Consider the following 144,179-nt stretch of genomic DNA (forward strand, 5'->3'; position numbering starts at 1 on the left):
TGGGAGGCTCTCAACAGAAGTTTGTGAAACAATTACAAGTAGGTCCATGGACGCCTGGAGGAACACGTAAAAAAATAAAAAAGGGGCACCTGGCTGGCTCAGTCAGCGGAGCCTAAGACTCTTGATCTTGGGGTCATGAGTTTGAGCTCCACCTTAGGTGTAGATTACTTACAAATAAAATCTTAAAAAAAAATTAAAAAAAAATAAAAGGAGGCAGTTAGATGCTTTAAAAACTCTGCCAAACTCTCAGGAAAGTGAGATCTGGAGGTGGTAATTTCCCTCACCGGCCTAGTATTTGTACCCTGGATCTTCCTTGGATTTTTAATAAAGATGCTTGTGTACCAGAATCAACTGTGACTTTCCTGCTTTGGTCACAGAGGGAGAGTTGTACTAGATGAGAGTTCAGTGACAAGGTGGGTCCACCCAGGGGCTGGTCCTGGGAGAAAAAATGCCTTTCACAACTTACTGAGACTGACAGTAACACAAAGTTGTCCATGGGGACAAATTGATGTCAAGCCAATGAACATTCTAAGTAAAATTTGCTATGACAGATATTAAGTCTTTTTTCACCCTGGCTTTATTTTTAATGGATGAAAACTAAAGAAACAAGTTATAAGGATGAGTGTGTTTTGCCTTGAAGATGTTTCACATTTTCCTTTTGACATTCAGGTTAAGATATCTGAGTAAAAGATGCTGGAAAGTATCAACTGGGGATGAGCTGACGGGACTGTTTATTCCCTCATCGTTGGCATGAAAAGAGAAATAAATCAGGAGAAAAAGAACATACCACTAGTTCAGGTGGAAACGTGTTCCTGGGTTGAGTCCTAGGTCTGAAATCCTTCTTTTTCATACAATTTGACATAGGCCTTCCTTAAGAAAAAACAGTTAATGTTTTAGTCTTTTGGTAAAAACAAAGTCAAAGGTTGATAAGCATCGTGGGCATTAGCAGGCAGGTGTTGAATTCGTCCTGTTTGAAAGGCGGGGGGCTGGGGGCAAGGGCACCAGGTGGTGCAAGACGAGACCAGCTCCTGGTTTCACTCCGGCGGGAGGAGAAGGTGGGGGTGGGAGGCGGGGGGGGGGGGGGGGGGAGGAACCTGAAGGCTGCTCCTGCCCAGCTCTGCGCCCAGCTGGAGAAAGATGAACTGCAATTAGGGGTAGCAGAAGCTGAGTGGCAAAAGAGTGAGTCAGAATAGGAAATGGCTTTCCACAACAGAGCTGTTCCTGGGGGACTGCCAAGTGCAGCTCTGTGTGCTGGCTGGGGGAGCTCCAGGGAAGCTCACCACTGAGAAGTGGATGTTCTAACAGGAATGAAACATGATTAGTTGACACACGGCAGGAAGGCGATGTAGGGGAAATTACAGCTGAAGAATGAGTAATGGTTAGATTAAGCACTTTATTAGATTTTCTATAACGTTATTTTTTTAGTCATATAAACTGACATCCTGGAGTTCATTCTTATTTATATTTCTATTGATGTCAGAAGCATCAAATGTGGCTCCCAGGAATCTATTCCCAGCTTCATCCTTGGGCCTCAGGTCACTGGAACTCTGCTCTGGGTTCCCACACTGTCCCTCTTTTGCCACACCCCTCCCCCAGGGGCAAGGAGTCCTCGGGATCAAGGGGACATTCCACGCTCAGCCAGCACTCTGTCTTCTAGCCGCAAGCTGTGGGGACACGCTACCTCAGAATTCCCTGCCCCAAAAGCCCCAAACCCACTTCCAGGGCCCATGTTGACTCTGCTCCAGTCCTTCCTCCCAGAGAGGGCAGAAGTACAACTAGGAACTCACCCCTAAGCCTGTGTGGTGGCCAAGAGATGCCCGTCTGGGGGATGGATGGAGCTTGGACATGTGAGCATCTGTGCAGGGCAGAGCTGGGCAGGAAGAGAAGAGAAGCGGATGTCTTCGGTTTGAACTCTTGCTTCAGCTCTTGCAAATGCGAGGGGCAGGTCTGCCCTTTCCTGCCAGCCCAGGTAATGATATTTGGTGGTCACCAATAAGCAGCCATGCCAATTTTTAAATTTTTCCTCTCTCCTTCCCAATCTACGCTGGAAACCCAGTGAAATTGGTTTTCAGAGGGAATGTGTTTCTTTTTTTAAAGATTTATTTATTTTTTTGAGAGACAGAGAGGGAGAGAGTATGAGAGTGAGTGGGGGTAGGGACAGAGGGAGAAGGAGAGGAGAGAATCTCAAGCAGACTCTGCACTCAGGGCAGAACCCAACGGGGCAGGGGGCAGGGGGCTCGATCTCACGACCCTGGGATCATGACCTGAGTCGAAACCAAGAGTCAGACGTTTAACTGACTGAGCCACCCAGGTGCCCCCAGACGGAATGCATTTGAAACTACTGTATCATCCATAGGAATTTTATTTTGTTTAAACTTTTTCTGTTATAAAATTTACAATGCATGTTCACGTAAAAAAAGTCAAGTAGAGTTGCTATAAAATCTAGAAGATAATTTCATAATGCAACCATACAAAGAGAACTGCTATTAATGTATTTCCTTCCATTTCTATTCTTGCTGTGTATATGTACACATACTGTATATATAGACAAGTTTTTCCTTACAAATTTGGTGTCAGAGTGCTCCATTAAAATTTTTTTTTACTTAAATCATTTTTATTTTCAAATTGAATTATTACACAAAAAAGGATTTTCAAGGGTTGAAGTTCCAATCATATGGGTACGCCATGATTTATTTAAATGATCCCCTATTGTTGAACATTTATTTCTAATTTTTGTTATTATAAATAACATTGTGACAAGCATATATAGTAAATCTTTGACCTACTTCTAATTATTTCTCTGGGGTACATTCTTGGAAGTGGAAATACTGGTTCAAAAAGGGTATACATAGAAATTTTTAGTTTTTAATTTTATCAAATTATTTAATTTATAATTAATTATATAATGCATTAAATCATACCATTTAATAAATAATTAAATTATTTAATTTCTAATTTCTAGAAAGCCATCTCTTGCCAAGACTGGTTCTAAGAACAATTCCAAACATCAGTCATTAGGAAAAACTGGCATTGACTATGTAACAGCAATGTGCTTGTCCCAGTGTTTGGGACTTTATGTACATCACTCATGTGCGTCATCTAGTCTTCCCATCTAATACTTCACTTGAAGGATTATCCCAAGTATACTGAGGAGGAAGTTAAACCCAAGCTGGAAAGTTTCAAGGCTGGGACTTGAGCAGGGTCCTGTCTTCCCAAAGTCGGTGTCACCATGCTGGAACCATCTTTGTCGAGTTGCCATTTCCTACAGGCCCAGCACAGGGATCCCTTCCTCCCAGGAAGACTTGGGTTTGTGGTGGTTGAGGGCCAATGGAAGGGAAGGGGTAGAAGCACTGGGAGAAGGGCAAGTGCTTTCAGAACGGTCACGAGGTCCCCACCAGCACCCCAAGCCCTGTTGGTCAGGTTCATCCTTACAGACCAAATATGGAAAGTTGCAGATAAAAGAGGAGAAAGAAAGACACACTAGCTTTGTTCTCAGGCTTCTTTTCTTCTTGACCCAAGCAACACTTCCCTTCCCCATTCGTTTGACAGCAAGATGAACTCTATTAAAGAAAAACAAGGATGGCAAAGCAGGATTCTTACCGTTGTGATACCAAAAGGGGTATTAACGATGGTGATGATGGTGGTGGTGGTGGTAGTTGTAGGGGTATTATTTGTAGTAGACATTTTATTTAGCACTCGGTATGTGCTCAGCCTGATTTGTACTTTACAGACATCATATAATTTAATCCTCATGATCATAATCTTCTTTTACAGATAAGGAAACAGAGGCTTAGGAACGTTAAATAATTTATCAGGTTATATAGCTAAAGAAGAGCAGAATTTGAAGCTATGCATTTTGATAACGAAGTTCATGCTTGTAAAACATAACTATATTGCCTGTAATTGTTAATAACAACTATAATTTCCTGGTTGTCTACCACAGTCCAGCACTTCTCATTCATTAAGGCCTCTAATGCTCAAAACAACTGAGAGACAGGTGTGGGGAGCAGACTGCCCAAGAGAAGACTGATCCCCGGCTGCCACGAGACTCAGGGGCTGGCTTCCCTGAAGGAGTCTTCCTTCTGCCAAATCTATAACCCTTCTATCTATTTCAGCCTGGGAACCTGGCACAGGTCTTTCCTCTGTGTTTATCTGATGACAGTGTCCTGGCTAATTAAATTGACTCAAGTAATCTTTAAATTCATGAGGAAACAAAATGAAATATAGGTGACAATGGAAGGTACCTAGATTCTAGAACACATAATTTCAAATAAATAATGAATAAATAAATGACTTGAAAAATAAATGAGCAAATATATAAATACATCTTACTGCAATTTGTCTTGCTTCCCCAGCTCAGGTAAATAGTAATACTAATATTTACAGCTGCAATGCACCATAACAGAAGTTTTACATGGATTATTCATGTCTATTTTGTTTACATAGTTCTCTAATCTCCATTCCTCAGTCTTTTCTGTGGACATATTTCCTTGCATGTCCCCTTTGGCATCATCTTAACTCATTTCTCACTTTTCCACATCCTTTTATTTTTTCCTTTTTAACAATTTAGGAATCCAAACATCTCTGGCTATACAATATCTGCAGTTTATAAGGTATATTTTTGCAGGAGAAAACTGTATTTTTAAAATTAATAATTCTGTATTGTCTCTCTTAGTTACTTATCATAGGTTTTTGGGGGGCTGTGTGTGGAGGGAGTGGGCAGAGGAGGGTCTGACGCTAATGCTCTACTCTATGAATGTTACATATGCTCAGTGGCTATTGATTCTGCACAACATGAAAGACGGAAATGGTTTCTCCTCTCTTCCTCATAGACCATTAGTACTAATCAGAGATGGAATCGGATTCAGAGAGGACAGGCATTTATTTCGCAAAAATGTTTTACTTTGGCTGTGATTCCATAAAATGTGCAGCTGAAATGGCAGTGTGAGGGACAGACTCTTCTCTGCTTCTCCTTGTCACAAAGCTAGACATTAGGAAGATGGCCTAATCCGTTTTCAGTCAGAATATGGTATTTTTATAACTTTTCCTTTTGAATAAGCCACTAAGGTGCTACCTGCCTGCATTTCTGAGAAAGATATCAGTGGTTACCCTCACTGAGATGGGCAAAATGGTAAACCTGAGTCTCTAATGCACAATACTGTGCTTTCCTGGAAAGCCAATTCCACGTAATGGGTGTGATGCTTTGCTACTGAATGCAGAAGAGCGGGCTCAGCAGCTACCAGGACTAAACATTGAGAGACGCTTCACAACTCTTCCCAATGGGTCTCTGCCCAGGACCGCAGCAGACGTTACCCAGGGAGAAGGAAATGCGTGATATTTCAACCCAAAGGCCACGTCTCTGCCCTTGGCATGTCTCCCTTGTTCTAACTGGGACTCTCCTCCCCTACCTCCAAAATCATATATAAAATCCTGGTAGTTTTTCTAGATTGAACTAGTGTCCTCAGAAGACATTTAGGACACAGTTCTGGAGTGCACTCCATGGAACTGTGCAGAGCAGGAAGTCAGTGACGAGGAAGGAAAAGGACTGAGGAAACCCCTCGCGGGATACAAGTCACACGCCAGAGATGAACAGGCTGCATGAGCAGAGGCGCTGACTGCTTCTGTTCCAGACTATCTTTCCAAGGAGTTGTTATAGCAAGCAGCCGTGTCTCTCTGTGAGGGAATTAGCAGGAACGCTTACGGTCCAGTACCCTAAAGAGGACATCACCTTGTGGGTGGCTTACCACCCATTGTAAAAATTTGAGCTCCCTAATCTCAGGGTTCCTCTGCTGAAATGCAACCCACGGCACATCTGGTGTCACCTGGCCCATGTTGCCCTGTGGGAATTGGGGCTTGGGGAGCTAATAGGAAATGCTAAGACCCTAGCTATACCCTTGCTGTGAAGAATAAAGTCTTTGTCTCTGACTCAGGAGTCACAGGAGTCCTGTGTGTTCTGCTAGCGTCCATCGAACTGTATCAGCCCATCTTGTTAGCTTGTAAGTAAAATCTCAGACCCTTTAAAGTTCCTGACAGTCACTAGATGGTATTAAAAAATCATAGAACATTGGAAGGACTGACCCGATCAAAGAGGAAGTACTCTCACATGGTTGGGAAAGCATGTTTAGGAGCATGGTGCCTCAAGCTAATCAGGATGTCACTGTCCTTTATAGTTATTTCTGTGTTCCTTTAGACCAGTGATTCTCACCTTTCTGGGAGGCAGTCACAGACTCTTGAGAATCTGATGACAGTTCTATTCTGTGAATATACCCAGGTACGAAAGTCACATGTGAATCCACACACACTTTGCACAAAATTCTGCATATTCATGGGTCCCTTGATGACATGAATTGTCCCTGACTCAGAAATGCTGATTGGGACTGATTCTCCCTAAGGGTATGAACTATGGTCACACTACTTATAGCACAGAAGGCACTCAACTAATGCTTACAGAAGGGTTCGTGAATAAGTGTGAGAAAGAAATAAGTACCTTAGAAGACTAAAACCTTACCTGGATGATACTCCAAAATATGAAACCAAAGAGGACACTAGTTATATTGTGTGTGGGGGGGGCGGGGAAGTAATAATTATAGTAAAGGGGTGCTGGTAATTCTCCAGGAAAAATAGCAAAGAAAACGGTATCAGGAAAATAAGCAGATTCAGATGAGGGGGTTAAAGAACACAGATTCTAGGGGAGCCTGGGTGGCTTAGTCATTAAGCGTCTGCCTTTGCCTCGGGTCATGATCCCATGGTCCTGAGATCGAGTCCTGCATTGGGGTCCTGGGATCAAGCCCCGCGTCGGGCTCCTTGCTCAGCGGGAAGCCTGCTTCTCCCTCTCCTACTCCCCCTGCTTGTGTTCCCTCTCTTGCTGTGTCTCTCTGTCAAATAAATACATAAAAGCTTTAAAAAAAAAAAAAGAACACAGATTCTACAACCAGATTGCCTGGGTTCAAGTCCTGACCCTTTCACTTGCTAGTGATGGGATCTTGGGCAATAGCTTGAGCACTCTGGACTTCAGTTTTGTCTTCTGCACAATTGGCACAGAGCCAGGACTACGGGAAGCACTTGGTACAAGGTAGCTACTTGGGGGTGTCCAGATACGAAAGCACAGACTGGGGTATTAAGAGAGAGGACTTGAAATTTTGGTGCAGTGAAGCGACTGTTGTCTACTAGACATCACCCGAACCCAGAGGGATGAGACCCACTAAGGGTATCTGGCCATATTAAAAAAAAAAAAACTAACAAAGAAGGCAGAGGTCATATGATCATAAAATATAAAAACATGAAAGGAAATCCAGGAACCTGAAAGGAAAGAAGAGGGTAGAGACTTTGAGGGCGAGAGCTTGAAGAGAAACAAACAGAAATGTGCCTACAACTCTCTGCAGTGCTTGCTGAAGGTAACTCTCTAGATTCACTACTTCTTTCCTTCCTGTTTTTTAACTGGACCCTCTGATCTTTGGTCTTCCTTGCTTTTTATATCAATCGCTAGGCCCCCAGTTTTTGGCTAAATGTTGAGACTCCTACTTCTGGCTTATTGAACCCAGCTTCCTTGGTCTGAGGTATCCTCAGCAGCCGCAAAATGGGATCTCTTCATACCTCCAATCCCATCCTATCTGTTGAACCAACATCTAGCTCTCAGCAGGGTGGACAACACAGGTCACTTGATCCAACCAAAGGTTTGGATGGGGCTTCCCTAAAGCAAATTAGAAAACTGAAACAGAGGAAGGATACAGCTGGGAAGGGACCCTTCAATTACCCAGGTTTAAAAAATTCTACCATTTCTAAGGAAGAGGGGATTAAAAAGTTCTTGCCTGGCTCAAAAATGAGAGGAATAAATGAGGGGAATGGCTGTCAAGCTAACCACAGAACCTGTGACAGAATGTTTGGGGGAGAACATGTTTGGATTTACAACAAGAGAAGGAGAAGAATGCCAGTGTTGTTACTCAGGGCCACAGGCTTATAAAAAGCCAAATTCAGAAAATACAGAACAATGATGGACTTTCTCCCATTTACCAGAAACTGTAACAAGAAAATACAGCATAAAATGCACAGGAAGCGCTCAGAAATGTAATTTGGAGGATATAATTATAAATGAGGAAGAACTAAGGACTTGGGAAGGCACTGTAACCAGACTGCTCTCTGACCAGCAAAAACAAAGAAACGATGTGAGCAAATGATGGAAGTACTGGGGCAAACTGACAACAAAGGCAAAAGTGTGGCACAGAGCAATGTCCAGTTGTCTAAGGGATGTATTTTGCAGAAAATGCTATCAGCCTAAAATGTATCAGAGACTCAATATACTGCTCAATGAAGATAGAATATTAACAGAAGTCAGAGAGAAGGCAGAACTTATTCCTATTTTTGCTTCCATATTTCTCACCAAAGGAATGCTTTGTAAATTAAAAGCATCAAACAAGCATAGTTACAGAAAGACTTGAAGCCCAGGACATGTGGAGATTATAAGAAAGGGCTTAGCCTTTAAATTTATTCAAATGGTCAGATCAGTCAAGGCGAATTATGTCCCATGACCTTAAAATAATTTGTGAATGAGATTGTGAAGCCATGGTCAGTAATCTTTTAGAAACATCACAGAAAACCAGAGCAGGGCCAGAGCACTGGAGACAGGTGACCATGGATCCTGGCTTCCAAAAAGATGGATTTAGGTGAGGTTGACTTTGCTCTTGGGTAGCTTTCTGGATCTCTTTTGGAATGGAGTATTGATGAGAGGGCCTAGGGCAGCGGGCCCAAAGAGGAGACTGGGTACTCAGGAAAACTAGCCTCAGTGCCTTTTGAGAAGAGATTTCTAGACTGAGAAACTGGCAGACACAGTGTGTGGGGATCTCACAAGCCACCTGATGGTGTCTGTGCCCCCTCTGTGGAGGGGACAGAGAAATCGAAATGCATGATACCACAGGAGGGTCTGCACTTGACTGAACAACAGCTCTGTGTTAACAGTGTTGCTTAATTTTCTCAGAGTTCTTTGCTTGGCTTACTGTGTCTGATACTTTAATCAACAACTTATGTGCAGATCGAAGGCAACGTTCATCAGATTTTCAAATAATAGAATAAAAGTTAAAAAGTATCTTAATAGAACAGAGTGAATATATGAAACTTAATAAGAATTTAAAAGTTTCCAAAGGCAGAGAAGGGGGAAATACCACTTTAAAAGTCCTAAGGCATTTCAACCGAATGTAAGTTTACGAGTCATAAGTGATTTTTTCCGAATCCCTAAAAGTCTATGATTTCCTAAGCATTAATAATACTTAAATAACAAGTATAGCAGCAACAGCTACAACAAAATGAAAACAACCCAGAGGTCCTTGCTTCTTTTAGTTAGCTCTAAGTACATAATTAAAAATATTTCCAGGCACCCTTCCATGAACACTGCAATTTCATCAAAGTCACCCATGCACATGGATTCGATAAGCATATGCTATCCAAACATATATTACACTAAAATGATCAGGAACAATTGATTTGGTGCCAAGAATGTACTAGTCATATGGAAAATTCACTTTACTTTCTGGCTGGCTGCCTCAGTTTCCCCTTCTGCTAAACAGGGATGGATAATCCTTGCTAACACCGCTTGAGAGGCATGGATCATAAAGATCAACAAATAAATGTCAAGTCCTTTGGCCCACTTCCCTGGAGGAAAATGTTCAAGCGTCTCTGGTCCTCTTGTTAAAGATAATATTCATTCTACAGTGTAGGGGTTTGTGACTCACCCCCAAGCTTCCCATGGACCGCTCTGTGGAGGGCTCCAGATGGTTCCTTCAGAGTGCAGACACTCCTTACTATGCCTGGGGTGCAAAATCCACACTGGGTGCCATGGCCATTAGCAAACTTCCTAAAAACAAAGAACACAGAGGATCCAGGCTAAAAGTGATGGGCAGAAAGCTCTCAGAAATGAGACAGAGGATTCTGATTGGTAAAGGCAGAGGTAGGCACAGGTCTGTCAGGAATCCACTAGAAATGCTGTAATTGTTCACATTTAAGATGCTGACAGAAGCTTTCTGGGTAGAGACTCCATGGAGGCAGGTGGGAGAGGAAGCCCTCAAAGTCAATTCAGGGCATGGCTTCTAGAGCTCAGTTCGGATTCAACCAAGACCACAGACATTGAGATCATCTGCGTCTACTTTGTTGCCTCTCTCATTCTGCTACTGCTTGGGGGGAAAAAAAAAGAATTGGACTTGGAGGAATTTATTGTAAAGTCTTCTGTTCATAAAGAGAGCTCCAGCTTTTTGACTTTTCACTACCTGTTCTGATGTTGGAGGGTCATCTGGTGTTCCATTCACTTTGGGACACTTTTACTAATGCATCTTCAGTACATGAGTTAAAAAATCCTATACAAAATCAGCCTTGAGATTAATACACCTGTACCTCTGATGACCTGAGGAGTTTCTCGAAGGCAAAAGGACAAAAAGCCCTGTGATATTTCTTCCTTCTGGTCTCTGGCTCAGTGGTCTGCCAGCAACTTTTAGGGCAACCAATTCCTTATGGTCTGGGAAGGTATTTTTAGAACAGACATAATCCTCACTCCCAAGGGCTTTAGAACTCAGTTTAGGGAATATTCAACAAATGTAGTCTTGATTAAAGACTATTACATAACATGCGAAATTTAAATATCCAAATCACAGAAGTTTTTTTTTTTTTTCTGGTAGAATTTGTAGCATGACTATTTACATGGACCAAACATAGATTATGCCTCCTTGTTTTTCTCATTTTATTACAGGAACCAAGATAAAGGTGAATTGTCCCCTTTCTGTGTGCATAGGACCCACAGCCTTCCTGAAGGGAGGATTCCCCCCTGAGGCAATGAGATAGTCCAAGGTCACACAGATGGGGTGTCACTCCCTCTGGACCACCTCCCCTCACATTTTTACGGAAGCATAACAAACTTCAAATGGTAATATAGAAATCCAGAGGATAAAAGAACTTGAGAAAAGGGAAACTTTTCTTCCTATAAAAGGGACGAAAACCTTCACCTGTGATCTTGGTCCTCTAAAACCCTAACCCATGGCTCAGGCCACTAAAGAAGCCCCCTAAATCCACAGTTATTCTGAACTTGTTAACATATACTCTTACTTGAACTAGGCGAATCCTGGATTTGCTGCTTCCTGCACCTTCTGCGGTGGTGACGGTAGCTCCAAAGAGAGAGCAGAAGATGGGCCCCAGGCAGGCGGGGACAGAGATGTGGTTTCAGAGTTTGGACAATGAAGCTGAGCATTGCTCTCACTACAGCAGTGGTTTCCCGAAAAAAGAAAAATGCATTTAGGTGATTATAATAGCAATGACTTTGACATGAGTCTAACTAGTTGAGTACATATTAAAGCCGAGCCGTCACATAAATGATTTTGAATTTGAGTGTGGTTACCTAAAAATAAAATCTTTTATTACTTGGAATGAAGAAAGCCATTTCCTCCTCCAAACAATCTTGTTAAAAATGTATTTCAGGAGTTGAAATGACCTCTATTTATTCCTATGTCCTTTTCAGTTTACCAGCTATTATGGTTGGTCAAATCATTAACTCGTTACCTTCCAGTCGCGAGGTTACGTGTGATTTTATAAAGATCCAGAGGATATAAGGAAAAGTCAAAGCAGACCACCTCGAAGGCAAGTCATTCAATAACTTCACCGGAGTGTAAGCTCCATGAAGGCAGGTAACTGGTTCCCAGTGCCTAGGACAGGGGAAGCTTAAAAATACTGGTGGGAGGAAGAATGAGGATAATTAAGCTTTCCCCCAAATGGTCAGGCTGCTGAATGCACGTGAAATTCACTGTACCTCTCAAGGGGAGAATCAGAGAACTTGAATGTGCCCCTGAATGTGGTCATCTGCCTTCAGGAGGGCTCTGAGGAGGGTGGAGGGCAGACATTTAGACTTCTCCTGGGTCTGCTTCTGCACTGACGAGTCTGCTGTTTTTCCTCTAATCAAATCCTGTCTGCTATGCTCCCAATCCTCTCATTTCCATATCTTCCTCTGCTACCCCCATTTTCTTCCTGCCTTAAGCCAAGTTGAACTTCGATCTCAATGTAGTTCTTAAACCATGCATAATTTTTCCGCCCTGGAATAAAATTTCTTCTTATAATCAGCAACAAAACCTTCTTGGGTCAGTGAAATGGAACTAAATCATGCAGACACAATGCATTCAGGTGCATTTTTAGGTGTTAATGTATTTGTTTTTAAATTCTAAAACAAATGCTTATTTTTTTAAAAACAATCAAAAATACAAAAGTGTATAAAGCATAAAATGAAAAAACTCCTTCCCAATATTCACTTTTCAGAGTTAATGATTACCAGACTCCTCCATATACATACAGAATGTCCCCCCCCACGCGTTTACATACATGAATTCTTTTTTGTTGGTTTCTAAAAAGTGAAATCAACTATTCATACTCTTTCAAATTTTGCTTTTTTTCAGGTTACTTAGGCTCTCTGTGCCTCAGTTGCCTCGCCTGTGAAATGGACAAAGAGGCTGTACCTCTCTCGGGGTTGTTGTGAGGATGCAATCAGCTCGTACATGTAGAGTACTTGGAACAGTGCCTGGCACCTAGTAAGTTCTTAATAAATGTTACCTTTTTTTCTCTTCTTTTTTTTTTTTTTAAAGATTTTATTTATTTGAGAGAGAGAATGAGATAGAGAAGAGAGAGCATGAGAGGGGGGAGGGTCCAAGGGAGAAGCAGACACCCTGCTGAGCAGGGAGCCCGATGCGGGACTCGATCCCGGGACTCCAGGATCATGACCTGAGCCGAAGGCAGTCGCTTAACCAACTGAGCCACCCAGGCGCCCCACCTTTTTTTCTCTTCTTAAAAACATTTTTAATTTAGATTCAAGTCAGTTAACATATAGTATATTATCAGTTCCAAGGGTAGAATTTAGTGATTCGTCAGTTGCCTATAACACCCAGTGCCCATCACATGATGTGCCCTCCTTAATGCCCATCACCCAGTCCCCCACCCCCACCTCCCCTCCAGCAGCCCTCAGCTTGTTCCCTGGAGTTAAGAGTCTTTCATGGCTTGCCTCCCTGTCTTTACCTTGTTTTTCCTTCCCTTCCCCTATGTTCATCTGTTTTGTTTCTTAAATTCCACATATGAGTGAAATCGTATGGTATTTGTCTTTGTCTGACTTATTTTGCTTAGCATAATACCCTCTAGTTCCATCCATGTTGCTACAAATGGCAAAATTTTCATTTTTGATGGCTGAGTAATATTCCATTGTATGTATACACCACATCTTCTTTAGCCATCCATCTGTGGATGGACATCTGGGTTCTTTCCATAGTTTGGCTCTTGTGGACATTGTTGCTCTCAACACAGGTGCCCCTTTGAATCACTATTTTTGTATTCTTTGGATAAATACCTAGTAGTGTGATCACTGGATCATAGGGTAGTTCTATTTTTAACTTTTTGAGGAACCTCCATACTGTTTTCCAGAGTGGCTGCACCAGCTTGCATTCCCACCAACAGTGTAAGAGGGTCACCCTTTCTCCGCATCTTCGCCAACATCTGTCATTTCCTGACTTGTTAATTTTAGCCATTCTGACTGATGTGGGGTGGTATCTCACTGAGGTTTTGATTTGTATTTCCCTGATGCTGAGTGATGTGGAGCACTTTTTCATGTGTCTGTTAGCCTTTTCATTATTGCCGTAAACTGTCCTCTATTAGTTCACATTAATTTGTTTTCCATTTTTCACTATCACAAACAATGCTGCAATGAAAACTCTTAGGCTTTAACGTGGCACATCTGAGCAAGTATTTCTGCTGCATAAATTCTGAGAACTGGAATTTCTGGGTTGAAGGGTAAGCATGCTGCTAGGTCCAACTCACTCATCTTCCAAAATGTGTGTGCTAATATGGTGAATCACGTATGAGAGGTTGTCTTTTCCCTCACAGCCTTCACCAACACTGCGTATTATCCATGCTACCATTTTTCAAATATGTGGGGGAAAAGGGACAGTCCAAAATTGGCATTTCTTATTTTTAGTTTTTTTTCCATCTTGGTATACATTTGGTGAATATTTGTATTTATTCTTCTGTCGTTTGTTTTCTATTAGGTTTTTGACTTATCAATTTAAAGAATTTAATTATATACAGTGGATATTAACCATATTCTGCTATAAGTGTCCAGATATTTTCTGCCAGCTTGTTAACTGTCCATTGGATTTCAAGTATCCTGCATCCTGGAGGATGGAGCTCCATCCTCCCAAGCCTCCTAGCCATTCCATTTCTCTAGGCCATTCCATTGCTCTATCGGAGCAATATCCATTGCACTTCTGAGTGGTACAGATGTGAAAAGACCAGTGGATCACAGGTCACACTCTCACCCCGTTGCTGTAGAATAGCTGCCCTTACTTGGCTGTAAACTGGTCTGAGGCAGTGTTACATGGGGATCTTACGAGGGTGCACGTAACATTGCACAGGCCCTTAGGTGGTAATGGCTAAGGCCGTACAGGCAGGCAAGGCAAACCTTTACCCAGAATGCGTATCTATTTCTGTTAAAATAAATCACTGCTCCTTCCAGCGTGGAGTTGTCAAGTGTGCCCCCCAGGGGCTAACTGGTCTCCTGGGACAATGGTGCTAACTTGGGGGCTAGTCCTGGCTTGTGTTGGGGCAGGTTGCACATTCAGCTGTGGCAGCAGCTACGTGGAAGCATAGCACCCAACCCTGCTGTCATGACTCTTCCCACGCCCACCGTGTCAAGCAGTGGGGTGACCAATGGCAGAGATGGCTAATGTCAAATGCCATTTTGTGTACATACTTTGTTGTTTAGTGCCTCTTTCATGGTGGGAGATTTCAACTGGAACTGGGATTTCTGGGTGGGACTGCTGAGAGGCCCAACTAACTCACTTTCCAAAATGTGTGTACAAGTCCAACGAAGCCTGCAAAAGGAAGTCTGTTCCCCACAGCCTTCACCAACATGGTCTCAGGCAGACATAGCAGCAAGTGTTTTTGATGCAACTTCATAATATCCAGCCAATTATTTTGGCACAATATCTCATTCTGAAGAGTCAGATGAACTTATTTTGTGAATGGAAGAAAGGTAAGTTTTCCACATTGTTTTTTTCTAAATTTATGTAGTGAACAGTTTATATTTCTAATGTGCAATATGAACATTTTGACACGTTGTGCCCATTCCCATATACCCATTCATGAGCCTCTTGCCCCCCGTCTTCCAGTCTTTCCCCTTCCAGGTCCTGCCCAGCTGGCCAAACCATTTGCTACTACACATATATACCCTAACCTCGGGCCACTCTGTTTTCTACACAGAGTGGATAACCAGGTGCACTACCCAAAACTCTGCCCATTGGGAGAATTTCCCCTCACCGCCTCTGAGTGGGTCTGTAGTGCAGTCACTGCCCATATCTGGCTTGTATGCACATACTGATTTGTGAACCAAGCTTGGACTTTTTTCCAACCAACCCATCTGTGAACCAAGCTCAGACTTTCTCCTTCTCCTTCAGCTTGTCATGAGGGGCCTCTCGCTCCACCACGTAGCCATTTTTATGACCTGCAGCAGGAATGCCAATGTAACAGCAGAGGGTAACTGGGTTCCTTCTGGTCCTACTTGTGCTTGATTCTAGATGGACCACTTCCATCACACCTTCTTGCTTCTGGGATCGCTTGATTGTATTTTAACAACACCTTCAAGTTATTTGTGTGCATTTTAAAATTTAAGAAGCACTACATAGTGGCAGACAAAAGGAGGGATGGAAGTGACAGCATCTCTCAGGCAGAGGACCAAGGCCCCAGAGTGAGAAACAGAATGGGGAATTCTGATGACAAAAATGGGGGTTGTGAGACAACACTGGAGAGATAGTCTGGGGCCAGATCACAGAGGGAACATATGCCACCTTAGAGACTTGGGATACTATTCCAGTGCAATGAATAGGAAGCCATTGAAGGGTTTTAAGCAAGGGTGTAACATAATCATATCTGTGTGTGTGTGTGTGTGTCCATAAACTTATATACATAACTTTCACTTTAATCTGAAGAATGGTTTGGAAGGGAAGCAGAATGAATGCAGGACAATAATAAGGAGACTACCACATAGGTTAGAAACCACAGTGGCTTGGGGACGCCCAGGTGGCTCAGTCGGTTAAGTGGCTGCCTTCGGCCCGGGTCATGATCCCAGGGTCCTGGGATCGAGTCCCACATCAGGCTTCTTGCTCAGCAGGGAGCCTGCTTCTCCCTCTCTCTCCCTCTGCTTGTGCTCTCTCTGTCAAATAAATAAATAAAATCTTTAAAAAAAAAAAAAGATAATGGTGGCTTGGAACTAACATATCAGCCATGGGAATAAAGAGAGGGAGGCACAGATGCAGGAAATTTCTCCGAGGTAGGACTGACAGGACTTCATGCCTGAACAAGGGCATGCACCAAGAGAAGGGGGCATCTGGGATCACTCCCTCACTTCTGGCTTAGCATCTCGGGGATGGCTGTACTGACAAGGAGGTCTGTTTGGGACCCATTAAGTCTGAGGTGTCTTTGAGACACATCCATGTGGCAATGAAAGGCAAACACGAAGAACTGTTGCCATCTTAACTTGGCCTTGGGACAAGAGTTCTTGAGTTGAGAGTGTGACAGGGAGAAGGTGCCATCCATTAGGCTCTAGTATTTTATACTTCAGTGTAGATATTTTTTTCCTGCCTTTAATGCAAATGGAACCTTCCAGTGATTTTTGTCCTGCTGCTTAGCCCCCATTGAGGTCTTGTCACTGAAGGCCATTGGGATAAATTTCTTATGATTGTCACAACTTCTCAATCTTTCCCACGTTTTGTTTCTCTCCACATGCTTTTATTTTTAAATTGAGATGTAATACACATACATAAAATTCTCTCTTTTAGAGCATGCTATTCAGTGGTTTTTAGTATATTCACAGGTTGTTCAACCACTACTATCTAATTTCAGAACATTTTCATCACCCCAGAAAGAAACCCTGTACCCGTTAGCAATCACCTCCCCACTTCCCTCTCCCCCTCACCCCTCAACCCCTGGCAACCACTAATTGACTCTCTGTTACCATGAATTTGCTTATTCTCAATGTTTCATATAGATGGAATAATACAATATGTAGCTTTTTGTGTCTGGCTATTTACATTTAAACAATGTTTTCAAGGTTCATCCATGTGGTAGAATATATCAGTATTATCATTTTTTTGTATAGCTGAATAATATTCCCTGGTATGGATATACCACATATTGTGTAACGTATTTTGTTATCTGTTGATACAGCTGGGTTGTTTCTACTTTCGGTTATTATGAATAACGCTATGAACGTTTGTGTACAAGTCTGTGTGTGTACATATGTTTTCAATTCTCTTGGGTTTATATACTTAGGAGTGGTCATTTGGTAAGTCCATGTTTAACTTTTTGAGGAACTGCCAGTTTTTTTCCAGTGTCTGCACCATTTTCATTCTTCCCAGCAATGGATAAGGGTTCCAACTGCTCCACATCCTTACCAACACTTACTATTATCCATCATTTTGATGATAGCCATCCTAGTGGGAATGAAATGGTTTCCATTGTGGTTTTCGTTTGCATTTCTTTACTGACTATTGCCTTCAAGCATTTTATGTGCTTATTGGCCATTTATGTATCTTCTTTGTGGAAATGTCTGTTCAATTCCTTTGCCCATTTTTAAATTGCATTATTTATCTTTTTATTGCTGAGTTGTAAGACTTTTTAAAATACATCCTGCATAATACATCTTTATTAGATACATGATTTGCAAATATTTTCTACTATTCTGCGGTTTGTCTTTCAATTTCTTGTAGTATCTTTTGAAGCCCAAAAGTTTTCAGTTTTGATGAAGTCTAATTTATCCAGTTTTTTTTTCTTTAGTCCCACAGTTGCTTGGATACAGTGCCTGGATCCATTTTGACAATAAAAGGAGGCTAATAGCAAATGGGGACATATGAGAAAATGACAACTTTTCAGTTCACACTACTAATAAAATTATTTAGAAAATTGTCTTTCACTAGACAGTGTAATTTCTGTTGGTGGATACAAGCCAAATATGAATCACATACAAATCATCATCTTCTATTCCATTCATCTGGGTGGATTTAAGAAACAGAGTAATGGAGAATGTCATTCTAGAGGAAACCAGTTAGTATTTGTGCTATTTAAAATATGATTTCTAAATTGCTTAAGCCTATCTGTCAAAATCCAAACGGAACATTTAAAATCAGCATCATATAAAAGCAATACTCTGTGAAATGGTTTCTAAACTCTGAGTGTTTATCTTTCAGACCTAGCGTCTTAAAGCACAAAGACTGGAGAGACTGCTATGGCGGAAGAGTCGTCCCGCTTCCCCAGAAGTTTGTATTTGATTCATATGGGTACATTCCAAGGGACATAGGATCCAGGTTTGTCTTTTGGGATCTGGAATAAAAGAACAAATGTGGACGTTTGCAATTTGGAAAACATTTGTGACAGGTGAAAAATAGCATAAAACAAAACGAAACGAAACGAAACGAAACAGGATAAAAACCACGCAGAGGACAACCAGGACAAAGTGAGGCCTCAGAATGACAGCATGAGGAGGGTGCGAGGGCCGGACGGGACTGTGGGGCCGAACAGCTACAACAGTCATCATTTCACACTTGAAGGGGACAAATGAAAAGTGGAACTAGTCTCTGTGTTCCTCCATAGTGAAGAGATGATCCACGGGGCTGAGGACAAGCTGTAAGGGGTAGCACACAGAGCCAGCACTGACAGAAACAGTAGGAGGGGCTCTCCCCTCAATATAGGGAATACCTTGTATACAGTCGGAGGGGTCACTGTCAACAGCATGACTTTCTCCCACAGTTCAAGTCTCATCACTGAATGTGACCAAGGAGAGCTGAGAGGTTTGCTCCGCAGCGGTGTTGATGCATGAGGGATTCTGCTCTTGGGCTTGGGCCAGAAAGGGCCCCTCCCACTCTCCAGTTCAAATCAGGAATTACACACACTTTCTCAAGTATCTGACTGGACAGAGTGGGACAGACTGTTGGCGTGGCCCATATTCTTGGCCTGGGGGTCTTAGGTTCAGGAAACAGTTCCTGAACTCCCATTCCTGACCAATATATCCTGGGAAGCGAACAAAACCAAGGAGGAACACGTAACTGATGAAAGAGCAATGAACCTTCATTTTCAAGTGGTGTAGAACTGAGCCCCGCTGTAGGGCAGGCAGGACCAGGCTGATGAAAACCTGCACTCTAAGGGTCAGTCTGCTCTTCCCATGTTCAAATGCCCTCAGGATCCCTGTCACCTTTTTTTCCAAGGGAAAACACCGTGGTGAGTTAATAAAACCCGACTGCAAGGACAGGGAACAAAAATTCAGAATTTTATGAGCAGATCATACCATTTTTGTGAACTTATCTTCACAGGCCATTCTAATCTTCTCGGGTGTCAGGGGACTATTGAGCTTTAATGGTCCAAAGAGGCCTCTCTCCTGTCGGGCTGCATTCACCGCATCATGAATGGCAAAAAACACTGAACATCCCAGGAATATCCCAGACTCTCCTAGACCCTTGAAGAGAAACAAGTCAACCAGATTATGACTCTCTCTTTGTACCTCTATGTATATATATGTATATGTGCATCTATAGGTAAACATGTGTATAGATGCCTATATAAAATGTTCTTATTTTTAAAGATTTATTTATTTCACAGAGAGAGAGAGTGTGCACATGTGTGGGGGGGAGGGGGAGAGGGAGAGAATCCTCAAGCAGACTCTCCACTGAGAGTGGAGAATGGGGGGCTCAATCCCACACCCCATGAGATCACAAACCAAGTCAGAACCAAGAGTCAGATGCCCAACCAACTGAGCCACCCAGGTGCCCCTATAAAATATTATTATACATGTAACTTTTTTCTTTTAAAAAAGTAATTTGATATTTTAACCTAGTATTCTCATTCTTAGGATTCCTGCCTAAGGAAATGATGCCAAATGGAGAAAGCAGACATAGGTATGAGATGATTATTGCAAAACAAAAAATCAGATACAACCTGATGGTAACAGTAGTTCATGTTAGGCTCCAAAATTTGAAGTATTTAAAAAAAGTTGTAACAATGTTAAATTAATTTAAAATTAAAATATTTAATAGGGCCTTTTCTTCTATAAGGCTGGTAAAAACCTCAAACAACCAAGAAATGAAGGCACCTCCCCCAGCCCCCTGCACAGATATCACAAATCACATAAACATGCATTTATTTATCAAGCACAGCTCACCTTCGATGAATACAGGGTATTTGAGCTTTGAGACGGAGGCAATAAAGAAATGTGCAACTCTGTGGGGATGTCACAGATGGCAGGGATTTTATATTGGTTTGGACCACGAGTATACAGGACACCCTGAGGAGAATAATGCAGCTCCTCGATTGTATAAAGTCCCATGCCTTGAATAAATGCACCTTCAATCTGGGGGAGGGGGGAAGAAGAGAATTTCCATATATGAGAAAATACAACCAACAGGAGCATTTCAACTTCATGCTGTTTATTTGAATTTTTAAAATACAGCGCAAGAGGGTTTGCAGCATGTCCTGGAAGATGCCTCTGAAAGTTTACTTAGAAGTTTACCTCATTTCTGAACATCTTATTTGGTGCGCAGTTCAAAGGCAAAGGACTTGACTTTGAATCTCAATTTGGCAGTGAAAGTGTAGCCCTAGAAGAGGCCTCAAATAGCCTGTGGCCCAAAGGCCCTCCTTTTTCGGGCCATGAGCCAGAAGGAACCCTCTGACCCATCTGTCCATAGCCCCCAGCACACTGACAGGGCTTGGAGAGTCCCCTCCCCTCACCACAATCCTGGCTCGCAAGTGGGCGTGGCCTCTCATTCCTGGCCCCTGTTTCCTCGCTTGTTAGTTATATGAACTGTGTGCTCTCCGAGCTTCCTACACAGCTTTGAAACGCTCCAATTCTTAGATGTCAGCATGTGGACAAAATTGGCTTTCCACACATCTTCCTGACTTCTGGGTCTCCTCTGTGTGCCATTTTCTCCACCCCACCCTCCGGCCTACCTTGCGTCTATTTGCGGGGAGATTCTTCTCTAACACAATGTTAGATGAATCTTCCTTTTAAAAAGCCTAGATGACGCGCCAGGCCACCATCACCTCCACCTACTAAGGCAGGCGCCTGTCTCTGGAGCGCCTCCACCAACCCAGCCCCCTACTGGTCTCTGCCTGCAGCCACACCTTCCATTCCATTGACGGGCACGCAGGCACTCACCACTGTCGTCATGCCCCTCTCTCGCCCCCCATTACCTCTGATTTCCTGTCTTTCTTTAGGTCCTCCACTCTCCTCCCACCCAGAATGCCTTTTCTTGTTCATTCCCTAAACCTGGGGCCTCCCTGAAGCCTGTTTTGACTTCTTCAACCCACCCACTCTTCCCATTCTCCATGAACACGTGTCATGATTGGAGAGTACCTCCAATTATGTTCTAAACTGCCGGTAGTAAGCTGAATTGCCCATAGGTAGGAGACAGGAAAGGAAAGTGAGTGAAGCTTCCAGGTGAGTCCTGACTCATAGAATCACAGAGTACATGCTTCTCTTAAAAAAGGGAGCCAACCGACTTTTCCTTGTGGAAATGCAGCGCCAGTGTTGGCAAATTTTCTGTTTCCAAGAAACACTAGCCATTTGAATACTTAGGTAACACAGCCGGTGATTTTTTAATCTTGTCAATTATTTCAAATTTATTTATTTTTATTTTATTTTATTATGTTATGTTTCAAATTTAAACAAAAGAGAACTGTGGGCAAAACAGGCTACCTATTATTAATGGCTACTGCTGTAACTGTTTGATGTTATCCCAACCCGACTTTAAACTCCTCGAAGCTAGAGCCCATTGTATGCCCAAGACTTCACACTTAGCCTTCAGTCTACTTCTAATCCCAGAGGTGTGGGGCACATTCTGACACCTCGAGGCTTGCTTCTTCTGCCTCCCTCAAGCTCCTCAGTCACAGACTGCATGTCTCTTCAGAAACTACTTAAAACATCTTTGTTTCCTTCCCTTTTTTTAAACAGTAAGAGATTTGAGTTCTGTGGCTGGCCTGAATAGATGGATTCTGACTTACAGGGGCAGAAAACTACCATGACGAATAAGCCGGACAGAATGTTTTCCCTACAGACCCCCCCAGCGGTTCTGGCTTTTACAAATGGGGTTGAGGCAAAGCAGGTACACGTACCTGGCCTATGTCAAGGGCTGGATTTATGCTGCAGCCTACATCCATGACAATGTCTGTTCTGATGTTCTGGTAATAAAAAAGAGCAAAAATGTTTATTTTAATGAGTACAACTTAGGAGAGAAGGCTGAGAAACAGTTCCTGCCAGAGTGCCATTGGTATAGAACATTTTTGGGGCCACAATACATTTCAGGAGAAAGAATCAACAAAGATTTTATTGGGTCACCAGTCTATCTTGTATAACTTTCAAAATTATACACATACTCAACCAGCTTAAGCACTGATTTTTTTTTTTTTCTTCAGCAACAAGAGAGAAAAATATTTGACTTTGTTCCGGCCGAGTCATGTAACTTACTGAGTTCAACCCAGCGCAGCAGACATAATCTATGACACAGAAAATGTTTACAGCCCTCATGATCCTTGTTGAAAAACTCTGTGGCTACCATACAACCCAACATCCAGAGTCCAGCTGGCTGGGTGACGTTGACTGAAGCACAGAACTCAGGGTGCATCAGCCAAAAAGTCTCCAACTGTTAACTGCTGTTGTAGATTCTTCATTTTGAGAGCAGAGGAAAGATAAATCTAAAGCACAACTTGGTGACCAAAAGTTCCTGATAAGCTACAAATGAGGACTATGGCAGGCCCAGCCAGGTTACTGGTAATACCTTTGCTCTCCAGCAAGTCTGTACCTTCTTTTACTTGACATAATGACTTCTGCCATGACAAACAGATTCTACTTACAACTATTAATGGAACAAAGGAAACCCAAGAGTTTTCTTATTTGATTTGGGACTTTCATCTAACATTTTTCTTAAGAAAATTAGAGAGTGATCCAGAATGTTTTATTACAATAAAATAATAAAACACCTTTCTTCTTTAAGGACATTATGAAATGTAAAGTTCTCTGTGACACCATTTAGCAAGGCTGGCCTTCTGGCAGACCAATGGCCTCCATTACTGGTGAGGGGAGGTGCTCTCAAGTCTGCAGTGTTAGTAAAAGTTTTCGTTTGTCACTGTGTTTTGTTAGGGCTGAAGAGAGCATTTCTAGGTTGTGGTAGCCAGCCTCCAAGTGGCCTATGACGATCCCTGCATGCCGGGTTCACATCCTGATGGAGTCCCCTCCCACACTCTACCAGGGTTAGTTTGTGCGACAGACAGGATATATGGAAGTGCTAGCACATCACCTCGGTGTTAGGGTATGAAGGACTGTGGCTACTGTCTGGGTGCTCTCTCACTTGCTCACACTCTCTTGTTCCTTTGCATCAGTCCCTCTGGGTTTGGGGGCAGCTTACGTGTCCTGAGGACACCGAGACATCCCATAGAGAGGTCCTTGTGCTAAAGAATGGAAACTTCTGACCAAAAGCCAGTGAGAAACTGAGGCCTCCTGCCAACAAGCAGGTGATGGAGCTTGGATCAGATTTTCCAGCCACTGTGGAGCTTTGGGAGGACTGCGGCCCTCCTTGACAGCTTGATAGCAACCTTGTGAAATGCTGTCGGTTAATAAATATTTGTTATTTTCAGCTGCCAAACTTGAGAGTAATTTGTTACCCAGCAATAGATAAGTAATAAATAGATGTAGGTTCAAAGTGAGGGAAATTTTGTAGGAATAAGAACAATTCTAGGGGCGCCTGGGTGGCTCAGTTGGTTAGGCGACTGCCTTCGGCTCAGGTCATGATCCCGGAGTCCTGGGACAGAGTCCCACGTTGGGCTCCTGGCTCAGCAGGGAGTCTGCTTCTCCTTCTGACCCTCTCCCCTCTCATGCTGTTTCTCTCTCTCTCTCTCCCTCAAATAAAATCTTAAAAAAAAAAAGGACAATTCTAATAACATAAGGAGAATGACTGAGAAAGAGGCCTCAAGAGGCCTCCAGGGAGGGCCCCTGGTGGCATGTTACATTATAGCCCTTTACTTAGGGGTATACCTAACCTGAGCTACAGATCTAGCTTTTTTGAATGTATCTGATAAAAAGACTATTTAGCACATCTCTTAAGATTGTTCAACTAAGTTATAAGAACACACCTTAGAATTTCATACCAATTATTCATACTAATTATTACCTTGTTCTAAGATCTTAACAAGGCCAAGGCATATACAGATAAAGAAAACCCAAGTGATTAGGTTTTCACCAAATTTTTCTTTGAGGGAGAAGGTGATGTAGAAATTAGTCAGCCTGAGAGAACTTTCTACTGAACTAAAAGAGGACAGCTACTCTAGCATGAAAACCACGCTTAGAATGATCACTGTTTTGTCCCAGTCCAAGATTCCTCAAAAGTGGTCTGGTCTGGCTTAGAATCTGAACAAACCAGATACTTTACCAGGCAGGTCCAATAAAGGCATATACGGTTTCAAAGATTAGGCTGACTATAGTTTTAAAAAACATACATGCCAGAGACCTATTAAATGAAAACTTACATCTTATCATAATCCAAGATATAGTCACAAAGTATGTTGGGAAATACAAAGACCTTGAGCTTGCTTCTGGGTAGGTTTTGGGACAGATTCTCACATGACAGTTGTGAGGGTATCACAGTCCCATTGAATGTATTAATGATCATTTATTATTATAAACAGTGGCCAGTAAGTAGCTTCACTGTAGCTGGGTCCCCACAAGGACCCAGATAAAAGAGGAGAAACTCTCCTTGAAACAGAAGTGCATGTGTCTGTGTGTGTGTGTGTGTGTGTGTGTGTGAGAGAGAGAGAGAGAGAGAGAGAGAAAGAGAAACTGTGCGTATCTCCTCATTGCATCCCTTAAAAGCATAGGGATGCCCTTAAACTATCTAAAAAGCAGGATCTAGCTAGATAAAAGATATCAAAAGCTGGCCACTAACTTCCCTGGATTGGTCCTTGGTGCTTGTTAGCAGGTTATGGATGCTTACAAAATCCTTCAAAAATGTCATATGATGGCATTTTATGTAAGAGTTCAGGACTGCTGGTTAGACCAACAGTCTACATGAAAGCTCTCTTTAAGCTGTGTTTCTTCCTTGAAGTGGTTTCTTTCCCGATTCCATTTAAAAAGGCCAGGAAAATAAAGACAAGAGGCCGCCGGACATTTTCCATGGAAGCAACCACAATACCAAGGCAATTGCTGAGCTTCTAATTTTTTTCTGGTAACACAGAGAAACTATCCTTAGCCAAATACATGGTGCTCCTACGGTGCTCAGACAGATGTCATGTGTGGAATTTAGGTGTATCTGAGGTACAACTTGAAGACCTTCCCAACTGGTACTGACCTTATGAGCGCCTGTCAGGCAGTCTATTTCAACCTCGGAACAGGCAGCTCCATAAACAAAATATTCAAAAGGATGGCCTTCGCCTGTCTCCCAGTTCATGTTTGACTCATAGCCCCTGGAAGAAACAGAATTCTTGAGGAGCGTTGTTAAGTGACTCAGTCCCCTAACTGCAGACGCTGATGATTAAACAGATCCATGAGAGGCTGTGTTCAGTTTGCATGTACTTGTACAATGATGTGCCAGTATGTAGTGTGTGCGATAAATCTGTTGAATGAATATATACTTCTTTCTTATTAAATTTGCTTTGTCTGATAAAAACATTCAATTGCTCCTCACCAATGAATGACTCCTTATGCCTGGAAGTTAGCTGCTCACTCTGTGATTACCTGATCTATTACTTTTCGTTAATATTGAATCATGTCATCCTACTGTCATCAGGTTTGGGGAATTTCACCTGCATTTTAGACCAAACACTATTTCAAGGGTGCACATTCGCCTGTTCGTCTTCCTTCCGGCTCCAGGATTCAGCCTTCTGTTTGCAAGATCAGGCCCCTGGCTCTCATTCTTTGCTACTTCTCTGGTCTCCACGCCTGCTCTGTTCCTCACTCTTCCTCAAGGACACCAAATGGATGTCAGGGTGTAAGACACGCGCAGGCCAGCAGCTTGCCCGCACTTTCTCCCCTTCTCTCCTCTGCTTCCCCCGGCCTGGAGGTGGCCGTTCAAAACGCTTCTCACACTTACTCCTGATAGCTGACCAGTGCCCTGAGACTCCCTGGAGAACTAGCAGCATGACAAATCAGTTGAGATTTTCTGATTCACCCTGTTCTCTGATGGCTTTCATTTTCCATTAAAATAATCTGATAATCATTTTCCAAAGTAGGTGAGTGACAACTGTTCAGCGTCTTGACAACGTGCTTATTGTCATGTTTCTTCTTTTTTGCCAATCTAGAAGGTGTGAAATGGTGTTTATCTTATTATGGGTTTAATTTGCATCCTCTTACCTTCATCTCTTAACTTAAGGATACACTAAGTTTTCAACAAAACATCAGCCACTGCTGTGGGTTCTAAGCACTAAGCTCAGAGAACCCTCCAGTACCGCTCAGTAGGATTCAAATCATCAGCTCAAGCCGTATTTTATTTTATGTGCCTATTTTTCCCAACAGAAGCCTCTCTGGGCATTTGGATTAACTAGAAGCTAAATGTTGTATGTAACAGTGTGTTAATAGAAGGTCACCCAAATCAGTTTCTTTCCAAAATTGCAAATGGAAGTGAAACTCTTCCTCAAGCAACAGCTGCTATTTTTCATAACATGTGATTGAAAGGACTCTTTACCTGAAGTATCCAGTAGCTGAAAGACTAACGCTTTCATCAAAAGCAGCTTGTGCCTGGGAAATAAGAGGAAAGATGACACGATGATGATGTTTCAAGAAAGAATCGTTTGTGGCTTCAATCTTCGTTTCGCTCTAGGTGACATTCATCTAAGTACTAATAACCAGGAAGAGCCAAGATTAAGGTATTCCTTTCTGCATTCTCTGCCCTCGCGAGCACTTGCCATCACTGCCGTGAGTAACAGCACATGTTCGGGGCCTGTGACGTCCCGTGACTGCCCAGGTACGTACTGCCTTGCGTAGTCAGGACTAGAGCAGCCCACAGGTGTTCTGCTGATGAAGAACCTCACTCAGTCTTCTGGAAAGACAGCCTATCCACCGGGAATGTTTCAGGAGACAATGAGGTGGTTGGGTGTTTAGTTTTAGTACCAGGTATTCATTGGTCTTGGGAAAGTGGCATAATTTTGGTACATTGTACCACTGACATGGTAAGTTCTCCTGACTCTGCAGTGCACGTAGTTGACTAATAGACAGAAAAATGGGGGTTAGGTCCACGTCCCCAAGTCCGAGAAAGGAAAAGGTGAGGAGTGCAGCAGAAGAAAGCACGCTGAATGGTAGCATCTCTGCGGGCAGACGCCTGGCTGTCTTGCACGGTATCTCTCTTCAGTCAAGCTCTCTCTGCCTTTTGTTGGCTCGGAGAGCACAGGGCAGAGAGCAGAAATAAAGATGCCCCAAAAGGACTGAGAGCTCCCACGAATATGAATTACAGAATGAGTCCTAACTCTGTGGAAGAGCAGGACCCATTTCTAAGGAGGATTCCCCAAATGCTATTTCCCCTGACCGATGCTTTTAATGTGACATCCTCAGTCAGCCTGACACACACTCTCAGCTTTTACTGACATCCATTCCACACCATCTGGTACTTTATAACCTATTACTTTAAAAGTGTGCTAGTTGACTGCAGAATGTGCGTTTTCTCTGCCAACGGGGTTGTAAGTACATCGAAGGAAGCAGTTGAAATTTCCACTGCATTTAGTGCCTACTACTGGTTGAATACATATCCAGTGGCTTGGTTTCCTATTTCTAAATGAGTGCTTATGTGATTTTTTTACTTTTATAGAAGGACTGTAGTGTTGGCTTTCCATTTAGGAACGGTGGGACCCAAAGGAGAACAAAGAGACTTACAGCTATTATCTAGAAAATACCTGGGATCCATCGGAAGAAACATTAATTCGTTCTGGCTTAAAAACAAGGGCTTTGGGTAGAAAAACAATCTTTCTCTCTAATGGAGAATTTTCCCAGATGCAAGAGTTCCTCTACCATATTATGAAAACGTTTCCACGTGCAGAGAGCCAAAAGGCCTCTACTTATCGTTATGTACCTGTAGTACCTTTTAAAGTGCCATTTCAACTGATATTTAATTCACACATTTTTCCTCCCTCCTTTTTTCCCCAACATAAAACACAAAACTAACAGTGATTCTCACCCAATCCTTCCAGGTGCCTTGAGGATTCTTGCTGATGATGGGTTCAAGGCGTTTTAGAAGAGTCTGACAAGCATCCTAGGGATTATTTTTTAATTAAAATTATTATCATAATTTCAGGCAAACACTAATTTCAAAACCATAAGATATGTGTCATTACAGAGTTTGTTTAGGAGGCCCACAGGACACAGAGAAGGTAGAGACCGACCCTTTAAGAGGCGATGTGAAAGGTTTTCCAGGGGTGGGGTTGAAGTGTGAGCTGGTCTTGACGATGAACCGTCTAAGTTGGGGGGCCTATAATCCATGCTAAGAGGTCAGGACTTAACAGAAAAACTGATGGCAAACCCCCGACCGCTGTTTTTAAACACAGCGTGGTCAGTTTTATTTTGTGGGAAAGCTCACTCTGTCAACATGAAGCCAGAGTGAAAGGCAATAAAACTCCAGTGGAGAGACGGAGCCTTGTAATGGTCCTGGCAAGAGGTGGGAGTCTGAATCCAAGCAGCGATGCTCCCAGAAAGTGGATGTCGAAAGACACAGAGCTATTTCTGAGTGGAATGGAAGGATCCATGAGATGTCAGGAGTGAGGGAGGAAAGGAGACGGATTTCCAGCTCAGGAGAGCAGCTGGTTATTGTACCATGTACTGAGCCTGACGCTGGCGGAAAGCACGGTTTTCACCAGGAGGGTGTGAGAAGGAGGTAAGAACTGGATTAAATCTCAACATCTTCTGAGCTCCACCCATGTTCCTGGCCTGGTGGGGCTAATGATTTGGATGCCATGGCAATGATTTTTACCTTTACTGCCAGCCCGTTGAGATCGGCCACCACGGAACCTCCAGAGATGTTTGTGTTAGGGACAGTTTCTGTGCTTGTCCCACGCAGGTGGATATTAGACATTGGCATCCTTAATTCACGACTAACCACCTGAATTTTAGAGGAGAGATTCTTTTCACATTACTTTGTTTAGTCACAGACCTGTGCATATACCCACACAGTAGCCCATGTGTGAGCCCCCATACATGCAACAGGGACAGGCGGGTAGAACCATGAATTCCTCCAGCCACAAAAAGTTCTTTTCTAAAGACCCTGTATAGCTAGTTTGGACCCTAAACCTTGAGCACACATTCTTGTTTCTTTGACTTTCTTATGTGCAATAGCATCAGGAAAAGGAGGCAAGGCCCCAAGTCAACACAGGAGGAGATGCTTCACATCTTCATGAAATCAACACCTTGAGGCCTTTCCTACCACCTCACTCTGCAAAATTCTAGCAAAGGCTCTATAATCAGAAAAATGCAAATCAAGGCAATAATGAGATATTATCCTTCACAGCTATTAAATTATCTAAGGTTTTTAAAAAAGCCATAACGGATAAAGTTGGTTAGTGGTGTAATGAAATGCATACTTTCTGGAAAACAATTTGGTAGTAAGTGTCCGTGATTTAAGATACACTCTATGACCCAGGAATCCCATTTCGGGAAATCTATTTTAAGAAAATAGTCATTAATTTGATGACAGGTTTACATACAAACATATTAACTGAAGTATTCAACAACTGGGGATGGTTAAATAAATTATACATACATCCACAAGCAGCCATTAAAAAGCATGATTGCAAAGAATTCTTAAGCACAGGAGGAAGTGCTCACTCTATATCAGATAGATAGGTGGGAAAAAAAAAAAAAAAAACCAGAAACAAGCACAGGGGAAAAAAAGAGAGAGAGAGACAAACCAAGAAACACACTTTTAACTATAGAGAACTGATGGTTATCAGAGGGGAGGAGGCGGATGGGTTAAATAGATGACAGAGATTAAGGATGCACTTGTCCTGATGAGCACTGGGTGTTATATGGAAGTGCTGAATCACTATATTGTATACTTGAAACTAATATTACCCTGTATGTTAAACTGATATAACTGTATGTTAACTAACTGAAATTTAAATAAAACACACACAAAAAAACAGGATACAAAAAATTATATAAACAGCATGTTAGCAATTTATGAAAAAATAAAGACCTCAAAACAGTGCTTATTGCTAACTGGTGAAACTGTTCAGAGTCTTTTTAACAATTTTTTTTGCCCCTTCCAAATGTTTTAAAATCTTTAATATTACTATTCTTCACAAAACAGAAACAGTACCTAAAAATTAATCTAAAGGGAATGAGTCAAAAAACAGGTAGACTTTGATTAGAAATATCCAATGTGATTTATATTATCAATTGCTCCGAGTCCTAAAAAGGGCGAGAAATGATGCAATACATCAGCATCTACACATCTTACTAGCCAGCAAAGGTTTAAAAAAGACAACTCACTTGTTAATACTGGTGTCCCCCTCTTGGTGAAAGTTTGAGAGTCTCTTGGTTTTTACAAAACACCTACATTGGTACTTGTTTTTGCTCACTGAAATAAATCTGAAGAGGATTTTCACTTTTAATAAAAAAGGTGAAGAGCCAAGATAGCGTTCAGTGTTTGCTTGGCAGCGGAGGGCTGCAGAAGCAGTGCTCACCCCCAGCAGGGAGAGCAGAACCCCAAGCTCCTGCCCGGGGCCACACTCAGCATCTCAGCATCAAACTGCCAGAGCTGTGAACTGCATCTGTCACCATCTGTGCTTTATCTCCATTTATGTTGTGCGTCCATCAGCAAATCAGAAAATATTGAGAGGTAATTTTGGGGGCTCTGGGAAGACTCAAAAATATTTTCATATAAATTTTTTTTTTTCGATAGAGAGCACAGATAGGCAGAGCAGCAGGCAGAAGGAGAGGGAGAAGCAGGCTCCCCACCGAGCAAGGTGCCTGATTCGGGGCTCCATCCCAGGACCCTGGGATCATGACCTGAGCTGAAGGCAGACGCTTGACTGAGCCACCCAGGCACCCCTATTTTCATATAAATTAATGGTAATTACATCTTTGCTTTATGCCATTTTGGTTTACAAAAGGTTTCAAAGCAATGCTCTGTTTGCAGATGGTGGGAGAGACTTGCTTACCCAAAGGAAAGCAACAAATAAAGACACAATCTTCTATAGCAATAAGACAACCTGAGACTCTTCTGCCACGTTCTTTTAGGACATTCAGTTACAAAACCGGCTGGTTTACCCAGTTTCTGTTAACAGCTTAACAGTTTAAGCTGTCAAAGCTAAAATCTCATATCTTTTTCATTTTGGAACAGAAAATACACATGCTTGGTTTCTCTCTCATACACACAGCTACAAGCACACATCCAACTTAATCCAACTAGTTGCATACTTACCTGAATCATTTTAGTGTGGACGCCCTGGCCCATTTCGATCCCACCGTGAGTCACCAGCACAGACCCATCCAGGTAAATGTGAACCAAGGCAGCAGCCTATCCAGAAAAGATGACAAGGGTTTCCATGATCATTTGGACTGATATTATCATATGTCTCATCAATTAAAACATTTTCTCTGGAGAGTAATGTATAGAATTGTCAAATCACTAACATAACAATAAAAAAAATTAAATAAGTAGGTGAAGAAATAAGCAAAGAAGTAAAAAAGTGAGTGAGTGGGGGTGCCTGGGTGGATCAGTCAGTTGAGTGTCTGCCTTCGGCTCAGGTTATGATCCCAGGATCCTTGGATTCAGCCCTAGTCTAGCTCCCTGCTTAGCGGCGAGGCTGCTTCTCCCTCTCCCCGTGTTCTCCCCTCCCTTCCTGCTCGTGTTCTCTCTCGCTCTCTCTCAAATAAATAAATAAAATCTTTAAAAAACAAACAAACAAAAAAAGAATTGTCAAATCACTATATGGTACACCTGAAGCTAATATAACACTGTATGTTAATTATACTGGAATTAAAATGAAAAACATGTAATAAACTGTTCTAAGCTCAAAGACATACAGAACAGGCCATGGACAGAACCTGACCCACTCTGTCATCTGCCAACCCTTATTTAGTAGTTTAATGTTAACCAGATGTCAGCATAAAAACTGTCCTCAAAAACCAAATATGTGCTGCACTGTCAGTCTATTCTAGAAGGTATTAAAAAGTACCAGATGAAAAATAAATAAATAAATAAATAAATAAATAAATAAATAAATAAAACAAAATATTTTCCCTGGGAACGACCCCTTCCTTTCCATCTCCTGCTGAAATACGCACACTTTTCCCAGTGCCCTGAGAACACTGAGCAGAGCCAGGTCAGTGCTGGGGCTTTGAGGCTGGGGCAGGATGACCCTCCTTAAATGCTATTTCCTCATAAGGACATTTGAGGATCTCCTAATCCAGAGTGGAACAACAATCTAGGTTTGGGGTTTGGTTTTTTGTGGGGGGGGGTCAGTTGTAAAATGCCAAGTTAAGTGCAGATAGGTTGGGGCAGGGGAGAATTGTTTACATGAACACATAATCCCATAGTTGTAGGTATGACAGAGAGAAGCAAAAACAAAAACCCAAGTAATATGGGACAGACAGACATTGTTTGCTGCAAAATGAGCCAAGCCTACCCCAAATTATCCTGGCACAGAATTATAGGGCTTTAGTTGGAAGGGAACCTGGAAGTAATCTTATCTAACTGTATAGCTCCCCACAGGGACCCAGAAAGAACTAAACTGCTAACACAGAATTAAAGGCTGCTGTAATCAGAAACATCCAGACTCTAGCTAAAAATGTTTTATAATCAACACCAATGTGCCTTCTTGCAATTTTGTCCATGCTAGACTAAGGGGGATGAAGATATCCCAGGAGGCTGCAGAAAACAAGGATGGCCTTTTCACTTTGCGTCTCCAGTGTAAGAGTAGTATTAACAGCATGTGGTCCTAGCGAAAATGTCCCAGTGATTCCACTGTGGTTTAGGAAGCCCTGCAAGGCACACTTCTGTAGTTGTTCAACTGGGAAATGCCAACCTCACAGGTGTGGTCTGGGCCAGCAAGGGGTGACTTAAAGCTCTGTCAGCTAGTTTCTTAATATCTAAGCTTGTAGGCAGCATGGCACAAAAATCGAGGATTTGTAAAGGCAGGGTCTTCAGAAAATTCTAGTAACAAGCTAATAGGTATACAACGAAGCGAAAATTTTAGTAAACCTTCATTACTCAGATTACCAATAAACAACCCTGGTCATAAGTGAAAGTCAATGAAATCACATGACAATTACCAGATACACCCAAGGAATGAACTACATTCCTTGATCGATTCTCTGATGACCAGAAGGACCTTTATTGCCACTTGTGGGCCATGAGCCACACTTGGAGGACTGCCTCTTTACTGGTACCCAAAGGTTTACATGACTCCAGTGAAACAGAAGCTTCTAAGACACTGACAGTGAAAATGGGCTCAAGTTACCCCCAGCAGGTGTACCCTAGGGATGTATTGGTCAAATAGGGACATAGGGATAACCTTTCTCAGCCTGAAGGAGAATCTTAGAACCTTGAGGAAGGCATTGTTGCCATGATAATCATACCCAAGATCCTTGGGAGGATGCAGCAGAGTGTTTTACTGTTTGTTCACTCATCACTCCTGGAGATATCATCTTGTGATCCCGACCATTTGTTCTCAAAACAGTAAAGCTAGGGAGTGGCATCCCCTACAGAGAGCCTAGTGCTGGCTGCCCCAGCTGCTCATCAGATGCCCAGGGATGGCTGCAAGGGCTGCTCCGGGCTCCATTCTCCACCACTTTACTGCTCTCTGCTAGAATGGAAGCCCCCTGAAAGGAAGGGCCATGTCCTAAGGCATCCTTGGAATGCAACATAGTATCTCACACATAGTAAGTGCCCAATAAAAGTCTGATAAACGAGTTTACAACAGCATAAAGATTTGATCTGTTTCTGAACTTTTAAAGTCTGTATTGGCCTCCTTGGCTCTGCAAGCAATTCAGAAGTTGCTTGTGGGAATTTGTAGCTGCCACATGCACCAGAGCCACAATCACAGTGGCTTGTGCAGTTCCTCCATGGCGTGACCCTGCTGGCCACGGGGCTCGGCCCGCGTGGGACTGCTGAGGAATTTGTTCCCTGTGCTGCTGCCATCCCCTCGGGGCACTGAAAATATCAAATTTGGTTCAGTTAAGTGGCACCACCGGAGGGTCCATTGTTACTGCCACAAAGCAAAATTCTGCAAAGCTTCATCTGTGAAATCAGCACGACTGGAGCATGAGAACAGATGGTTCTCCGACACAAATCGGGAACCTAGTCTGTGAAATCTAAATCATCCAGCAGGGGCTGCCGGGGTTGGTGAGCAGTTTGCTTGTGTTCCACAGATTCCCAAAATGTCTCAGGCACTGGAGCATTTGAGTTTCCACCCTGTGTCGGGCGCCATGCTAAGGTACTGGGGATGCAGAGTTTAATTAGGTCTTGTCTGCTCTTCCATGTCCCGACGCTAGTCCTTAAATACATCGGAGGGGAGGTATGCGTGAGCCCCACAGCTGTCGAAGGCACAAGGGCTGCCCCTGCTCAGGGAGATGGCACGGGATGATGAAGACATGTGACCAGACCATCTCAAAGTCCACTCCTCATGTTCTGTGGCTTAAGAGCTGGATGTCCTTGGGCCAGAGAATGAATACCTATGGGCTTCAGGTTCTCCTTCTATAAAACAGAATCATACCTACCCAACGAAGGTGAAGTGGGGCATTACGAATCCCCCAGCCTTGGGCCTTCTAATATCCTTCCTAGTTCTTTCCCTCCTCTGTTTGGTTTGCTTCGGGATCACCTTTTGGCACACGGCTTCCAGGGAGCAGCTTGACCGATCGGACTCCTCGATCCGGCCCCACACCAGTGTTTCCAGCATGGCCACTGGTCTCTGGGGAAGATGGGTAGGCTGGTGGTCTGAGAATGAAGTCGTACTGCTGGCTGTGGTCTGGTTTCCTCCCAGCTGAGCTGAATCCCACCTCAGTTCCCTCCAAATGGTGCCACGGAGAGGCAGCTTGATGGAGCTGAGAAAACACTGCTCCTGGATCCTCTCAGACACAAATCTCCAGATAGCCGCCCCCCCACCCCCACGCTCTAGATGTGGGGCTTTAGGCAAGTTATTTTAGCTCTTGAAGCCTCGGTTTCCTCACCACTAAATGACGCTACAAATCTTATAGGTTGTCCTAGGGGTTGAATGAGACAAAATCTAAAAGGGGTGCTCAGTAATTATCATTATTTCTTAGACAAAAAATTTTTGAGAAATTTCTGATACGGGAAATGGGCCAGGTCTGGTCTACTGTGGAGACCAGATGTTGGGTAAGGGCAACAGTTAAATAGAGACACCCTACCGCATCTACCACAGTTACGCCCTGGGGTTGCCAGTAGGTCTGTAAACGACAGGGACTCTTTTACCCAGGGGTCCTGGCTGGTCTGCTCAGGGACAGATTGAGCAGACTCATGTCTTCGTCAGCTGCTCGCTAATCAGTCTAACCCCCAAACCAAGATTCACTGCTAACACTCTCCTAATGGTGGTTTTGTCCTCTCCCCTCCTTCTGAACAATCTTTATTCCTCGCGCACAGCCTCCTGACCGTCTCCCTCGTAGGGGTAAATCGTGTGCAGAGGACTAAACATCTCTGTGTCGTTTCTGCTGTCACAAACAGGCGAGGAATGGGAGGGCTGCACAAGAGACCACGACTGGTATTGTTACGATGTTCCTCGGAGCCGCCACTGGTCTAACCGAGCGTGGAATATTCTCAGGATCATGCCAAAGCCGAGCCAGGATGGTCAGGTGGACGGGCCAGCACAGGGATGGAGGAAGACGCTTCCTGCCCATTTGTTTTGGCCTCCCCCTCCCCTCCCTCTGCACACAGCGCACTTACTAGCACTCCCCACAGCTCCGCCCCCATTTACCCCTCATCTGTCATCACTCAAAGCACCTGCCATTCCTTCTTCACAGCTCAGGGAAAGGTGTGAATTCTGCAGAGGGGAGTGGCCACAGTTTTGAGGGCTCCGCCGCCTTCTGTACATACATGTGCGCATACGCAGACGTACGTGTAGGAACGCAGATTACAAGGGTCCCACAGACCACCAGCTGTTCGGGTACGTCTCAGTCAAGAACGAGGGGGCAGATGCATGCAGCAAGTGGGATGTGGCAAACAAAAACAAGCAGGGAATAATCAACTGAAGAAACTACAAGAACAAATTTCTTCACATTTTTAACAGCTAAGAAGTGAGCAAATTTCTAAAATTCTGTTTTAAAAAATTATTTAAGTTACTCTTCTGGGTTTAGTTTATCCCACCCTCCAGAAGCCAAATGCCGTGCAGCTTCCCATTTCTATTTCGTGGTCCAGTGACACTGCAGCACAGAGGGGCTGCAAGAGGAGCGCTGGCAGTCATCCATCCCACCATCTTACTTCAAACTTGAGTGATCTGGGCCCACAGCAAGTTGACTCAGTTGCTTAATGCCAGGACCAAAAGCAGATACCACGTCTCCCGATTTCCCAGCAAGAATGCTTGTCACTAACCCTGGGGATTCCTGCAAAGGAGCTCTTATCTCCTCTGGAGAAAGCTAGCTTGATGGAGGACAGCTCTGGGGAAGGCTTACAAACAGGCATTGCAAGCCTATGGCTAATTCACCTTCACAGAAAGTCTCCCCAACACCTTCTGATTGGTCTGTTTGGAGAACTGACCTGACCCATAGCAACTGAGCCAAGGCCAACAGGAAACTTCAGGGGTACCATGGCCAACCCTTTTTTCTTCCAATAATTCTCTGAGTTGAATTTTTCCACAACCTCTTTCCTCAGGGAGTAGGAAGACATGGCCATACATTCTTTCCAACACTGAATCAGGTTCTTGGCATTAATCTCTTGTTTGTAGGGTGTCTGATCAATTTCCTTGTACATGTTTATCATTCGGACCTATAAAAGAAAAGGAGATCAAAACGGGAGGCAAGGCAACAGATGTAGTGTCGTCCATCCACTGTCCTCCTAGTCAAGTTCTGCTCATCCCATCAGGCCCAAACTGAGTTCCACTTACTCCTTGTTGAAGCCCTTCCTGAAACCTTCTCTACCTGAAGCCTCTATCTAATATGTTAGCACTTAACAGGCTTTCTATGCTGCTCTGGTATAAGTTCAAAGGGAGGCATCCTTTCATTATATTTCTTATATAACTCAGTATAGTCCTGGTACACTGTAGACTCCTCTAATTCTAGTTGCATTTGTGAACATCTGTTGAAAGGTAATCCTGAATTTAACTTCCAGGCTACATGATCTACACAATTTGGATTGTTCAGCTGTGGCAAGACAAGACTGCTCATCCTAGTTATCGGTTATGTTTAAACAGATAACTAGGATGAAGAACAAATGAAGATTCTTTTTTTAAGATTTATGAGAGAGAGAAAGAGACAGTGAGCGAGCAAGCGAGCACAAGCAGGATGGGCAGAGGGAGGGAGAGAGAGCATCTCAAGCACTCTGTGCTGAGTACGAAGCCTGACTTGGGGCTCGATCGCTCAACCCTGAGATCATGACCTGAACTGAAACCAAGAGTCAGATGCTTAACCCGCTGAGCCATCAGGTGCCCCAGGGAAGGCAGTGTTTTTTTAAGGGTGGCTGTTTTCTGCTCCAACTTCCCCAGGGGTGGAAGGAGGTCATTATCTAGTTCTCCCTATGCTACCAAAGGCACCAGCATATCTGGGAAGGAGGCTGTGCTGAGACGACCAGAAGGGAAGAGCAGGGACCCCCAGGAGTTCAAGAAACATAAAGGAAATGGCTCCCGCCTAGGGCCACCGATTCTAACATCGAATGGAAAGAAGAAGGCAGATGAAGTGGGGACTGGGGCTTTCCAAGGTTCACTGCAGCATGGGGCAGAGGCATGAGGAAACCTGCCAGAGGTGCCAGCTCAGGGCGGCTGGCAATGCAACCCACCCTCACAGAGGCTGTCCATTTGTGAGAGAGCTAGCACAAATGGAGCCCACAGGAACATACTTGAAAAGTGGCCACATCTCAGCAAGGAGGGGCCGAGAGCTTGCTGGGCAGAGGCTGTTTCCTCTGGTCCTCCTCTCCCTCTCTGCCCCAACAGCAAAGCAGAAGGCACAGAGCCGGGAGAGGGGGGTGGGGGACGCACGCCGTGTCTCCCCACCCTAACTCAGCTCCAGGATTCTGAGTGCAAGAGGCATGGGGGTGGGGTGGGGGGCACAGAGCTTGTTAATGAATGAAACTGGGACCGAGACTTAAGGAACAGAAAGGAAACTATTTTAGTAACTGAAATGACTGAAACATTCTGACAGCTGCCTGAGACGTTCAGGAAGCAGAAAAAAGAAGGGCTTGACAGACTCGGTGGCAGCAATTATATCCCTGGCCGATGGAGACTTCTCACTGAATGAGCTGGAATCCAAAGCTCCCTCTTCAATATCCTCTGTCTCCAGGATTTTTGGGAAAGAGCCTGAGTAGGGTCACTGAACTTTGGAGTCCAAGCTCTGTCTTAACTAGTTAGCTGGGTTACCTCGGGCACATCATTTAGCCCCTCTGGATCCAAACTCCTCAACCTGAATGACCCCCAATGGTCCTCCCTGCTCTGGAGCCTGATGTTTTGTGTGTGAGAGACTAGTTTAGCCGTACCTTCTCAGGGGCCAAACCACACTGGGCTGCCACTTCGGTGATACAAGACTCAGTGATGAGCCCCGCCTGAGGAAAGCCAAAGCCACGCAAAGCTGTGTTGGATGGAAGGTTGGTTCTGCACATCCACGCTCGGCAGCGTAGGTTGGGAAACTTGTAAGCATTTTCCATTTTCAGAAGTCCCATTTCCAACACCTGGGAAATCCAGAGTTGGTGTGATCAGATTCTCATCCTTCCATACCTCTTTTGCCCTCCTGAGACTTAGGACCAAAACCAGGCAGGAAATGACCAACCCTCTCTACATCACATCAAACATGCTAGAATAGACCCATGTCTTAAATTAAAAGAATTTTTGTTATAAAAAAATTTTTAAGGATTTGAATAATTTTTCTTTTGAAATCATCATTTTTTATTTTCATATTTTAGGGCTAATGTATTTTTTTCCCAGGTTTCAGACATCTGCCAAAGACTGTGAGGCATTCATAGGCTCTAAACACTGGGTCTACAGAATGTAATGAATAAAATATCCTACAGAGCATGAAAAAAAATGTTTTGGTATTTGGTCTAACGCACTGGTTCTCAACCAGGGGTGATTTTGTCCTCTGTCTTCCCTGGTAATGTCCAGAGACACTTTTGGTTGTCGGAGACCAGAAGGTACTGTGCCACTGACATCTAGTCATACAGCCCAAGAATGCTGCCTGACATCCTACCATGCACAGGACAGCCCCACAACAAAGAATGATCCAGGTCAGAATATCAATAGAGCCATGGTTGAGGTCTAATGCTTGCATTTGGGAAAAAAGCTCTAAGTACGGGAAACATGGAGATAACATACAGACACAGACTTAGCCAGTATCTCTGGGCTCACTCTGGGGGCACCAGTAAGTAACACATGGCTATCCCTGCAATGTGGGTCTTTATTTATTTATTAAAATATTATTTAACTATTGAACAGCTTCTGAATTATATCATTTTATGTAATACTTTCCAGAATGTGAACTTGCTTCTTAAAGCACTTACAAGTAATGACTCATCCAGGGAGGCGCCTCCATTGCCATAATGCTCCATATCCAGGGCCAAGATTCTGCCATCGTTCATGAACCCAGCCTAGGAAAAGAGAACTGATCTTTAATGCTGGTGCTGGGGATGATGTCTCTCTACGTTTTACTTTGTCACTTTGGAAATCCTCCTCACATGGATAAAAAGCTTCATGACATTGGATTTGGCGATGATTTCTTGGATATGACACCAAAAGCAAAGGCAACAACAACATAAATAGATAAATTGGACTACAGCAAAATTTAAAACTTCCATATATCAAAGGACATAATCAACAGAGTGAAAAGGCAAACCAGAGAACGGGAGAAAATTTTTCAAATCATATATCTAATAAGGGGTTAATATCCAGTATGTATATGAACTCCTACAACTTGACAACAACAAAAAACCCAACCTGACTAAAAACGTGGATGAAGGATTTGAATAGACATTTCTCCAAAGACAGTGTTCAAATGTCCAATCAGCACATGAAAAGATGCTCAACATCACCAGTCATTAGGGAAATGCCAATCAAAATCACAAGATACCACCTCACATCCATTAGAATGGCTACTATAAAAAAGCAACCAGACAGTAACAGAAAATAGTAAGTGTAGGTGAGCACGTGGAAAAATTGGACTGCCTGCGCACTGTTGGTAGAAATGTGAAATGGTGGAGCTACTGTGGAAAACAGTAAGGTCGTTCCTCAAAAAATTAAAAATAGCAATATAATATAATCCAGCAATCCCACTTTTGAGTATTTATCTGAAAGCACTAAAAGCAGGGTCCCGAAGAGCTACTGGTACAGCTATGTTCCCAGCAGCATTATTCCCAATAGCCAAGGGGTAGAAGCAACCCATATGTCCATCAATGGATGAAGGATCGAAAAAATGTGTTACCTACAATGGAATAGTATTCAGCCTTAAAAAGGAAGGAAATTCTGACACCTGCTATAACATGGATGAACTCTGAGGACCTTATGTTAAGTGGAATAAGCCAGTCACAAAAGGATAAATACTGTTTGATTCCATTTATATCAGGCACCTAGTGTAGTCTGATTCCTAGCAAGAAGAATGGTGGCTTCTGAGGGGCTGCTGGGGTGGAAGAAATGGGGACATATTGCTTACTGGGTGCCAAGTTTCAGTTTTACAAGATGAGAAGAATCCCAGAGATGGATGGTGATGATGGTTGCACAACAATGTGAACGTGCTTAACGCCACCAAACTACACTTAAATGCGGCTAAGACAGTAAATGTTATGTTGTATGTATTCTGCCACAACTGAAAATAATAAAAAAAAAAAAAAGGAGAAAGTAAGTGTAGAGAAAGATATAAAAGCAAAACAAACAAAAATCCCTCCTGGAAAATTCATCACTACTGTTCTACCAGCCCTTTTCTTTCCTCCGAAAGCAAATCAACCGCATAGTTCGTAACCTCCCTTTCTTGTCACAAGTCCTTGAATTCTGGCTCCACGTTTCTACCTGAACTTTCTCCCCCGAGGCCACCTCATCTTCTAATCTCCGAATCTGGTGGCCTGCTTCGAACGGACTCAGCACATTTTTCTCAGAGGGCCCAATTTGCTGAAAACTCTCAGCAGCATTTGGCGCTGCTCGAGGTCTTTTACATAAATATCTTCTCTGTGATTCATATGTATCCAATATCCGTGCTTTCCATCTGCACTCTGCTTCAGTATCTCTGAACTTATTAGAGTTCACTTTGTGATTTTTGTTGAATGGAACCAAATTCAAACCAAAGTCGTAGTCAAGGACACGGCCTATGAATTCCAGAAGTTTGAGTTCTGGCTCTGCCACTTAACTAGTTCTGTGATCTTAGGCAAGCTCTATAACCTATCTGCGAAATGGCAATAAATAAAATAATGCATAGAAAATTACAGGTGAGTGACTGAAACACAGCAAGTGTTCTAAATATAAATTATTAATATTACTATTATAAGTGTTATTAATATCATCTCCTGTCTTTACGCTACATCAGAAAACATCATTTTCTCATAATTATAATCACCACTATGCTTAAGGCTTCTGTAATTGTAACAAGTCCTTTTAATAAGTTTCCATATTGGTGAAGTACAAGGAACCATACTGGTGAAGGAACAAGATCCATCATTGTTCTTCCAGACCGGTTCCTCCTTCCAACTTGGTGCTTTCTCCTAGAAACCTCCAAGTCATGTTTCTGGTTTTATTCTCCCCTGTTCTTTGCCAAGTTTGACACCAACTCCTATTTTATTTTATACTACCATGGCTCTTGGACTCATTTCTTCTACATCTTACTGTCACAGCTCAGACCCAAAATACTTCACGTCTGAATGCTTCAGCTGCTGCCTGATGGTCCGCCTGCCTCCGCCCTCTCTCCTCCCTGGGCCATCCTGCCCAATGCCATCATATTACCTTCCCCAATGCACCTGTGTTTGGTTATGACTTGACTGATCAAGGATCTATCCATCCTGAAACTCTAGGCATCTCTCAGTCTGGCATCACTTAACCTAACCAACCTTATTTTCCACCACCCCTCAGTAATTACTGTGTATTCTAATTCACCCTCTCTCCTTATGCCCCCACCCCCATCAAACATACCATGTTGATCCCTCCTCTGTGTTTTTGCTCTTCCTATTCCCACCACCCATATGTCTTCTTTCTGCGCATCTGTTCTTGAAGGCCATGTTTCACCTTCTCTAGGATGTCTCATGAACATACTGCAACTCATATTCCTCTCTCCTCATAGGTTTACCACATGCATCTCATCTTTTAACCTGACATTATGTTTTCATGATGACTTCATATGTGTAAGTTTTATTTCCCCTCATTCCCTAAAATGTAATCTCTGTCAGAACAAAGTTCACTCTGATAAATCTTTGTTAAACTAAACCAAATTCAAAACATAGCTCAGAGTGAACGTGAGTTGAAATAAATACATCCATTATCTCCTAAAAATATGTATGCAGGTACACCAGTTGTGGGGAAGATGATGCTGTGTTCAACACATGTTGTTATCTTTCATCCTGGGCACACAGAAGACTACGTTGCCCAGCCACCCTCGTAGTTAGGTGACAAAGTCCTGGCTCAACACATGTGAACAGAAGCAAGGCCCACATTTAACACACCTGGTGCCTAAAACATCCCACACACAACACTCCATGTTCTCGCTCTTCCCTTGTGTTCTGTCCTCTGCAGAAGACTCAGTAAAGGACTCAAGAGTCCCTAAGGTGTGCTCTGCAATAGAACTTTCCGAGATGATAGCAATGTTCTATATCTACATGTCCAATATGGCAGCCACTGGCCACATGTAGTTACTGAGCACTTGAAATACAGCTAACACAACTGTGGAACTGAATTTTGTTTTATTCAATTTAGTTAATTTAAATTTACACGTGAATAGCCATATGAGCCTTGTGACTTCCATACCACATGATGCAGTCTAAGGGGATGATGATGGCACTACTGGATGGAAAAAGTTTAAGTCTCTGAATAATTTTTTGGAGCACAGTCCTCTCCTCTCCCCTTCTCCACAACCCCTGCTGATTATACTGAGCTGTTACTTGAGCAAGAAATAACACAATACAGGTTTAAGCCCCTGAGAGTTTTTAGTTGTTTATTTTGGCAATTAATCCATTCTGACAAGTTAATTTATTTCTTATAAAGCAAAAGAATAATTATTTTCTGCTGTGGAAATTTTTCTAGGAATTTCTGGGACAGAGTTTTATAGAAATAACATTTATTGAAAAATGAGGAAACCGTTGGCAAATAATTGCAATTTCACAGAACACTATTGGGAATTATTCTATTTTTAGAAAATGTGGAAGTAGTCTGGTTATCAGATCTACTTTCATAGATGTATATATACTCACATGTTTTCCAGTCATTCACTCTGTACCAGCCAAATCCAGTTTAGGACTTTTTCACAAACTGACATCTTTGAGTAAAGCAGATGTGAACCAGCCGATAATCAGTGAACACAAGGAATAGAAAGTTAAACAGAAGCAGGGTTTGGTGATTTGCTCATTGTTAGTCCCCAGGAGAGGCAGCCCAACGCTGCCCTCTGCAACCATGCAATGTTATCTTGATAACATAAATCCTTTCCATCCCCACTCTTCTTCTACTCACTTTGTACTTTCCAAGGTAAGGGTGGCGGCCTCCAGTGATTAACATGTCTTCTCCTCGCTCCAGAACGCAGCGGACTGCACGACCATGTCTAAAGCAGAAAAAAAGAGTGGTAAACTGTATACCAAAGATAGTAGATCTGGGGATTCCCAGATAGTAGCTCTTTGGTATACAGTATCCAATCCACATACATTACAGGACAACAGAACTACTGCCCTGGGGCTGTCCTGATCTCAGGCAAGCACGGTGGCCTCCCCTCCCCTTGGGTCAGGGTACAATGCCTGGCATTCGCTACTTATGCAAGGGAGAGTCTTGGGTGTCAGGGGCTCTAGGGTATTGCTTTGGGAGTATTTCCCATTGTGATAACAACCTCTGCTATAGGGAAGTGGTCCCAAGGCCACATTATGGACTGGTTACAAATGGAGGAACTCAGGTGGTTTCTGATTACCAAGTGCTCCCTGAAAGGACAGATCTTGAATGAAGGTCATTTTGCTTCATGGAATACCGGAACTGACTTATATTATTCAGCAAAGAAATTAAAGCCTACAATGTGTCTGCTCCAAAGACAATTTCCTATGGTAATGTTTTGAGATCCTTAAAGGGAAATGGCAATGTAAATAAAGGTAAGCATCACAAAAGCAAAAATCTCCATTTAAATCAAGAAAATATATGTATGAACACATTTATAAATATAGATATATTTAATATCTATATTATATAGCATATGTTATTATATATAAATATATATTATATATAAATACACATAAAGGATTTTATGTATGAACACATTTAAAATATAGATATATTTACTATCTATATTATATAGCATATATGTTATTATATATAAATATATATATTATATATAAATACACATAAAGGATTTTATATATGTGTGTGTTATATATATTTATAAAAGACTGAACTTTTTTCAAACCATTGAACTGACTTATATACACATACAGGTGCTAAGGACAAGTAACCACTATCTATTTGGGACTTGTTCCTGTCCACTCTTTAGGTATTTTTACTGTGGCTTTCATTCTTTTCAGTAATTGAGTCTCACTTTGGTTCTTAGTATCTGGTATGACAATATAAGATTAAAAAGTTGTAATAAAATGGCAGCTTTGTGTATTTGTATACGATAGGTGATTTTAAATAATCTTAACCCAAATTCTTTCTCCTGAACCCCAATACTGAGAATGCACAGCATGACTTCATTTTATTTTTAGTCTACTTAGCAGATTTTCTCCACTTACTTGTTGGCGGCAAATGCGGTGATGGCTGCCAGGATGCCGGTTTTGAAAGCCTTCCCCCCGAAAGCCCCACCAATTCGCTTTACATGACACATGACCTTGTTAGCGGGGAGCTTCAGGGTCGAAGCAACTATGTCCTGCGAATGATAATAGTTCCCATTAATCTGATCCATCTGCAGCAAGGGAGTGGGGAAGCCTTTACACATTTGGATTCCAAAATGTTGTATACAATACAGAAACTGTGTAGTTATACTAAATAACAGGACAGTTGCCAATAACCTAAGCATACATCCACAACTGATCTCAGTGGCATTTAGCTATTATGACATTGTAAGAACTATCATTAAGTAGTCCTTTCAGTATCAATGGGATATTTTTGTGCTAATAATTTTTTTTTGAGAGAGCACATGAGAGGGGTGTGGGGGTGGGAGGAGCAGAGGGAGAGAGAGAATCTTAAGCAGGCTCCACAGCCAGCACGGAACCCAATGTAAGACTCAATTCCACAACCCTGAGATCATGACCTGATCCAAAATCAAGAGTTGGATGCATTAACCGACTGAGCCACCCAGGCGTCCCTGTGCTAATAAATTTTTGAAAAATTCCCCTATGAACCATAACCAAAGTATCCTTTACATACTAATCCCTTGGGATACGTTTCCTGAAGCAGTGAGATTTTGAGGCCTTGCACACGTGTCTCAGACTGGATCTTTTTCCCACATTCTGCTGTCTCCACTGGAGACATTTCTCACCTCCCATCTGGATTATTGCTGAGTTGGCCTATGGGTCCTCCCTGGATGCAGGTCTTGCTCTTCCTTGCCATCCTAATGTTTGGAGGTCATTAAATCTTAACAAGTCATGTTTCTGGATGTGGAGCCCCAGGGGGATGAAGCAATGGGCCCCAAATCACATAGGGAGTGAGGAGCAGACAGGACTGGAATGGGACTCACCTGACCCTTCTTAATGTTCCAGCTTCTAAAAGGCCTCAGTCCACACATTCCCACATTTCTACCTTCTCTGGTAATAACATCGGCTTGTATGACCTACTGAATCAACCCCTTTGTTTTGTTCCCCTTGCTTTCACCCTGTTTCAACTAGCCATTCCTAAATGCATCCCTGATGCCAGCTTGGGCAGTGCTCGTCCTCCTTTCTCACATGCATGCTGCCTGGCATACAGCACAGAGGCCTATATGTTTACAGAAGGAATGAGTGAATGAATGAATGATGAATGAGTGGCATTTGATCTTGGTGTGGAATTGCCTAGAAATGGCCTCTCTTCTCACCATCTAGACAAACCTCATTCTCCCTACAAATCCAAACTGAAGACTTCATCTTCATGGACTTTCTGGGTGATTCTAGCCCTCAGCAAACCCTCCTTTCTCTTAATTCTTCCATCTGTGTAAATTCTGACTTAGCTGATTAAGCATTGAGTTCCATTCTGTCCAATACCATTTCCTAACTGCTTCATGAGAGTTAGGTACTTATAATCTTTGGAGGGCACGCTTTCCTCTTTTTCATTTCATATTCTTAACAATGCCAAGAGTACAGCAAAAGAGATCTGCGGACTCCATAACTGGTTCTGAAGTTATATATCCACAAACAAAAGGTGCCTACTTTCATAACATTCTCTTAAAAGCTTTGAAATTGTATAGCTATTAATACCCAAATGGATAGGGCTGTTAGTACTCCAAATTCCTTCAGTTCCTGCAGTGACATTTTTGTCTCTAATTGCTCTTGGTATATTTTGCCAGCAGAAACCATTTAGCCACCTCTCCTCTGCAAAGGCCCCATGTTACCTGTACATATTTGGGAAACTGTGTAGAAACATAGACATCGATTTCTTGATCCTCTCCTTTGGGAACAACAAGCATGCTTTGGGTTTCCATATAAAAATGTTCTTGACCTCCCATATGTATTTCACCTGTTATAGGAAAGTACACAGAGTCAAGGAGGCTTTCAGATAGAACAGGTAGAATTCACCAGCTCTTATCCCATTATGGAGAAATTCCACCAACAGTGCTATTGCTAGGTCAGCAAGCTACACAGTTAAGGGCCACAAACACTTAGCTTTCATTATATCTGCAGATTTGAAGCAGAGTTCTGTATGGGTATCTGTCAGGTCTCCCAATATGGTAGGTCACAAAGTTCTAGGAAAAGGTGTGTGACATTCTACAGTCAGTCAAAACACTATGCCAAGGAGATTTCTGGTCCAAGATGAGATGGAGTAATGCACTTCTCTTGTTTCCTTCTACTAAATACAGCACACAACTTTATTTATTTATATGCAAAAGAAATATAAGACGACTCTGAAAGGTAGAGAGAAGGCAGACCAGCTAGGAAGTTTGGGATCCAAGGAAACACACATGGTAAGTTTAGTGAGTTATGTTCTTTGTTGTTGCTGTTTGCTTCATATATCCCAGACTTGGTACCAGAGAAGCCAGCAATCCCAAAATATCAATAGGAAAAGACAGAAAGAAAGGCCCCAAGAAAAGCCTACTTTCTCCAGCCAAAGGACCAAGAGATGGGAAGCTTAGCAAGAAAACTTTTATAAAATAACCACTCTACTCCAGTGAAAAAACTGTGGCCCCATCCCTATCTGCAAAAGTTGGATGGAAAAATCTAGACTTCCACCCTTGTCAGGCTATAATGAGATGCCCTAAACCTTGCGTTGTGGTGGTATCACTGGAAACCACACGAGGAACTTGGACTTCCACCCTTCACCTAGCAATAAGAAGGAAGAAACCCCTTTTCCCCACCAACATGGGGTCAGACGAGTTCTGGTAAAATAGAAGATTTAAATAAGATCCAGAGTCTTAAAACAGAATAGTCAAATGACCAGGATACAATTGAAAATCACTCATTATACCACTCAACTTGAATGAGAAAAGACAATCAACAGATGTCAACACCAAGATGACACAGATGCTGGAATTCTCTAGCAAGGGTTTTTAAAGCGGCCATCATAAAAATACTTCAGTGAGCATTTACATAAACACTTAAAACAAATGGAAGAATAGAAAATTTCAGCAAAGAAACAGAAGATACAAAAAGAGCCAAATGGAAATTTTAGAACTAAGAAATACAACAACCAAAATTTAAGAGGCTCAATGGAAAAAGCTCAACAACAGAATAGAGACAACAGAGGAAATAAATAGTAATCTAGAACACAGAACAACAGAAATTGCCTAACCTGAACATCAGAAAAAAAGAGACTGAAAAGACAATGAGAACTTTAGGACCTGTGTGACTATAAAAAGACTGAACATCTGAGTCACTGACATCAAATACTTGAAGGAATAACGGCCGAAAATTTCTTAAACTTGGCAAAAGACATAAACCGACAGATTCGAGAACCTGAGTGAATATTTGAAAATATGATAAATCCATAGAAATCCATGCCAAGCCACATCAGAGTCAAACTTTTTTTTTAAAGATTTTATTTATTTATTTGAGAGAAAGAAAGAATGAGAGAGAGAGAGAGAGCACATGAGAGGGGGGAGGGCCAGAGAGAGAAGCAGACTCCCTGCCGAGCAGGGAGCCCGATGCCGGACTCGATCCTGGGACTCCAGGATCATGACCTGAGCCGAAGGCAGTTGCTTAACCAACTGAGCCACCCAGGTGCCCCAGAGTCAAACTTCTGAAAAGTAAAAATAAGAAAATATCTTGGAAGCAGACAGAGGAAAACACTACCTCACCTACAGGGGGGGAAGATTCTTCACAAGGCAGAGTTCTCATCAGAAACCATGGAGACTAGAGGAAAGGTACAACATCTTTCTTCAACTGTTAAATGACCTATAAACTCAGAAATCTATATCCAGCAAAAATATTCTTCAAGAATGAAAAAGAAATCAAGACACTTTTAGATGAAAGAAACTAAGAATTTGTCTTAAACAGACCTATCCTAAAATAATGGCTAAAGACAGTTTTTGAAACAGACAAGAAATGATTTTTTTTAAAGGAATCTTGGAACCTCAGGAAGGAGAGAGAACAATGGAAAGACTACAAATACAGGTAAACACCACAGACTTTCCTTCTCCTCTTGAATTTTACAAATTGCATTGAAAGCAAAATTACAACATTGTTTCATGTAGTACTCAAGAGTATAAAGAGGAAATTTTTTAAGACTATTACAAATGAGAGAGTAAAAGGATGTGAAGAAAGGCAAGATTTCTATGTGCAAACTGATAAAATGTTGCTACCAGATATATTGTAATACATACATTATATATTATATATATGTAAAATACACCTAGAACTACCAGCAGAAAAACTAGACAAAGAGATAGACTTGAAAATACTACAGATAGATCAAAATGGAGTGCTGAAAAATGTTCAACTAAGTCATTAGAAGATAGGGGGAAAAAATTAAACAGAGAAAAAAAACAGAATACAATTATGACCAGCCATTATGTTAGGTGAAAGGCAGAACTTTAACAAATTAAGAATGTATCCAATAACAGTGATTTTCAGATGGTTTAAGGGAGATTCCCAAAGAAATCTTTTGTATTGGAGTCTGGATTTCCTATCTTATCCAAAATCTGAATAAAGAAAAAAATATAGAAAAATGAGATTATGTTTCATTTATAAAATATAAAAATTAAAACGTCAAAACTCAAATCTCAATTTTATGTTTTTAAAGATTTTATTTATTTGAGAGAGTGAGAGAGAGAGAGAGCACGAGTGGGCTAAGGGGCAGAGAGAGAGAGAGAGACAGAGAGAGAGAAGCAGACTCCCTGCAGAGCAGGGAGCCTGATGTGGGGCTCAATCCCTGGACTCTGGGATCATGACCGGAGCTGAAGGCAGATGCTTAACTGACTGAGCCACCCCAGGGCCCCTCAAATCTCAATTTTAATGTAGGGTTTTATCAAAGACTGCACATTGGAAAATCCACTTGTCAGTGGGCTCAAATTCATGGTTTACCATATCAGTGTTCCCACCGATCCACTCAGAATTTATTTTGTTAAATACCTACTTCACTTAAAACATGAAAAGCTACAACCTATTAGAGCTCTCTCTGCTCACACCTGGAAAGCAGGCCAAGTTTTAGAACCCTGTTACGTTGCCCCGTCCGTCCTGCAGCCCTCCCCCCAACAGGGCCCTCCCTCTCTTCCTCTCAGGGTATTGCTCTCAACTAATTTGATCAGCTAATCCCCGAGATAAAATGTTATTCCACTATGGGTTTAGGAGCGATTCCTCCGGGCACATTTCCATTTTAATAAGAAGCCCTTCAAGACTGAAAAACCATTAGGGTATGCAGGAGTCTATCTGTATTAAGCCCAGTGGGACAGGATGTGGGAAGATAATCTTGGTTTCAGGGCTCCTAGATCTCTTGCAAATCCTGCTGCACAGATTGCCTTCTGTGCTCTCCAGTGTGAAGCCCGTTCTGGCTAACGGAATTTTTAAGGAGAGAAATGAGAAGTGGCATCACGTAGAGAGAGACGTTCACCTCAGTGTTGGAAAATTAGATCAGTCTGATTCCTGCTCAATCACACGCCTCCCAGCCTCGGCTGGCTTATTTGTGAATGGGGGCTTTTAATGCCCTCCCAGTGCTTTGACATCAGGGCTAGGAAGGGACCAAATATATTTTCACAGAGAATAAAAACAAACAATAATCTCACTCCCTTCAAGAACACAGTCTTAGACTTGATGTCGTTAGTGCTCCACATAGTTTATCTTTTAAATATTTGTTTTTCTTAAAGCAGCTATATTCCTGAGGGGCAAAGTGCTGTTATAACTATCACCTCCAGTTACCTCCCGCTGAAATAAGTGGCCAAAAATTCTTAACTCAAATGACAACTGCATTGTAAGAAAAAAAAAAATACCTCACACTAGTGAGTCAAGAAGATGAAAACTTAAAAGTGGTATAAATGTCCCTTTTAAAGCATCCTGTATCACTTTCGTATTTATCAGTAGGGTAAGGGGCAGGATACAAATTAAAATTCAAGTAAGAGAGAGACTGAATAAATTCCTTAACTGAATTAAATGATTAAAGAAGATGTCAAGGGAAAGAAAAACAATTGAACTCACACAAAAACACACATGGCAAGAACATACTATGGTCCAAGTGGAGGAACCCCCTTAAAAATGGATATTTCCAAGATGCTCACACCATCATCTCTTATACTAAAAATGCTCCCTCCTTGTCTCCCGGAAAACAGCCCCATCCTTCGAGTGTTTGCCCCATTTCACTAGTCCTAAGAACCACCTGGAGCCCTGTGAAAACTCATCAAAAGCACATTCCTGTGCTACCCTGGGTCCCCCAATTCCAGAATTCCAGAAAGGAGGCAGCTCCAGGAATCCCCAGGCAGGTCTTATAAATGGCTCCCACTGGGAGGCGCCGGGAAACACTGGGTGTGCTAAACAAGCACCTGCCAGGGGTTAGCTCAGTAGTAGACTGTAAAATCCTGCCTAGAGAACAACAGAAACATCTCAGCCTAGGAGTAATTACTGCTCACAGTTATAGGTCTCCCTACTACGGGCCAAGCTCTATGCCAAGCACACTTATGTTATCTCTTAGAATCTTCACAATGGATCTCTGAGATCAGGATTATTTTATTCATAATAATTTTAAAGCAGGGGGACGGGCCCTGCCAAGTCACACGCTGATAAGACGGCATGCCAAGAGAATACTGGAAGGGCGATGGCGCAAGGTGTCTTTTCTACAGCTTCCAGGTGACGTCATCCAGGCAGCCTGTGACCATGTTCTGGTTTAACACAGCTGTGGAGTTAAGAAACATGATGGGCTTTGACCTCAAGTGGCTGGGCTGTTATACCTGACAGACCTCTGGCTGTACGCTCGGGGATGGTATGCCTTAGGACTCTTCTGAGCTTGGGATCAGGGTTGGAGAGAAAACTTAGGGTGATGGTAGCTTCAAACGCGCACTAGACGCCAACACCCTGGAAATTCACTTAAAGACAGACAATGCCAAACGAGATAGTCTCTGCCCTGAGATGTGGGACAGAAAGCCCATGCCCACCCAGCAACACTTGGGTGGCTTGGGTAAAGTAGACCTTGCATGGCGGGCGTTAAGGATGGCTCTCTAGCATGGACGAGAGCAGAGCAGAGTGGGGAAAGTATGTGTTAAGACCCATGGTACATTTTTTTTCTGCTCTAAAGGACATGACTGAGACGAGTGGCAAAACCTGAATAAGGTCTGTTGATTAAGTAATTGTATTGTGTCGATGTGAACGTTCTGATTTTGATAACTCTTTAAGTAAGATAATGTTCTTGCTCTAAGGAAATACATACCAGTATTCAGGGGTAAACCAACATGTAACTTACTCCCAAATGGCTCAGAAGAAATGTGTGTGTGTGTGTACAGAAAGAGAGAATGATTAAGCAAGTGTAGTAAAGTGTTAATAATCGGGGAATCTGAATTAAGAGTAACTGGGAGTTTCTTTAATGTTTCTGCAAATTTTCTGTAAATTTAAATTATCTCAAAATAAAAAGTTACAAAAATTTTATTGGAAAATTCAAATCAACTATTTTCTAAGAGAGAAATTTCATTTTAATTACACATATACATGATGGAAGGAAGTCTGGAAGGAAGGGAGGGAGAAGTCAGAGAAAGGATGGAAGAGAAAGAAACATGGGCTTTGGAAATGCTAAGAAAAGCTATCAATTCGATGACCAGCTTTATCACTTAGTAGCTGTTGTATGACTGTTCAAGCTCTGCAAGCACTCTGAGCCTCAGTTTCCCAATCTGCAGGGTGGTTATGGGCAGGAAAAGAGATAACGTCGTATAAAAACTGCGGCCATGATGGGGCAGGTGGTCAGTGCACAGTATAGGGGGCTGGGCCTCCCACTTCACCTCTCTGCTGTGCTCTACACACACACACACACACACACACACACACACACACACACCCCAGACACACACACACACACACACACACACACACACACACACACACACACCCACCCACCCACCCAGACACAGAGGGAAATGCATGTGTGAATGAAGTGCCTGTTCTCAGCTGATTTCTAGGTGATTTCTGAAAGGCAAAGGTAGCATTAAACTAGACAAGCTCATAAGCCTTCCGGGCTGCTTCCCCCTCCTCACTTTTTTCAGATAGCTTTACCTTCTAGAATGTGATCAACCACTTTAAATGCTTCATCCACATTTCCATATTCCAGTTTCCTCTCTGGTTCAAAGAAGGAGCTGTGCTGTATGGCTTCCTGGACAGAACAGAAAAGTGAGGCTCTGTAGGCTAGAGATGCAGCCCTCTGGCCATAGCCACCCTCAGTGGGGCATCATCTGAGTCGGGCCAACATTGCTCCTGCTCTGGAATCCCATGCTCTTCCATTCAGCACAATCCCAGGGAAGAGCTAAGAACCAGCCTTCAGAGAGACTCCTCACAGAGCCAATACAAATGTGCCTGTCGAGTCAAAAGAGAGTATGCCCAGGAAAAACCCCAGCATGTAAGGTAGTCCTGGAATGGAACTAGTATTTTTCCAGGAAGACTGTACTGTTCATTCCACAACCCACTGTATGAAGCTAAGGCCACACAGCACAGGGGTTTAGAGCTTGGACTCTGGACCCAGTCAGAATTATGTTCATTCTCTCCATTTACTACCTGTTTGACTGGGGGCCTATTATTTCTTCTCGCTGAGCCTCATCCGTAAACGGAGATACAGCTGTGCACACAGCTCCAAGAGCATTGTGGTGTGGATAAAATGAAATGAGACATGTAAAAAGCTTACATGGCATATAATAAATGCTCAGTGAGTGCTAGCCGAAGACATTCCAATGATAAGGATCATGGTGGACCTGCCAGCCAGCCCACGCCCCTCATTTGGGAGGACACGCACAGCGTTTGAGCAGGGCAGTAGGGCAGCTGGGACTCCACCCCGGAGGTGAGATTCCATTACACGCCCAGTCTGGGTATGTCAAATCCACTTACACACTGGTCCTATTGGCTTCCTCTGGGTGCCTAGTGAAGGGAGACCGTGTGGGTACACGTCATCAGGGAGGTAGCTACAATCATATAGGCTGGTTTCCTTGGCTATTCAAGGAATTTATCTTGCTGTAATCCCTGTGTCCCCTGGCAAGTGTGCCACCCCAGCTCCTGCCACCATTACCTACTGTGGATTACTGGCCATCCATGAAAGTCCAGCCTACTGGCAGTTAGGAATTATCCTAACTCTGGTTCCCTCTGGCCACAAGGAGATGTTCAGACCTACCAGCATACCTTACAGGACTGTTGTATTGTGATCCTGCCATTTCCCCCACTCCAAGAGTGGGTTCATTTGTTTTTACCACCAGCGGACCCAGGTTCCCTGATGGAGGGTTTGTTGTTTGCTTCTATTTCTGACTAGCTGTGTGACTGTCTGACCCGTCTTCTTCTTTCCTCATCAGAATAAAGACAGTAACAATTTTTCCTCACAGGACTGTTGTGAGTGTTTAGTGAGTTAATGTCTAAAACCTGCTTTTACCGGTAGTGAACTCTGTGTAAGTGTTAGCTATGGTCATGCTGTTGATCATGATGACTGATGGGAGATTATGGTCAGGAGCATATTTGTCTCACCATGGTCATCAGCCTGATCCCTTGAGCCAAGAGTTTTGATGGAGTTTCCCCATTCAAACTGTTAAACATTCTAGAAAGCATTAGCTTGGTTAAACCTCAGTGCTAGTGACAGAGATACATTTATTTTTATCCTATTTAGGTTGATAACACAGTTCCTTCTAGAATGAACTTATATGCCTTTCTTATTAATCTAAGATTCAGATATTCCAGGTTGAAAACAGAAGTTAAGATTTATAAATCCTATTTTTTAAAGTTTAATCGTTTTCCACTTCACTTGCTGCTTACTTTTTGAGTAACTTTGAGACAATTTCCCAAATATTTCTTGGTCAAAAAAGTGATTAAAAAAAACTGTAATGTGTACAGAGCTGGGCACATTTCCCTGCTAAAGATTTTGATTAAATCTACTCTGATCCAGTTGACTGACCTTGGAGAGCTTGAACTCTGATGAAAAATGTGAGGTAGCTCTCCTCCACATGTCAAAGTTTGGTGTTTGAGGCTGGCATTTTCTGGCAAACAACTGAGGATCTGCCAGGTGGAGTGAGGGCAGGCGAGGAGAACGGTGGCACCTGTTTACTTGTTTGGAAATTCATTTGGCTGGCAGGTGGGGGCAGGGAAGAGAAGACCCTTAGCCACCAGTACTGGGCAAAGGACTGTAAACAAAATTTTGATGAAGTATCATGTAAATACTTTCTTATGAAAAGTAATTAAGGAATTATTTCTTAGTTAGAAGTACCTCTAAAACAGAATGCTGGGGACTGAGTGTATAAAGCAGGCAAATGCAGCAGGCAACATCTGACTAAAAAGGGAAGAGAACATTGGAATCTGAAACCGGCCAGGAAAATTGGGGAAGCTTTATCACTCCTTGACTCCAGCTTAACTTCTGTATGTTTGTCTTCTTGACATGATTTTATTTTACTTTTAAAACACTGAGAACACTATCCAAAAACAAATGCTATGTTTCTAGGAATAAAGCAGCATGATAGGAAACACACCAAAGCCAAGTTCTTCTGGAGACACTAGTCTGAGCCAAGCCAGTTTCTCATTCTCTGCCAGAGGGCACGCTAGTCACCTAGAGAACAGCTGATTCATTTTGTTGTGAAGGTAATGTATTCCCAGAGTCCATGGAGTCTGTCTGTGCTGAATCTAATCTATTCATGCTGCTTTCCCAACGTGCATGCTTTCATTATTTAGTAAATTATAAGAACCAATGAAATGGATGCAGAAGAACACCCTATCATTTCATGGAGATGAGTCTTATAATCTCTATAAATCTCTAACTTCTTTCTAAAAAAACAGGATAGAAAATGCAATTCTCCAATTGGTGTAAGTGGTCAAAATACCGACAGGCATCACAGGATTCTATTCCTCATACTCACTTAAGATATGCACTGAAGAATCTAAAGAGTGTCTCTAGTATTTGCTGCACAGAGCATCTTGCTGATTCCTGCACACCCCCAACAAAGTCCGGGTGCCGGTGAACTCAGGGCCCCGGACACTGCTGCCTGCCCATGCAGCACTCCTCTCACCAGTCCCCTTCGGGGGTCAGATTTCTTTTTACGGCCCCATCCCCTCCTACCCCACTGTGGCCCATACACTTCAAAAGAAATCTAACACCCCCCACCCCCCGCCCCGGGCAATAACCAACAGGTCCGCCATTCCTCTGGCTAATCATTCATTCAGAGATGGGTGTGTGACCTCAGTGGCCTGATAAGGCTGGATCTCAGGACTGGAGCCTGGAATGCTGGGACAATGCTGCTCTCTCCTGCCTGGACATGGACAAGAAGCTCCTGGCTGCCATCTTGTGACTGCAGGGGCTAAGGCGTGGACTGTGGGCAGCAGAGAGGAAAGGCACAAAACCAGGTTCTTTGCCAACACTGATACAGTCCAGGGCCAACAAAGCCCCTAAGTATTGCACATCACTTGGAGTCAGATTTTCTTTCCTGTCACTGTAGGCGAAAAGCATTTTAACGGCTCCACTGGGGAAATGTGCTCTTCTGACCCCACCCTTGCACTCATTACCTCGATTGTCAGGATCAGTGGCTGCAAATCTTGGTAGACAACCTTCACTCGCTGAGCCGCTCGCTTTGCCTGGAGCTCGGACTCTGCGATCACGGCGCAGATGAGCTGGCCCACACAGGACACCTACAACACAGACAGACTTCTGTGCTCAGGGAGCACAGATGCCAGGCCCCCGCCTTTCATTCCTTTTCCTCCTCCCCGCTAGCACAGAGCCAGACATACAGTACAGAACCCCTTCACATGTGCAGTGCAGCTGTTACAAAGGCCCTGGTGAGAAAGCACATTTGTCAGAGCTGCCCTGCTGACCCTAGTGCTGGAGGAGGCCACTGACAAGACGTGATCCCTGGCTGACCCTTGAGCTTGATGCAGGCAAATGGAGGCTCCTCACTCCTTCCCTGTCCTTAAGACTGTACGGTTTCCACACTAGGAACTGTTTCAAGGATGGAGCCTTAGAGTAAGGTGTGGTACAGACCATCTGGATGGCCCAGTTAAGGCCCCCACACATACAAACTGGCAGATGGGTGCAGAGATCTACTAGTCTTGTGGCTGCCTAAGATAAGCCTCAGAAGCTCCCTTTCTTATCCAAACCACTCCCTACCAATCTGGAGGGGTCCGCCTCTTTGAGCGGTTTCTTTTCGCCCTGTGTGGGTGGGCACCAACACCCAGGCTCCAGGGAAGCTCAGGTCTTTGTGCTGCCTTCCCTGGCAGAAGTGGCTGACGAGGGGCAGGAGTGACTGTTACACAGCAGACTCAGGCTCCAGGCCAACGCACTGGGGCCCGAGGGTGGGGGCAGGGCCCGAGGAGAGCCAGTCACTTGGCTTGACCTGTGGCTGCCACCAGGATCAGGGCCATCCTGGGAGGAAGCTTCTGGAAAGGGAGGACCTGAAGGTCATAGCCCATCTCATCAGACACGACAGAGGGAGAAAAGGAAAACACAACACTGTTAGTGAGCAAATCTCTGTCCCAAACCTTGGTGGCGCACAGGCTCGTCCTGAAGACACTGAGCCTGTAACTAGCCAAGACATAAGCAAGCAGAGAGCATCCGCTTCATCGTTTCACCTGCAGGGGGCGCAGGGGCCTAAGGAGTTCACACAGGCAGAAAATTGATGGGAACAAAAAATAAGGCTCCAGAAAGGGAAAATAGGACTGGAAGAATTCACCATGACTGCTCCGTTCTCTCTCACCTTAAACCATGATCACAATTCAAATTTAATCACTCATTTTAAAACTGACTTTAAACTATTAAATCTTTTCTACGATGAGCACATAGTTTTGTCATCAGAAAAAACTGTGGTAGTAAAAAAGTTAAATCTAGCATACGTGCGGGCACGCACACCCACACCCACACACAAAAGTATGTTTGCTGGGTGTGGATGGGTGGGGACAGTGGGGAGATAAGTGAAGAGGAAAGCTGAAATGTTGACAATTGTTGAAGCTGGGGGATGGGTCTATGGGGATTCATCGTACTATTCTCTATTTTTATATATGTTTAAAAGTTCTACAGTGAAAGATTTTTTAAAAAGATTTATTTATTTGACAGAGGGACAGCGAGAGAGGGAACACAAGCAGGGGGAGTGGGAGAGGGAGAAGCAGGCTTCCCGCTGAGCAAGGAGCCCGATGCGGGGCTCGATCCCAGGACCCCGGGATCATGACCTGAGCCGAAGGCAGATGCTTAATGACTGAGCCACCCTATAGTGAAAAGATTTTTTTAAAGGCCTAACTTCAAAAAGGAATTAAACTAACAAAGGCATTCACGATGGTTCCACGCTCCACTCTGCACGATGTCTGGGTTTGCCCCAGTGACCTGGCACACAGATGTGCCCCTGAGATGCTCATCATCAACATCGGCACACCTCCCAGCGGAAGTACTATCGTGCAGCTCAGAAAGGTTTTGCTTGTTTAATTAACATTTGGCAAATTCTCACTGTCTTCCGCAAGCCCCACACAGCCCTGCCTCAGTCATCAAGATTTCATTTTTATCAACTAAATCAGCCAGCAAGAGCCAGAAGTAGGGACTCTGTTACAGGAGGAAGCTCTTTGGTGTCAACACTGAACTGAGAAGCCTGAGTTAGGCAGAAAACCTGCTGAACACTGCCCTTGTTGCATTTTCTGAAAACTTAAGTCACAATAGCCAAATCATTTTGAATCATCTGCAACTTTTAAATGGCCACAGTGCTATCACTGTTCCTCTACCCTGCTACATGGGAAGCAGTGTGAGGACTATGCAAATGAATCAAACATAGGGTCTCACTCAAGGACTTTTATTAGGTAGGGGAGATACATAAGACAAAGGAATAAATAAGTAAGCTTAATACAAAGTTGAAGTGCATTAAAGGTCCGCTTCACCTCCTCTGGACTTTAAGCTCTGTAAGGGTAAGGACCACCTGGGTCTTATTCAGCTATGGTGGCCAGCCACATTAGATGCTCACTTAAAAACGCCTCTTGAATACACGGCAGTATACACGAATGAGTCAGACCAAGTTCAGAAAGGGAGACAGAATTCTCATATTAAAGGATAAGAAAAGGGGCGCCTGGGGGGCTCAGTCAGTTAAGCTTCCAACTCTTGGTTTCGGCTCAGGTCCTGATCTCAGGGTCATGAGATTGAGCCCCACATTGAGCTCCGTGCTGGGTGTGGAGTCTGCTTAAGATTCCTCTCTTTTCTCTCTCCCTCTGCCCCTTCCTCTCTAGTAGTAAGATTACTACTAGAAAATAGGAAAACACCAAGCATCTTTTATAGAGCTCGTCAACTTCTTTTCTTATGTGGAAAATGAATATATTTGAGTTCATTCACCATTAGAATATGGTGTTTCAAAGAATTATTGGAATCCTTTATGATGTGCCAAACTTGAAGCCATCTTTAAGAAAACAGGCAATGCCATTAACTGAGGAAATTATTTTTGAAACAGAAAGCAAAAATGCCGTACCTCCTCTGTCCTCAGAAGTTCCTCCTGTTTGGTTAAAATGCAGAAGGAGTTTACGCCACGAAGATGTTCCTCAGTCACAATGTCCACCACGCCAGGTAGGCTGAGAGCTTCTGACAAATCAATAGACCTAGATGAGAACACACAGAGCAGGTCCTCAGAGAAGCCCCCAGCCTGAAGACCATGGAGAACATGCTTAATTGGAGAATAAGATATTCGAGTGGTAAGATACACCCAGCTCTAATAGTTCTTGCCAGACCATGGTAACAAATTCCTGGGACAATGAAGCTATTACTTGAACTTGAATGAAGCTGACTTTGAGCAATGCAGGGGTTAGGGATACTGATCCCCTACACAGTTGAAAATCTGCGTACAATCTTTATTCCTCCAAAACTTAACTACTAATAGCCTACTATTGACCAGAAGCCTTATTAATAACATCAACAGTGAATGAACACATATTTTACATGTTATATGTCTTATATACTGTATTTTTTTTACAATAATCTGGAAAAAAGAAAATGTTTTCATAGTACTAGCATTAAAAAAAAAAAAAACCCACACACAAGCAGACCTGCACAGTTCAAACCCGTGTTGTTCAAGGGCCAACTGTATCTGGAGGGACAAATTGTAGTAAATCCTACATTTTGATCTAATTTCCCTTCCAATCTGCAATGGATATTGCCAACAAATAGCCTATCCTCTTTGTACCATTACTTATCACTTATGTGAGTTGGACGAAAAGGCAATAATTAATATCTAATTAGGAACTTCATCACTTACACAATCTTAGCATGAGCTCTTGAACTTGTTACAAAAGACAAGAAAAGTTCCCGGTCCACTGTAGGCATGTCGTCACAGTAGATGGCTTCACCCGTGGCATGTTTAATACCAGACAGATGCATGATAGGATGGCCAATTGGATCTTGAGGAAGCTGCTTTGAGTCTGGACTCTGTTTAATCAGTAACCAACATATCATTTTTATAATCATTTTTATAATATTATGCACATCTCCCATAAGAGGGTAGCTATGCAATTTACATCCAAGCCAGAACACTTTTGAAACTGAAAATAGTCACTGTTAATAATAACACCAGGACAATAAGCCTATTTCAGTAATAGAGTAGGCAGACTGGGATGTATAGTCATGATATTGTTCTTACTTTTTTCCTCCTTTTTCTAAATATAGAACACAAATATCTCTAATGCAAATTCCATTTATGTAAGTAAATGAATATAAATATTTCTTCCTAAAAATGTAGAATTATATCCTCTTGTTAATGCTCCCATATTTCTTTCAATTTTATTATCAAAATTATTTTACCATTGTATCTAAGCAATGGCATATATAACGTTTTTCAGAAGAGCATGATGATATCATGACTGTGTTTTATAAAATATTGAGGGCATGCTGTCATGCTCTATTCCAAGTGAGGAAGTTAAGAAATAATTGGTAAAACTCGTAACTTAGACAATCTGATAAAGAATGAAGACAGACGGACCTGCATTTTGAGGAATGATTTACTAATGTTACTCTTTCTTAGAGACCCATGGAATAAAATGTCTTGCTACTGGTTCTTTAAATACCTTAAATATGTTTCATTAACCAAAGCGGACATTAAGAAACATGATGTCTTCCCCAGTATTTCAAATATGAGAGAGTTGTTAGCTTTCCTAGTTGGCTGGTTATTGGGAGAAGACCTGGACATATGAAGAAAGAGGGGTTAAGGGATAGGACAGAGACCAAGCCTGGAGCCCAGCATGAAGGCTATGGCTGCCAAGGGGGCTGGTGATGAGAGTTTGGTGGCGGAAATTCCAGGATGAAGATAACTGAAATACTTCCCCGATGCCCTCCGCTGCTCATGGGACTCAAGAAGCGTGGTCCTGGTTCACTGCCGACCTACTTGAAGGACTCAAAAAATAAATCTTTGGCTTGAGAGACCAGAGGCTGTCCAGGCAGCGGGCAGGCCTAGAGCATCATGAGGGCAAAGGAGAGTGGCACATGTAATTTGGAAACATGTTCAGCATTTTTACTGGTTATTGGGAAAAAATAAAAACCTACTGTCTTCATAATATAAATGACAGTAAAATATCAGCCAGGAGACGGGAGCAAGATGGCGATTCCGGGCAGGCAGTATGCGCTTATCTTGCCAAAGAAAGCACAGCAGCTGCACCCTGTTTTGCAAAAACCATCAGTGTTTGGGAATGATTCTGATGATGATGCTGAGACCTCCGTGAGTGAAAGCCTTCAGAGGGAAGCTGCTAAGAAGCAAGCAATGAAACAGACCAAACTAGAAATCCAGAAGGCCCTGGCAGAAGATTCCACCGTATATGAATATGACAGTATTTATGATGAAATGCAGAAAAAAAGGAGGAAAATAATCCCAAATTGCTTTTGGGAAAAGACCAAAAGCCCAAGTATATTCAAAACCTACTAAAAGCAGTTGAGATCAGAAAAAAGGAACAGGAAAAGAGAATGGAAAAAAAAATACAGAGAGAAAGAGAAATGGAGAAGGGAGAATTTGATGATAAGGAGGCATCTGTGACATCTGCCTATAAGAAAAAACCGCAAGAGAGAGCTGAAGGGGAAGAAAGAGAGAAAAGGGCTGCTGCACTCGAAGCACGTTTGGACATAACCAAGCAGAAAGATCTCGGTGGATTTTATAGACACCTATTAAATCAAGCAGTTGCTGAAGAGGAAGTACCTACATGCAGCTTTCGTGAAGCCAGGTCTGGGATAAAGGAAGAGAAATCAAGGGGTTATTCTGATGAAGTAAGTTTGGAGAACAGAATACCACGTGAGAAATGCAGTCTCCAAACTGTTGTGCAAGCAGAGGAAAACCCAGATGCAGACAGTGACTTTTATGCTCATAGTGAGGATGATGAAATGGAAGAAAATAATAAAGTGAACTGCAGAATGAAAAAGGTCACAGAGACCTCCGAGAGTGACTCCAAGCATCAGAGAAATCAAGCGCACTCACGGTCTTCTAGTGAAGAAAGAGAGCATGGTACCAAATGCCACACAAAAAGGTCCAAGTCAGGAGTTCAGGAGAAAAGGGAAGATCAGCACCAAGGGAGACAATCCAGGGATCATGAGAACTATTACACTGACCGTGGTTTCCGAAAAGAAAAGAAGGATTCTCAGAGGCACAGAGAGGTCAGTCACAGAGCTTCTCACTGGAAGAGGCATGAACACGAAGATAAACCGAGGGGAAGAGACCAAAGAGAAAGAAATGACAGAGATTGGAAAAGGGAGAAAGACAGGGAGAAATACTCCCCAAGAGAACAAGAAAGAGATAGACCACGGAATGATCATGACCGACACAGTGAGAAAGGAGGAGAGAAGGAAGAGAAAAGCAAAGAAAAGGAAGAGCGTATGAAAGCAAGGAAAGAAAGAAATGAAAACAGTGGTAAGTACAGAGATCGAGAACGAGAAATAAGTGTTCAGTCTTCGGAAAGAAGCCGAGACAAAAAAGAAAGCAGCCCAAATTCTAGGGCAAAGGATAGGTTTCTTGACCAGGAAAGATCCAATAAAATGAGAAATATGGAAAAGGACAAAGAAAGAAACCCAGAAAAACCCACCAGTTCTGAAACATCCCTGGGAGCAAAACACATACTCACAGAGGGAGGCCAAGAGATGGGCAGAGAACAAGAGAGACCACGTGAGGTGGGGAACAAGTTCGCAAAGCGAAGCAATGAAGAGACTGTAATGTCGGCTAGAGACAGGTACCTGGCCAGGCAAATGGCACGGGTTAATGCAAAGACATATATTGAGAAAGAAGACGACTGGTAACTGCCCAGATAGAAAGACCTGTGGAAGCACAAAAATTGTAACTCCTTGACCATGCTGTGTGAAGGCACAAAGGAGTGTGTTAACAGTGGTTGGGAGGGTGTTTTTTAATATATTTTCAGAATTCATTTTTGGTTTAAGTAAAAAATAAGTCCTTTTTTCTTGAATGTTGAGTGAATTGATATATATATTACCAATACCACATTCTTGGTTGTATTCAGGCAACTTAAAGAATGTTACGTCCCTATAGTTACTTAATGAGGAAAATGGGCTCCACTGTAGCCATTAAAAAATAATTCAAACAACTCCCCTAATAATGTTGGTTTTGTTGCAGGGAGGTGTTAGGTTTATAAATACTGTATTCTAGATAAAAATATGGATTTGAGGGGCTCCTGGGTGGCTCAGTCTTTAAGCGTCTGCCTTCAGCTCGGGTCATGATCCCAGGGTTCTGGGATCGAGCCCCGCATCAGGCTCCCTGCTCCGCGGGAAGCCTGCTTCTCCCTCTCCCACTCCCCCTACTTGTGTTCCCTCTCTCACTGTCTCTCTCTGTCAAATAAATAAATGAAATCTTTTAATTAAAAAAAATAAATAAAATAAAAATAAAATATCAGCCAAATGTTGACTGACAACTATATGCAGAAAGTAGAGTGATTTCTAAAATTAACTTGGTACACGACACATGTGTGGATGCTATGAACTTACTCCTTTCTCACACAAAATTTACTGTTTTACAGTAAAATATACACTTACCCATAGGCATACTTTTAGTGTCCATATTTGTTTCATTTAAATGTAAACTTCAATTTTGTAATTACTAGAACATAATGCACAACTAGAAAGCAGAAGATTATGAAGAAAAATAATTTAGGACTTGACCCAGGCACCGTTAAATAAAGATAGACATTAGGCCATGAATGTAGGCAAAGAGGGAAACTGAGAGGAAATTTTACATATGGGCGTTCAGGCATGGAAGGGGATCTGAAGCAGCTCCCACATACACCAGCCCCAGTGACACAGCTCATTGCTCTGTCCTCAGGACCAAATGCTCTCAGCAGGCCTTTGGTCTCTCTCCTTTGAGAAGCTGAGATGGCGATCAAGGGAAAAAAAAATGTTATGAGTGCTCCATCAAGTATGGTTTTTTGTGTTCCAGATGGTGAGGATCAACTCCCTCTGTAAATACCCACAACGTGTCATGCTAGGATTCCGTGGCGGGCTTGCAACTTGAACATTTGAGTAAAAAATCACCCACATTTTTTTTTTTAATCCTAAGGGATTTTTTTTCCATCCTGAAGAGCAAAATTCCAGGTAATTCATAAGCTTAAACATTAAGGAAACACATCCTTAAGTACCTGTGAAGGCTCTGGGAGTTTTCTACAACATAATACTTTTTATTGTCAATAATGAAACACATCATAGCATTGAAAAAAAAAGCCTTTTGAAATCCTGCTAGGTGAGGCCTGAGAAAAGATTGAAGAAAAATCCCAAAATATATCTTTTTACTAGTCTATAATAAAAAATGCAGCTGATTATTTTAGCTGAAGATATACTTTTTTTTTTTTTTTGGTAGTTAGTTTGGGTGAATCTACCAGTGAAAGAGGCTGTACCCGACTCCTTATTTCTGCTTGTTATGTGGCTGAAGGGACCACAGAGGAATGAATTTGTCTCTTCAAAATGGTGATCTCCTGAAACGGTGTCAAAATACTTTCAAAGGAAATGAACTGATTTGGGGAGAAATGTTTGTCATGAGAGCTGAAGATGCTCTAGCAATGCAGATATTTGTGTGTGTGTAAAAAAACCACAGGAAAACAAAAAGAAAACTCATCTCTGTGGGAGATAAACTGCTTCCAAAATTCAGTCTTGCACTCTATAATAACAAGCTCCCTTTTTTGACTATCTACTGTGTGAAGATTGTCACTTTTCTATGGATGATTTGAATGCCCATTAATTTGTTGTTGTTGTTCCTTTCAGAGGTTTATTCCATCGTGAAGGTAAGGTTAGGGTATTCATAAGCTGAAGGTTGCAGCTTCCATATTTTGCAGAATACCAGGAAAGATTGCAGCTTTTTAAAACTTTCAATATCATCACTTTCAATGGAGTTTGGTGTCCTTAAATTTTTGAACATCCTGAACCTAAAACCTCAAGAGATATATACCAACTGCAACGTTCATTATGACATACCGTCCCCAGCTTTTACAACTAAATCCAGCAATAGATTCAATGAACTGATGCTTTCAAAAGCCTCCTCATGTTCTTGACTGAATAAAACTCTCAAGGTAAAGCTTCTTGATAATAATTTCAAGGAAAAACACATCAAATCTTATCCAGTTTACCAACAGGATGACTTCAGGAGGCATTTTTATGATGTTGTGGTGGAAAACTCCATTTGAAAGTCATGAGGAATTCTGTTCTAATAGCTTTCATTAGGAGCGCTTGAATAGCTCTTAGACCTTAGTTTGATTCAAACTCTAAATGTAACTCACAGAAAAGATACCTGGAGAATAGAGACTGGGGAAGCAAACTTGTTTTTTAATTTAAATTCAATTAACCAACATACAGTACATCATTAGTCTCAGATGTAGTGTTCAACAATGTATCCACTGCATATAGAATTGTTTATTCAAAAAAAAAAAAGTAAATCAGTAGCTCTTTTAAAAAACCATTACTGCATTTTCACCAACCTCCAAGGGCTGTGTTTCCTGCTCCTCTATAAATGAAATCAAAGCAGCCCCCAGCCTTGACACAGAATGTGACTTTGGTTGTGCTCTGGCTTCCACAACGCCAAGGGCAGAAAGTGTATGGCAGGCTAGCCAGCTCATGCCTGTCAGTGGTACAAGGCCACAGAGTCAAACAGACGAACTTCAAGATCAAAGAAGACATTTTTTTAAAAACTGCCATTGCTAGTTTTATTTTTCATCATAATTTTTCATTAAGTTTGAAATTGTAATTAACACTATGGAAGGCTGAGTTCACCAGAAGGGGAGCTAGAGCTTAGAAAGCTTGAGAATCACTGTGAGGTTAGTGGAGTGTCCAGGTGAAGGAGTTATAGGCCAGGCCCTTTGAATTAAAAAAAAAATGCCACTCACCTGGTACTTGAATGTACTGCAATGATGTCTGGAATGAAGATCTTCTAAAGCACTCTCATACTTGTCTGCAAGGCTAGGATGGTGAACAGGGTCCTGAAAGGTAGAACCGTTATAGATATTTAAAATAGGCCCGAATGGTCTTGGTAGGGAGGCTACCATGGTTCTTAACAAGGAACTCTACTTGGAAGTCTAACATTTAGCAGGTACTTGCTCTGCGCAGAACCCTGGGGGTAGCAACAGCTCCCTGACCATCAGGACACATGCTCTGGAAGGCCCATACCTAATACCACACATTATGAAGCACCAACTGAATACAGATCACTGACTTGCAACATCTTTATGTTTCTTATGATCCTCTCATATGCTTTCCTAAATGATTTGAGGACTTACAAACTAATAAAACAGGAAGATAGGAGCTAAGTAAATAAAATGGAAAGGAAGAGAATATTCAAGCCGGAAAAAAGTGAGAGCCAAAACACATCACTGCGAAGGAATGTGAAACTGTGTTGCACCACCTGGTCAACAGGGGAGGAAGGAAAATGCAGAGGGCTATATGCCTGCCACAACTCCACAGAAGGAAGCTGCCCAGGGTCCTAGGAGGAACACTTTTGGGAACTGAGAGAAATGGATCACTGGGTCTTTATACAAGACTTTCAACAGTATACGTAATGATTAGTTTTTACAATTAAAAAATTTTAGTATAAAATTAAAGCCAACAAAGGCTACTATTTTTAATAGAGCAATATTGACTAGAGGAGGTTGAATGGAAGGCAAAAGACTACAAGGTAGAAGCTTTAAGTGGTATCACTTGATTTACCCAAGAAATTGTATTAGTTTGCTATTAATTTGAAGAGTCTACAGTTGACTTTATTTTTCCTCCTTTGATTGCCTGGTGAGAGTATGTCACTTAGACACTGTCAATCTTCCATTCTCAGAAACTGGATACAACCCTTTTGGTTCTTAGTTGACTCCATCTATAATAAAAAAATACCCTCAGAAGCAATATTAAGAGAAAACTTTGTGACTTTTATTAAAGGGGTCATACCGCTTTAATTTCTATACCACATGAAGACTGTTCTTGGCTTCTAGTCTAGTTTGGTCAGCTGGTTGTAGCATGGGATTAATGAGGCCAGTATGCTTCAAGTTCCCTTTGGGTCCAGAAAATTTATTCAGAGAAACCCTTTTAGCTGTGTCCTCCCTAGCCAACAATCTTGTAACTGTTTGGCATGAGGGAGACCAGTAAAAGAATGCCTGGGTGATCACTACTACCACCAAGACGACTACAAGGCAGTCTTCCCATGTACCTCTGAAGCGCTAGGGACCTACTGAGCCCTTTTCCTGTGATGATCCATTTCACAATAACCTGTGGAGTGGCTGCCATCATCATCTTATAGGTGAGAGAAATGAAGCTGAATCCAGAGAAGAGAGTCAAATGCGTGAAGGTGACCCAACAAGTGGGAGAGATGTTCTACTGAAAGTATGTTCAAATCATGAACGTGGTCGTTCCATTTACCATCCTCTTCAGAATCTGTGACACTTCCAGGTAGAACTTGAAGAGGAAGCTGATGATGAGAGTCCTCTTGAATTCCACCCTCCCGCCCGGAGCTGAGCCTGGAAGGGTAACTTCGTCCAGAACCAGCCTGCAAGCTGCATCCAGCATCTCTTCATTCCAGGGCCTATGGGAATCAAAGAGAAGACTCATCACCTCACAGGCTCAGCTCGTGTGTGAGACAAATAACGACAGTGGAATGCAGGGAATAAGAATAAAAGCTCCACAGCTGGGCAACCCACGTTCAAATCACAGTCCTTGACTCTCAAGGTGTCTGGCCCAGGCCCACCACTTCCTCATCAGTAAAAGTAGAATGAGAGTAGAACTTACCTCCTGGAATGTCATGAGAAAGAAATGACAACTTGTGTTAAGTCGTTACCCCAGCAGTAACTGACCCCTATATCACTAGAATATTTACTGCATGCCTGGTCCTGTTGTAAGCACCTTGTATATATTCACTCATTTAATCCTATGAGGTGGGGATGATTATCGCCCTTTGACAGAGAAGGAAAGGCTCTGTAAGGTTAAGTAAGCTGACTGCGATCACACAGTTAATCGGGGTTGACTGAGTTCATACTTTTAACCATTCCTCTTTGTTTACCTTTGAAATGGTAACTGATAACCCAGTAAATGCTCCAGAAATATCAGCTATTAGTATTATCTATAGAAACAAAAGTCATGTAAGCAATGACTTTAGCCATTTATTATAAAACAAACTCCCACAGTCTATTTTTTATCGTGGTAAATTATTCTCTCATGGTAGAAAATGCGTATTTTCTTATTTTGCTTACTGTGTCTACTGTACAATTGGGAGATGGGGTCTCTCCCTCTTTCCTTCTCCGTCCCTCTGCCCTCTCTGTTACACACACGCACACGCGCACGCGCACACGCACGGGCGCGCACGCGCACGCACGCACACAGACTACATGATGCCCACTTCAGAATTCACTCTCATCAAGACACATGGAAATCATCATGAGATTGTACTGGAATCCCATGCCATTCAATAGGAAGGTAGTGAGGCTTTTTCTTCTTGTAACTGTGTGCTACCACACACAGAGCTGCTGCAGTACTTGGAGTCTGAGGACAGGATGCCATACCTTCCGGCGAGTTCCTGACAGGAATTCTTGGCACAGACAGTGGTCGGACCGACGCCTCCATAGGAGATGGATAACTCTCTGATGATGCCACCCCCTTCTCCAAAAAAGACTCTCATTCCCGAATTGACGATGGCGAGAGCATTCTGTTGCCGCTGGGCTTGTCGGAAGCCTGACACAAATTCCCACTAAAGGCGAAAGTTAGGTGGCACGTGCAGAAATACAGTGAGTGACCACGATGCACGAAACAGTTTATGTACGCTGCCTCTCAGGCCCTCGTCACACTCTGTTATGGGCTGCACCATGTCCCCTAAAATTGCTGTGTTAAAGTCCTAACCCCCAGTACTCCAGAACGGGACTGTAATTGGAGACTCTGTCTTTAAAGAGGTATTTACATTAAAATGAGGTAATTATGGTGGGCTCTCATCTAACAGGATGGTGTCCTCACAAGCATTAATTTGGACATAAGCAGGGAAAACCATGGGAAGACACGGGAGAACATGCTCATCTACGAGCCAAGGAGAGAAGCCTCTGAAGAAACTGATCTTGCTGACATGTTGATATCAGGCTTCTAGCCTTCCGAATTGTGAGAAAATAAAGTTCTGTTGTTTAAGCCACTCAGCCTATGGTTCCTTAACGATGGCAGCCCTAGCAAACTACTACACCCTTCAAGGCAGGCTTGATTATTCCCATTTTATAGATGAGGAATTTAAGCCTCAGAGTGCTTTGGTAGTAAGTTCAGGTCACAGATCCTGAAACCAGGATTCAGTCTTGAGTCTGAATTCACTTTGAGTCCAAAGTCCTTCCTTCCCCTAAGTTCTATTGGAAGTGCTTTTTTTTTTTTTTAGCCTCTTTCAAACCCCAAGATATAGGTAGAGAATATTTTCAAGTCTTCTTTAGGGAAAAGCCTTATGGGTCAAAGAATTTATAAACATCTATAGGGAAGTAACTTCAGAGTTTGGGTTAGGTAGAGACAGAAACAGAGAGAGACAGAGAGGCAGACAGAGAATGGTTGAGACAAAGGTCTCTTGATTCTAGGAATGATCAGGGAACGCATAACACAAGTAAAAAGTACTCACAAATACTGTAATCTCCCCTATAAATAGTCAACACCTTTTCTTAACTCACCATGTGTTGGAATTAACAAGCTTCAGACTCACAGTAAAAGCACGAGACTGAAAGGACATTCTCACCTTCCTCGAGTGGGGTATGTTCACTGAGATTAAGACCTCTTCAGGCTTCAGATCTGTGCTGGGGCACCTTCTGAGAAACTCCTCGTTTAAAGGAACCTGTCGTTTTCCTTCTGTGGAAAGAAATGACACTTTCCTGGAATCTGTTCTGTTAAACAATAAAACTTTGGGAACAATTCTACCAAATATCTGATGAAACTGGTTGTCTGGGAAAAAAAGTGTTCTTTCTATACTTAGCAAATATTTCCCCCTACAATGGCATCTTGTGGCTAGGTCCCAACTGTGTTGTTGTTATTGTTTGCTTCTTTGCTTGCTTATAAGTAAAAGTATCTAGCAGAGTAGTCCAGAGATCACATAGAACAGGACATGAACAGTCCTCTTCCCAAACAGCAAAATTCATTCTGAGCTTTGTAAGCAGGCAGTAGATATTAATATCCCTCTTGATATTCTGATCAAGTCACTCAACAAACATGTATTGTTTATAACCAGGAACCCTACTACATTCAGTAATGAATAAATAAATTGCCTTTAATAAATGTATACTAGTGAAGTGCTGACTTATTTTTTTTATATCTTTCTCCAGCACCTAAAGAATTTCTGTTCTCCAGTCAATACACTGGGGGAGGAACCACTTAAAGCTATAATGTAGTATGACTTTAGGATGAAAGCTAATAAGCTTTTGATGTTTACATTCACATCACAAGATATGTTTCTCATCATATGATTGTTTTAAAGGGATGTTACTTGAACATACAACTCTAAATACTAACCTTCCTCCTTAAGATAATTTTGTGGTTTAGGTGATATGAAGAGTAGGTATTTAACAATGCAGGTAATAGAAGGCTAGTCCATATTTTTAAATGAAAATAAAAACAGATTTATAAGGGACCAATTAGCAGTAACTATTAACCAAGTTGGAATAACAGAAATATATTAAAAGCCCTGGACTTTGTTCAAAAACAAAACTCACATAAACACAGAATGGAGCCCAACCATTTTCAACAAAAAAAGGTCTGTAGGCTTCCATCAGTGAACAATTAAGTATGAGCGCACAACATGACAGGGGTGCCACAACCCTCCTGTACCACCTGGAGAAAGTCTTCAACAAAGGGGCTCTGTAGTTCTCGACAGACTTTAGTTCTCTCTACTACTCAGGTCACAGCAGGACACTAACCAACAAAGCATGGTCAATGTTGGGTGACCAGTACAGGAAAATACCTAGCACACGGCCTCAAAAGAAAGCGACGAAGACATTGGAAGTGTATGGAATTAGGAACAGACTAGGCAAATTTCCAGCATCCAGAAAGGTGGAGAAAATTATTAATATTACAAAGAATAGTCATTTTCAAAACTGGACCTCCTGCCTCCCCAGAGGGAAAAACGGGTAAGAGGAGCAGGTTTAATAATCTCCAAGAAGGAGTTGTCACTTACTTTTTGATAGCAAGTTGAGGGTACAGTTGCCCACGGCCAGGAGGGGATTCAGATCTGAATCTAGGTGCCTGCTCACGATATGGCCCCCTAAAGACTTTTTAAAATAATGAGTTATTTTCAATACCTTTTATATAATTATAAAAACACAATTGATAAAGTAAGGATTAAGCAAGGTTTTGGAGAATTATTATTTTTTGTCTGTTCTAAAAGAACAAAGAATGTCATGATTTGTCAGAGAGAGTCACGTAAGACATGTATGCCAGAGTTTACCATCATCAAACACATACAGCCATGTTCCTGATCTGAGATCCAGCCAGAGTTCCCAAATGCTTCAAGAGAGCTCGGTACATCTGTGTCTTCTCCTCTGGGAGGTTCTGGATTACTTCACCCAAGATGTACTTCACCTGAGTCAGGCTGAGGCCAGCACCTAAGGTCAGCTCTGAAGTGAAATCATTTATAAATAATGCAGTGTGATCACTGCTGACCTGTTAATGTCATTAGACCAAAGTTACAGACATGGGATCTTTTTCCTGGATACTTGCTGCTCTGCTTATTGATGGTAGTGGTGGTGGTGGTGATGGAGGCAGTGGTGGAGATTATGGAGGTGATGGTGGTGGTGGTGATGGAGGTGATGGAGATGGTGATGGAGGTGATGGGGCTGGTGATGATGGTGGTGGTGGTTGTGATGGAGTTGGTGATGAAGGTGTAGAGGTGACGGAGGTGATGATGGAGGTGGTGCTGGTGGTAGTGTTAATGGAGGTGATGCTGGTGATGCTGGTGATGAAGGCAGAGGTGGTGGTAGTGATGAAGGTGATGTAGGCTAAATGTTTTTACTATGCTGAATGCTTCACAGAATCTCCTTGAAGCTTAAGAAATCTTTGAGAGAATAGCCCTATTTCACTGATGAAGAAACTGAGATTCAGAACTCAACTAAGTTCTCACAGCTAATATGCGAAATAGTCAAGAATTAGACTCCAGAGCAAGACTCCAAACCCACATTTATATTACTTCTCATCATTGTCATTAAATCAATTTCCTTTGTGGGAAGAGATGAGCCAGTCTGTAAACTGCTCAATATATAAACCTGCTCTCTTAACTACTGTGCTTCTGGAGAGCAAAGACTGTGTTCTATTTATCTTTATCATCTATCCAGGACTTAGCACAATACCCTTCATTGAACAGTTGCTACATTTCTCTGATAAGGCAGACATAGAACGTTTTTCAGTAGACTATTCAGACAATTAGTATTTCATGTAACTATAGAGAATTCTTCCCTGGGTCTCCTCCAGAATGTTATCATTTTTATAAGGAGAGAATCTCTGTATATTATAATTAGGAATAATTCTTTTTCTGCTTGTCTGCTGGACAAAGGACATAAATTGATTAATGAATGTGAACTAAGAAAACAGGGACCATAAGAACTCACCATTATGTGAACAGTTTGCAAAATTCAGTTCTTCAATTCCATCAGGAGAAATTATAACTGGATGAAAGACACCCTTAAATTTCATATCAGGCCCTAAGGATTAGAAAAAAAAATTTTGAAGTTGTGATTAAAAGCAATTATCTTTGGGTGCCTGGGTGGCTCAATCAGTTAAGTGTCTGACTCTTGGCTTTGGTTCAGGTCACGATCTCAGGGTTGTGAGATTGAGCCCAGGGTGGGACTCCGTGCTGGGCGTGGAGCCTGCTTAAGATTCTCTCTCTCCCTCTGCCCCTCCTCCCCTGCTCACACAGTCTCTCTCTCTCTCTCTCAAAAAAAGTGATTATCTTTAAATACATAAAAATTACAGATCTTTCCATTGGTCTGCTCATTGCCAAATCACCCAGAGACAAGCCAGATGGACTTCCACTGAACTCGGAGGATACTTTGAACTCGTCAGCTTGAAGTCTTGGCTGACTAGTATGAGAGGACTTGTGGCATACTCAAAATTCTCTTTGGGAGGACACTGGGAGATTCCTCAAAGAAGTAGGCAGTCAAACTGAGTTCACAACAGACATAATAGAGAGACCCAGTAACTGCAGTGTAAGAAAACCATTTCATATCTATCAAGATACCACCGAAAAAGGAAACAAAGAGTAACTTCAAATATGAGCCCAAGATCAATCGCCACATGGAAAGAAAGGACAGCTGTCACTGGAACTGCTACTTCTGAGTTGTTATGAAGCAGATCTCCTGGGTGCAACTCTATGCACTGCTCTGATTCTGGGCAAGAGGAATTTACTTATCTCATGGAAGTTGTGAAAGTCTCTTGAGCAACCCTGAGGAAGTCAAGTCTAAACAATTAAAAGTGTTTTTCAGACTGTTTTTCCTGAGAACATGTATATATGAGGTTCTTTCCTCCAAAGTCCCTTTCCTCAGTTCCCTCATAAGAGGTCCCTGGGGTTCTACGTACCTACAGAGGTGTTCCCCATGACAACAGGGGCCTGAGGATAGTTGAATTTAGCTTCTAGAAGTGCCGTCAGGGTCGTTGGAGAAATCCATGTCATTCTATCACCACTAAAAATCCTGGTCCTTTGTGGTTGTTTCTTAGCCATTATCTGTTAAAACAGCAAGAGGGATTCAAGATCATCTCATGACAACATTTTCACCTGTTTCTGCCCCATTTTGATAGGAAACAGAGAAAGGAAATGGAGATCTTTTTAAAAAATAAAATAAAAGTGACCTAAAAGTAAAACTTTACTAAGGACTCAGAGTTCAGATTAAACATATAAAAATATTTTATTCCTTCTGGAGACTGTTCTCCTATATCTACCTTTGCTGCTTTTATATCTCAAAGGAATTTATTTCAATATTTAAAAATATCTTAATATGCTTACTTTTGTCAAACCATTCTATGGAAGAATAAACTTCAACAAAGCTGGAAGTAGAAAACATATCTACATTTATAAATGTTGTGATGACATTTTCTTATAGATACAATTTCTTGCTTTAACAGTCAACTATCCCCTCATGATGGCTCTACCCTCATTCACTCATCTCTGCCTTAGTCCCATACTATTTAGACCTTGGGTTAAGAATGGCAGATGGCATTTGCCAATCAATCACCTTCTGAAAGGATCCATAAACAATACCCTTCCTAAACATCTCACCATGAATTCCTCTATAATGAGCTCAACTTTGCCTTACCATTAGCTCTGGAGGAAATATCAATTCTTGAGTTGGATCCAATGGCAGAAACTGCTCTTCTGAGAAGAGTTTTGCACTTGTCTTTAAAAAAAAAAAAGAAAGTAACAGGAGTTATTATCATCAGACAACTCTAACTACTTTAAAATCTTTGTGGAATGAGGTCAGAAGAAGAAAGACATACAGCAGACAGAAAAAAAGCCAACTGGCCAGCCACACTCTCTGGGTTCTAAGTCAAGGGCTCTAACACAGACCTGGTTACTAGCAACTCAGTGCAGATGCCAATGGTCCTCCAAAGCTCAACTTCCTGAGCAAACATTTTCTTTGCAGTCTGGGAAAACAGAGGAGGCACCAGCAGCTGAGAACAAGAGTGTTTCCCCAAATTGCCACCTATCACTTCTCCCTCTGCCAGTTCTTCCATTTCCCTAACGTCTTCACTTTGCTTCTAGCTCTTGAAAAAAGACTTGAAAAGCTTTTTTTAAAAACAAAACAAAACAAAACAAAACAAAACTAAGAGACATTAAGCGATCAATGTGTTTTCTCTCCTATGGATAGTTGTACTTGACCAGAATAATATCTGGAATGAAGAATAAAGTTGTTAAGACAGATTTTTTTGGGGGGGGATGAAGATTGAGAATGGGGGGGTACATGTTGAAATCCATCAAATGAGTCAAGTTAGGCAGCCATTTATTCTTCCTGAAAGTAAGTTGGTTCTGTTCATGTCCTGAGAAAGCCTTATAAAAAATTTACATTTCACTGACCTTATTTACTTCTTCAAGTTCTGGTAATTCATTTATTCCCTGATCCAGATAGCAAACCCCATTTTCTTTACTTTGACAGCAGCCAGAAGTCTAGTGGGTGAAAAAACAAATAATCGAGATTTTGTTGCTGATTCTACTAAGTATTTTTTCAGCTTTCTTGAGGTATAGCTGACAAATAAAATTATATATTTAAAGCACACAATATGGGGACTCCTGGGTGGCTCAGTCAGTTAAGCATCTGCCTTCAGCTCAGGTCATCATCCCAGAGTCCTGGGATTGAGCCCCACATCGGGCTCCCTGCTCAGTGGGAAGCCTGCTTCTCCCTCTGCCTGCCGCTCCCCGTGCTTGTGCTCTCTCTCTCTCTGACAAATAAATAAATACAATCTTTAAAAAAAAAGTGAATATGATTGGTTTTTTTTTTAAACATTGTATTTATTTATTTGACCGAGAAAGAGAGATAGCGAGAGCAGGAACACAAGCAGGGGGAGTGGGAGAGGGAGAAGCAGGCTTCCTGCCGAGCAGGGAGCCCGATGTAGGACTCGATCCCAGGACCCTGGGATCATGACCTGAGCCGAAGGCAGACGCTTAACGACTGAGCCACCCAGGCGCCCCACAATGTGATTGTTTTATATATGCATACTTTGTTAAATGATTACCACAATCAGGTTAAGGAACACATCCATCATCTCACATAGTTACCATCCTTGTGTGTGTGTGTTGTGAGAACAATTAAGGTCTACTCTCTCAGCAAATTTCAAGTACACAACACAATGTTATTAACTATAGTCACCATGCTGTAAATTAGATACCCAGAGCTTATTCATCTTATAACCAAAGTCCTGTGCCCTTTAACCAGCATCTCTCATTCTCCCAGTCCCTGCCCCTGGCAACCACCATTACACTCTGTTTCTATGAGCCCAACTTTTTTTCTTTTTTACATCCTGCGTATAAGTGAGATCATACAGTATTTGTCTTCCTCTATCTGGCTAATCTCACTTAGCATAATGTCCTCCAGATTCACCCATCCTGTTGCAAATGGCAGGATTTCCTACTTTTTCATGGCTGAATAATATTCCTCTCTCTCTGTGTGTGTGTGTGTGTGTGTGTGTGTGTGTGTACATTCATCTGTTGATGGTATAACTTAGGTTATAAGTTATATATAAGTTATAACCTATTGAATAACTTAGGTTATTTCCACATAGTGAATAATGTTGCAATGAATATGGGAGTTCAGGTATCTCTTAGAGGTACTAATCTCATTTCCTTCAGATATATACCCAGAAGTGGGATTGCTGGATCCTATGGTGGTTCTATGTTTAATTTTTTGAGGAAATTCCATACTGTTTTCCATAGTGGCTGCACCAATTTACATTCCCATGAACAGTATACAAGGATACCCTTTTCTTCATATCCTTGCCAACATTTAACTTTTGACATTTTGATAACAGCCATCCTAACAGGTGTGAGGTATCTCACTGTGGTTTTGATTTGCAATTCCCTGATGACTAGTGATGTCAGGTACTTTTCAAGTACCTGTTGACCATCTGTATGCCTTTTTTTAAAAAAGTCTATTCAGATCTTTTGCCCATTTTTAATCAAATTACTTTTTTTTTTGCTATTGAGATACATTAGTTCCTTATATAATTGGATGTTAACTCCCTATGTTTAATGGTTTGCAAATATCTTCTCCCATTTTGTAGGTCACCTTTTCATTTTATTGATTGTTTCCTTCATTGTGCAGAAGATTTTTAGTTTGAGATAATACCACTTGTTTATTTTTCCTTTTGTTGCCTGTGCTTTTGGTTTCATATCCAAAAAATCATTGCCAAGACCAATGTCAAGGAATTTTTCCCCTATGTTTTATTCTAGGAGTTTTATGGTTTCAGGTCTTACATTTAAGTCTTTAATACATTTTGAGTTCATTTGTGAGTGGTGTAAAGTAGGGGTACAATTCATTCAGGTTTCCCCAAGCCGTTTATTGAAGAGACTATCCTTTCCCGATTGTGTTCTTGGACTCCTGTCAACATCAGTTGACCGTATATGCATGAGTTTATATCTGGGCTTTCAATTCTGTTCCATTGGTCTGTGGGTCTGTTTTATGCCAGTGCCATATTGTTTCAATTGTTATAGCTTTGTGAAACAGTTTGAAATCAGGATGTGTGATGTATCCAGTTTGTTTTTTCTCAAAATTGTATTACCTATTTAGGGTCTTTTTTGGTTACATGCAAATTTTAGGATTTTTTTTCTATTTCTGTGAAAAATGCTAATGGAATTTTGTTAGGGATTGCGTTGAATCTGTAGGTTGTTTTGGTAGTATGGACATTTTAATAATATTATTTCTTCCAATCCATGATCATGGGATATCTTTCCATTTATTTCTGTCTTCCTCAATTTCTTTCAACAATGTCTTATAGTTTTCAGTGTATAGATCTTCCACTTCCTTGGTTAAGTTTATTCCTAAGTATTTTATTGTTTTCAATGCTATTATAAATAGAATTTGTTTTCTTAATCTTTCTGATAGCTTGTTAGTATATAGCAACACAACTGAGTTTTGTATGTTGATTTTATATCTTGCAACCTTACTGAATTCATTGATTAGTTCTAACAATTTTTTTGGTGGAGTCTTCAGGGTTTTCTATACATAAAATCATGTCATGTGCACAATTTTACTTCTTTTTCCCCAATTTGGAGCCTTTTATTTCTTTTTTTTTTTGCCTAATTGTTTGGCTAGGACTTCTGGTACTATGTTGAACAGAAGTGGTGAGAGTGGGCATCCTTGTCTTGTTCCTAATTCCATTTATTGTATTCTTCAGTTCCAGAATTTCTGTTTGCCTCTTTTTTATTATTTCTATCTCTCTGTTAAACTTCTCATTTAGCTCATATATTGTTTTCCTGATCTTGCTGAATTATCTTTCCGTGTTTTCTTGTTGCTCATGGTTAGTAGGATCCATGTTCTATTGATGCCCTCTCAGAGCCCTGGCTGCTCTTCTCCCACCTTTTCCTGCCCCCAGCACTCCTCAGTATTCTGGATGGGGTGAGAAAGAAGTGGGCCTCTCTGGCAGTGTCCACACAGCTGGGGAAGCCAGATATCCACTCACATACTCTCACATTCCCCCATGGGATAAATCATGAGCCAAGAAGGTCTGACTTGGCACTGAACTGTGCCACCTTGGGGGAAGGATGATGCACATAAAGTGAAACTGTTCCTTTCACTCTCTTCAATGCTTACAATCTTGGATTTATTGTTCTTGTTGTTCCACTGGTATAATGAGATTTCTCCACTGGACTCCTCGACTTCCATAAGTCACTCTTACACAGGAGTGATTGTCAAAACTGGTGTTCTTTGAGAAGAAGAGAGTAGAAAACTCCCATTTCACCATCTTGCTGATGTCACTCCTCTATTGAGTCTAGCCTGGTACTGGTCCTCACCTAGGTGGAAAAGCAGCTGGTCCAGCCCAGGAAGGACTGGTCTTCTGAGGTGAGTTGCTGAAGTTGGAGATGAAATGCAAATTCCAGGCAGGAAGCAAAGTCCCCTCTACTAACTATTAAATAAAACAGGTGACTACCAGTTGAAACATAATGTATAATCAATATTGCTAAGTGTTATGAAAAAGAACCAAGTGTATATAAACATATCCATACTAACTTCTAATAAAAAAATCTAAGCTCATGAGAAAATTTGAATAGTTGTGATTATTCAACAAGTTAAAATATGTAAAAATCTTATAACAAAGTCTGGCACTCAGCTATAAATATTAACAATGTTAATAATATTTAATATATTACTAATGATATATATTCACAATTACTATGACTACCACTCAGTTCTTATTTATGACATATTGATTTCATAATTTAATGTCCAAAGGGCAATCTTCTGTCCCTCATTCCCAGGTTGTTTGTTCATTTATTCATGCAACACATAGTGACTGAGTGGCTACTCAATCAGTGCGTGGTGACCAGCCCTGGAGAAGCACAGCCTCCACTGTCAAGCAGCCCACTGTCTGATGGAGAGATGGGACAGCAAATGGGAGTGAAACCACGGTGTAACCACTGCTGTGACAGGGGCATGCACAAAGGGCTGCAGGGGGCAGGGCACCTGACCCAAACAGATCAGGAAAAAACCCTCAAAACAATGTCCCACAGCCAATATCAAAGTGCTTATGTGCTCATTATGTGACTATCAGGGCAAGCTCAATGTTGAGATGAGAGTAAGCACCTGCCCAAGACCAAATAACAAACAGCAATCACAGAGCCTGAGATAAGAAGGGGCCTTGTATTCGTAACAATGGTTGTTCCCTTAATCACATCTGGTACTTCCTACCGTTTTGTTTCACTAGAAAAAAATACACTCAATAACGTGTTCCTTTCTGGACGCCTGGGTGGCTCAGCTGGTTAAGGATCCACCTCTTGATTTTGGCTCAGGTCGTGATCTCAGGGTTGTGGGACTAAGCCCCGGACAGGGCTCCACACTCAGTGCGGAGTCTGCTTAAGATTCTCTCTGCCTCTCCCTCTGTCCCCCCCACTGCCGCATTCAATCTCTCTCTCTCTCTCTCTCTCTCTCTCTCTCTCAAATAAATAGATAAATAAATAAAATCTTTAAAAAATGTATTCCTTTCTACTTACTTTACAGAAAGTCTTGCATGCATCAATTATGGGCCTATATCCAGTGCAACGGCATAGGTTACCTGAAGGAGAAAAACTCAACTGTACTTACACAGGAGTGAAAGAAGCACAGTCTGCCAAATGCATGATGGAAGTAAGGACTCCATCCAAGAAGAAAGCCCTGTTTGACATTTCAGTCTACATAATCTAAAAAGTCTGATTTTTTTCATCAGCAACTTGGGATATTAGGTTGAGAGTCCTGAAGTAGAGCTGAACAACTCAGTTATTTGTGTTTTCTCTCTCTAAGCAGTTTTACATCTTCTGCTTATGATAGGTGCTCAAAGAACACAATGATTTCAAGCTAAAAACTTGGTCTACAGGCACATTCAAAAACTAAGTTTCAGTTGATAGACCAAAGACATTTTATAGAAGCAAAGGTAATTATTTAACTTTGGAAACAACTGGGCACACAATTTATTTACAATAAATCATTAGGGCAGCGTTTCTCTCCCAGTGGTCCATAGCCCACATTCACTCCCCTCCCTCCAAATCTGGGGTCTTATTGAAAAAACAAAGCCACTGAAGCAAGCTATCTGGGGTTTAATCCCAGGAATCCTCACTCTTTACAAATTCCCCACAAATTTGAAAACCCCTTGTTCTCATTATAAACAGCTATGAGATCAAATGCATAACAGGATCTAAAGGAAAGCAGGCAAGAGACAGTTTATGTGCTGCATCTCTCCTTTATTTTCCCATTTGCTCTGGTCTTCCATGTGTGTGGAAGAGCTTAGACACATGAGCTTTAACCTCGTGTTCTCTGGCAGGGAAATAGGGTCCTTGGGAGGCAGGAGACAGACAGACAGAGCCATGGAGAGTTTCACCAGGATTTGGTGAAATTATTTTAAAAAATTGTTTAGAATCTTATTAATGAAGACCTCCTCCATCCACACACACACACTGAGCTTCTGAACTTGATAAAATCACTCTAGACTGGAGAAAGATGGTTATTTGAAATAAGTATCACCAGAAGATCTCAATCTCTTTGATCTCATGTTGAATTCATGATGAGTCCTCTGATAGTTAATATGATTCTGAGAGCACTCACTCCATAGGAGAGAGTGATGGGAGAGAGAGGCATGTGGAGAAAACTGGACCTTTTCTAAGAGTAAGTGAATAAGCTGGCTTTGTAATGTTTGTAAAAATAAGCAAGTAGGGGCTCCTGGGTGGCTCAGTCAGTTAAGCATCTGCCTTCAGGCTCAGGTCATGATCCCAGGGTCCTGGGATCGAGCCCTGCATTGGGCTCCCTGCTCAGCAGGGAGCCTGCTTCTCCTTCTCCCTCTGCTGCTCCCCCTGCTTGTGCTCTCTCTCTCTCAAATAAATAAATAAAATCTTAAAAAAAATAAGCAAACAATAAAAAAGGAAGGAGATTTTTCTTTAAAAAAAGATTTTATTTATTTATTTGCGAGAAAGAGTGAGACCGTCAGAAAGAGCACGAGCTGGGGGACAGGGAAGATGGACTGAGCCACCCAGGCAGGGAGGAGACTTTTATAAATTAAGAGACACAAAGGAATATATCAGCCAAGTGCAATGTGTGGATCTTGTCTGAATCCTAATTTGAACAAAGTAACTCTTCCACTTATTGCTGGTACAACTTTTAAGTTATTCTCTCTAAACCTCAGTTCCTCCATCTACAACATGGGGATAGTAACAATGCCTATGTTACACAGGTATAGTAAAAAGTAAATGAGACAACCTTTATACAGCATTACTACAGCATGTGGCACACAGTGAGGGTCTAACATCACCTCTTACTGTCACCATTATTTAAAAACAAAAGTACACATACATATAACCTACCACCAAGGGCCTCAGTTAACTGCTCCAGAGAGGGCTCTGGATGGTTCCTCAGCAATGTGTAGATGGACATCACCATCCCAGGGGTGCAGAAGCCACACTGCGTGCCGTGACACTTGGCAATCCTCTCCTGGAAGCACAGCAAGTTTAGAAATGCAGAATCTTGGGTCCTATCCCAGACCCACCAAATCAGAACCTGCACTTTGACAAGATCCCCACGCAACTTGTTTGTACAATAAAATTGGAGAAGAGGCCCTGGAAAATCCTTCTCATCTAGGTGTCTCCTTTTCTCAGACTGGGTGGCTGTGATTACTGGTCCTCACCTTTCATTAAAGGTTCTCAGCCTTTGGAATCACCAGGGGAACCTTAAAATTTCCAAAGCCCAAGAAGCAGCCCACACCAAGAGCACACACATATATTTTTTGGATTCCGCGGTGGTTTCAGTACGTAGTCCAGAATGGGAATCACTGAAACAAAGCTTACCCCCTTTAGGTCCCTCTGAGAAGTGAAGCCAAGTGTGTGCATGTTGAAAAAACCAAACCAAACCAAGCCTAGCTGCCCACGTTGGCCCTATCACTTCAGCACATAGAAGTTTGTTTACAAAGTACAACCATTAATCCAGAAAACAGTCAAGAAGGAAACATTGCTTCTTTCTCTACCAAACATTTTCCTTCCCAGCATTTTCTTTGGAGTCTAACCTCAAAGGTGCAACCCCATTTTGGAAGCTGTCTGCTGGCCACATTGCAACACCAGGAGCTCAGCAGCAGCCACTAAATGAAAGTATGTGTCACAGCTGGGAACAGTCACATGCCACAAGAGCGTCCAGGCAGAATTCATTCCCTCTAGGTAATGAGGTTTCACGGGACATGAACAGTCCCCGACATTCCTTCAAGTCCAGGGAATGTGAAGTTTGGGTATTCTCTATGTGGCCTCTATCTTTTTTCTCTTCTATCCTCTCCTCATAAGTGACCTTCATTAACCTAGATAAAAACAAGTAGCAACAGCATTTTTATGGGCAACATATAAATAATTAAGAGCCAGGAGTCTGAGATGCCCTTTCATTTGAGGTAAAGTTCTAACAAGGTACTGCCTTAAGGAGAAAAGCCTCCAGATTTATGAAAACTCCTATTATCTGTCTTCTGAACAAGTCCTCTATTTAACATATCTTTTTGGGAGCTGAGATCTTCATCCAGCTTTAAAATCAGGTTATTTTCCACTTTGTAAAAAAAAAATTATAACCCTCAATGCATATAGCTCTTGTTTTTTGAGTTTGGAAGATGAAAGACAGATAGGTCCCATCCAACTAGAACAAAAAAACCCAAACACAGCAACATCAGGGTTTTCTTCCAAAAGAAAAAGTCTTCTAGTCTTCCAAAGGCATATTTCTAAGCAATCAGTTATAAAATACACCCACACCAGGTGTCACTCCCAGGCTCAAGCTTGGTTTCATGTACGGGCAGTGACCAAGCAGCAGGGCTCAGACTGTTCTACTGCATTAACCTCTGTGGCTTGTCATGCTTTCTGAAGCTCAGAAACCCTATGAGGAAGAAGCACAGCCTCACCTGAACAGGATGAATCCTGGTCTTGGTGCTTCCTATGCCTTCTACTGTGGTGACGGCAGCCCCGTGCAGAGAACAGACGGGGGTCAGACAGGCATTGGTGGCATGATGGCTTCAGAATGCAAAAGAGAAGCACAAAGTACACTGTACCCAGTGGGAAACAGGACTGAGCATTCACCCAGCACTTCCAATATGGCAGGTTTTGTATGATGCCTCAGGCTTTGCAAATACATCCTGTCCTCAGCTCATGCACATATTTTAGAAGCAAAATATACAGGTTTCTAAACAGTATTGCATCCATATATATATATACACACACGAAAGAAAGATTGGAAGAATATTATTCATTTATAATTAAACATAAATATTTATTAAGTGTCTACTATGTGCCAGGCGAAGTTTGAGGCACTAAGATTCACTGGTCAACAAGATAGATAAAATTCCCACCCTTGTAGAGTATATATTTTAGTTGAGGGAAGATAGACAATACATATATACATAGACCATACATACATATATAAACTGAGATAGTAAGAAGTGCTATGAATAAATTGACACAGGCAAAGGGAATAAGGAGTTGCAGAGGTGAGGTGGGCATTGCTATTTATAAGGTGATGAAAGAGGGCTGATAATGTAACATTTTTGCTGGAACATGAATAATTTGAAGGAGCCAGACATGAAGGTTTTGGGAGCAAACATTCCAGGTAGAGGGACAACACATGCAAAGGCCCTGAGGCAGGAATGAGCTTGGGGTGTTTAGGGACAGAAAGAAGGCCAGTGAGGTTAGAGCATAGTGAATATAGGAGAAATGGTAGAATTCCAGGTTGAGAGACACACAAGGTAGGTAATTGTAAGGCTTTATTTAGAAACTTGTAAGAGACCTTCACTCTCATTCTAAAAACCAAAACAAGCCATATAAGCTATATAATTATAGTTTTTAAAAAACTCATCAGATGCTGAGTATGTAAAGAAACTTAAATGACCTAAACCCTATTAAGTACAAGCCCTTTATAAGACAGATGAGATATAGCTGTCCCTCATCTCTGACATGGATGGGGGAGAAAGAATCTGCCTTAGACAGGAGTAGGGAGAAACCACACCAATTTTCAACAAATTTTTGATGTGGGCTGATGTAACAAATTAAAATACAAAGCTGGACTGCACTCTCCCCAAACTCTTCCCCACCAAACTTCACTGAGTGCTGAGGGTAATAACCTAAAACTAAGGGTAGGGAAGGAGTGCTACAAAAAAAAGCCTCTCCAGGCACATGGACTCTTAGATGAGGAAGGCTGGGGGGAAAGCTGGAGAACAGAGCTGTAAGCACTCAGGCTTCACAGAGTGTAGGGCAGTTGCCATCCTTTAGAGGCTAAAGACAGGGAGGCATGGCTGCAAGAGATCTCCCAAAGCATGGAAGTGAGATGGGAGAGCAAAGAGAAATTCCTGGTGAACTAGAAAGTGGGCAGCCAGGCTGTACGGCAGGGAGGGATCACCCAGAGTTCAGGAAGCAGGTGACCTGGCTGTGGAATACAGGCAGATCTCTGAAATCTTACCACTGCTCAGATCCTGAGCCCTCATCTGAGAGCTGCAGAATGATGTAAATGGTTTAAGATATGCATGGTTGGGGTCCAAGAGAGAAGAGTGGGGAGAGAGGAGAGAGAAGAGGAAAGACAAAGGGAGGGAAGGAGAATAAAGGGAGGGAGAAGAAGGGAGGGAGGAGGGGAGGAAGAGAAAGAAAGAGACGGTGGCTTGAGAAGTTTCCAAAGCTGATGTAAGTCATCAACCCACAGATCCAAGAAACTGGTGAACCTGAAGAAGGATAAGTATCAAACATAAAGAGAAGATGTTAAATGTAATGGGAAATCACTGGTGATTTTTAAGTAGGAGAGTGTTGTATACTTGAAAGGGATCTTTCTGACTGACGTATGGGATTCATCACATGGGCGGGGGGCAAGGGTGGGAGCAAGGACGTCAGTTATTAGGCTGTCACAGTACTATAAAAGTGTGATGATGCCGTTATTCTTCACAGCCATTTCAGCCCTTCCTTTCCTTCCCAGACAGCACAGGGAGTCAGACAGCCTTTCAAAAGGGGATTCTCTGACTATATGTTATCCTCACTGATGGTACATTTTTTTTCTAACCCATTCACATTCCGGGGACCATGTCTATCTTGTTTGTCATTGTAACCCCAGCACCTGCACAGTTCTTGTGGCATAGCAGGTGCTCCTCCCTATTTCTCAAGTGAAGGAATAAAACAAAGTTCAAGACTTCAAAAATACAACCATGTCTGGATTGTGCAGTGAGCTACCTTATCCTCTTGGTAGTGGGGGTATATCGCGATATCATCACTGTGCAGGCGCCACAGCCTCCTGTTCCACAGCCATACTTAGTTCCTGTGAGTCGAACTGGAAAGACCACAGTTAAAGATAATGTGTTTTCTGAAATTCTTTCTAGAATAGCTCTGACCTTAGAGGACAACACCGTCAAAAAGACTCCTGAATATATAGTTAAGTTCAAATGATGCCTTAGCTGCTATTATTTAGAATCTTGTGGATTCCTGATTTCCATTGGTATATTATATTTGGTCTCCTCCCTCTCAAAACCATCGGACATCATATTGCCAAAACAGGGCCAAACTTTAAAAAAGAGTCTGTACATATAAAGGCCTGAGTATTTGAAAGCATGAGTACATTGCACATTTGTCTTCATCCTTATCTGCATCTTTGATGACATACAAAGACAAATGTAGAATTGTAAATCATTCTTGGAATATTTGTGTGTTATTATCCATGTTGACTGTATTTCTCTGCTTCCTGGTGGCAGAAACTCTTACTTGTATGCTCATATCTGCTCTCCCATTCTTTTTTTGTAAAAGGGGGGGGGGGAGGCCTGCTTCTCCCTCTCCCACTCCCGCTGCTTGTGTTCCCTCTCTCGCTGTCTCTGTCAAATAAATAAAATCTTAAAAAAAATCTTAAAAAAAGAAACTTCAATTTTTAGTCACACACGTGGTTGCCTAGAATAAAAAATACATTTTCCCAGCCTCTTCTGCATCTGGGTGGGGTTAATGACAATGCTGGCCAATGGGAGGTAACATAGTGCTGTGTATGACTTCCAGAACGAAATGTCCTCAAAAGGAGAGGGGTGCCCCCTTCATCCCTTACCTCCTATTTTCTGGAGTTCAGATATGATGGCTACACTTCAGTTAGTCATCTCTGACCATAAGGAGAAAGGTGCATACTGAGAAGGGTGGGGCAGCAAGACTCAGGAGCTTGGCTCCCAAATAAGGTTGTGACACTGCTTTACTAGCCCTAAGCCACCTACTTTGGGGATTCCTTTATGTGAGTATGACAGCCATGAGAATGTGTTTCATAGACCTCCTTCAACATGGGAGGGTAAATGACCAAGAGACCCAGCTGCTGCATTTTGATTTCTATCACCCCAGTTTTCACTGAGGTCATGACTCCCATGGGTTGCTCCCCACCAATGATTTAATTCTATGGAGAGACATGGAGTCCTTGTCAGCCACCCCCAGTGGCTTTGATGAATATGCCTGAGACTGCACAGCATCCTCGGACCCTCCCACTCAGCCTCCTCATCCACTCTTCTTCACAGGTGGCACTTGCATTGTGGTTTAATGTCTCCCTGAGCCTTCTCTAGGTCCCTCACTATTTCCTTTCACTCAGGCATCTCTCCTAATACAACCCTTGCACATTTAATCCCATTTCTGGTGTCTGCTTCCAAGAGAACTGAAACTAACACAATGAGAAAGGAATAAACTTTTAACTTCTATCTTATTTACTGTGATTTGGGATTTTCTGTAACTCACAAGTGAACCAAATCTTAAATATTACACATTAGTACCATGGATAACCAGGAAATCAGTGCCCATTGTTTTTATGTCCAAAGATCTTGAATGACTTCCAGAACATTGTTATTGATGCCTTTTGAGTTGTGTACTCTTTGGGGAGTCTCACTCTCTCTAGAGGGAATAAAAATGTACAAATTCCCACTGCCACATAATTCTGCATATAAGTTCGTGGGGTCTATAGACATCAGGAAGCCTACTGGAGTTCATGCGTAGCAGGCTAAGAATCCATTCTTTACATGACTTAAATTTAGAAAGTTTTTCTAAGGTAACGTTTTCAGGTTTAATTTCTCCATGGTTCTTTTACTTTCATTTCAGGAGATTTCTGTGCTTTTTTTTCCTAATGGGCATGATGATTAGTTCTTGAAGATAGAATTCAATATTGTGACTCTTAATTCTAAAGGATGCTTAATTAAGCCCTTTTAAGATTTGCTTTAATTCCCACTGCTAGTTTCTCCATTTTATACAACATATTTACTGCCAAAACAGAGATTAGAAAGAATTTGGTTCTTCTGACAGCCACAACTGTGCACTGCCTACAAAACTAAAACGTAGGACTTTCTTAAAGAAGAACATAAAACAATAATGGTAGGGAATAGGACTCAGTGCGGCTCTAAAAAGATATTTGAAACATCACCTGATGAGGATATCGGCACTACACACACACACACACACACACACACACACACACACACTCAAAGCAAAGAAAAGGATACGCTTCTTCCTCAGATATGGTAACAGCATCGTTTCAGGATCAACATTTTTTTCTATTACCTGTACCAAAAGGAAAAGAAGAGTTTTGTACACAAAGTTGAAAGAGCTGGTGTGATATTCACATGGGCAAGCTCATGCTAATTTGATGGCAGTGCACATTAATGAACTCTTCTACTCATATCTTCAATTTGATTTAATGTTTATGGAACACTTGTGATATACAAATCATCTCTCTTAAGAGTAAAGTTGAAATCTTGAGCCCCAACACCAGTTTGCCACTGTCCTTGGTCCTGACTTGTCACTGTTTTCTAATGCAGGGGTTGTTTCTAACAACAGGAACACTAGTGATGCCTGCCCAGCTTCACCCAGAAAAGTCTGAAACAGGTCAGTGAAAAGGTATTAGTAGAACAGAATAGGGAAGAAAGAGGTAGGGGGTGGCTGCTGGAATAGAATATTGAGATACTGATATAATTTTTTTTTAAATCGTGTTTATCATGGCTGAAGAATTACAGTTTTTTTTAAAGATTTTATTTTTTGACAGAGAGAGAGAGCACGTACAAGCAGGGGGAGTGGGAGAGGGAGAAGCAGGCTTCCCGCGGAGCAGGGAGCCTGATGCGGGGCTCAATCCCAGGACCCTGGGATCATGACCTGAGCCAAAGGCAGACACTTAACGACTGAGCTACCCAGGCACCTCGAATTACAGTTTTCAGAAAGAGAACACAACCAACCATGACCCCCAGATCAAAGAAACACAAGAGAAGATAAAATGTATATGCCAAGTAATCCAAAGGTGTGCAAGAAAGGATACACTTAAGAAGCGAGTGTGTGTGGGCAGCCTAGCAGCACAGCAATGGGACAGCAACACCCAATGGATGGCATGACTGAAATGTCATGATTGGTTATGTTTCCCAAAGTGATCATGTCTTCTCTTTTTTGATTAAAACTCTGTATTTCTTTTAGTCACAGAACAAAGAGAACTATGATTTGCTTCACAATCTCAGAAGTAGAGTTCATCTTTCACTGTGTTATTCTGCTACCCTTTTAGGAAGTAGGTGAGGAGGGGACATATGCTTATTCTATGGATGCCTCCTCACCCTCAATTCTAAGTGGCCATATGCCAGGGAAAGTGAAACAGATGCCAATTTCCAAGGTCAGATCTGTGCCCTAGAGGAGTCTGCAATATAGTGAGAGGTGTGATTGTCTGTGTGTGTTTCAGGGGGGTACACATACCCATATTGTAATACAAAAAAGAAAAAAAAATGAAGTGCCCCTCCGGGCATCCCAAACTTAATAGGCTCTCAAATGAAACTATTTTATTTCCCAAACTTACTCTTTCCCTTCTTTTCACTAACTTGTTTAATAGCCTCACCATCTGCTAAGTCATCCCAGCTTAAAAACCTGAGCTGTTTTCAACTTTTTATTTCTTTCAATCCACCACAATCAGTGTCACCAAGTCCTGTCACTCATACTTTCAAAATGATTCTCTAAACACCCTGCACTTCTACTGTCACTCCTCAGGATCAACACTCACTACCTCTTGCCAGAACAATTATCAGAGCTGCCTAACGTGCCTCTGCCTCCATTCTTGGCACCCACAATACCACTCTTTATACCACTACTGGAAGGACCTCTCTAAAATCCAAGCCTGATCATCATCTGCATCTGCTTTAATTCAACACTGCCTCCTGACTGCCAAACCACCATGCTGGGAATTCCTGAATCATTCAGGGTGCCTGTTAAAATGACATCCCTATAGAATCAGAATTTCTGGGAGAAAGAACAAGAAAAGGTGCATCATTAATGAGCACAATGAATGTGTCTTAGGGAAATTTATATTCTAGAGTTCCTGGAATACAAGAAGAAATTCAAACTCCTTGGCATAGCCTACAAGGCCTTTTTGACAGACTGCCCACCTTCTCCTGCCACTCAGCCCATGTATCTTGAACACTGGTCACATGGGAGAACGGGCTGGGCTGGCAGGACTTTTACCCTTCACTACATTTTGGATATAGGATTCCTTCTGAAAGTCCTCCCTAACTTCTTTACTTGGCAGAATTTCATACATCATTCAAAGTCCTGCTCAAGTGTTCTCTTCTGTGGGGTGCTGCCATCTAATATACCTTTCCATCCTCTGCTCCAGGTAACCAGCTTCCTCTGTGCTCCCATGGCCAATGTCCACACATCTGTCAGGGAACTTTGGACTCCATGTGACATGGTGACTTATAATTAGGAATACATATTTTATCTTCAGCCATTGTTCCTGGTACATAGCTCCTAAAATCCCTGGAATTTCTTGTGCTGAGTGTGATCAAGGTGTCTTTGTTATGTTAATGGATAACTTCTGGAATTAACCTAACGGTTAGGTTGCCAGAAGACCAACCATGTGATTAAAGGGCTGGAACTTTCGGTCCTGTCCCCTGGAAGGGGAGAGGGACTGCAAGTTAAATCAGTTGCCAACGGCCAATGATTTAATAAGTCATGCCTGTATAATGAAGCCTCCATAAAAGCCCAAAAGGATGGGCTTAGAGAGCTTCCAAGTTGGTGAACCAGAACACATCCATATGCTACCTGTGCCATATCCCAATTCCATGGGGTCAGAAGCTGCCTTGTTCTGGACCTCATTCTATATCTCCATCTGGCTGTTGATTCATAGCCTTTAATGCCCTTTGTAATAAACCAGGAAGCAAGTGAGTGATTAATTAATCAAATTCATCAAACATAAGGAGGGAGTTGTGGAAATCCGGTTTATAGTCAGTCAGTCAGAAGTATAGGTAACAACCTGAACTTATGATTGGCATTTGAGGGCAGGGAGGAGCCTTCTTGTGGGACTGAGCCTTTAATGGAGTCTGATGCTATCTCTGGGTAGATAGGGTAAGAATTGAGCTGAATTGTAAAACACTCAGGAGTCAGGGAATTGCTTGGTGGTGTGGGGAAAAACCACCCACACATTGGGAGTGAGTGGCAGCACTGTACCCTGCATCATAATTTTATTTGTGTATGTATAAGCCTCTCTTGATCCTGGGAGAGGATCACCACCTTCTGTTATTCTTCTTTATGTCAACCACTGAGCTAGGTGCTGGGGATATATCATAGGGACATAATAAATGTTAATTAACTTTAATAAATAATCATGAGAACACTGAGGAGCGAGGAAGGATTTCTCACAGTCTTGGGGCACCTGAACAGAAGAAAAGAAAGAAAAACAGAGAAGTGCCAAGAATGATGGCAGAAACTGCTTGTTGTGGATCCCAGCATGCATTTCCCTTTCTTCCTTCCTGCTGCCTGAAAAACGGATGAAATGGCTAGGACTCCAGCAGCTATCCTAGACCATAAGGCAATATTTTAACAGCTGTAGAGGAAAAAGAAGAAATCTGGGTCTCAGATGACATCAGGAAGCTTCTGGACCAGCCCCAAGATATCCTTTTATGTAAAGTAAAAATGATTTGTATCTTGTTTGAATCACTATTTTTTGAGTTTGTGCCATTCACTGCTGAAAGTAATCCTAGTTAATACATACGATGGTAAATTTTACAGAAGCCCAATTTTAATGATGAAACAGGATCTGAGTAGCTTAGATAGTAAAGAAGAGCATTTAGGCTTGAGGGATATTTGTATATTTTTGGAAGGAATTAATGGAAGAAGCAGGCCTTGCTTGTTTGGGTACTTGTTCTAAGAGATGTCTCAAGAGATTAGAGTCTGGTTCAAAGTGCCCCTGGCTTGCAATGTGTTTATTTTTCTTAGTTGGTGGATGACCTATTTGGAGGGGGAGGCAGGAGCAGAGATATGGCATGCACCCTGTGCTGGCAGGTCTTGGAGTGAAACAGTGAGATCAGGGCCAAGCTGGTGGCTGGGGGCTGGGAAGGGAATGAGGAACAGAGTTACTCTCACTGACTCTGGTTTGGGAAGATGATGCCAGTTCTTGGATCAGGGTCATGAAATGTTCCTGGCTCAGTACAGCCTTGAGTGCTGTAAGGATCTGTCCTTCTATATCTCCGCCAGCCCTCTGTGAGATTTCAAGTTCATACTGCACAAGATTGAGAAATCACTTTCCTCTGTGCCAGGCCAGTGACTAGTACCTGAGGGGTCTTCACCACATCCAAGACAGAGGCAGAAAGAAGAAAGAGAAGGGAGATGAGGAGGTGCAAGAAAGTGGTAAAAGAATGGAAACTAAGAAAGGTAATGAGATATGTGTGAAAGGACCAGGAGAGGAAAGAAAGAAATGTATTTGTGGGACCCAGTAGAGAAGAGCAATAACCCCCAGCATCCTTACAACAGAGGAGGACACTTCTGACTGAGCTTCCGGTGGCTTTAAGATTCATCTTAACTGTGGGTTCTCCCTGCCTAAGCCACCTCCAACCCCCTCCACTTGTCTCTGAATCATTATAACCACCCCAGAAATTTCCTTTTTCAGCTCTGCAGACCAAGAACCCAAAGAAAGACCAGCTAATGGACAGCTCATCGCAGTTTCTATACTAATATCAAGACCCTACATTTTTTTGAGCAAATAATGCTCAATGACTACTTTTCAGCCCCCTTGGCACTTCCAGGCAGATCTGGCTCTGCACATGAAGCAGATTATTTTCTGGTGCAGATATTAATAATCATTTCTACACATTGAGTACTTGCTGCGTGCCAAGCACCTTGCTAACCGCTCTCCGTGGAATTTAATCTTTATCTCAATTCCATGAGAGAAGTTACTGTTATTAGCCCCATTTTGCCAAGGGGAAAGCTGGCTCAGAGATATTAAGCAAGTTGCCTGAGGCCACAGAGTTGCCAAGTGGCAGAGCAGAGAGCACAGGACTCAAACCCAAAACAAACTAGTTCCAAAAGTTCATACCTTTGTTTTCTACACCTCACTGCCCTGTAGAATAACGTGCTTTAGTTCCTGAGCTGTGTTACAGAGTTCATTGCGGGTATAACTTATTTATGGCTTCTTCCTACCCCATACTCTATGTTAAGTTGGTCACCTGTTCTGGGGGCCCCTGGTGGAGCAAGTAAAATTTCCAAAATCTCTCTGCAACTAGCTGTCTGACCAATATGCACTGGCCTTCCCTCCCGATGGCCTCAGACCCTGCCTGATGACACCTTTTGGTGACCTGAGGGGATTTTGCAAAAAAGCACAGACTGGAGGCTAATCACACCACCTAGAGTCTCCTAATTGGCTTCTATACAATTCTATACGTTACTCAGTGCTTACCAAATGAGTGTGGTCACCATCTGTCATCATATAATGTTATTACAATATCACTCACTATATTGCCCATGCTGTGCTTTTCATCTCTGTAACTTATTTATTTCTTAACTGGAAGTTTATACTTAATTTTCCTCACCTATTTTGCCCGTCCCTCCAGCCCCTTCCCCTCAGGCAACCACCAGTTTGTTCTCTACCTTATGATTCTGTTTCTGTTTTTGTTTGCTTGCTTTTTATTTTTAAAGATTCCACATGGTATTTGTCTTTCTCTATATGACTTATTTCAAAATAGCCAAAGCAATCTTGAGAAGAAAAAAACAAAGCTAGAGATATCACAATCCAAGATTTCCTGATATACCACAAAGGTGTAGCAATCAAATATAAGGTACTGGCACTAAATAGACACATAGATAAATAGAACAGAATAGAGCCCAGAAATAAACTCATGCTTGCATGATCAATGAAGCTAGGAGAAAGTGGGCAAGAATATACAATGGGGAAAAGACAGTCTTTTCAATAAATGGTATTGGGGAAACTGGACAGCTACATGCAAAAGAATGAAACTGGACCACTCCTTACACCATACACAAACAGAAATTCAAAATGGATAAAAGACCTTAATGCAAAACCTGAAACCATAAAACTCCCAGAAGAAGACACAGGCTGTAATCTCTTGGACATCTGCCTCAGCAGCATTTTTCTAGATATGTCTCTTCAGGTAAGGAAAATAAAAGCAAAAATAAACTACTGAGACTACACCAAAAACAAAACAAAACAAAACAAAAAAAACCCCAACCTTTTGCACAGCAAAGGAAACCATCAACAAAACACAAAGGCAACCGAGTGAATGAGAGAAGGTATCTGCAAATGGTGTATCTGATAAGGGGTTGCTATCCAAAATATATAAAGAACTTAATACAACTCAACACCCAAAGAACCCAAATAATTCAACTAAACCATGGGCAGAGGGTCTCAGAGGCAAGTTCTTAATCCCAGAGGGTCATGTTTGACCTTAAGAGCCCTCTGCCCTGGTGGTTTCTCTCTCTCACTTTACTCAACAGCCCCTCATCCCCTGAACCAGAAACTTTATTCTAATTCTATGTGGCAATCAGGATTGCTTGCCAGGACTGACACACATACCTAACAATCTGGAAGGGGGGAGGCGGAGGAGGAGGAAAGGGGAAGAGTGGCATGATTTCTTTTAAAAGGGTAACTGCAAAAACTGAATCGATATCTTTAGAGTGTACTTTCCAAATGATCACAGGACACTGACCCATAGATAAAAATGAGCCCATAGATAAGAACCAGTTTATCTATTTTTAAAAATCAATAGAGCACAAACTGTTGTTGGCCATTATGTTAAAAATCCAACTAGAGTTTGTTTGAGGGCAGGGGAGGGAGGATGAGGAAGAAGCTAGACTCAAAAACCAGTTTCCTCGTTTAACCAGAATCCTTACCATCACCTACAAAGCCCTAGGAATCTGGCCCCCGGCCGTATCTCCAGCCCCACCACCCTCCTTGCTATCCCTTAGCATGCAGAAATCCCCATGTCTCAGGATCTTTGCACCCCCATTCCCTCCACTGGGGATTCTTCCCTCAGATGTTTGCTCCTCACTTCATATTTGTCATTGCTCAAATGTCACTCTTCCAGAGAGCCCTAAACATCCATCCCACTTAAAATATCAGCTCCTGTTCACTCTGCTCTATGCTCTGTCCTAGCACTTATCACTGCCTGACATTATACATTTCCACTTGCTTATGTGCTTGCTGTCTGCCTCCCTAGCACAATGTAAACTCCATGCAAGCAGGGACTTTGTCATTTCTGTATTCTGTTGCATCCCCTGAGAACATTGGAACACTGCCTTCTAGAGTAGACCCTTAACAAACAAATTAAATAATGCATTATCACTTGATCTAAGTAGCAGTATCCCCTTTTAACAGAGGACTTGGGGCTCTGAAAGTTTAGGGCATCACAGTAAGAGAGCTGGAATTGAATCCTTGTTTGTCTAAATAAAAAGGCCAGAGTTTTGTTTGCTATGCCATTCAGTCATGCAAAGAAAGAATGACATAATGCTAACACTTCATCCCACTGCCAATTTTTACCCTCACAGTAGTCCTCTGAGGGGATCCTAAGAGCCCCCATTACAGATCAGGAATAACAAGCTCATGTTATCCAGTGTGGAACCCAGGCAACAGGGTCAGAGGAAGGTTTTGTGGGGCCTAGAACTTGTACAATTTGGGGGAGGGGTCCTCTTTAAGAAAAATACTACAAAACCACAAGTGCAAAAAAACCATCAGGGCCTTAGAACAGGCCTCCAGTGAGACCTCAGCTTCTTGGTGCGTCCCTGGCGCTAGTCAGTCGGGCAAAGTGTTTGGCTCCCTAGACCCAGAAGCGGGGCTCACCGGTGGCTCTGAAGATGTTGGCACTGTGGAAGGCAGGTAGCTCGGCCCCTGCTTGGTTGTCATCTCTTAAGGAAGCCCTTTTTCCTTCCTGCCTCAGTTTCTCCCTAGCAAAGTGGTGCCAATAGGCTGCGACAGCGTTGAGTGAACGCAGTTTATGGCCACATCGGGGGTGAGGGGTGTTTTCAAGGATGCCCAGGGGCTTTGCTGCCCTCCAAGGTGGAGCACTTGCCTGAACTCTCGCGGAGGCTCTGCAGAGCCAGCCCGGTTTCTGAGAGCACAGACGCCGCATCACAGCGGACGCAGGGAGGACCTCCAAGTCCCCAGAACGCGGCTCTGGGTTCAGCTCTGCCAGGAACTTGCTGTGAGTTGAACAAGTCACAACTGCCTCACCTGAGAAACGCTAAGAGTCGTTTGAATTCCTTCGTCCTTCTGGTCTGAACCGCTCTCTGCTCATCCAGACACACGGGAGAGCCGAGAGCCCAGGCTCAGCCGTCTATAGACTGCTCCCCGTCTACGGGGACGTTCCGGGTTTGAGGGGGAAGGTTGGGCAGCGCTGACCCCGACGAGGAAGAGTAGCCATTTCTCCTCCTGTTTGCGGGGTGGGGCGGGTGGGGTCGGTGGTCAGCGGGTCTCGGAAGGAGAAGGAAAAGGAAGCCCGGCGAGTGGGGCCCGAAGCTCCAGGGCTGTCGGGAAAGCACACCCTGCACCTGCCGGGTGGGGGCAGAGGTGCGCGCGGGGGCACAGCGGCTCCGACGCCTGGAGCCGCCGCGAGCGCGCTCACCTTGCGGCCGTTCACGTAGAAGAGCAGCTCCGCCGCCCGGTCCATGCTGGCGGGGCACGGCCCCGCACCGGGCCCCGGGGTCGCCGACTGCGCTGCCGGCAGAGCCTACCCGGCAGCCAAGCCCCAGGGAGAGAGTCCCGCTGAAGACCCAAAATTCCGTGCGCCTGGCGGGGAAATCCTGCCCGGTTCCCAGGACGTCACGCGAGCGCTCCGGCCTCCGAGATCATTGGCGGGACCTTCCACTCCTCGCGCCGACTCCCCGCGTCCGCGCCGCGCTCTCCGCCTCTCGGCAAGTGCAGCAGGTCCTGCGGCGTCTCTTTGGGCGTGTTTCATTGGTGCAGGTTTTAAGTGGCTTTCCAGCCAGATGTGCACTTCGGGAATAAGCCGTTTTTTGTGCCACTGCTCCCACCACGCTCCCACCACACTTGGTGCAGTCCTCATAAAACAATCCCATTCATTCCAACTTTGCAGGAAAGGAGCTTAAGGACAACCGGTGGTTTTACAACTTTATCTTACAGTTTTAGAACTATCCAAATTTATTTTTTAAAATCAAGAGCTACCTTGATACAGAGATAAACCTTTTTTTTTTAAGCTTTATCACTATTCACAGTCTATCCAGTAAACAACAACAGTTTATCTGGTAAATATGAACAGAGATATAAAAATCTTGGAAAACTTTTTTTTAAAGGCAACTTGGAAAATACTGAAAAGCATAAATACAAAAATTATTTGTAAGCCTACAACTTAGAATTTGCCAGTATTAATTTTTGGGTCTATCTTTACATTTTTGAAATCTGCCTGTAACTCCTTTTAAAAACTCAAATAGAACCAAACTAGTTATTTTCCAGACTTGTTTTCATTTAATATACCTAGAACACTGGGGCACCTGGGTGGCTCAGTTGGTTAAGCTTCCACTTCTTGATTTCAGCTCTCCTCATGATCTCAGGTCATGAGATGGAGCCCCTGGTCCGGCTGGCCCTCAGCACAGAGTCCACTTGTCCCTCTCTCTCTGCTCCTCCCCCCACTTGCTCTCTCTCTCTCAAGTAATTATAAAACATCTTTTAAAAAATATACCTAGAACACTTTCCTCTGTCATTTTGTTTCTGTGAACACAAAATTTTGTGAAAATTTCCAGTTAGTACATAAAAGTGAGGAGTACAACTAACGTCGCCATATACCTCATTGAGCTCTGACAATGGTCAACATTTTACCATATTCACTTAACTTTTTCTGGAGTATTTTTTTTTTAAGATTTTATTTATTTTACAAAGAGTGAGAGAGCACAAGTAGGAAGAGCAGTAGAAGGAGAGGGAGAAGCAGTCTCCCTGCTGAGCAGCGAGACCTGGGATCATGACCTGAGCCAAGACAGATGCTTAACCATCTGAGCCACCCAGGCGCCCCTTCTGGAGTATTTTAAAGCCAATCTCAGGAACGTTACTTTATCTCTAAGTACTTTAGTATACATTTTTTAAAAAGACATTTCTTTACTCAAAATGCCATGTTCACACCTCACAAAATATTTTCTTAATATCCTGAAAATTTCCCAGCATCCAAAAAAGTCCTTTTACATTCGATTTCTTTGAATCAAAGAAAGTCTATTCAATGTATTTTTTGTTGTCTCTTCAGTCTGTTTTAATCTACAACAGTCCCTTCACCCACTCCCCCTTTTTATGCTCTTAACATGTCCAGTCAGTTGTCCTATAGAATGCACCACATTTTATAATGACTGATGGCTTCTTCTGTGTTCTTTGTTCTTCCACCCTACTTACTACCTATATACTGTGCCTGATGAGGAAAACAAAGGCAAGAGAAATGTAACCTAAATGAAATCTCCTTACAGCTTGCAGCACACTGATACCTGAAACACTCAGAACCTGACATTCCTCAAGGAATCATGGCCGCCTTAATGCTTCAATGTTTATGTTTTATTAAAGACTAAAAGCAACCTTATCTTGACAGTAGCTAAATCTTCAAGGTTCTGTAAGACCTTGCTTTCAGCATACAGAAATTCCTTAAAAACTTAATGTTATATCCCCCCCCTCCACAAACTTAAAAGTATATAGTCAGTCACTCCTTACACTCACAGGTGCAGCTCTCTCTGCCCGCGGGTCCTGTTCCTGTGCTATAATAAAATCACCTCTTTGTATTAAAAACATCTCAAGAATTCTTTCCTGGTCATTGGCTACTTGACCCAAACTTCAAATCACATCATTTTGGCACCCAATGTGGGGCTCAAATCTTCTCATCGGGATTCCAAGCCTTGGTGCAATCTTGGTGAGTACTTCCTCTCCTCTCCCTTTACTTTCATTTCAGGGGCTTTTCAAAGTATGGTCTTATTGGAACACTTCCACGTCAGTTACTTGGGCTATATTCGTCTAGCCCATAGCTACTCTACAGGGAGGAACAGAGGCCTGCCTGCCTTTTGGCTTCCAGGCAAATGGCTGGAATGGTAATAAGACCCAGAAACTTGGGGTGCCTAGGTGGCTTAGTTGTTAGGTATCTGCCTTCGGCTCAGATCATGATCCCAGGGTCCTGGGATCAAGCCCCGCGTGGGGCTCCCTGCTCAGCGGGAAGCCTGCTTCTCCCTCTCCCACTCCCCCTGCTTGTGTTCCCTCTCTCGCTGTGTCTTTCTCTGTCACATAAATAACATCTTTAAAAAAAAAGACCCAGAAACTTGATGCCCTCTCTTTATCCCTATTCTTTAAAAAAAATTATTTATTTGAGGGGGTGGGGCAGAGGGAAAGGGAGAGAAAGAACCTCAAGCAGACTCCCTGCTGAGCGGGGAGCCAGAAGCAGGACTCGATCTCACGACCCTGAAATCATGACCTGAGCCAAAACCAAGAGTCAGCCACTTAACCAACTGAGCCACCCAGGCGCCCTTATTCCTATTCTTACAAAGAATTGTCTTTTGGGCACAGGACAGCCACCTAAGTCGCTAGGATGGCTCCTCAATAGTCTAATGTGATCCCCTTCATATCTTCTGGCTTCCAGACCTCTGCGTGGAGCTGGCCGAAACCAGTACCCAATTGAATTAAAACCCAACCAGGGACCGTTTCCTAGGGAAGTTGGCTGTAAGGACTATATGTGTTGGAATGTCACTTAGATCATGTGGATTTCTATCTTTACTATTTTTCATCACTGTCCCCTACTAACTACTTAAGTTACAACATTGGGTCATTTCCCCTTGTAAAACATTTCCAGTGTTTTCCATGGGTTAAAAATGGCGGGGTCTTCATGGCAAGGCATGGCACAGTATTTTGGTCCATTCACTGGCACACATTTATAGCCTAGAATGCAATGGGGAAGTGTGGGGTGGCGGGGGGATGCCGGCAATCCCTCTTATGAGGCCTTTATGGCAGGGTGGTGATCAATAGTGATTTTGTTCAAGGGAGGCCTCTGGTTGCTTTGAGAGCAGGAACCTCTAACATATCCTGCATGGGAGTCAGGGGGATTTTTGGTAATGGACCTTCTTAACTTTTCTAGGAACATGGGATCTTCTTCAGTCCCCAAGGGTTCTCCCTTGGGATGCCTTTTAACCCATTGGAATCAAGTTGGATTGCAAGATCTAAGAAAGAAAAAACTGATCATCTTCTGCAACATTATATGGCTTCAGTACTCCTTCAGAGATGAGGAAAAATGGCCCATTAATGGGACATTAAGCTTCAATATGATCTATCAGTTAGATCTCTTCTGCAAGAAACAGGGCAAATGAACTGAGGTACCCTATATTCAGGCCTTCATGGCCCTAAATCAGGATCCTGACCCAAGGGCTTCTTTCAGAATGTGTTTAACCACCAACCAGGTTAATAAACCCCCTCTGGACATATCGGATGATGATCATCTCAATAGGCCCATTCTTCCTAATAAACCTGTGCTACTGGAGAAATCACGGGCTAGTCCAAACAAAAAGGACATTGGCTCTGTTACTATCCCTCCTCCTTATAAACCCCAAGACCCCATTCCTCCCAGCCCAGACGGACATACCAGGAGCAGAATTCCCTATCTTCCAGGAGTTCCACCCAAATCTGGAATGCATCCTCTTAAGGAAGTTGCTAACAGAGAAATGGGCACAATTAGAGTCCACATCCCATTCCCCATGGCAGACCTGGCTCAGATAAAACAATTAGGATGATATTCTGAAAACCCTTCTCAGTTTATTGAGGGCAACAATTCTCTATTATTATGTTTGACCTGGCAGGATGGATACATCATATTAACACGTTCCACTCCTAAGGAAGAGAACTGTATGTGGGCTGGAGAGTTTGCTGATGAACTGGCAACAAGAGATAGGGAATGATATCTGATTGGGGGGGGGTAGGGGGATGGGGATGTTGTCCCAAATACCGAGCCACACTGGAATTAGCAAGAGAATAGACTGGGAAGGAGAGAGGTGACCATATGATCACTTGATTAATAGAAGGAATGAAAAAAGGATTCTCTAAACCTGCAAACTTTGATCAAATTCAGGAAGTGACTCAAGGAGCTGCTGAAAACCCAGCTCTATTTCAGGGTCATTTAATAGAAGCCATCCATAAATACACAAACCTGGACCCAACCTCACCTGAGGGAACAACTGTATTAAACACGCATTTTATAAGTCAGTCAGTACCTGACACCTGCCGAAAACTGACTAGAATGGCTTTAGGCCCTCAAACTCCCACCCAGCACCTACTAGAGGTAGCTACTGGAGCCTTTGTTAATAGAGATGTGTCTTTAAAGCAAGAAAAGGACCAGAGAGCTAAATTGCAGGGTAAGATACAGGCTCAAATATTGGCTGGCACTATTGTGGAACCCCCACAACACCAGATGAGCCAGGGGCCAAAGGAAAACCCGATATCAGACAAAGGACCAGGTAGGACCCCGTGCTATGGATGTGACCAGACTGGACATTGGAGCAAAGAATGTCCAAACAAAGGCTCTCCCCCCGGGCCATGTCCTGTCTGTAAAAAAAGGGGGGGGGGTTGAGATTGGAAGAGAGACCGTCCTCATCTCCAGAGAGAGAGGAAGACAGGAACTCGCTTCCCCGCCCGAGAGCAGGAACCAGAGGATCTCGTGTGACAGGCCCCTGAGGCTGGTCCGGCTCCCTGTGACATCAAGATGACCCAGCCCCGGGTTATCCTGGATGTGGAAGCTAAGTCTGTCAATTTTCGTATCCCTACAGGAGACACTTACTCTGTTTTTATTCAGCACTCTGGCCCAACTTGTCTTTCTAGCCATAAAATTGTTAGCATAGAAGGAAACCTAAAACATGCCTCCAGGCAATGCCTTTAACCTGTGAATACAAAAGTCAGTTGGTTACTCATGTTTTTTCTGGTCCTTCTGTCTGGTCCCACTCCATTACGTGGACAAGATGTAATGTATAAACTGGGAAGCATGTTTGCTCTTACTGAAGAAGAAGATGGCTTCTTTTCTTTAACACCTGGAGAACTAACACCTTACCCTGATATCCCTCCTAATATCTGGAAGAAAGTAAACGCACAGGTCTGGGATGGCGATGTCCCACGACTGGCTCGTAAAGCCCGGCCAGTGAAAGTGACCTTGAAGGGCCCAGCCATTAGACCTCAGAAAAACCAATATCCCTTAAAACCTGTGGCAAAAGCTGGGTTACAACCACTTATTGCTAAGTTTCTCAAACATGGTATTTTAAAGCCTTGTCAATCTCCTTATAACACTCCAATTTTAGCAGTAAACAAGCCAAACGGGGAATATCAGATGGTAAAGATTTAAGAGCTATTACTCATCCCATAGTGCCAAATCCATACACTATTCTCACACAGGTCCCTGGTGATACCAGCTGTTTTTCAGTACTTGATTTAAAAGACACCTTCTTGAGGAGGTGTGCCAAGGAGCTGGCTGAAGATCCACACTCTCTGCTCCAGCAGTTTAATTTTCCAGTCTAAAAAAAAGACACCTTCTTTTGCATTCCTCTATGTGAGGAAACACAGCCACTATTTGCCTTTGAATGAGCTTCAACTTCAAGCTCACAGGCTGCTCAATGAACTTGGACAGTCTTGCCACCGGGGTTTAGAGACAGTCCTCACTTGCTCGGGGCTGCCCTTAGTAAAGACCTCCGTGATCTCTCCATGCCTCAAGAGACTATAATCCAATATGTGGGTGACATTTTAATCTGTAGTTCCACAAAACAAACGTCTGATAGTAATTTTATAACTTTACTTAACTTCTTGGCAGACAGAGGGTATTGTGTCTCCCCTAAAAAGGTGCAAATATCTAAACAGAAAGTATAATATTTGGGATATGAGCTAACACCAGGTCATCGTACCCTGTCTACTGACAGAAAAAAAGGCTTGGACACCCACCTACAAAAAAAACAACTCTGTACTTTCCTAGGTGTGGCAGGTTTTTGCCACCTGTGGATTCCTGGATTTGGGCTCTTAGCCAAACCATTGTATGATTCAATTAAAGGCCCTGATGAGGAACTTTACTCAGAACTAAAGCCCAGCAGACAAGTCCTTCAAACATTAAAAACTAAGCTTTTGTCAGCGCCAGCTTTGGCTTTACCAAATTCGGAAAAACCTTTCACTTCATATGTTGCAAAAAAATAGGGACAAGCTTTGGGAGTTCTTATCCAGAAATGAGGAAATGAAACCAGACCAAAGTCACTTGATAATGTAACACAAGGCTGGCTTGTCTTCAGGCGGTGGCTGCAACAGCCCTCGTGGTGAAAGAAGCCTCACAACTCACTCTGGGACAGGCCTTGACAGTGATGACCCCACATCAGGTCCAAAGAGCCCAAGGGCCACCAACGGGTGATGGGAGGCCCACTTACCAGATACCAGGTTATACTTTTAGACAGACCTGAAATAATAGCTCCAGCCTGTCAAACTTGAACCCCAGCTACCCCTATGCCTGGACCTAAGCATCATACTTCTATGTTAGAACATGACTGCTCAGAGATTATTGATCTTGTTCATTCTAGCGGACCAGATTTAAAAGATTTCCCTTTTGAAAATGCAGAGGACAGTTGGTTTGCTGATGGCAGTACTTTCCTGGATAAGGGAGAAAGAAAAGCTGGACGTGCTATAGTTAGCTTAATTAAGACCACTGAGGCAAAAGCCCTTCCAACAAATGCTCAAAAGGCTGAATTAAATGGCACTTACCTGTGCTCTTCAACTGGCAAAAGGCCTAAAAATTAATCTTTATACTGACTCCAAATATGCTTTCTTGGTGCTACCTGCCCAATTTGGAAGGAAAGGGGATTATTATCAAGTCATAACTCCCCAAATATGGGCCTGGAATGAGGCTGTACACCTACGTAAGGAGGTAGCCGTAATTCACAGAGGACACCAAAAAGATATGACTTTAGAATCTAAAGGAGATTATTTGGCAGACCATGTAGCCAAGCAAGCAGCACAAAATAAACAAATATGAAGTCTTATACCAGTCTTAACTCCAATAAAGCCCATAACTCCTGTTTATTGAGACCAAGAAATTCACATAGCCCGGAATGAGGACATTCAAAAAATATGCAGGACTGGCTTGTTAATGATGAGGGGAAAATCTTTATACCCAAAAATAACCAATGGAAGGTAATACAGGGTTTTCACCAGGAGACTCATTTGGGCAAAAGTGCTTTAGGACATTTAATTTAAAATATATTTGCTGGAATGAACTTAACAGCTACAACGAAACAGGTTTGCCCATCCTGTATTGTTGGTGCACAAGTAAATCTGGAAGGTGCGCCCCCCCCCCCCTTTTAAAACCAGTCCAAAGGCATGGAACATATCCAGGAGAGGACTGGCAGCTTGATTGCACACAAATGCTTCCTTGCAAAGGCTATAAATTCCTACTAGTGTTTGTTGATACTTTCACTGGATGGGTCGAGGCCTTTTTCTATAAAACTGAAAGGGCCACAGAAGTAACCAAAGTTTTGTTGTGAGAAATTATTCCTAGATTTGGCCTTCTACAATCCCTTCAGAGTGATAATCGCCCTTCTTTCCCTGCACAAATAACCCAACAAATAGCACAAACTTTAAAAAATTAAATATTTTCTGCATTCAGCCTGGCATCCACAATCCTCTGGAAAGGTGGAAAAAGCTAATCATACTTCAAAGTGGCACTGTACTAAACTTAGTTTAGAGCGCCAGGAACATTGAGTTACTCTCTGACCAATAGGACTTCTCAGAAAGAGAACTGCTCCCAAACAACCTCTACGACTTAGCTCTTTTATTATATGGAAAGCCATTTCTTACAGTGGACCTGTTATTAGATGAAGATTATAATGCTCTATTAAATTATTCACTCAAGGCTGGTTTAATTTGTAAGGTACTTAATGAATATACTGATCACATGCTCCTCAAACCTGATTTAACTATAACTGAAAGTCTACCCCATATAAGTTGTGGAGACATGGTTCATTTAAAAGATTGGAAGTCATATACAGTGGGGGACTTCAATCCAAAACGGAAAGGTCCATATCAGGTCATTATTATGTACTCCCATTACAGTAAAATTAGGACACTCTTCATGGGCTCACATATCTAGAATAAAACCTATACCTCCTTCAGAGGAAACCCATGAGCAAATTAATGTGCCTTCTTACTCCTGTAAACCTGTAGAAGATCTCAAACTCCTATTCAAATGACGATGAAGGTTTTATGTTCAATTATCTTAAAAAAAAAGATTTTATTATTAATCAGAGAGAGAGAGAGAGCGGACAAGCAGGGGGAGCAACAGAGGGAGAGGGAGAAGCAGGCTTCCCGCTGAGCAGGGAGCCCGATGTGGGACTTGATCCAGGACCCTGGGATCATGACCTGAGCTGAAGGGAGATGCTTAACTGACTGAGCCACCCAGGTGTGTCCCTCTGTTCACCTATCTTAACGGACAATTCCTTTCTACAATGGGCAGAGCATTATGCTGAGCTACAAAATCAAACAGCTTGTTGGATATGTGGGGTTTTGTCCATGTCAAATACATCTGGGTTTCCCTAGTGGGTTTTTCCTTTACAAGGCACGGGTTGGCACTCTATATACTTACACTTCAGAAATAATATATAATGATACCCTGTTTTGTGATAAATGAATCACTAATCAGAATGTTTCTTCTTGGCCCATGATCAATATGACATGGAATTTACCAGGACATAACCAGACTTTTTCATACCCTCAAACTATTAAAATATTAACTGACTTTACAAGCCCACAAACTGATCCCCACCAGTGAGCGCCTGTTACAAAACCCTACTTATGCTATACTGAGGATGTTATATATCAAATTTGGGATACATACTTATGGCTCACACCCACCATTAGACAGCTCAGTCAAAAGGCAATTTTATGCTGGGAGCAAAAAAAATCATACAGATGATACCTGGGCAAATAGCACATGCCATTTAGGATGGCTATCATTAGAAACATGTTCTCAAACCATTGTACTCCACACTACCGACTGGTTTTGCTGATTAGATAAGGTGACCTGGAATCAGATGGTTAGCCCCAAACGGAACCCACTGGTTATGTGGAACTAACCTATGGCCCTGGCTTCCTCTAGGGTGGATAGGTCGTTGCACCTTAGATTTTGCCTGGATTCATGGGTGCGTTACAAAACCATCACTACCCCAGCTTCTCTTCCCAATTTAAGACAGAGGTGGACATGATCTGGTTTTCACTGGTAAGACCATCTGGCATCCATTTTTATTCCATCTGTAGGGCTGGAAAGCGTAATTTGGCATATGGAAGCTCCTAATAAATACACCATAAAAGCACTCAATGATTCACAAAACAGCATCTCCTTACTTAATGAGGTCACACAAATGCTCAAAGCAGTTCTACAAAATAAAATGGCTTTAGATATCCTAGTAACAGCACAAGGAGGTACATGTGCCATTATTAAAACAGAATGCTGTGTATACATCCCAGATTGTCATTAAAATGTCACAGGACTACTAGAAGATATGAGTATTTAAATTGAGGTTCTACAAGACTCCTTCCCTCTTTCAACGATTTGGTTAAGTTCCTGGTTTGGAGGGGGATTATGGTCAACTATTAAGGGTCTCTTTGTTGGACTTCTCATTCTTATAGCCATTTTAATTCTAACACATTGTCTTCTTCAGTGTTTTTTCGCTTGGTGCCAAGACTCCATCACTACAGTAACTGCACATCAACAGATGATCCTTTTTACTCAGGGAGATTCATATATGCTGTCTACCTTGGATTCGACTGTCTCTACCTTTCATAACTCCTACATCCTCAACTGATGCTGACTCATAGGTAGGGACATCTCTATGCCCCGATTCAGCAGGAAGGAGTTACAAAAGGTAAGACCTTTTACCCTCAATAATCTTAAAGATTGAAGGGTCAAAACTGTTCAGGGGAAAAATGGTGAGGAAAACAAAGAGAAATGTAGCCTAAATGAAATCTCCTTACAGCTTGCAGCACACTGATACCTGAAACACTCAGAGCCTGACATTCCTCAAGGAATCATGGCCGCCTTAATGCCTCAATGTTTGTTTTATTAAAGACTAAAAGCAACTTTATCTTGACAGTAGCTAAATCTTCAAGGTTCTGTAAGACCTTGCTTTCAGCATACAGAAATTCCTTAAAAACAATGTTCTCTCTCCCTCCCCTCCCTCCACAAACTTAAAAGTATATAGTCAGTCACTCCTCACACTCACAGGTGCAGCTCTCTCTGCCCACGGGTCCTGTTCCTGTGCTATAATAAAATCACCTTTGTATTAAAAACATCTCAAGAATTCTTTCCTGGTCATTGGCTACTTGACCCAAACTTCAAATCACATCATGCCTATTGCTCCAAAGCCTTGATTAAATTCCAATTAAATTTTGGGGTTGGGGGAGGTAATGAGAAGACTTCATAGGTGGTGCCATACACTTGACATTGCAGCACATCAGGAGGCTTATGCTGTTTGGTTGTCTCATTCTTAATGATGCTAAGATTGGTCAGTGGGTTCAATGGGTTATCTCTTCATAATGAATTTCTCCATCAACATCTCACCTCATGGTTTCACCATACATTGCTGACCACTGTCTGAAGCAGTTATTTTATTAGGAGGTTGCAAAATGGTAATTTTCCTAACTCTAACATTCCTTCAGCATTCTTCAGCTGAGATTCTTTTGAACAGAACTATCACTATTTTTAGAGCTATTGACTATGCACAAATAGAATTAATATCAGAAAGGCAAAATACATCTTTATTATTTCCTCTTACGAATTTTCAGAGCATCCGATGTTTTTGTTTCTTTTTTTAATTATTATGAATTTGTGACTTTTTGTATAACGTGTTTTAATGTTATAATCTTTCATACCAATGTTGAGTTTGTCCCATCTTAGGCCAATGGAAGCACCTTCAAATTGGAACTTGTGTCCTTTTGATATGGTCACATTCATTTTTAATAATGTCCTTGTTTTCTGGTACAAGACATCCCAGGCTCACCTTGTTTATATACTGCCCCAAACTTGGAATCAGCCATTTCTCCAAAGAGCCCTGGTCTCTGTGATGGGAAATAGTATTTAGAAACCACAATCTAGATGCTAGAAGTACTCATTGCTAGTCAGTCATCATTGTTTCTAAACATTTTTAGTGGACAGAGCTAGAAAATACATAACTTTTTTAAAAGTGCAAAAAAGCATGAGTTCACACTAATATTTCTAATTAAAATTTACGATTGCAGAGTTTGATCCTGCAACCAAAGATTCTGAAGTTTCTGAAATCTAATTTCTTTAATTTGTCCTTAGATCTATTTCATAATAGCCACATCAACATTATAGCAGCAATGAGACTAGTAAATGAAAGCTTAAAATTTTGTTATAGTTCTTTTTACCCTTAGAGTATATCCTAATAAAGATACAAATTCAAAATACCTTTTGTAAGATTGAGTATCTCTGTCACCAACTTGATAGTTATTTTCATTCATTTTAGTTGGTTTTCAAGTTAGCTGTCCTCCAGTGATGTTACTTAGGTTGTTCCTTTTTTCCATTTTTGCTGTTACAAACCATACTATAGTGAAATTTTTTAAAAACATATTTATTTATTTTAGAGAGAGAAAAAGTGGGAGGAGGGGCAGAGGGAGTGGGAGAGAGAATCCCAAGCAGACTTCCCGCTGAGCACGGACCCTGACATGGGGCTTGATCTCATGACCCTGAGATCATGACCTGACCCCAAATCAAGAGTCAGATGCTCAACCCACTGAGCCACCCAGGTGCCCCTGAAATTTTTGTATTTTTTCAAGAGAATTTTCACTATAGTTTCCTAAAAGTGAGACTACTGGGTTGTATGATTGTATATGCCTATGTAATTTTGCTGGATATTATCAAAATCTTTTCTATAAAGTTTGTATCATTTTGCATTCCCTCCATCAATGTACCATAGGAATCAGCTGGGTAATAAAAAGGAAGAGGCTGGGATTATTAGAACCTAGAACCTTGGTGACTGAGGAGAGGGTCCTGCTCAGCCACTGTTTAATACCTCAGGAGCTAGGAAAGGGCTTCTAGGAGTCAGAACGCAGATCTCAAAGAGGGCTTGTGGCACAGATGGCTGGGATACCTCAGGAGCTTGAAGGAGGCTCCCTGAGGAGCTAGGCCTGAGGCCTGTGAGGGGCACAGTCCAAGTAGTGCTGATACCTCCATGGGGACATCATGAGGCCGGTTCTAGGAATGCTAAACCAACTGGTGACAAACCAACTGCTGCCCCCGAGGAAATCACCATTGCTGAGGGGATGTTGACAGGAAACACAAGCAAAAAAGGAACAAGTCTTTTGTCCTTTCTGATTTTGTCTCTATCACCCCTTGTTGACAGAAGCTTAAAAAGTCAGCTAGCAAAGAAAAAAAAAAGTGATTTGTGGAGTTCCAGAATCAGATAGCAAATTGTAAAGAGGTGGGCTTGGAGGTGAGAGAAAATGGCTGGCACATACTAAAAAGTCGAATTTATTCCATGAAAGTAAGAATATTTCAGTATCAACAAATCAGTGAATATAGTTTTATGAACATACCTAAGGAGAATAATCATATCCCTTTGTGCTGACTATTAAGCTATTATGTTTCAGCTTCAAATCCACATGTTTCACTCCGTTAAGGCCAGGCCTTTGCAAAACCCCATTTTTTCCTTTGCAGGCTCCCTTTCAGTCTCCGGCAACAGGAGATAGAAGCAAACTGCAAGTATGGAGGAGGAAAAAGAAATTTGCTCCTTCCTGTTTGCTACTTGTTCCTGTCAAATGGCTCACCCTGGCGGGAACAACGGACTTCAGAAGCAACAGATGGTTCCAGTCTGCAGCTTTTCCACACTATCAGACCAGTCTTGTCATAGCCCATCAGGGAAACAGCACTAAACTTTTAGTTTAGTGGAAACTCGTTGCACACCTTCCCTAGAGTCCTGGAACTCTTCCTCCAAGCCTTTAGGTTTCAATAATTCCATTCTTTTTTCTTTGCATCCCCAGCCCCAGAGTACTTCCCATAGTTACCTCCTCTAGGACACTCCAGGGGTCCCTTTTGCCTTTTCAGTTCTTGTTTAGTTCTGTACTATATGGCTAACAATTTATAAAATAATTGTGGTTTCTGTCTCTTGGCTGGACCCTAACTCATACAGTCTCTATCAATGTCAAAAGTCACTTGACAAAAATTCAACACTTATTCATGATTTTTTTAAGAAGCACTCAATAAAATAATTGATAGACAATACTTTAATGTGATTATAAATTATACATAACCAGCTTAAAACCCAGCATCTTACTTATTAGGGTAAAACCAGAGGCATTCCCATGAAAATCAGGAACAATACAAGGATACCTATTCTCGCTACAATTTTACATTTTACTTAAGGTAGCAGCCATACAATTAATTAGACAAAAGAAAGCAATGAGATGCATAAGATTTGGAAGGGGAAAAAAAAGAGGTAAAGTTAACTTAGTTTTCAGGACATATGTCTGGAAAATACTACAAACAACAAATGTTCAGTAATTAACATACAGAAATCAATAATGAACATATATATGCAAATAATTAGGAGAGACTCAAAGGGAAGATTCTATTTATATTACCAAGAAAAAAATTAAATTCCTAGGCATAAATTTATTAAGAAATGTGTAAAAGCTCTAGGAGAGAGAAACTTCGATACTCCCCCTAAAGTCTATAGAGTACAGTAGTGGGGCATAAACAGACACACAGACCAATACAAGAGAAAATTGAGAAATAAATTTAAGTGCACATGGAAATACAACATAAAAAAGGGTAGCATTTCAAATCATGGACCTTCTCATTAATGGGGGAGTCATTTGGAAAAAGGTTGAAGTTGCATTCATATCTCATTAATAGAAAAAATTCCACATGAATCAGAAATTTAAATGTAAAACAAAATGAAACCATGGGTAAATGTCTTTATAATCTGGAAGTAGGAAAACTCTTTCTTACTGTGACCAAATTCCACCAGCAATAAAAGGTTGATAAATTTGACTACATAAACTGAAAAATAAGTTACATGGCAAGGGAAAAAAAGAAAAATCTCATAGAAAGGAGGAAAAATAGAAATAAGCAATAGGGACAAAAATATAATACTGAAAACTGCCTCTAGGAGGTCCACAGTCTCCAAGTAATAGGTGTATAGGAAAGAGAACAAAGATTGTCAGGGTGCCAGGCTCTTAATCTTTGTGTAAACTGTTCCTTTAATAAGGCCTCCATTCAACCCACATTGTTGATATTATGAGTAAGTTCCGTGGGACTCTGTATTCCTACAGCAATTCCTCAAAGTTTGGTCCTAGGACAGTCTGCCCCAGAATGATCTTAAGTGTTTGTTAAAAACACTGAGTTCACCCTTTTATATGTCACATACCCTCTAAGTAAGCTTTTCCATCTAGGCAGAATAGAATTTGACTTGTCATTTGAATACAGTAAACTATGTTCATAGATCTCAGACATCAATAGGATTTATTACTTTCTACTACTAGTATAGTAAGGGTTCTTTAAAATAAAGTTAAAGTTATAAAAACCAAATTTAAAAGAGCCTTAAAGGTTAAGCCCCTCAGCCAAGTCATCAGATTAGAGAGTGGAAATAATACAGAAATTGACATCTAACAGGTATTTCTGAAAGTATAAGAATGAAGGGTGACAGAAAACTGGCCAAGGCAAAAGGCAACTTTTAAAAATCTTCTAGGTGATCAAATATATTGGATGGTTTAAAAATAAAACAAAACAAGATAGTTTGGTATACAACAAGATAACCAATGCCAAAATATTTATAACACATTTTATTTGGTTAAAAGGTTAACAGCTTTTGCTTAGTTAAAGGCTGTTAGGTTGAAAGAAGTTCACAAAAACAGGAACATAAGTTATAGGATGACCAAAATGATTTTAGAAGTTTAATATTACAAAATAGCTATTTTATACACATATATGTAAACATAAGAATAGATAAATTAATACTCATGAAAAGGCGGGGCGGGGGGGAAGCCTTCATCATACATTTCATCTTTTGGGTCCTTGTTATATCCCTGTTTTGACTTGGTATGGTTTGAGAATTCAAAAAAACCAGAATCCACACATTCACCTCATCTTCTCATCTTCCTGCAGAGTAGAAAAAAGGGAAGATGAACAATAATAACTCAAAGCTGATGCTTTTGCTATGAAGCATGGAGAAGAAAACTCCTGTATCATATATCTGGAATACTCTATGATAGTAGGAATTATAAAATAAGGTTTAAGAAAAACTGACCAACTTAGATTTCACACATTACATGTTTTACTACGTATTTTTTTATTATGAACTTCAGCATACATAGAAGAATACATGAAAATGTACAACTTAAAAACAATTAATAAATGTTGATGCACCTACCACCCAATCTAAGAAGAAATAAAATATCACCACACCTCAGAAGTCTCCAGTGTGCCCCTTTCTGATCACATCCCTGTCGTCCCCCAAGAAGTAATCACTATCCTGAACTGTGTTCATCTCTTCCTTGCTTTTCTTCAAAGTAAAGGTGTTTTTTTTTCAACACCTTTATTCACTTCCAAGTCTCTCCTTCACTGAAACATTAAACATTCTTATTTTACATTCTGTATCTAATTCTGCTATCAGTTGTTTCTGCTGGTACCTTGTTTCCTTGTGTGTGTAGTGTTTACTGTGAGCTAACTGTTCATTTCCCTTGGAATTTTATCTGTAGAAAATTTGTTGAGGACTGAGATGAGGGAAAGCTCTAGAAAATATCTGCATTTGCTTCTGATGGACAAGAGGGGGCACTACAAGTCATGGGCTAATACTAAATCCTCAGCTTGAGTTTTCTGTGACTTCCAGATATTATGAATTCCAGCTGCAATGCATGAGAGTTTGATTTTGGTTATGAATTCTCAGAAGATTTTTTTCCTCCTCAGTTCAGTACCAGAGTTATCTCTTGGGGCTTAAAAAAGCTGGTGGGAAGGTTATTTTTAGTTTGCTCTCCTACTGAGAAAGTAGCTCAACTTTATTGAAGGTGATCTACTATTGGACTTTTCATTTTAGCTAAACCCTAGGATATGCCTTCTGTCCCCAGCCCCATAAGGCTGTGAATCCAACATTTAGGTTCACCTAGTTTGGTAAATACGTTTGGGCAAAAGCCAGTCTCAGAGTCCACCTACCTCTCTGGGTTCCTGCTCTCATTCAGTCTCTAATGAGAGCTTTCTTTCTTCTTCTTTTCTAGCTAATAAATATGTTCAAGGGGTTTTTTTGTTTGGCTTTTGTTTTGTTTTTTAATATTTTACCCAGTAATTTTATTTTTAGTTTGATCGTGCACCTAGTATATCATGTTGCAAAAAGTGGAGTTGTATTTGTTCTTTACATTACACATGTTTTTTAGATGACATACATACACATGGTCCCAAATTACAAAGGTATAATGGTTAGCTATCGAGTAGGTCTCTTTCCCTCCTCTGTACCCCTCTCCAGAGCCAATGATACCACTGCCTTGAGTAATTAGATAGAATTAAATTCTTTTAGAAGAGCTACCTTTCTAAATACAGCAAAATGCTGTAATGAAATAGTATTCTATTTTAGTTTAGATCTATTGGGCATGCAGATTATTTGGTAAATGGTTTAGTTGGTAAATTTTTTAAAAGCAAATATCACAATGAACATTAGTATAAATACTAAGAATGATGACAAACCAGCTGCCTTTTTTTTTCTTTTTGGATGGCATCCAGCAGATATATCACAGCTTCTGATAGGCCCCCAGTGAGAAGAGATCCTGAATGAAACTGCTTGCAGTGTATTATAGAATGATCATTTTAGGCACTGAGGATAGGGGTAGCAGAAGTTAACAAGAAGGTAATACAAATATATTTTTTAAAGTCTTTAAGTCCCAAAGCACTGACTATGACAAAGGGCACATTTTCAATAGTAGAAGTCCTAATCCACAATGTGGATTAATCATCTATGAGTATATAGTAATTATGATGTTTATGTACCAAATAGCACAGCAACTACCTTTATGAAGCAAAAACTACAGGAGATGCATGGAGACAGATAGGAACACAATAATAAGAGATTTTAATATAAAATACTCTCAGTGTAAGATAGATGAAGTGGGCAAAAAAAAAATAAGGAGATAGAAGATCTAAAAGATATAGGGGTAAATCCTATGAATATATATCAAACTCTACACTCTGATAAAAGAGGGTACATATTCTTCTCAAGTACTCACAGCATAGTTATAAAAGCAAATCCAACAGCACATTATAAAAAACATACACCATGACCAAGTGAGATTTATTCCAGGAATGCAAGTTCGGTTCAGTATTAGAAAACCTATTATCATACACCATGTTAATAAATCTAAGGAAATAAAGCATATAAATTTTTCATGGATACTGAAAAAGTCTTTGACATGATGCAACACTCATCCATGATTAAAACACTCAATAGACATTGGGGGACATTTTCTCAATATTATAAATGGTATATACTTATTTTAATACTAAAGTCATTATCTTGTTTAATGGGGAGACAACAGAGTGGAAATACCACTCAAGTCAGGAACGAGGCAAGAATGCCCACTATTCCTATTAATATGTGAAACTGTACCTGAGGTATTAGCCAGCCAATGCCATAAAACAAGAGAAATCAATCAGAGGCATATGAATGGGTAAAGAAGTAAAACTAACTCTATTTTCAGATGGTATCATGGTATTCCTCCTCCATTAAGTTTTACTTGAGAGAATCAATGAGATAGATAATAAAAGAAATTTAGTTAAGTAGCAAGTTATAAACTTACACAGAATTCAACACCTTTCATACTCATAAATAAATACTGAGCATGATTTACATGTCCAAGTTACATGTGCATTTACAGTAGCAACCGAGAAGACTAAATACGTACAAATCAATTTAATAACAAGAAACATGTAAAACCCGTTTGAAGAAAATTTTAAAACACTTCTACAAGTTACAAAAGAAGACTTGAATAAATACAAAGACATCTCCTGTTCTTACACAGCACAACTCAATACAAAGATGTTAGTTCTCCCTAAATTAAGGTATAAATTGAATGCAAGTCCAATAAAAATACCAGCAAGCTAGACCAGTCATTTTGAATTCAAAGCAATTTCGCTTCCTGTGTGATATTTTGCAACATTTAGAGATATTTTTGATTGTTTTAAGTGGATGGGTGCTACTGACATTTACTGGGTGGAGGGCAGGGATACTGCTAAATATCTTACGATGCACAGAACAGCCTGCCACAACAAAGAAATATCTAGCTCAAAATGTCAGTAGTGCTGAGTTTGAGAAACCCTGAGCTTGCCAAATAAATACTAAAGTTCATATGTTAAAAAAAATTAAAAATAATAAAAAATAATAAAAATAAAATAAAATAATTTAAAAATTTAAAAAAATTAAAAATTTTAAAAATTTAAAAAATGTAAAAAAAAAAAGTTCATATGTAAAAACAAGCATGCACTAACACCCAAGGAAACAATGGAAAAGAAAAACTATGAGAAGGCAGTAGCCTTACCAGACATTAAAACATCATATACAGCCTCTATACTAGACAGGTAGATCACTGCAACAGAATAAAAAGTCCAGCATTAGGGCGCCTGGGTGGCTCAGTTGGTTGAGCGACTGCCTTCGGCTCAGGTCATGATCCTGGAGTCCCGGGATCGAGTCCCACATCGGGCTCCCTGCTCAGCGGGGAGTCTGCTTCTCCCTCTGACCCTCTTCCCTCTCGTGCTCTCTATCTCTCATTCTCTCTCTCTCTTAAATAAATAAAACCTTTAAAAAAAAAAAAAGTCCAGTATTAGATGTATCCCCCCAAATACATACAGAAATTTAGAATATGACATGGATGACATCTCCAATCTTTGGGATAAAGATGTATTTGTAAATAAATGAAAGGTGTAAGTACAGATGGGTAGCCTTTGGAAGAAAGACAAAATTAGATCCATATCTTCTACCTCACACTAAAATAAAATTCTAAATGGACTAGGGATTTATGTAAGAAATAAAACTATAAAAATACTAGAAGAAAATATGATGAATTCCTCTTTAACCATGGTATAGGGAAAGACCTTCTAACTATGATTCAAAATTCAAAGAGAATGAAAGATTAAGAAATTTAACTGTGTAAAAATAAAAAGAATTAAAAAAACAGTAAAAAAATTGATAAACTCAAAAAAATACTGGCTACATATACTACAAGGGCTAATATCCCTAATACATAAAGAATTAATCAAAAACTAATGATGTAATGTGTGGTGATTAACATAATAAAAAATAAAAAAAAATAAAAAGAATTCTTAATAACTAAGGGACAAAAAGACCAGAAATCCAATGAAAAAACAGAAAAAAGATATGAACAGATTAAAAAATGGTATAAATACCCCCAAGCACGAGGAAAACATTTAAATTCACTTAATAGAGAAATGCCAAGTAAAACACCACCAATATACCATTTCTCACTTACCAGAGTGGCAAAAATTTTAAAATATGACAACATATTCTTGTTGATTACAATGTGGGTAAAGGGTGCCACACTCTGCTGGTGGTAATGCAAATTTGTACGAGCCTCTGGAGGGAGGTGTGGCAAGACCTAACAGAACTACATATGTGCTTATTTTTCACCCCTGCAATCCCCTTTTAGGAATTTACTCTGAAGATCCATTTCCAACAATATGAAAAGATATATGCACAATATTATTCAATGTAGTTATTATTTATAATGGTAAAAGATTGGAAACAACCTAAATGTGCATATATAGGAACGTGATTGAATAAAAGTATAGTATATCTATACATAATTATTATCCAGCTGTAAAAAAAAGGAGGAGGAAAATCTCAACCAATTGATACTGATTTCCAGAATACACTGTTAAATAAAAGTAAACAAAGCCCAACAGAATAGCTACGGTATGCTGCCTTTATGTAAAAGGGGGATATACATATATCTGCTTATTTATGCTAAAGAAATACAGGAAGGATAAGCCAGAAACTAAAGAAACTGGTTACCCCCAGGAGGTAGGTGAAAATAGGAAAGAAAGAGGGCGTAATAGGAATGGGGTAGCTGGGATAAAAGTAGTTGCTGTTCTCTGCATATACCATTTTGTATAGCTTTGATTTGTATAATCCAAATGTTTCACATACAAAGTAAATAACAAAATCTACCAAGATATAGAAGGAGAAAACAATACAAACAATAACAAATGTACCTAAATGAATTACAAATGAATAACATAACTACTCTGGAAGGGGGTTGGTAAGGAAAGAACTAACCTAAGACAAAAAGAACCATATCTAAATGTTATAATCTAGTTATAGTTAAGTATGCTTCTCACAGGGATAGAAGTTAGCAATTCTGAAACTACTTTATGTGTATGCTAGAAATGAACAAACAAATAAATATATTTTAGATAATGAGAGGCAGGCTTCTCACTGAGAAATAAATTATGAATAAGCAAAGTGAAAATGAACCCTGTGGTGTTGAACTGGAATCAGAGGCTATCAATATATAAACTCACGGTTTTTTACTTCATATACAGATAGAGAAATATAAAAGTATGTGTATGTGTGGATTAGTATGCATACATATGTTTCCTAGCTCTGTCTGCTGAGAGGGCCAACAGCAATGCGCCCTGTGGTGACCAGACCCTAAGGAGGATCCCTCCCACCACACTCATGATGACGTTCATGCCCTTGTGTAACTGCCTCTTGAAGGAACTGTGACTTGCAACTAACCAATAGAATATGGCAAAGGTGATGGAATGTCTGACTTCTAAGATTGCATTTCATTTTATGATATTCTATCTGCTAAAGGATTTGCCCTAGAGACTCTGCAGCTAGCTTTGAAATAAGGAGCCATTTTGGGAGGCCCATTTGGCAAGGAGCTGAGAGTGGCCTCGAGGAGTTGAGGACAGCTTCTAGCCAACAGCAAGAAGCTGGGGCCCTCAGTCCTATAACTACAAGGAAATAAATCTGCCAACAATCGGCATGACCTTGAGAGCAGATTCACCTACAGTAGGGCCTCTAGATGAGAACCATCTTGGACAACATCTTAATGACAGCTTTGTGAGACACTAAGTAGAGCACCTAATTCAGTGCTCTAGTCCAGATTCCTGGCCCACGGAAATGGAGAGATAAGAAATGGATGCTGTTTTAGGCTACTAGGTTTATGGTAACACTGCTGAGCAGCAGTAGCTAACTAATACCATATACATAGCAAGAATGCCTCGGTTTTTAAACAAAATTCTTCAAAAGTACCTAATTTGGGGGCTGGGGCAGGAAAAACACTAAGATAAGCCTGGAACATCTTGTGTCAGAAAATAAGGAAGTGCTCAAAATATGATGAGGTCTTGCTGAAAGAACACAGAAGGAAGCCACTCTGAAGGAACTCCTAATAGCCATACTGGAATAATCTGAGCAATGCAATAACTATTGATAGTATTAAATTTTCACTTATAGAATAAGTATCCATAAGTCCATACTGATATAAATCAATCAATCAATCAATCAATAAGGGAGGGAGGGAGAGAGGGAGAAAGGACAGCTCTTCCTTACAGAATTCCAATAAATGTAGAAGGAAAGAGGGAAACAGAAAACCACTATTAGGCAGAAATATAACTGTTGCAGGCAAGGTCCATCAATGGATGCTAAAATCAGTAGGTGAAAGTGGGAGGAAAAATAGGAATGCACAGATTCAAAGCATCTCCCCCAGTGTTCATTAACTATAAAGGAAAAATAGTGATTTATAGTGAAAAAACCCAGCAGGCACCACCTCAATCAAGTGATCAAAGTTAAAATTACCGAGACATACTGACATGATAAACCCCTTAAAATGATGCAATGAGAGAAGGACATACCATTTCTGCAGAATTCTTGCCAAAAATGCTTAACTGCATTGTAATCATGAGAAAACATCAGACAAACCAAACTGAGGGACATTCTACAAAATAACTGACCAATAGTCTTCAAAAGTGTCAAAGTTATAAAAGTAAAAGGAAGGAATGAGGAACTGTTATAGGCTGGAGGAGGCTAAGGAGAAACAAGGTGGGATCCTGGATAGGATTCTAAAACAGCAAAGGGTGTTAATGGACATCTATAGTTTGTTAACAGTATTGTACCAATGCTAATTTTCTAATTTTGATCATTGTACTGCGGATAAGGTGTTAAAATTAGGGAAAGCTGGGGAAGGAACCTCTGGGCTATTTTTATAACTCTTTTGGTAAGTCTAAAATTAGTTTAGGGGAGGGGGTGGGGGGATGGGTTAGCCTGGTGATGGGTATTAAAGAGGGCACGTTCTGCATGGAGCACTGGGTGTTATGCACAAACAATGAATCATGGAACACTACACTGAAAACTAATGATGTAATGTATGGTGATTAACATAACAATAAAAAATTTAAAGAAAAAAATAAAATTAGTTTAAAATAAGAAAGTTTAACTTGCAACTCAATTAAAAAAAAAAAAAGACAACCCAATTGAAAAAAGGGAAAAAGATCTGAATAGACTTTTCTTTTTAATTTAATTTAAATGTAATTTTTAATTTAATTTAATTTAATTAACACATCATAAGCTTTTTTTTTAAGTAGCCTTCCTGCCAGCATGAAGCCCAATGCAGGACTTGAACTCACAACCCTGAGATCATGACCTGAGCTGAGATCAAGAGAATTATTATATGATCTCACTCATATGTGGAATTTAAGAAACAAAACAGAGGATCATAGGGGATGGGAGAGAAAAATAAAACAAGATGAAATCTGAGAGGGAGACAAACCATAAGAGACTCTTAACCACAGGAAACAAACTGAGGGTTGCTGGAGGGAAGCGGGTAGGAGGATGGTGTAACTGGGTGATGGACATTAAGGAGGGCAAGTGATGTAATGAGCGTTGGGTATATAAGACTGATGAATCACTGAACTCTGCCTCTGAAATTAATAATATATGTTAATTAAATTTAAATTAAAAAAAAACCCAAATAAAAAAAATCAGTGGAGGAAAAAAGAAGAGCAAGGAAATAACTTTGCTATGATTACAACTTCAGATGTGCTTCATCTTAAATTATGCTTGATACTCAATCCACAGTACTTGGAATAATTGCATTTTAAATTTTTCCCTCTGTCAAAAATGATATTAAGGTGTTGTGGCCCTTTTATATAACGCAATAATTTTCTGTAATGTAATTTCACCCTCTAATTTATTTGTGTTCAGTATAGATATTTGAGTATTTATGTTAATTATTATGTTTAATAATATAAAAAGCTAATCCATGTGGTAGTTGCTATAGCTCTAGAGAAAAAAAAAGAGTGGGACACCTAACCGACTGAGCCACCCAGGTGCCCCTGAATACACTTTCCTTTGACAAAGATACACAAATGGTCAATAAGCACATGAAAAGATGCTCAACATCATCAGTCATCAAAGAAATACAAATCAAAACCTTACTATGATACTACTTTATACCCACTACTATGGTTAGAATCATCAAAAAGCCAAATAAGAAGTGTGTTGGTAAGGAAATGGAGAACTCAGAACCCTCATACATCACTGGTGGTAATGTAAAATGGTGCAGCAGCTTTGGAAAATAGTCTAGCAGTTCCTCAAATGATTAAAAAGAGTTACCATATGACTCATGAATTCTACAAGTAGGCATATACCCAAGAGAACAGAAAACATAGACACAAAGACTTGCAAATGATATTTATAGCAGCATTATTCATAATAACCAAAAGATGGAGAAAACCAAATGTCCGTCGACAGACAAGTGGATAAACAAAATGTGGTATTATCCATATGATAGACTATTATTCAGTCCTAAAAAGAAATGAAATACTGATACATACTATGAAATGGGATAAACCTGGAAACATTATGCTAAGTACAAGAAGCCACATATTACATGATACCATTCATATGAAAAATCCAGAACAGGGAAATCTATTGAGATAGGAAGTAGGTGAATGGTTGCCTAGGGCTGGGGGTGGGGTGGGGAGGGGGGGTATGGGAATGATAGATAAAGGGCATGGAGTTTCTTTTTGAGGTGAAGACATGTTCTAAAATTGATTGTGATGATGGTATGTGTATCTGTGAATAAACTAAAAACACACTGAATTGTACACTTTAAATGATGATATGTATGGTATGTGAATTATGGCTCGATAAAATTGTTTTTTAAAAAACTGTTTGATCATTTCACTTCTGTTTCTCTCTCACCCTCCCTTGTATTTCTACAATGTGTTGGTTATTGGGTTTTTTTTTAAGACTTTATTTTTTTAGAGTAGTTTTAGGTTTACAATAATATAGAGAGGAAGGTAGAGATTTCCCATATGCCCTCTGCCCTTACCTATGCATAGCCATCCCCATTGTCAACATTACTCACAAGCATTGTATATATTTTATTAATGATGAATCTACACTAACACATCATAATCAGTTGAAGCCTATAGTTTATCTTAGGGTTCCCTCTTGGTGTTGTACATTCTAAGGGTTTGGAAAAATGTATAACGACAAATATCTATCATTATAGTATCATACAGAGAATTTTCACTGCCCTAAAAATCTTCTGTGCTCCACCTGTTCATCTGTCTGCCCTGCCCCCTCCCTGACAACCACTGATCTTTTTACTGTCTCCATAGCTTTGCCTCTTCCAGAATGTCATATAGTCGGAATTATACAGTAAATAGCCTTCTCAGATTGGCTTCTTTCACTTAGTTAAATGCATTTGTGACTCTTCCTTATCTTTTCATGCCTTGATACCTCATTTCTTTTTAGCACTGAGTAATATTCCACTGTCTAGATATGCCACAGTTTATTTCTTGGTTGCTTCCTAGTTTTGGCGATGTGAATAAGCTGCCATAAATATCCATGTGCAGATTTTTGTGTGGATATAACTTCTCAACACCCTTGGGTAAATACCAAGGAGTGTGAATGCTGGATCATACAGAAAAGTATACGTTAAGTTTTGTAAGAAACCACCAAGCTATCTTGCAAAATGGCTGTACCCTCTGGCTTTCCCACCAGCAGTGAATGAGAGCTTTTGCTCCACACCTGTTATTGTTTCAAAATACCTGTCAGAACGATCAACTTGGCCTTTCATTTTACAAAAGGAGCAAATACTGAAACAATGCAAAGGATGAGAAAATTTAAGGACAGTTTTCTCTATCTTTTTGAAGATATGATCCCAAATATGATGGGGTTCAGCAAAACAGGCTACTTCATTTATCCTTTTAAAAACAAATATGATATAAAATAACAAAAATATGTTATTTTTTAATAACAAATATGAGATTTTCCATAAAACACATGTAAAAGGCATTTGGACATATTTTGAGATAATTGGCTGTTAGATGACAGTAAGAAACTGTTGCTAATTCATATAGATAATTGCTGTGATCACTATTAATCTAATTTTGTTAAGTTCCTTTTTTTAAGAGAGATACACAGAAGTGTTTTTGGAATTAAATGACCCAATATTAGGGATTTGCTTTAAAAATACTACAACAAAAAAGGACAGATGAAATAAATAAGGCAAAATACTGATAACAATTGAAACTGAGGGATGGTGGATAGGAAGGCGGAGTACTATTTTCCCTTTGTTGGGGTATGTTTTATATATTTTTAAAGAAACAGATTATCTATCTATCTGACAGAGAGACAGACAGACAGAGCACAGTGGGGGCAGAGGGAGAAGCAGGCTTCCCACTAAGCAGGGATCCCAGGACGTGGGATCATGACAAGAGCCAAAGGTAGATGCTTAACCAACTGAGCCACCCAGGTGACCCTATTTATTTTAGAGAGAGAGATATTTTAGAGAGAGAGAGCATGTACACGCATGGGGGTGGGTAGGGGAGAGGGAGAAAGAGAAAGAGAATCTCAAGCAGACTCCCCGCTGAGCATGGAGCCCAACTCGGGGCTTGATCTCACGACCCTGAGATTATGACCTGAGATAAAATCAAGAGTTAGACGCTTAACTGACTCAGCCACCCAGGCGCCCTGTTTGAAATTTAAAAAAAGAAAGAAAAAAAACTATTACTATTTAAGGCTAAAGAACAAATAAGCTACTTTGAATTCTTCTAGGGAACACAAATGAAGATAACAGACATGGAAATAGTAGTTTGCAAATCATAGGGAACAAAGTTTTTTTTACAAAGTCTGTTCAAAGAATAAAAGAAGACATTTCTTCAAATCTTATCTAGATCATACTGTGATTATATGTCAAAAATATATTGATATTCAGAAATGTTCAAACACTAATTCAGGCAGGAATTTCTTTTAAAGCATATAGTTTATAATATCACACTGAAATCACTTTAATATCACTGAAATACTTACCTTTTGAGATTTGGCTCCTTTAAAGAGAGAGGAGTACACCTTCTTCTTCGGCTTGGTAGCTCTAAAGATGGATTTTCTGACTTATTTTCAGCTTTAGCAGCATTATTTGAAACAAAACTGGTATTTGTCAAGTCCTGTAGTGTTCTACCACCTGCAAAGAATATTATTTTCACAAATATTTGTAAACATATGTAAAGAGAAATGGGACATCCTCATATAGAAATAGATACAGGATATTTAGTGGTTTGCAAATTACTGGCAGCAAATTTTTAAACTTAGCAATAATCAAGTTATAATTTTAAATATTACAATAATAGCACTGAAATTATTTGTGAATCAGTTTTTGTCCCCAGCAATGAGAAAAAAAGAGACTTAAAATTTGAAACAACCTACCAAAGTATACCATAACATTTTTATTCTGAAATCACATATAGGCTGATAAAAATCCTTCACAGGTCAACTCTATTCACAGAATCATACAAATTACTACACATTCATTCAACATTTGTATCAACTGCTTATTCTGTGAAAGGTATCATGAGGAATAGAGAGAAGCAAGATGGCTCACCGGTCCTCTATCATGGACTGTAATTCTAGATTTTTGCACTTCTTTTTAGTATTCCTTTTACCCGGAATAGCCTTATCCATCAAAATCCTAGTGTTCTCTAACTTGAAAAGATATCTGTACCCCCATGTTCATAGCAGCATTATGTACAAAAGCCAAGACATAGAAACAACCTAAGTGTCCATCGATGGATGAATGGATAAAGTTGTGGGGGGTGTGTGCCTATATGTTAATATTATATGCATATTACTCAGTTATAAAAAAATGAGGAAATCCTACCATTTAAGGTAACACATATGGACCTTGAAGGCATTATGCTAAGTGAAATAAGTCATACACAGAAAAACAAATACTGTAGGATCTCACATCAGGAATTAAAAAAAAAAAAATCAAAACAAAAAACCAAACCCAGAAAAAGAGATCAGACTTGTGGTTACCAGAGGTGGCAGAGGGTGGAGAGAGGGGGGGAAAGAGGAAGGTAGTCAAAAGGTACAAACTTCCAGTTATAAGATAAGTAAGTACTAGGGTTAAGAGGGGGCACCTGGGTGACTCGGTTGAGCATCCAACTCTTGATTTCGGCTCAGGTTGTGATCTCAGAATTGTGAAATCAAGCCCATAATGGGGCTCTGCGCTGGGCATGGAGCCTGCTTAGGATTGTCTCTCTCTCTTTTTTAAGATTTTATTTATTTATTTGACAGAGAAAGTCTCTCCCTCTTCCCCTGCTCTTCAACCCCACCCCTCCCTCTCTAAAAAAAAAAAAGTTGAGAGTAAACCCCAAGAGTTCTCATCACAAGGAGAAAACTTTTTTTCTTCTTTCTTTTCTGTTTACTGTATCCATTTGACATGATGGATGTTAGCTGAACCTACTGTGATAACCATTTCATAATACATGTAAATCCAACCATCATGCTCTATGCCTTAAAGTTATACAGTAATATAAATTATTTCTTAATAAAATGGGGAAAAATTCTAGTATTCTGCATACATATATATTCAAATGTTAGTCTCCCAGTAGAAAATTTTGATTGATATGGGAATGTCCAATGTCACAAAATTTCTAATAATGAAGGAACGTCCTTAGGATCCAATGTTTAGGGGGAAAAAATGGGATACCTAATGTTATATATAGCATGCCTTCAGATATATATTTTTAAATTCCATAGATTCGACTCTGTGTGCATATGCGAAAATGTTGACTGCAGTTCTTTGGGTGATTGTTTTTCCTCCTATTTTCTGATTTCCTACTTTCAATTTTCTGCAATGAGTATTCTTTTAATAACTGGGGGAAAATAAAAAGTAAACACTAAAGATAAAAATCCTATCCTTTACGGCCTAACCTGCTACCTATTTCATGATGTCTTTGCAGGTTCCTCTTGTCCAAATCCCTCCCCATATATCTGTTAGCACATGTGTGCTTTTATTAGAGCATTTACCACATTTACCACTGTATTTCTTATTTGTTATTTTTAGATACACGTATTCTGAGGAAAGGACTTGGTATTACTTTGTTTTTTTTAAAGATTTATTTATTTATTTGTCAGAGAGAGAGAGAGAGACAGAGCACAAGCAGGGGGAGTGGCAGGCAGAGGGAGAAGCAGGCTCCCCACTGAGCAAGGAGCCCAATATGGGACTCGATCCCAGGACCCTGGGATCATAACCTGAGCTGAAGGCAGATGCTTAACCGACTGAGCCACCCAGGTGTCCCAGGATTTGGTATTACTTATTTTTTAATCCTCTAAAGCACGAAATCAGACAACTTTGTGGTAAAGGCCAAATCTGTTTTTTAGTTTATAATATCCAAGACACTACTACTCTGTTATCTTCCTAAAATATTTAACTTTCTTTAAATTCCTTTATATTGTTTCTACAGTTCAGGCTACACAGTTAAATACTGTTCTTCATAGAAATAGCAGTTACAACAGAAAATAGTGGTTAAGTGAAAAAAGACAATACTTTTAAAACTTGGTCACTTCAGCTATTGACCTACCTATTCCTGATTTTTGTGTTCTCTGGTTGAATTTCATCCCTTTCATCTTCCCATGTTTACCATCACTTAGTTGAAAGATTGGTGAGCTTTCCATGGCAAAATTTTCTTTTATCATCAGATTTTTACTAGGAGAAATATTCAGAGGTACTGCATCCTCATGCATACTCTTAAAGGAAGAATCTTGTATGTTAGGTGAATATACCTGAGATAAAGATTTAAATGTCTCTTTGTAAAAGTCTGGCTTCATTTTGACAACTCTCTCATTTTCTGAATTTTTTTCCTCACCAGCTTGTCCAGATTCAACTGATATTCCCTGGTCAGTGTCAGATATTATCTGCATTACCTTATGGCTATCTGAAGAAGGATAGATGGTCTTCCTTTTCTTTGATTTAGATGCCGTTTTGTTTACTTTTCTGCCCTGGCACTCTCTTTCTTTTACCACTTCCACAAAAGGGATAGCTCTTTTTTCATTAAGAGTTGTACAGCTTTCCTTCAGATTCTCCTGCAGATCCACGTGCTTACCAGGATCAGAATCTGCTTCATTACTAATATATTTTAACCCTGATTCTAGGGAGACAGACGTTTGTAAAGAATCTGATAACCGGGAAATAGATTTGTTTTTATCTTTTGCAAAAATCTTTGCCTTGCCTGATGATTCTTTCCCATGCTTTTTAACTAGTTTGTAAGGATTTGAAATTTGATCACAATTTTCCTTTTCATTACCATCAATTTCCACAGAGCATCCACTGATGATACCTTGGCATTCAAGTCTTTGTTTAGATATATTTACTTGAAAAGCAAGATCTTTTGTACAGCTTTCTTGATCATGCACATCTTTATCATTATCCCCATATATTTGGTACTTTTCAGAAATTATTTCTGTTTTCCGATTTACTTTCTGCCTAAGTTTCTTATTTATTGATTCATTTTGCTGGGCAGGTTGCGTTTCAGTCACATGCTTTTTCAAACCCAACACATTCTGTGTCTCATAATCATACAAATTTCCATTATTGTGGGTGGAAAGACAAGCTGTTTGTAATTCACTTGTGACTTCTAATTTTTCAGAAATGGTTTCTTTACCTGTTTGGGTTAGGGAAAAGAAGTTACCTTCTTCTGGGTCATACACACCTTTTTTTTTAAACTCATTTACTTGGTTCATTTCCACAATTACTTCTGTCTTCCGACTTACTTTCTGCCTGAGCCTCTTATTTATTTTTGATTCATTTTGCTTTGTAGGTGGCATATCAGTAACATGTTTTTTCACCCCCAAAATGTTTTGAGTCTCATAATGACTTAAGTTCCTAACACCTCTGGTGGAAGGATCAGCTACCTGAGACTCATTTGTATCTTCCAGGTTTTCAGGGATGATTTCTTTTTCCTTTTGCGTGAGAGAAAGTAAATTATCTTTTTCTGGGTCGTGTATGCCTTTGTCACCATTCTCATATACTTGGTTGATTTTAGAAATTATTTCTGTCTTCCGACACACTTTTTGCCTAAGCTTATCTATTTTTGATTCATTCTGACAAGCAGGTTGCATATCATGGATATGCTTTTTTACTCCCAGAACATTTTGAGTCTCATAATCAAATAGGCTTCCACTATCTTTGGTAGAAAGGGCAGGTGTTTGGAATTCACTTGGGCCTTTTGTATTTTCAGGGATGATTTCTTTATCCTTCTGGGTTAGGAAGAAAGAACTACCCTTTTCTGGGAAATATACATTCTTGTCATTACCTAAATGATTCACTTCAGAAATTATTTCTGTCTTCCGATTTACTTTCTGCCTAAGATTCTTATGAACTTTTGATTCATTCTGCTGAACAGGGTACACATCAGTGATCTGCTTTTGCAAATCCAACACATTTTGGATCTCACAATCACACAGGTTTCCATTATCAATGGTGGAAAGAACAGGTTTTTGAAACTCATCTGAAACTTTAAGGTTTCCAGAGATGGCTTCTTTATCCTCATGGGTTTGGAAGGAAAAGTTACCTTTTCCTAGGCCATGCACATCTTTACCAGTATCTCCATATGCTTTGTTTGTTTCAGAAATTATTTCTGTCTTCCGATTTACTTTCTGTCTAAGCTTCTCATTTATTTTTGATTCATTCTGCTGAGCAGGTTGCATATCAGTGACATGCTTTTTCAAATCTGACATATTCTGGGCCTCATAATCACATAAACTTTCATTATCTTTGGTGGAAAGATCAGCTGTTTGAAATTCACTTGTGACTCCTAGGTTTTCAGAAGTGGTTTCTTTATTCTTTTGGTTGGAGAATAAGTTACCTTTTTCTAACTTAGGAATCACAAATGTCTGTCTAGAAGCTTTACTTTTATGACAAGCTAAAGAACTCTGACCCATATCAAATTTACTCTCCTGCTGGAATTTATCTGAACTTTGGGAGAAAGAGTATGCTTCCTCTTGCTCATTTGTTACATGTATTCTTTTCTTTCTTTTATTACACTGTGTACTTTGTCCGTCTTCTTGATCAAAGTCATTATGAAGGGTTACTTTCTTCAGTATGTTCAACTGAGTCAGCTGCTCAGTACTGAAAATAAAATCTGGATCTTCTGAATCGCCTTTGCCATTTAAGACAACTGATCTTTTTTCTGGTCCATTTTCAACCTTTTCATCAATATTGATATCTGAACTATTTTTAAATTGTCTCTTTGATCTTTCTCTCTTTTTTTCAGAGCTTGAATCTTTCACTTTTCTGAAAGTTTTTATTTCACAATCATTTGATTTTTTATTGTTTTTATTTTTAGTCCCTGTTGAAACTGTAACAATTTTGCTTACTTCACTAGCAGTTAAATCCATATCAGCATCATACACAGTTTTCTGCAACTGAAAGTCATCACTACCCTCAAATGGATTCATGTACTCTGCAGTAGGTTCACTTGTAGACTCCGATGAGTCAGGAAGGCACTGTATGTTTCCCTGCATTTTAATATTCTTTTCATTAGTATGATCATTTATTTCATTATTCCAATTTAATTCTGAACTTGAAATGTGTTGTTGATCTAAGTCTGTCCCATGAGAACTGTCAACAGAAGGATTACTTGATTCCTGAGATGATACATGTTTTTTCCTTTCCGTTACATTACTGAGAGATGGTTTCTCCTTTCTGTGGCTGATTGACTGGGCATTTTTCATCTCAATCATTGGAGAACTCATGGAATTTTGGTCTGAGTGGAAATGACTTTCTATAAAATAAAGAGAAAGAAAATTTGGAAATAAGTAATGACAAGGAATTTGTTATTTTAAACAAATAAGATAAAAAATCAAGCTGTTTCACAGAAAGGATTCTGACAATGTGTTCTGTTCAGACACTTAGAAAGAATCTATGCTGATAAAAATAAAGTAGAATGATCAATGTATTCAGACATTTTACATTTGTATCTATGGAAAATATATACTAAGAATTCACTCTGCCTTGGCCCCAACAGTAGAGTAGAGCTGACAGTAGAGCCATTAACATATATTTCTAAGTGGCAGGAGGCCAGCAACTGAACCCAAATAACAGTGATGACTCTGATAAGGATTACTATCAAAAGGCTATCAGCAGGCAGCCAAAGTTTACATAAATTTTATATACACACATAAATTTTTATAAAGGAAAAACAATTCTAAGCTCTAAATGAAATATACTTATGGCTCCATAATCCAATCTGCAAATCTATGATAAATACATCAGCCAGACTCCCCTGAAGGATTATTATTTTAGAAAAAACCATGTAAATAAAACGTGTCATCATTTTCTCTGGCTCAAGTTTTTGCTTTGGCTATAGATTTTGTGACACAAAATCTATTTAGCCCCCAGTTTTTTTGTCTATGAAAAGGAGAAGATGAAACTAAATAAATATATGGTATTTTTCAATTTGTAAGCTAATAAGATACCAAGAAAAGCTCTTTAGGTGGACTCATTTCTAAATACTGCTCGCAGAATAACAGCATTAGACCACTGTGGATCAGACATTTGTCAGCATGTTTACTTAAAAATTCAATTTTTTATCAGCAGTTTTAAACAGTGGAAGTTAGCAAATCTATGACATAAGAGATCTAACTTAACTGTTTATACACTATGGGCCTCAAGAAAAAATCTGATAAATGTAACTTTTTAATACTGATATTCAAAATTAATTTTAAAAACTTCACCTTTGGGAAGGATATCAACAATAGAAAAAATATACCGGAAGCATCTAAACCGCACATATCGTGATTATTTTCTTTAAGAAATAACAATTCCAAGTTATACTGACTTGATAAAGGTTGTCTTGTTGATACCGAAGAGGGAATATCAGGTGATATCTTTGATATAACATTGTCATCATAGTGCATTTTCTCTTTATCTTTATCATCATCATCATCATCATCATTTGAAGTTAATGGAACCCTAAAGGCAAGTGGAAATGAATGAGGAATTTTGTATTTTACAAAAATTATTTAGAAAATTACATGGATAGTTCTTTTATGTTCCATTTATTTTAGATCCAACTACAAACCCACTCTGGTATCTTTTTATGTTCAATGAAGACAATTATAGGTAGCAAAGAGATAGTTTCTAATAGTTTAGAACCTGAAATAAAACAGGAATGCTTCTTACCCCCATATCCCCAGTGGTCTCAAAAAGATATAACTGATATAATCACTGGTTGGGCCATTAGGATAGTAATACTAATAAGATGAATAAACTTCAAACATACTTACAAATACTCATATATAATATTTATAGATTTCTTACAATTAATTTTATGGAATACCCAAAACTCTCTCTAGTTTCAAACAAGTACAGTTGTATGTAAAGTTACGTGTGAAGTAAAGTTTGCTATGTTTCCAGAAGGCATACATGTAAACTAAAGCCATATTCTTGGAGTAGGTAAATCTATTCGGTGGGTGGGTGGGGGGGAATGGACATAGAAACCCACAGAAATAATTAAACTGACCTTGAATTCAAAGAATGAGCGTTAATATCCCTCAATGATAAAGATTTTGCCCTGAATGCCAAACATATCACAGATACTTAAAAATTATTGATAATGATAACAATAAATATTGACAAATATTTGTTAAAAATTTAAAGGCAACTATTAGTAGAGTAGCCATTGGGAGGAAATTTCTATGCTCCTTGAAGAAATAGTTAACAAAAATAAACACACAGGAGAGAGATTCTGCTTCTGGTAATGGACAAAGAGCTATTTTTGAATCAGCTCTATCAAACATAATGATGATAAATTCTGGATAAAGTATTTTTAAAAATTACCTGAAGTAACTGGAGAATAAACAAAAAGCAAGTAGATAATAAAGGGGCGTTAAAACTTAAAAAAAAAAAGGTGAGTTTATAACCTCAGCCATGCCACATTTTGAAAAAGTTAGAAATCTATATTCTTACTGATTTAAGGTAAGAGTTAAGGACAATTAAAACAGCTGCAAAAGTGTGTTTGATGGGGGGATATAACAGGAGAGGTAGAGAGGGGAGTCCCAAATTTTGTGCGTAAACTCCCCTGCCCCCCCCCCCCCGCCCCAGTCTCTGGCTGACCCATAGATCACATATATGTGAGGAAGATTCCAATCAGCCCAGCTAAGGATAAAAGAACCAAAAGGAGATTTCATATGTTGCCCCTTACAGGGAAATAATAAGTTTGAGTTCAGAAAAAGTAACTGCCTACTAAAATAAAAACATCAAGGGTGCCTGGGTGGCTTAGGTCATGATCTCAGGGTACTGGGATCAAGCAGGGCATTGGGCTCCCTGCTCAGCAGGGAGTCTGCTTCTCCCTCTCTCTCTGCCCCCCTCCCTGCTTGTGTGCTCTCTTTCTCACTCTCTCTCAAATAAATAAAATCTTTAAATAAATAAATAAATAAATAAAAACATCAAGCTTGTTGGAAGAACACACCTGAATCCAGACTTTCTACAACATGCACTCACAATATCCAGGATACAATCCAATATTATTCCAAATATAAAGTGTTAGGAAAAAGTGTTCGAACTCAAGAGAAAAAGAGAACCAATAGAGAATGCTCCTGATATAAAATGCCATGAAAATGTGCTCAATATGAAAATATTGAGCATGAAAGTATTCTCAATATCATTAATCATCAGGGAAATCCAAATCAAAACCACAATGAAATACCACTTCATATCAACTAGATGGCATAATCAAAAGGACAGATCATAACAAGTGTTGGAGAGGATGCAAAGAAACTGGGACCTAATACTTTGCTGATGGAAATGTAAAACAATGCAGCAGCTTTGTAAAACAGTTTGGCGGTTCCTCCCAAAGTTAAACATACAGTTTTATTACTCAGCAATTCTACTTGTAGGCATAAACTGAAAACTGTGTCCACACAAAAGCTTTTACATGAATGTTCAAAGCACCATTGCTCATAATAGCCAAAAAGTAAAATAGCCAAATGTTCATTAACCGATGAATGGATAAACAAAATATGGTATATGCAAACAACAGAAAATTATTCAGTCATAAAAAGGAATGAAGTACTAATACATGGTATAAAATGGATGAAACTTGAAAATGTTATGCTCTGTGAAGGAAGCCATACACAAAAGGCCACTTATTGTGTGATTCCATTCATATGGAATGTCCAAAATAGGCAAATCTATAGAGACAGAAAGCAGATTAATGATTGCCAGGGGACGGAGAAGAGGAGAAGGGAAGTGACTGTGAATGGATATAGGCTTTCTTTCTGAAGTGATGGAAATATTCTGGAATTAGTGGTGAGGATTGCACAATTTTGTGAATATACTGAAATCCACTGTACACTTTAAAAGGATGCCCTTCATGTTATGACCAACTTTGTTATGTGAATTATACCTCAAATTTAAAAAATAAGTGGAAGAAAGGAAATAAAGGGCAGAAACCAATGAAATATGAAATGGAAGAAAAATTGACAATACTGTAGCCAGTTTGATAAATTAAAAAAAAAGGAGATACAAATTACCAATATCAGGGATGAGAGAAAGAACCTCACTACAGATGTCACAGGCCTTGAAAGAATAGTAACAGCATATTATAAACAACTTTATATACCAATAAATATGACTGCCTAGAAGAAATGGATGATTTTCTGGAAAAACAAGTATTTTCTAAATTGATTGAAAAGATATAGACAATCTGAAAGGCCCCATATTTATTTAAGAAATCAGATTAATAATTAAAAACTCAGGCCCAAATTACTTCTCTTGTTAATTCTTTCAAACACATGAGGAAGAAATACCAGTTGCACAAACTCTTTCAAAAAATGGATAAAGAGGGAATACTTTTTATCTTGTTTTACAAAGCCAGCACAACTCCTATTAAAACTCATCAAAGAGGGGTGCCTGAGTGGCTTAGTCGGTTGGGTGTCTGCCTTCAGCTCAGGTCATGTTCCCAGGGTCCTGGATTGGAGTCCCGCGTTGGGCTCCCTGCTCAGCTGGGAATCTCCTCTACCCCTCCTTCCCACTCATGTACACACACTCTCTGTCTCACAAAAATAAATCTTAAAAAAAAAAAAAAAACACCTCATCAAAGATATAGTACGATTATAGACCAATATCCCTTAAAAACACAGACAAAAATTTTTTTAAAAAGTTATCAAATCATATCCATTAATATAGAGTAAGAATAATACACCATGACCAAGTGGAATTTATTTGAGAGATATAAATTTGGTTTAACACAAATTGAAGTCATCACATTAACAGACAGGTGAGGTATATCTCAATTTTTTAAAAAAGTAAGATAAAGGAAATAATAAAGAGCAGACACCAATGAAATATGAAATAGAAGAAAAACTGAGAAAAAACATTGATGAAACCAGATATTAAGGGGAAAGTCATGATTCTCTCCACAGATACAGAAGAAAAATTTTATAAAATTCAATACAAATTCATTATAAAAACACTGAGCAAACCAGAATAAGAAATGGATGTCTTTCTTCAACTTGCAAAAAAGGTGCTAACTTTTCAGAAGCCACAGACAATAATATAATACCTTTAAATTTCTAAAAGTAATTCCCAGCCTAAAATTTTATAATTGCAAACATACTCTTCAGAATTGAAGATGAAATAAGTACACTCCCAGAAAAACAAAAGCTGAATGAATGCATTGCCAGGATCTGCATTGAAAGAAATAATGAAGAATTTCTTTCAGCAGAAGGAAAATTATCTTTAAAAGAAATATCAAAATGACGAAAGCTTATTTGTGAATTTTACCTCAATAAAGCAGGGGAAAACAGTTGTGAATGGGTATGCAATTAAAAAATGCAGGGAGCAGGGCTCCTGGGGGGCTCAGTTGGTTAAGCATCTGCCTTCAGCTTGGTCCTGATCCCAGAGTCCTGGGATAGAGCCCAGGGTCAGGCTCCCTGCTCAGCAGGGAGTCTGCTTCTCCCTCTGACCCTCCCCCTTCTCACGTGCGCGCGCTCTCTCTCTCACTCTCTCTCTCTCAAATAAATAAAATCTTTTAAAAAAAATGCAGGAAGCAATATGAAAAAATAGAAAACTTAAGTAAGTAATTTAAATGAATCTTGACTTCACAAAACAATGAAAGTAGTAATTTGTGGACTTAAAATATATGTATTGTTTTAAAGAATTAAAAAAATCTAAGGATGAATGTTGCTATCACTAGACTAGGAACAGTAGAAGAAAACAAGTTAATAGATAAAAAAATTAAATAATGGAAAATATTTTATTTAGAGAAAAAAGAACATAAAACAAGTTGCTCAAATAGGAAATAACGAGACGGCACATATAAATCCAATTATATTGTCAATGATCTTAAATGCAAACATACTAAATATTCTTATTAAAAGAGATGTTACAACGAATTCATTTTTTTAAAAGAGAACTTATATGCATTTTAAATATAACAGAGTTTGAAAGTAAAGTTCTAGAAAAAGATAAACCAGGGAAATATTATATCAGACAAGCAGACTTTAAAGCAAGAATCATTTCTAGAAATAATTCATACTGATAAACAAGTCATGAGGAAAACAAATCAATCCTATGGGGCGCCTGGGTGGCTCAGTCGTTAAGCGTCTGCCTTCGGCTCGGGTCATGGTCCCAGGGTCCTGGGATCGAGCCCCACATCGGGCTCCTGGCTCAGCGAGGAGCCTGCTTCTCCCTCTCCCTCTGCCTCTTCCCCCTGCTCATGCTTTCTCTTCTCTCTCTCTCTCTATCTCTGTGTCTCAAATTAAAAAAAAAAAACCCTAAAAAAAAAAAAAAAAAAAAAAGAAAACAAATCAATCCTAAACTTATATGCATCTACTAACAACTTTGAAATATATAAGGTAAAAATTGATAAACTAAAAGGGAAATAGATGATTCCATAATCATGGTGGGAGACTTTAATGCATTTCTCTCAGTAGCTGATAGAATAAATAGACAAGAGAAACAAGAAGGATATAGAAGTTCTGAACAATATAATCAATAAACTTGACACAACTGACATATATAGAGTATTGCATCCAAAAACCACAAAATACACATTCTTTTTATGTGCAACCAAAATATTTGCCAAATTAGACCAAGTTGTGTCCTAATGAAAGTGTTGATATATTTCAAAAGACTAAAATCATTTGATCTATGTTTTGTAACTAATGGAAATCAGCTAGAAATCAAAACCAAAAAGTAATTAGAAAAAAAATACTCAGCTGATTAGAAATGTAATATGCTTGTTAATGATCCAAGGGTCAAAGAATGTATCAGAACAGAAAGTAGAAAATATTCTGAACTCCAAGATAATAAGGATATGACATATTAAAAATTGTGGGGTGCAGCTAAAGCAGTACTTACACAAAAATAAGTCTTAAATGCATATTTTTTTAAAAGTCTGAAATTTAATAATCTAAACTAGCTTGAGAAACAAATAATAACAGGAATAATAAAAGTTTTAAATTGAAAAGAAAGAAAAAGCAAAACAGAAAGAGAAATAATAAGGAGCAGACTAAATGCAAAAGGAAACAAATATACTAAAAAGAAAGATCTACATAGCACAAAAGACAATTCATTTAGTGAAGATAAATAAAATTGATAACTCCGTAGAGCAAAAACTAATCAAGAAAAAAATTTATAAAACACAAATAGTCAATATTAAGAAAAAGAGAACATCACTGCACACCCTACAAACATTAAACATATAACTAGAGCTGTTATGAACAACTATATGCCAATAATTTGATATTTTAGATGAAACGGACAAACTTTACAAAAAATCAACAAACCAGACATAAGAAAAAATTGAAAACCTGAATATTCCTGTATCTATTAAAATGGGATGTTATCAAAAACCTTCCCACAAGAAACCTGCAGGCACAGATAACTTCTCCCAAACATTTAAAGGAAAAAAAATATTTATACAAGTACTTTTGGAAAACAAAAAATAAGTGCACTTATCAATTCATTTACTATGACCAGCGTAATATAAATACCAGAACTTGACAAATTATTACAATAAAGAAATATAAAGCATCTTGATTATTAACATACAAGGAAAAATCCTTTAAAAAATTAGCAAGTAAAATTTAGTGATATATCAAGAGGATGTATCATCAGGAGCCGTTCATTGCAGAATCGTAATGGTGATTTAACATTCAAATATCAAATTCATTACATCAATAGAAAAAAATCTTAAAAATAATTATATTAATAGAAAAAAGAAATATATTCTTGATAGTGACATAAAAAGCATTTGATAAAATTAAAAAGCCATTCATGAAAACCAGGAGTACAAAGGAACTTCTTTATCTCTTACGGAGAATCTATAAGCAAACATATTAAATAACGGGAACACAATAAGAATGTCCATCAATACTTTTATTAATTATTGAACAAAAAGTAGTCACTGCAACAAGATAAGAAAAAAATTAAAGGCCTACAAACTGAAGGGGAGAAGGAGAAACTGTCCCTATTTGTAAATAATAAAATTATATTCATAGAAAATGAAAAAAAAAACTACAGATAAACTATTACAATTAATTACAAGGTCACTGGAAACAAGGTCAGTATTCAAAAATTATATTTCTATATACTAGCATCAAGAAGAAAATGAAATTTAAAAACAGTAACATTCAGAATACCACTAAATATCTAATAAGTAGGAAAAATCTGAGATGTGCAATAACTATTCAAGAAACTATAAAACTGAGAGAAAATACATAGTATCTAAATAAATGATATACCATGTTCATAGATAGAACACTCAGTTTTATTAAATGTCCATTTTCCCCAAACTGAACTATATTCCATGTAATCCCAATCAAAATTCCAAAAGAGAGAGAGAGAAAGAGAGAGTAAGTGCATGTGTGTATGTAAACTGGCAAGTTGATACAAAATTCACTTGGAAATGCAACGGGCCAAAAGACCCAAGATATTATTTAAGAACAAAAACATAAATAAATAAAATGGAGACCCACACTATCAATATTGACTTATTTTAAAGCTAGTAATTAAGATGATGTAGTATTGACAAAACAACTCATGTAATAGAATAGTGAGTTCAGAAACAGATCCATATACACAACCAGTCATACAAAGTCAACAGGATTTCCACATGAAACAAATAATGACCCTTCCCTTACATCATATCCAAAATTCTAGGTAGACTGAAGATCTAAATGTAAAAGGGAAGATACTAAAGCTTGCTATTGATTGATTGATTTATATTCTTCACAGTATAATTAAACTTCTAAAAAAAAAAAACATAAGGGAATGCCTCATGGCCTTCCAACTGGTAAAGATTTTCTTAAAAGGCCACAGAAAGTACTAACCATGGCGGGGGGCAATAAATAGATGAAGATATATAAATATATAAATTAGATTTTTATAGAGAACTTCTCTTCATCTAAAGATACCATTGAGAGAGTGACACGGCAAGTCGTAGAGTAAAAGATTTGTAATGTACAAAGAATTGACACACAATGTATAGAAAGAACTGCAAATTTGTAAAAAAAAAAAAAAAGACAACCTAATAGAAAGAAAATAAACACATATAAACAGGTGCTTAACTTCCTTAATTATCACAGAAATTAAAATTAAAACCCCAATGTAATACCCCTCAATATGTCTAAACTGAAAAAGACAATAACAAGTGTTGTTGGAGATAAAGAAAAGCAGGAATTCTAAAATATTGCAGTATGCAAGTTAATAAAGATAGAAATAGTTATCAGATTTACCCAGCAAAAGACATGATGCCAGTGGGGATGTAGGGGAAAAGAAAGAAAAGAACCAAAGAGTAGCAGGATACTACTACAGATGCTCATGGTTACTAAATTGATGGTTAAGTCTCCTTGCAGCCCTGGAGATACAACCTATAGCAAGAAACTACAGACCATCTCATTCCTTACTAGGTAACTACACGTTGATGAAGATCAAACACTGTATAACACACACAAACACTGAATGTGCTACATAAAAATCTAAACACTCTGAACCAGTATAATTCAAACCCATGAAACTAAAGGTTCATCTTTGCCTCTTTCTTCTATAGAGTCTATGGGAAAGCTGAATATTATTTTAGCTCTATTAGGTTATACCTTTAATTTCTTTTACTGGTACAGTGTTAACAAGTAGTTTTCATTATTTATTTTAAAATGTTTTTCTATGTTTCGAGAAATAAGACTAAATAAAAACTATTCTAAGTATTATCTAGGTAGAAGTGTGCAAGTATTTAACCAAGTTTGAAGCAATTACCTTGCAAATGGAAGACGCATCAGCTTGCACTGTTTACTGACCCGTTTCTTCTTGCCAGTTGGCAGTAGAAAGGGACTTTGATGAAACTATTTTTGAAAAGGATAAAGAAAATGAAAAGAAAAAATAATTTCTAATCTCATTAAATGTTTATTATTAAAGCACCAAATTATACAAGTATACCAATAGTAATAGAGCAATTCTTGCATTAGTCTTCAATAGTCGAATGAGAATAATGTGATAAGGTTAAACATAGTTCATCCTTTATCATGCCCCCAAAGATAATCATTACTAATATTTTGGTATATAAACTCCCAAACTGTCTTCTCTGCATATGAATAAATACATGTGTGTATACCTGTACATATGATATCTCTATATAAATATGCAATATGTTCATGTCTACATATGTTATTATGGGACACATTGCATTTTATAAGCTATATTTTTTAACGATCTTTTATAATTAAAAGTCTGGGTGATTTTAGTGTATCTTTTGAGTTTTTGCTTATCTATATTTTCTAAATTTTCTCACACATTTTTTGAATATGTTTTAATTATTTAATAAAGACCATAAAATTAGGCAACTCACAACCATGTTTTCCTATTACAATACTAACCTGTAATAGAAACAGGAGTACGGCCAAATTGACAAGCTAATTTTAAAATTCACATGGAAATGCAAAGGACCCGGAATAATTAAAACAACTTTGAAAAAGAACAAAGTTGGAGGGCTATGATAATTTAGATAGTATAGTATTAGCATACAGACAGACAGATCAATGAAATACAACAGAGTCCAGAAACAGACCCACACACATTTGGTCAATTAATTTTTGACAAAGGTGCAAAAGCCAAATGGGGAGCCTACACTTCCATATTCACCAGGCTATTAACAAGGCCAACTCTCCTCCAAACAAGTGGTACTGTCTGAAAAGGTCAAGAAGAGAGGGAGGACAGCCCAGTGGTAATGAGGTCACCCCCTATACCAACTATGTCTGTGGAGAACACATGGGGACTCTAGACTTCCATTCTTACTTGGTAATAACAAGGAGCCCCTCTTCCTCTCCTCTATGGTGGTAACAGAAGAGGTCTAATAGAAAGTCAGGATTTTCACCACTCTTCAATTGTAATAACCTCCCCCTTCATAATCCCTGCAATCTTGCTGTCAGCGGAGGCCAGAAAGTCTGAGGCACCCCCTCTGTCCCAGCCAGGGTGGTGTCAGCCTGAACTCCCAGCTCCATCCATCAATTAGGAGACACCCCTCCAGAGTGACTATAGAAGTTGAGTAGAAAACCTAAACTTTGACCCCCTCCAACTTGGCAGTACGTGGCACTTTACCACTGGCATGATGTCAGAGGGACCTGCTAAAATAGAAGGTTTAAATACAATCTGGAGATTCTTAATATACTACCCAAATGTCCAAGATATAACATAAAATAACTTATCATACCAAGAATTAAGAAAAGGCCTAAATTTGGAAAATACTAAATGTGAACATGAAAAGACAATCAAGACACCAACACTAAGATGACACAGACGCTGGAAAAGAACCAAAACAACCTTGTTACCTAACAAGGATTTTAAAGCAGCCATTGTAAAAATGCTTTAATAAGCAATCACTAACATGCTTAAGTGAAAAAATAGAAAATCTCAGCAAAGAAACAAAGTCTCAGCAAATAAAGAGAAGACATAAAAAAGAACCAAATGGGAATTTAGAACTGAAAAATAAAATAACCAAAATAAAATAAATTAAAAACTCAGTGGACTCAAAAACAAAGGTGGGGAGAAATCTGTGAACTTAAAGCAACAGAAAGCACTAATCTGAGCAAGAGAGAAGAGACTGAAAAATAATTGAGAGGTTCAGGGATTTATGGGACCATAACAAAAGATACAACACTCACGTCACAGAAGGAGATAAAGAGGGGAGACCTGAAGAAGTTTTAGAGAAATAACGGCTGAAAATGCCCCAAACTTGGCAAAAGAAACCAATCTGCATATTCAAGCTGAGTGAACCCCAAAATGGAAAAACTCCAAGAAATCCATGCCAGGATATATCAGGGTCAAATTTCCCAAAACTAAAGACAAAAATCTTCCGAGCAGTGTCAAAAAAATGGTACCTTCCTACAGAATTAGGAATAAAAAAATAGCGCAAGCATCTGACTCAGTATAAGTAACAATAAAATAAACCACAGGAGGGCGCCTGGGTGGCTCAGTCGTTAAGCATCTGCCTTCAGTTCAGGTCTCGATCCCAGGGTGCTGGGATCCAGTCCCACATCCGGCTCCCTGCTCTGTGGAAAGCCTGCTTCTCCCTCTCCCACTCCCCCTGCTTGTGTTCCCTCTCTCGCTGTGTCTCTCCCTGTCAAATAAATAAATAAAATCTTTAAAAAAATAAAATAAAATAAACCACAGGAAAGAAGAAATGACTTGTTACTAAAGATAAAAGCAAAAATTAAGTTTGAAACACCAAAATAGTATAATTAAAAATTAAAAAAAAATTAAACCCAGAAAACGGTTCTTTTAACGGAAAAAATAAAACCAAAAACACAACTACCTAACCTACTGGGGGCAAAAAACCAAGGAAAAGCCTAAATACAAAAAATCAGTCAACTGGAAAAATAAAACACAGACAAAACTTAAAAATGACAGAGTATTTTGGCCAACTCTGTGCAAATCAATTTGAAAACATGAATGAAATAATTTTCTAAGGAAATATACTTCAATAAAACTGACCACAAAGGGAGAAATTTTCCCAAGAAAACCAATATCCATAGAAGAAATAAAGTGAACAAAGAACAACCATGCCTACCAAGAAAGACCCAGGTTTCACAGAGGAATTCTACAAAGCATTTAAAGAAAAACTAATTCTAATACTGTATCATTTTTCTAGATCACAGGAAAAGGAAACATCCAAATTCTTTTTATGAGTTCAGTATTCATAATATTTTTATCAATGTCTAAAGCCTGGGTGGCTCAGTCGGTTAAGCGGCTGCCTTCAGCTCAGGTCATGATCCCAGGGTCCTGGGATTGAGCCCCGTGTCGGGCTCCTTGCTCAGCGGAGAGCCTGCTTCTCCCTCTCCCTCTGCCTGCCACTCGGCCTACTTGTGCTCTCTCTCTATCTCTCTGTCAAATAAATAAAAACCTTAAAAAAAAAACTTAAAAAAAAAAAGACTGTATAAAAAGAAAACCTTACTTATGAATAGCAATTAAAAAATTCCTAACAAAATGCTGGCAAAAGGAATTTAGGAACACAATAACAAATCATTTTTGAAATTTATTCCAGAATTGCAAAATTAAGAAAGCTACTAAAATAAGTCATCATATCAATACATCTAAAAAGAAAGACCAGGGGTGCCTGGGTGACTCAGTCGTTAGGTGTCTGCCTTCCGTGCAGGTCATGATCCCGGGGTCCTGGGATCGAGCCCCACACGCACGGGTTCCCTGCGCAGCGGGACGCCTGCTTCTCCCTCTGCCACTCCCCCTGCTTGTGTTCCCTCTCTTGCTGTGTCTCTCTCTGTCAAATAAATACATAATATCTTTAAAAAAATAATGGTAAAATAAAATAAAAAGAAAGACCATGTGATTATCACCATAGATGCTAAAAAAGTAATGTAAAATACATTATTTTTTTTATTTAAAAGGCTAAATAACAGAAGTATTATAAGTTAAATATGTATATTAACCTTAAAAAAAAACCAGGATCATTCTTAATGGGGAAACACTATCTAACATTTTACAAAAATTTATTGCTTTCTAGGTTCTAGACATTTGGTGTGGTATAGACAAATATCCTATACTTAAGAACTTCATGTTGTGGTGAGATGAACAATAAAATTAATGAGTAAAATTATATCTAATACAGTGTTAAGTGATAAGGAGAAAAATTAAGGCAAGAAAAGCAGAATATGAAATGTTGGGGCAGGGGTGGGGAAGGATTCAGATTTATATAGGGCTGCCAGGGAAGACTTGACCGAAGTCACTTTTAAGTCAAGATTTGAAGTAAGGGAGTAGGCTATGTGAAGGAAGAACAAGTCCAAAGGCCCTGAGGTGGCAGCTTGCCTGTGTTTGAGGAGTGTGGACTGAAAATGCTGAAGAGTGGAAGGAGCTGAGTAGTAAGAACACGAGTTTCTTTTTTTTTAATTAAAGATTTTATTTATTTATTTGAGAGAGAGAGAGAGAGAAACAGCATGAGAGGGGAGAGGGTCAGAGGGAGAAGCAGGCTCCCCGCTAAGCTGGGAGCCCAATGTGGGACTCAATCCCAGGATTCTGGGATCATGACCTGAGCTGAAGGCAGTCGCTTAACCAACTGAGCCACCCAGGCACCCAGAACATGAGTTTCAATTTTCAGATAATAACAGGCAATAGATGACAGGGGAAGCCACTGGAGAGTTTTCAGCAGAGACTAATGTTTTAATTGGCTCTCTCTGGCTGCTATGCTGAGAGGAGAATATAGGGGGGGCAAGAGTAGGAGCAAGAAGCCCAAGTTGGGATGCCACTCCAAGAACTTGGGTAAGAGAAAACAGTGGCTTGGATGGGGGTGGTGAAAGTCAGGGTTATGAGAAGTGGTAAAACTCTGGACTGATTTTTAGGGCAGTACTAAAAGGATTTGCTAAAGGATCCGATATGGGGTGTGAGGAAAAAAGAGGAAAACAAAATTGCAATTACCTGAGATGAAGACCCCAAAAGGAACTGGTTTGGTGGCAAATGTAAAATTTAAGATGCTTCTTAGACATCCAAAGACAAATGCCAAATAGGTAGTAGGCTAGGTATTGTCTGGCCAGGCTACAGATGCAAATTTGGGAGTCATGAGTATTTAACAATTAAATCCATGAGAATGGATGAAACATTTAGGGAACAAGTGTAGATAGAAGAGAGAAGGAGAAGAACTGAGTTCTGGAGTACCCAAAATTTAGCAGTTGGAGAAATAAAGAGGAACCAACAAACAGACTGAAAAGAACAATCAGAGAGGTAGGAAGAAACTTAGGAGAGTGTAGTATTGTAAAAGTCACATGAAGGTCAACATAAGGACCAAGGAATATCTAGAGGTTTTGGTAATGTGGAGATCAATTTTCAGAAGAGCACTTCTAGTGGAGTGGTGGTGAAACCCCAACTGGTATGGGTTCAAGAAAAACTGGAAAGAGTGTAAACAATTCTCTCAAAGAGTTTTGCTACAAAGGAGAAAAATAAGAGTAGGTGGGGGTGGGGGATCTGAATAAAAGGTTGCATTTTTATGTTTTTAAAGATGGGAGATAGGAGATAACGTTTTTGCATCCTAATGGGAATAATCCAGAAGGGAGGGAAAAATTAATAATGCAAGAGGAAAAAGCATTCTACACTAATGTCAAGCCAGTAGCAAAAGACAACCCAAGTGTCCAACCCAGAGCCTAAGTTAAATAGATTAGAAGTCCATTCTAGATCTATCCTAAGCAGCACTAAAAAAAGAATGAGGAAGCATTCCTTGTAATCATATGGAGAGATCTTCAAAATATGTCACGTTAAAAAAAGTCATAGTACAATTAGGGACAGTATAGTACCTTTTGTGTAAGAAAGAAAATAAAGAAAATATTTATATTTTTGTTTTAATATAAAGAAACAAAGCAGTTACCCATATGAGGTTTGGGGAGAAGAAAGGATAAAGAAGAAAGTAGCTGAAAGCAGAACAGAAGCACGTATGAGCTTTCTTCCTATACTTTA

General features: G+C 40.5%; 2 protein-coding genes and 1 pseudogene across 13 annotated transcripts in view; 1 reads left to right on the forward strand and 2 right to left on the reverse strand.

Moving 5' to 3' along the window:
- Positions 1 to 17,755: 17,755 nt before the first annotated feature.
- Positions 17,756 to 96,693, reverse strand: LOC112807663 (aldehyde oxidase). Of its 5 annotated transcripts, none has more exons than XM_073880287.1 (35): positions 96,511 to 96,693; positions 88,138 to 88,195; positions 85,865 to 85,961; positions 83,563 to 83,671; positions 82,004 to 82,130; positions 80,168 to 80,229; positions 75,542 to 75,631; positions 74,784 to 74,864; positions 74,050 to 74,194; positions 73,083 to 73,175; positions 71,944 to 72,095; positions 71,657 to 71,750; positions 70,229 to 70,338; positions 69,039 to 69,223; positions 67,903 to 68,065; positions 66,390 to 66,482; positions 60,299 to 60,468; positions 59,519 to 59,645; positions 56,595 to 56,717; positions 53,130 to 53,226; positions 46,844 to 46,968; positions 45,054 to 45,187; positions 43,801 to 43,888; positions 39,666 to 39,752; positions 38,649 to 38,840; positions 36,723 to 36,950; positions 31,434 to 31,529; positions 28,983 to 29,111; positions 28,194 to 28,268; positions 26,712 to 26,764; positions 25,380 to 25,494; positions 22,156 to 22,221; positions 20,207 to 20,395; positions 19,337 to 19,504; positions 17,756 to 18,375 (listed from the first exon to the last, which is right to left on the reverse strand). In XM_073880287.1, the coding sequence occupies exons 1-35, from the start codon at positions 96,553 to 96,555 to the stop codon at positions 18,325 to 18,327; spliced, it is 4,017 nt and encodes a 1,338-aa protein (XP_073736388.1). In that variant the 5' UTR covers positions 96,556 to 96,693; the 3' UTR covers positions 17,756 to 18,324. The 5 variants fall into 5 exon arrangements, 4 of the variants coding, with proteins under 4 accessions (XP_073736388.1, XP_073736392.1, XP_073736393.1 ...); XM_073880291.1 differs by lacking the exon at positions 96,511 to 96,693 and adding an exon at positions 91,368 to 91,447; XM_073880292.1 differs by lacking the exons at positions 25,380 to 25,494; positions 26,712 to 26,764.
- Positions 61,622 to 63,780, forward strand: LOC112836219 (nuclear speckle splicing regulatory protein 1 pseudogene; annotated as a pseudogene).
- Positions 96,694 to 110,175: 13,482 nt separating the features above from the next.
- The window catches only part of SGO2 (shugoshin 2), a 65,759-nt gene continuing 31,755 nt past the window's right edge, over positions 110,176 to 144,179 (reverse strand). For all 8 annotated transcript variants that reach the window (XM_073880326.1, XM_073880315.1, XM_073880311.1 and 5 more), the window contains 5 exons: positions 138,489 to 138,574; positions 130,069 to 130,202; positions 125,812 to 129,012; positions 123,260 to 123,410; positions 110,176 to 112,035 (listed from right to left, as the gene is read on the reverse strand). In XM_073880326.1, the coding sequence (XP_073736427.1) occupies positions 112,020 to 112,035; positions 123,260 to 123,410; positions 125,812 to 129,012; positions 130,069 to 130,202; positions 138,489 to 138,574 (3,588 nt within the window). In that variant the 3' untranslated portion in view covers positions 110,176 to 112,019. The remainder of the gene's footprint in view (positions 112,036 to 123,259; positions 123,411 to 125,811; positions 129,013 to 130,068; positions 130,203 to 138,488; positions 138,575 to 144,179) is intronic.

This window comes from Callorhinus ursinus, unplaced genomic scaffold (assembly GCF_003265705.2).
Source record: "Callorhinus ursinus isolate GAN/ISIS: 27379988/994484 unplaced genomic scaffold, GSC_fseal_2.0 scaffold2, whole genome shotgun sequence".
NCBI classification, from domain to species: Eukaryota; Metazoa; Chordata; class Mammalia; order Carnivora; family Otariidae; genus Callorhinus; species Callorhinus ursinus.

Bases quoted from the DNA above. Each gene is read 5' to 3' on its own strand.
- LOC112807663 (XM_073880287.1), bottom strand. From the start codon at position 96,555: ATGGACCGGGCGGCGGAGCTGCTCTTCTACGTGAACGGCCGCAAG. The intron at 45,188-46,843 runs GTAACATGGGGC...TATCATTCGCAG, and splicing joins AGTTTCCCAAATATGTACAG to GACATAGTTGCTTCGACCCT. The intron at 43,889-45,053 runs GTAAGTGGAGAA...TTTCTGCTTTAG, and splicing joins ACCGCATTTGCCGCCAACAA to ACATGGTCGTGCAGTCCGCT.